This window comes from Pogoniulus pusillus, chromosome Z (assembly GCF_015220805.1).
Source record: "Pogoniulus pusillus isolate bPogPus1 chromosome Z, bPogPus1.pri, whole genome shotgun sequence".
In the NCBI taxonomy this organism is placed as follows: Eukaryota; Metazoa; Chordata; class Aves; order Piciformes; family Lybiidae; genus Pogoniulus; species Pogoniulus pusillus.
In genome coordinates this window covers 7,563,190-7,688,026 of record NC_087309.1, presented here as the reverse complement: position 1 = coordinate 7,688,026, position 124,837 = coordinate 7,563,190, and the positions used below count along the sequence as shown (strand labels likewise).

Below are 124,837 nucleotides of genomic sequence, written 5' to 3'. Positions count from 1 at the left end.
TGCCAAAGAGAGTGACTGGCATTGTAATGGGCTGCCCAGGGAGGTGGTGGAGTCACCATCTCTGCAGGTGTTCAAGCAAAGCCTGGATGAGGCATTTAGTGCCATGTTCTAGTTGACTGGATAGGGCTGGGTGCTAGGTTGGACTGGATGATCTTGGAGATCTCTTCCAACCTGGTTGATTCTATGATTCTAAGACTGCACACCTGCAAGTCTCTGAAGATACTGGGAGCACTGGAAGTGACACAAATTGTCCAAGAGGAACCAGGATCAAGTCAGAGATTTTCTGTCTCTGCCCCAGCACCTTGTTAGAGCCTGGGAAGCCTCAATAGCAAAGAAGACATTGACAGAACTCTCTACAAGTATTTGAGTATTTGGTTTTTGTGACTAAATTCTCAAAAACCTCTTTAGCAAAATTCTGTAAATTCTCTGAGTCCAAGTCTTCTGCCTTAAGCAGAAAGGAGTATCTTGAGTCCCTCTAGTGGGCAAGTGCTACAATAGACTGCAAGAACCCCTTTCCAGTTCTAATGGTTTAATGTTTGCTGTATTATTGATAGTTATTTCTTAAATGTTATAGATGCTGTTTATTCTTTCTGTAATTTTTTCATGACAATTGCAAAGAACCTACTATTAATATTGTAGCAGGCAGAGAGATAACTGAATGTCAGAGATGATAAACTATAATGATTTTGAAAAATCCCCCTCGCACTTTACTGTTGTTACAAATGTATCCCTAAAAAATTATCAGTGTCCTGTGGTGAGATGTGTAAGCTATACTAGACCCTATATTAAAGAATCATCGAATAAACCAGGTTGGAAGAGGTCTCCAAGATCATCCAGTCCAACTAAGCACCCAGCCCTGTCCAATCAACTAGAGCAGGGGTCCTCAAACTTTTTAAACAGGGGGCTGGCTCACTGTCCCTCAGACACTGTCGGGGGCCAGACTGTAGTTTGGCTCCAGCCCACTCCCGTCGGATGATTGGGGCCTGTGGAGGCTGGCGAGCGGATTAAGTGGCAGGAAGTGGCTGCTTGGTTTCCCCCCCAGTCCCCAGTGGAGAGGGGACAGGGGGGTTCTGTAAATACTGGTGGGCCATATTGAGGATTCTGCGGAGCTATATCCTTCCCGCAGGCCGTAGTTTGAGGAGCTCTGAACTAGACACTCTCTGGCAAGAACTTCCTCCTAACATCCAGCCTAGATCTCCCCCACCACAACTTGAGACTGTGTCCCCTTGTTCTGTTGCTGGTTGCCTGGGAGAAGAGACCAACCCCCACCTGGTTACAATGTCCCTTCAGGTAGTTGTAGACAGCAATGAGGTCACCCCTGAGCCTCCTCTTCTGCAGGCTAAACAACCCCAGCTCCCTCAGCCTTTCCTCACAGGGCTGTGTTCCAGGCCCCTCACCAGCTTTGCTGCTCTTCTCTGGACACATTCCAGTACCTCAGCATCTCTCTTTAGGTGAGAAGTCCAGAACTGGACACAGGACTCAAGGTGTGGCCTGACCAGTGCTAAGTACAGGGGAAGAAAAACCTCCTTTGTCCTACTGGCCACATTGTTCCTGATGCAGGCCAGGATGCCATTGGCTCTCCTTGCCATCTGGGCACACTGCTGCCTCATCTTCAGCCTACTATCTACCACTACCCTGAGGTCCTGGCTGCTCTCCAGCCACTCTGTTCCCAGCCTGTAGAGCTGTTTGGAGTTGTTGTGGCCAAAATGTAGAACCCTGCACTTGGCCTTGTTGAATCTCATCCCATTGGCCTCTGCCCACCCATCCAGCCTGTCCAGGTCCCTCTGCAGGGCTCTCCTACCTTCCAACACATCAACACCTGCTCCTAGCTTGATGTCATCTGCAAACTTACTGATGCTGGACTCAATCCCCTGGTCCAGATCGTCAGTAAAGATATTGAACAGGACTGGGCCCAGCACTGATCCCTGGGGCACACCACCAGTGAGTGGCTGCCAACATCACAGCAGAACATCGGGAGCACTTTTGGTTGAGTCAGATCAGACCCACAGTGTAACCTTACATTCCGAAGCCTTGGTGGTACACTGCTAGACTTTCTTCTTTCAAAAAGGACACTTTTCTTTCCTGCACTGCTCACCTGCCTTCTGCTGAGACTCCTGTGTCTCCTGCTAACCTCACTTTCCCCCTTTTTGTCCCGTATTTGGAACGTGTTATCTCGGAAGCTTGAGAGTTCAGTGGCCCCTGCACCTCTCCCACCATGCACCAACTCTGCAGCCAGTCGGACCTCACCTTCGGGCTGCCGACCCGAGCGCTCCTGAGGCGCGCAGCGCGTCCGCCTCACAGCCAGCGCCGCCTCCTCGAGCGGTGCCTGCACAACAGCGACATCTGGTGGAGCCTCCGCGCCCTCTGCAAGCTTCACCCTCGCAGCGCAGTGCAGGCGGGGAGCAGCCGCCGGGGGTCGCTCTAGCATCTGCTCAGCGCAAGGCTCCCGCCCTCGGATTGCTCGGAGCATTCCTCGCCGTGTTTTTGCTGTACGGGAGGATGGGTGTGGTGGGGTTAAAAATCATCCCTCCCCAGATAACATCACTGAACTATCTCGGAAGGCTTGGGAGCAAAATGAAGCTGCTATTTACAAGCAAGCTAAAATTTAAAAGCATAAAATGTGAAGCATCTGTACAGAATTTTTAATTTACAATTAAAAAAAAAAAATCACATTGCCTTCCCCCACTCCAACTCCCCCCCTTCCCCCGGACTGATACTAGTAAATGCTAATACAGATAACTATAGTGATATTTACGGGATCACAGGACGTCAGGAGTTGGAAGGGACCCAAAGAAATCATGGAGTCCAACCCCCTCTGCCAGAGCAGGACCATACAATCTAGTTCAGCTCACACAGGAATGCATCCAGATGAGCCTTGAAAATCACCAGAGAAGGGGACTCCACAACCTCTCTGTGCAGCCTGTTCCAGTGCTCTGTGACGCTTACAGTAAAGAAGTTCCCCCTTCTGTTGAGGTGGAACCTCCTGTGCTGCAGCTTGCATCCATTGCTGCATGTCCTATCCCAGGGAGCAAGTGAGCAGAGTCTGTCCTCTTTCTACTGACCCCCATTCCTCAGATATTTAGAAATACTTATTAAATTCCCTCTCAATCTTCTCTTTTCCAGACTAAAAAGCCCCAGGTCCCTCAGCCTCTCCCCGTAAGGCATGTGCTCCGGGACCATAATCATCCTTTAGCAAGCCTATTGCCTGTTTTCTACAAGACAGAAAATTGCTCCAGGCTACTTTACCTGAGTATGACATAATGCAACTCTAGGAACAGATGTGGAACAAAAATATGAAAGAGAGATTTCTAGCTACATTTAAGGTAGATTTCATTAAAGATTGATTATGTCTGAATAACCTGATCTCTATTTTACAAAGTTTAACTGGCATTTCAGGCAAAGGTAATACAATTAACTTGATCTACCTGGATTTAAGCTGAGTATTTCATATGTCCTTTGCTGAATTTTGAATGATGAGAATTGAAAGACCTGTCATAAAGACTGCAAGGTAGACAAGTTAGCTAGCTAAAGCAACACCTGTTTAGAAGTGAAGAGGGATTTGGAAGTGAAAGTTAACTGGGATTGTTAGCAGTGTTCTGCAGGCGCAGATTATGGGAGGTCATAGGTCTGATCCTGCACATTACTTGGGTCAGGATTCTGGTGCAGAGCTGGGGTTTACCAATGTCATCTGAAGATACAAGCAAAATGGTGCAGTGGTGTTCAGCAGGGATCAGTACTGGGTCCAGTTTTGTGCAATGTCTTTATCAGCAATCTGGATGTGGCCATTCAGTGTACTCTCAGCAAGTTGCTGATGATACAAAAGTGGGCGTGCAGGAGGACTGGGGGGGGTGTGGGCTGGGAGTGGTTGACAGTCCTCAGACTGTGCTGCCATCTGCTGCCATCCAATGAGGTCTGGACAGGCTGAGTGCCAGACAAAGGCTAAGCACATGAACTCCAATAAGGACTAGTGCAGAGTCCTGCATCTGGGTAGGAATATCAATAGGCACCAGTACAGGTTGGGGCTGCCCTGCTGGAAAGCAGCTCTGTGGAGAAAGACCTTGGAGTGCTGGTGGGCAGCAAGTTCTGCATGGGCCAGCAATGTGCCCTTGTGGTCAAGAGAGCCAATGGCATCCTGGGGTACGGGAAAGCGTATCCAGCAGGGCTAGGGAGGTTTTCTCCCCCTCTACTCTTCCCTGATGAGACCACACCTGGAATATTGCTTCCAGTTTTGGGCATCCCAATGCAGTAATGACAGGGACCGTCTGGAAGGAGTCCAGTGGAAAGAAAGGAGGATGTCTGGGGAATTTGAGCATCTCCCTCAAGGAGAGAGACTGAGAGCCCTGGGGCTGTTTAGTCTGGAGAACAGAAGGCTGAGGAGAGATCTGATCAATGTGTACACATGTCTAAGGGGTGGGTATCAAGTGGCAGAGGCCAATCTTTTTTCGCAGGTCAGCAGCAATAAGCCAAGAAGCAACAGCTACAAACTGGAAGAGAGAAAGTTTCAGGTCAACATGAGGAGAATCTTCTTTGGTGTGAGGGTGCCAGAGCCCTGGAGCAGGCTGCCCAGAGAGTCTCCTTCTCTGAAGACTCCAAATCCACCTGGATGCATTCCTGTGTGAACTGTCCTAGAGGATTTTGCTTTGGCAGGGGAGTTGGACTCAATGATCTCTGGAGGTGTCTTCCAACTTCTAAAGTTCTGTGATTCTGTAATCCTGCTTTGATTTCTAAAATGCATTTGGCATTGATGTTTCTGTGACCATCACTCTTTGTGGTGTTCAAATGTCACTAGAATTCAAGTCTGAATCTCAAAAGCCAGGACAGAAAACAATCATCACTGATTAAAAAAGCCAAGCAGAACATTTTATCATAATATTATTCCTGCATTGTTTTCTTTTTGTGTGTCCTTGCAAAAATATCTTGGTTCTTGCTCTACCCAGTAAAAGCTAGATGTCACAGTTCTTTCTGTACTGCTGTTTATCTCATCTGCTCATTTTGTAAACATTCCAGAAAGAGTTCCATTTACTAGGCACAGGTGCAGAAATGAATACATGGGAACTGACATTAACTGCTAAAGCAAATGATAACATGACTTGTTTTCCTCTGGACTTTATCAATAGCTTGATGCTAAAAAGCTGCTGCTGTCTGACTCAGGAAATATGCTGAATTTTGAAAGAGAAGGTCAGAATTCATCACCCAGATAAGGACAGCCTAGTTTCTACAGAAGTGTGCATGCACCTTTTAGTCATCTTTCTAGAAAGAATAATTCTTAAATCCTGAAGCTTAAACTCAATTGGATTTGTAGTAACTGCCTGCTCCTGACTGACATCTGAACTTGTAGTTTGTGTGAGAAGGGGTGCAAAGTACTTCTGGTTGCAATCAATCTACATTTTTGGGTGTCTGTTGCTGTCTGTTTTTTGGGTCCTTCTCTGTCTGCTAGAGATTTCTTGTTATCTGACAGCTCTGCAAGCTGGAGCATAGGAAGTTCCACTTTTTTACTGTGAGGGTGACAGAACACTGGAGCAGGCTGCCCAGAGAGCTTGTGGGGGTCTCCTTTGCTGGAGACATCCAAAACACACCTGGATGAGTTCCTATGTGACCTGTCCTTGTCCTGCTCTGGGTGGGGGATTGGACTGGATGATATTTTGAGGTCCCTTCAAACATTCTGTGAATCCATGATTGATGAAGATCCCTATTTTTCCTACAGATCATCCACCAAGAGCAGCTTTATTCAGGTTGCATAGTCAGCAAAGTACTTCTGATTATCTTTGTGATCCCCTTCTGGATCTGCACCAACAGGTCCATGTAATTTTTGTGTTGGGTGCCTCAGAGCTGGACACAGTACCCCAGATGAGTTGTCTCCAGAGCAGAGCAGCAGAATCACCTCTCTCCATCTGCTGGCTGTGTTTCTTATGTTGCAAACGAGGGTGTGCAGTTCCATCTGGCTCTTAATTTTCTCCAGTGTGTCCTGACTGCAACACCTGTCTCTTCCCTTCCTTGCCATGTTTCTTACACAGCTTCTGCACTCCAAGGGAAGTGTGCTTAAAAATCTGCCAGTCTCTGCTCTGCTTTCTGTCTCTAAGGACCATTTCCCCAAAGGATCTACTCACTGACTCCTTGAGGAGCAGGAATTTTGCTTTCCTAAAGGTCCAAGTCCTCCATGCTCTGTGTCTGTCCCATGTCCCTTAGGACTGTGAAATCCACCAGTGCATCATCACTGCAGCCCAGGCTCCCTCCAATCTTGACATAACTGGTGAGATCACTTTTCTTTTGTGACCACAAGGCCCAGTATTGTATTCCCTCAATAGGGAAAGCAAGAATAACTCTAGTAAAGCTTCATAAGCACACTGATCATTCAGATCATGAATTACATATAAGACAAGGGATCAGAAATAAATCTAAAAGGTCATTTTGCTGAAGATAATGCAGAGTTCTACACTTTGGCCACAAGAACCCCAAGCAGTGCTGCAGGCTGGGGACAGAGTGGCTGCAGAGCAGCCAGGAAGAAAGGGACCTGGGGGTACTGGTAGATAGTAGCTGAAGATGAGCCAGCAGTGTGCCCAGGTGGCCAAGAGAGCCAATGGCATCCTGACCTGCATCAGGAACAGTGTGGCCAGTAGGACAAGGGAGGTTATCCTTCCCCTGTACTCAGCACTGTTCAGGCCACACCTTGAGTGCTGTGTCCAGTTCTGGGCTCCTCAATTCAAGAGAGATGTTGAGGCACTGGAATGTGTTCAGAGAAGGCGATGAAGCTGGTAAGAGGCCTGGAGCACAGCCTTGTGAGGAAAGGCTGAGGGAGCTGGGGGTGTTTAGCCTGGAGAAGAGGAGGCTCAGGGGTGGCCTCATTGCTGTCTACAACTCCCTGAGGGAGGCTGTAGCCAGGTGGGGGTTGGTCTCACAAACACAGGCTCAAGTTGTGTTGGGGGAGGTCTAGGCTGGATATTAGGAGGAGTTCTTGCCAGAGAGAGTGATTGGCATTGGAATGGGCTGCCCAGGGAGGTGGTGGAGTCACTGTCCCTGGAGGTGTTCAAACAAAGCCTGGCTGAGGCACTTAGTGATGTGGTATAGTTGGTTGGTTAGGGCTGGGTGCTAGGTTGGAGTGGATGATCTTGGAGATCTCTTCCAACCTGGTTGATTCTATGATCATTCAGATAATGAATTACATATAAGACGTGGGGGCAGAAATAAATCCAAAAGGTCATTTGGAGGAAGATAATGCTTCTTTCTTACAGGTTCTTTACTACCAGCATTCCAACTACTAGCTGAAGTTACATGCATCATTCTGATACTCCCTCTGAATTTAAGTTAATGAGAATCATTTTGAAATCATACTATGAAGAATTACAAAGACAGGGGGCACCACTGTACCACTGACCAGCAAACACACATAATACTTACAGTAATGATGGCCACAAACAAAAGAGAGATCACACCCACTGCATCAGCTTAACTATGTTGTTTATTAGTGTATTATTCTGTTTTGATTAGCAATCATTTAAGCTGCAAGTGCTTTTAAACCATGGCACTCTGTTGCTCTTGGGTAGCTATCTGGCTAGCAGAAATGATGATTTGTAGAACTGATTTGGAACCCATTATTGTTTTCTGAAAAACAAAAAGAAGATAAAGAAGTGATAGAAGGCAGTAGCTGCCATGTACATATTGATCAAAATCTAAGCAAAGTAGTACTCATGGTGCATCAACAACATGGTTTCACTGTGTCTGAAATACAACTGTAGTATAAAATAATTCTGTGGGCAATGAATTAATACACATATTGTGATTTTCAGATGACTTAAGTACTGGACTTCTGCTGAAGGAGTGAAGAAATTGATGACCTTCTTTCAGAAGAGCTTTTTCTGTGCCATAACAGAGGACAGAAGTCTTAACATGTATGTATTGCGAATAACTGTGGTGCTATTTACTGTTATGGCTGAACAGAAACACATCAGTGCTGCAGGGTAGGAATAAAATTAAGCTGCCGTCCTGGAGTCCTGTACCCCTAAATTCCTCTCCTGCCCGGACTTCGGGGGGAAAGGGGAAAAGCCACCTGGTTTCCCCCGCCCCCCCTCGCCTGCCCTGCAGACATGAAGGGGGCGACTGCCCCGTGAGTTCCCGCGCTGGAGCCAGGCTGGGATTGGCCGTGCGCTTTCGCGCCTAAGGTGTGGTAACTCTGCCCTTTGTCTAGCGAAGGTTATAACTATTGGGGGTCTTCCCGCCTTTGGGGTTCCCGCTTTGGAGTTTGCCTGTGCCTGGACGTATGTGTCTGCCTGAGCTCACACACTCCCCTCGGCTGGACTGCAGAGAGACCAAGGATTCGCTTTCCTGTTGACACCTTTGTGTGCCTAACAACCCTTAACGACCCTTAATGACTCCTGCAGCCGCTGGAAAGGAAGAGAAGGACAGACCTCACGAGCCAGCCTGAGTGAGTTATGTGGCTTAGCTTAATTTAGTAAGAAACCGCTATTAATTAATAGCTGAGTCCTTTTCCAACTTCTGACTTCTAATATAGTCAGATTATTGATGGTATCCTTGTAGATTAAATTCTCATGCAACTGAACCTGTTTATTAAACTAAATTAATCTTTATATATATAGTTGTGGGGGTGGGTTTTTGGGAAAATAAAAAATAACTATTTTTGATAAATTCTCGACTCGGCCACGTATCAAATCCTGCCCTCCGCAACAGCTGCTTATGAGATTCTTTGAAAATAAGACTTACTTCACTGGCTCAAGCAACGGCTAACTTGATATGCTGTTTTTAACAAGAGAGTTAACAGTATTGACTTAGGAAACATCCAGGAGTAGGGAATCATATAGAAATACTTCCCCATCCTGCCAAAAAAAACACAAAACCCTGTCTAATCAAGTCATATATTTCAATGACCCATTCTAGTGATCTTGCTAATCACTTCTTCAATTGCATCACTGAAATGCCCTAAGTATAAACTGACCCTTTCTTCTAAATGGCAATAAGACACTACTTCTTAGAGAGGCTGCTTACCTGCTTTTGAGCAGCACAACTATTTCTCTTCCTCACACGGCCGTTTTTCAATGCTTTCTCCCTGGCATCGTCTCCCATCATGTTCTGGGGCAGGGTTATTACACTGGCGAGTTCGAGTGCTTTCTCCGTTGTTGCAGGTGGACCAGGCACTCCAGCAGCTCCAGCCTCCATCAGTGACAACTGGTACTAAGAGACCATACTTAGGATTAGTCCAACGTCTCTCTGTCTTCTGCAGAGTGACAGAAGTGTTAATTAGACCTTCTCATGGGGCACTCCTGAGGGGGGACAAGGTAGACCATGATTCAGTTCTTAGAGTTTTGTTTATGGTGGCATGGCAGATCATTACAGGCTCCAGCCACACAGCCCATCACACAGATATGGCTCTTGAAAATGCCCTTGTCAATGGCACTGCACAACAGTTCAGAGGCTTCCTTGTTTTTATCACTCTAGAAAGCTGACTGAGTATCAAGTTCTAAGGCCCATTTTGGGCACTTGTACTCTAAAAAGTGGCCACAGAGAATGAATTTTACTGCAAAATATTTCTTTTCACATTATCAGTTGCAGAACTGCATTCATAGAATCATAGAATCCTAGAATCAGTTGGAGTTGGAAGGAACCAGAAGGATCATCTAGCTCCAACCCCACTGCCATGGGCAGGGACACCCTACCCTAGAGCAGGCTGGCCAAAGTCTCATCCAGCTTGGCCTTAAACACCTGCAGGGATGAGAACTCAACCACCTCCCTGGGCAACCCATTCCAGGCTCTCATCACTCTCATGCTGAACAGCTTCCTTCTCACGTCCAGTCTGAACCTACCCATCTCCAGATTTGCTCCATTCCCCCTAGTCCTGTCACTCCCTGAGAGCCTGAAGAGTTCCTTCTGCAGCTTTTTTGTAGGCCCCCTTCAGATACTGGAAGGCCACAAGAAGGTCACCTCAGAGATTCCTCTTCTCCAGACTGAACAGCCTGTAATGGGGGCTCCAGAACTGGATGCAGTACTCCAGGAGGGGTCTCAACAGAGTGGAGTAGAGGGGGAGAATCACACTTCTGATGCAGCCCAGAATCTACTTGGCCCTCCAGGCTACAAGTGCACACTGTTGGCTCATGTTGAGCTTCTCATCCACCAGCATTCATCTTCCTCTATCCCTTTACAGACCAATCTGATTTTGAGCTACTACAGTAATTATGGAATGTGATTGTGTGTCAGCAAACACAGTTCTTTTACTGGAAACTGAAGACGAAATAACTTACAATGTGTGATGAGATTTTTGCCTAAAATCAGTTTACCATTGAGTGATGATCCTGTTTACTTAAATGAACTTGGGCTATCACGCTGAGACTTGGTCTATACATCCCAATATATATGGGACAATGAATTCTAATTTAAGAGCACTCCTTTTGTGGAAAGGAGTCAATAGCTTACAATAACTTCCACAATATAGACCCATGAGATTTGAGAGCAGTAAATCTTATGCAGTACTGCAACATCCTTCTGTCCTCAGGAAGTCTCCTTCCATCAGGATATGAAGTATGCTCATTTTAGTCTGTCTAGAGTATTTACTAACCTTGAATTAATGTGGATTTGGGAATCTGACATGCAATCCCGTGGAAGTAGCTTGAGCACATGCATTTACAGGCTCCATCTACCAGCACAAGAGTGCCTCCGTTTTTGCAGGGTTCACATTTGCATACACTGTATTCAGAAATGTAGTCTTCAATTGCTCTTTCCAAGTTTTGTTTCTTTAAATATGCATTTCTCATCTTAACTGGAACAAGTGTATGTATTGGAGAAGGCTGTAGAGGAAAAAACAACAACAACAAAACAATGAAAGAAAACAAAACCTGTGCACAACAAACTTCTCTGAAGTTCTGAATCCTTTTGATACACCCATCACTAGTGTACGCATCTGAAGAAGCTGTCAAGATGAAGAAAGAAGAAAATGCCTCAAAGTTCATGATAAACTTGGAGTCCCACTTCTATCTTAGAACAAAAGCTTTCAAACTGTTAGAGCTTTGAAGAAGTTGTCCTTACCCGTTGTTGTATCATTACTGGAGCATCAACCAAAGACCTAGACCACTGTATGTAGTCCTCTATATTAACTGGTTTTGATCCTCTTATTAGCATTTCTTTTATTTTAACTGAGAAGTCAATCTGCCCTCCTTCAACTAGGGAAATGACATCATCAATGATAGCATCATCATTATATTGTGCTGCAGAAAGAAAAGAGGAGAGAATGAAGAACAAAGTTTAACGCCTATGCACCTTGAAGAACATTTGTCCGTTTAGTGCCACTTCTCCATCTCTATGAAATGACTGTAGAGAGAACTCTTCACTCACTGTTTTTTGGTGGAATTCAGTCTTTCTTTGCTCATACCTCTCATCTCTTCTATTTCACAATTAAGTTAGCCCTGTTTCTAAAAGGGAAAGAAGGGGTAGGGCAAAGTGAGAGACATTATAGAGAATCGTAGCTATTTGATAACAAGCTGAAGATGAGTGATAGTACTCCACTGTAATGGAGGGCGTGTAGGTCCGAACAGAGGATTCCTTATGCCTCTGCATGCCTGGACATGTTTTTCTGCCAGGACCCCTGGCAGAAACAAGTTGTGTAAGCCACACACGCCCAGCTCTTGTCTCCCTGGAGTTAATCCATGTGATCCCCATATTCGGGAAAGTCCAGGCAAGTAGCCTTATGCCTACTATGGTAAGGCTTGGCTTACTGCCAACCTGATTGGTCACTTTAGTGGCCAAAGGGCACATAAATCTTGGCCCACAGTCCATAAAGAGGGGTGCACAGGAGAACCACGTGTTCAGTTCAGTTCAGCTCGGCTCTCTGACCCACCTGCAAGGATCAGACACAGTTCTGACCTTCACCTGAAGTGCTTACCCACTCATACTCAGTCGCTCGGAAGACATTGCATAGCTCTGATGCTCTCTGAGGCTCAGACCTCATGTTTTGATTCATTTGCAGCTAATCCGCCTGCGTACCTTAGGTGCAGAGCTCATTTAAGCCTGCACATTTATATATAGAATCATAGAATCAACCAGGTTGGAAGAGACCTCCAAGATCATCGAGTCCAACCTATCACCCAGCCCTAGCCAGTCAACTAGACCATGTCACTGAGTGCCTCATCCAGTTTTTTCTTGAAGACCCCCAGGGACGGTGCCTCCACCACCTCCCTGGGCAGCCCATTCCAATGGGAAATCACTCTCTCTGTGAAAAACTTCTTCCTAACATCCAGCCTATACCTACCCTGGCACAACTTGAGACCATGTCCCCTTGTTCTATTGCTGGTTACCTGGGAGAAGAGGCCAACCCCCACCTGGCTACAATGTCCCTTCAGGTAGATGTAGACAGTAATAAGATCACCCCTGAGCCTCCTCTTCTCCAGGCTAAACAGGCCCAGTTTCCTCAACCTCTCCTCATAGGATTTGTGCTCCAGGCCCCTCACCAGCTTCGTTGCCCTTCTCTGGACATGTTCCAGTACCTCAACATCTTTCTTGAATTGAGGGGCCCAGAACTGGACACAGTACTCAAGGTGTGGCCTGACCAGTGCTGAGTACAGGGGAAGAATAACCTCCCTTGTCCTACTGGCCACACTGTTCCTGATGCAGGCCAGGAAGCCATTGGCTCTCTTGCCCACCTGGGCACACTGCTGCCTCATCTTCAGCTTACTATCTATCAGTACCCCCCAGGTCCCTTTCCTCCTGGCTGCTCTCCAGCCACTCAGTCCCCAGCCTATAGCGCTGCTTGGGGTTATTGTGGCCGAAGTGCAGAACCCTGCACTTGGCCTTGTTAAATCTCATCCCATTGGCCTCTGCCCACCCATCCAGCCTGGCCAGGTCCCTCTGCAGGGCTCTCCTACCTTCCAACAGATCAACACCTGCTCCTAGCTTGGTGTCATCTGCAAACTTACTGATGCTGGACTCAATGCCCTCGTCCAGATCATCAATAAAGATATTGAACAGGACTGGGCCCAGCACTGATCCTTGGGGAACACCACTTGTGACTGGCTGCCAACTGGATGTGGCACCATTCACCACCACTCTCTGAGCTCTGCCATCCAGCCAGTTCTTGATCCAGCACAGAGTGAATCTGTCCAAACCATGAGCTGCCAGCTTGGCTAGGAGCTTCTTGTGGCAGACAGTGTCAAAGGCTTTGCTGAAGTCCAGGTAGACTACATCCACAGCCTTCCCCACATTCACCAGGCGGTAACCTGATCATAAAAGGAGATCAGGTTGGTGAGGCAGGACCTGCCCTTCCTAAACCCATGCTGGCTGGGCCTGATCCCTTGGCTATCCTGTAGGTGCTTTGTGATGGCACCCAAGATGACCTGTTCCATGACCTTGCCTGGCACTGAGGTCAGGCTCACAGCTCTGTAGTTTTCTGGCTCCTCCTTACGACCCTTCTTGTGAATGGGTATCACATTGGCAGCTTCCAGTCTTCAGGGACCTCTCCAGTGAGCCAGGACTGCTGATAAATGATGGAGAGTGGCTTGGCCAGCTCAGCTGCCAGCTCTCTCAGCACCCTAGGGTGGATCCCATCCGGTCCCATGGACTTGTGAGGATCCAAATGACTTAGCAGATCCCTTACTGCTTCCTCATGGATTAGAGGGGGACTGTACTGGTCCCTGACTCCATCCACCGCTTCAGGAGTCCAGATGTGCTGGAGACAACCTGTCCCACTAGTGAAGATTGAGGCAAAGAAGGTGTTAAGCACCTCTGCCTTTTCCTCATCCTTTGTCACTATGTTCCCCTCTCTATCTAACAAGGACTGGAGGTTGTCCTTGGCCCTTCTCTTGCCATTCATATATTTAAAGAAACACTTTTTATTTCCCTTGGCAGCCGTGGCCAGCCTGAGCTCCAAGTGGGCTTTTGCCTCTCTAATTTTTCCTCTACAAGACCTAGCAACCTCCTTGAACTTCTCCTGGGACACCTCCCCTCTTTTCCAAAGGTGATACACTCTCTTTTTAATCTTTAATTCCTTCAGCAGCTCCCTGCCCATCCAGCCTGGCTGCCTCCCTCCTCGGCTCATCTTCCGGCTCAGTGGCACTGCCTGCTCCTGTGCCTTCAGGAGTTCTTTCTTGAAGCAGCTCCAACCTTCCTGGACCCCTTTGTTTCTAAGGGCTATTTCCCAAGGGACTTTCTGAATTAGTTCCTTAAATAGGCTGAAGTCTGCCCTTGGGCAGTCCAGTGTGGAGGTTCTGTTGATGCCCCTCCTGGTTTCTCCATGTATTGAAAACTCTATAATTTCATGGTCACTGGACCCCAGGCAGCCTCCAACCACCACATCCCCTACCAGCCCCTCTCTATTTGTGAGCAGCAGGTCAAGCAGGGCTGCCCCCCTGGTAGGCTCACGTAACAGCTGGGATAGGAAGTTGTCTTCCACACATTGCAGAAACCTTCTAGACTGCTTCTTCTCTGCAGTGTTGAAGTCCCAGCAGATGTCTGGTAGGTTAAAGTCGCCCACCAGAACAAGGGCAGGTGATCTTGAGGCAGCCTCCAGTTGCTTAAAGAGTAATAAATCAACCTCTTCTTCCTGATTGGGTGGTCTGTAACAGACTCCAACCAGGATATCAGCCTTGTTGGCCTTCGCCTTAAGTCTCACCCATAATGACTCAACTTGATCATCTTTGATTTCTACCTCCACGACATCCAGAGCATCCCTAATATACAGAGCCACTCCCCCACCCTTTCTCCCTTGCCTGTCTCTCCTGAAGAGTCTGTAGCCATTGATTACAGCACACCAATCATGTGAGCTATCCCACCACGTTTCAGTGATGGTGACAATATCATAGTTTTCCTCCAGCACCAGAGCTTCCAGCTCCTCTTGTTTGTTACCCATACTGCGTGCATTAGTGTACATGCACTTCAGCTGGGCTGCTGCTTTTACTCCTAGCTCTAGCCTACCATCCTCAATTCCCTTTGATTTATCTCTGGTGCTGTCATGTTTAACCCCCTCCCCCTTCCATTCTACTTTAAAGCCCTCTCAACAAGCCCAGCCAGCTTATGTGCCAGGGTCCTTCTCCCCTTCTGTGATAGTTGTGTCCCATCTGCTGATTGCAGACCTGTGGCAAGATGAAGTTCCCCAAGATCAAAGAATCCAAAGTTATGTTGGATGCACCAACCTCTGAGCCACTTGTTCATCAAATATGCTTTCCTATTCTTCTCTGTATTCCAGCCTGTGACTAAGGGTATAGATGAAAAGATTACCTGTGCCCCTGCTCCCTCAACTGCTTTCCCCAGTGTCTTAAAGTCCCTTTTGATAGCTTTTAGCCCTCTGTTATTAATCTCATCATTCCCTGCCTGTATAACTAATAAGGGAGAGTAATCAGAGGGCTGCACTACAGTAGGCAGCCTCCTGGTAACATCCCTGACCCGGGCTCCAGGGAGGCAGCAGAGCTCCCTGTGGAAGGGGTCTGGCCGGCATATGGGGCCCTCTGTTCCCTGCAGAAGGGAATCACCAATAACAATTACCCTCCTCTTTTTCTTCTGGGTACTTGTTCTGATGCGAGGGGGCAACTGACTTGCCCTCCCAGCCGGTGATGCTTCTGCCTGCTCCAAGATCACCTCATCCTCAACCTCTAGTGCCCTATATCTGTTATGTAAGGGCAGCTGGGGATGTGAAGATGGCTGGAAGGGTTTTCCCTTGCCTCTTCTGGCAGGCACCTGCATCCATTCTTCTTGGTTGCTCTGTTCGTCTCCCTCTGGCAAGGGGGACTGCAGAGCATGTTGCTCTTTTGTACCTTCCCTTTCAGCCTTCAGTCGTTCCACCTCTCCCTTGAGTTCAGCCACCAGGTTAAGCAGACAATCAATCTGCTCACACCTAATGCAGCCATTGCCTGTGTCGAGTGCCAGGCTCCAGCACCCCTCGCATCCAGACGTCTGGACGCCTGCACTCCTACAGGTGGGCTCTGTTTGGGTGCCCACAGTTTTACAAGTATTATACAGCTTGGACCTAGTTCGAACCATGTCTGCTATCCTGAAGGTCCGCTGCGAGTTGTTAGGGGTGGTGGGTTTTGTTTTTTGTTTGTTTTTTTTTTTTTTCCCAGCGGGGCGCTGCGCTGCGCTCAGCAGAGACAGCAGTGAGCTCCTCGTTTGAATGTGGTGCTCGCCAGGCACCGCCCTCTGACTCACCTTCCGGCGAGTACTTAGCGCCTGCTTGCCGCTCCCTGCCTCCCTCTGGGCTCCTCAGAGCGAGAGAGCCTCAAGAAAAGAGGAGAAAAAAGGCTGCGAGAAAGCGCAGGAGCCAATAGCCTCCTAAACCAGCTGTGCACATCTGCAAGCTGTCTTGCTTTATCTACGGAGCTCAGGCTCCCAGCAGCCTAGCACATTTTGCATGCCTGCTGCTTATTGCCTGGAGAGAACCAGGAAGCAGACTTCTGGATTGTCTGCACACACACACACGGCCTGAACCCATGAAGGAATCATGCCAGAGCCAGCACGGACATTCTTCTCCTGTTCCTGTAATCCTGCCAAGCTGATAATCCCTGGGCATGGCATCCAGAAGAAGACAGCAACATTGAGGCAGAGATCATCCCATGCCAGGAGAAAAGGATAGAAAGTCTAAGACCCCAGAGACTGGGAAAATTCACCTATTTCCCCTCAAGCTAGGAAGATTCCAGCCTCATAGAGTCCACAGATAAATCCCCTGAAGTCTGGACATTGGGCATAGGCTGTGACACAACCCCAGAGGGTGATTAATAATTAATAGCAATGCTTATAAGTAAAGCTTTAATTCCTCTGTAATATAAGTAACCTCTGTCTTAGAGCAGAAAGAGTTTCAGCCCTTCTGCTGGGCAAATAGCATAAGCTCCCAAGCGGCATTAAGCCAAAGGGAAAATTCCTCTCTCTGTGTATAGTTTGAATGTTTTGCTAGTTATTGACCAAATCCCTGTATATATTCTATCCTAAATTGTTTTCATAACTGCACAGACCTAAATTTTAATTCACAGTGGTTGGGGGTGGTGAGAGTTCATAAATATTAATTTTAATAAATTATATTTTTATATAAAATTTATATCACCTCAAATTAATTTCTCACCTCTGCCAAATACGTGTAGGTACAAAGAACCACCCACTCCGCAACAAGCACCTGGGCTGAATCAGGAAAGGGCAGGAATTAGAACACTAGGAGCTTTTGCTTCATAATTAAAACATAAGAGCACTGAGAATAATTGCTTCATCTGTGCTCAGTAGCAAATTCCTTGCCTTTTGCCATTTTTAGGTCATATGATGGAAGAACCATCTCCAGTCGCAAAGGAGCAGAGAGGAAAAATGACAAGTAGGGGAACACAAACAACTTAAATCAAAGAAAGAGACTTCAATTCCCTAAGTCTCTGCCTGTTCCAGACATTATTCTTGCAGGATGGAGCTAAGAACTGGCTGGATTGCAGAGCCCAGAGAGTGGTGGAGAATGGTACCACATCCAGTTGGCAGCTGTCACTACTGGTGTTCCCCAAGGATCAGTGCTGGGCCCAGTCCTGTTCAATATCTTTACTGATGACCTGGATGAGGGAATTGAGTCCAGCATCAGTAAGTTTGCAGATGACACCAAGCTAGGAGCAGGTGTGGATCAGCTGGAAGGTAGGAGAGCCCTGCAGAGGGACCTGGACAGGCTGGATGGGTGGGCAGAGGCCAATGGGATGAGATTGAACAAGGCTAAGTGCAGGGTTCTGCACTTTGGCCACAACAACCCCAAGCAGCGCTATAGGCTGGGGACTGAGTGGCTGAGAACAGCCAGGAGGAAAGGGACCTGGGGGTACCGATAAATAGTAAGCTGAAGATGAGCCATCAGTGTGCCCAGGTGGCCAAGAGAGTCAATGGAATCGTGGCCTGCATCAGGAACAGTGTGGCCAGTAGGACAAGGGAGGTTATTCTGCCCCTGTACTCAGCACTGGTCAGGCCACACTTTGAGTGCTGTGTCCAGTTCTGGACTTCTCAATTCAAGAGAGATGTTGAGATGCTGGAACATGTCCAGAGAAGGGCAACAAAGATGGTGAGGGGCCTGGAACATAAACCCTATGAGGAGAGGCTGAGGGAGCTGGGCCTGTTTAGCTTGGAGAAGAGGAGGCTCAGGGGTGATCTTATTACTGTCTACAACTACCTGAAAGGGCATTGTAGCCAGGTGGGGGTTGGCCTCTTCTCCCAGGCAACCAGCAATAGAACAAGGGGACACAGTCTCAAGTTGTGCCAGGGTAGGTATAGGCTGGATGTTAGGAGGAAGATCTTCACAGAGAGAGTGATTTCCCATTGGAATAGGCTGCCCAGGGAGGTGGTGCAGTCACCATCCCTGGAGGTGTTCAAGAAAAGACTGGATAAGGTACTTGGTGCCATGGTCTGGTTCACTGGCTAGGGCTGGGTGCTAGGTTGGACTGGAGGTCCCTTCCAACCTGTTTGATTCTATGATTCTATAAGAGTGAGTCAACAGCAAGATGGGTTAATGGAAGGGCTTCCGAGATGCAAAGAAAGGCATTTGGAAGCTTCACAAAAAGAAAAATCTGGGAACAAAGGCTCAGCCTGGCTTGATCTAAAAGCCTGAAAGTATGGCAGCCTCACCTCTATTGTCTACTGGGTTTGTCCTTTCCTCTGCAGAAATACCTATATTGATTATAAATGGGGATACAATTGGTGTCATCTTTCCTAAGCAAAAGATATAATGTAAAATAAGGTTATACTTACTTTTGTCACGCACATGAATCTTTCCACACCGACTACCACCAAAATCAGCACTGGCCTGTAATTCTGCAAGTGAAATACCAGCATGCAAGTTGTAGCCAAGACATCTCTTCACATCTTCTACAGTAATATCTGGAATAGGAAATAATCAGGTGATTAGAGAGTTTGAGTGGCCATAAACAATATGATAAGGCTATTCTTGAAGAATAAATTTCAGGGATGTTGGAAATGCTCATGGCTTTTTTTCTTCCCATTTAACTTCTGCTTTCTGCTCTTTTGTGAAATGAATATGAGCATGATTGCATTTGAAATGCCTATATGGAGACAGATGAGATGTGCAATGATTAGGAAATTATATAAAGTGTACATTAAAAAAAATTGGAATCATAGAATCAGTCAGGGCTGGAAGGGACCACAAGGATCATCTAGTTCCAACCCCACTGCCATGGGCAGGGACACCCTATCCTAGATCTGGCTGGCCAGAGTCTCATCTAGCTTGGCCTTAAACACCTCCAGGGATGAGAACTCAACCACCTCCCTGGGCAACCCATTCCAGCCTCTCACCACTCTCATGCTCAACAACTTCCTCCTCAAGTCCAAGCTGAACCTACCCATCTCCATTCCCTCTAGTCCTGTTACTCCCTGATATCCTGGAAAGTCCCTCCTCAGCTTTTTTGTAGGCCCCCTTCAGATACTGGAAGGCCACAATGAGGTCACCTGGGAGCCTCCTCTTCTCCAGACTGAACAGCGCTAACTCTTTCCATCTGTCCTCACAGCAGAGGTGCATCAGCCCTCTGAGCATCCTCACTAATTTTGTCTATTTCCCTTGTGCTATCTGGAAGCAGATGTCTCCCTAGGAACCACACTTCATATATTGTATTGGAATACATTATGACTTACTCTTTTCATGTGCTGAATTATTAGGTCTCCACAGTTTCTCTTTCCTAGCTTCAAACATGTTTCTATTTCTCCATAGAGTCATTTAAGGCCACTAATCTCTTAAGCACTCTATTTGCATAAGTACAACTCTTTCTCTGTCTGTTACTGCCTCCAACACCTATCTATTTAATGAACTCACTTTTGTCTTCAGAAATTATTTTCCTTGAGAAACAAAACGTAATCCATCACTGCAACATGAAGTGTAGTTAGTGGGATACGTCCATTTCCCTTTGCATAGTCTGACCATATGATATTAATAGTATTTTTGGTGCCACATGCAGCAGGTACTTAATTTCTGATCTCCAGACCCAACATGAGAATTGCCTTCTCTAATTTTACTCCAGAATGATCACTGTAATTCAACACAAAGTTGCATGTATCTGAACTGCACATGACAAAGGATTAAATTGCTGCATTTTTTTTATCTTGGCCTGGGTAAGGAAAATTCTGGGGGAAGTGTTAAAGTCTATAAAAAGTTTCAACACACTGAAGTGCATCATGTGACTTCCAGGTAGTTCTTCAATTTATTCCTCATTTTCTGCCACAACCTTGCTCACAGAGTGATCATACCACAAGAAAGCATCAACTAGCAACTTGGATTTGAGGTTTAGGCAGATTTGCTAGACACTGGGGATCTTTTGTGCATCATTTCATGCCAATTAGTATTGAAAATATACTGCAAATGTTTAGTAAAGATTATTTTTCTCACTTATAGACTTCAAATACAGACTGAAAACAAATTACAAAGACTAACTCTCATCTCTGTTGAACACATATAATTCTGTAATGCTACTGGTGTGCCACTATCAGAGCACACTGAAACACAGAATCACAGAAACTTAGAGGTGGGAAGGGACCTCCAGAGATCATTAAATCAAACCTCCCTGCCAAGGTACGATACCCTAGAGTAGTTCACACAGGAATACATTCAGGTGGGTTTGGAAAGTCTCCAGAGAAGGAGACTCCACAACCTCTCTGGGCAGCCTGCTCCAGGGCTCTGGCACCCTCACACCAAAGAAGTTTCTCCTCATGTTGACCTGAAACCTTCTCTCTTCCAGTTTATAGCTGTTGTTCATTGGCTTATTGCTGCTGAGCAGTGAAAAAAGATTGGGCCCAGGCACTTGACACCCACCAGTCAGATATTTGCACACATTGATCTCCTCTCAGCCTTCTCTTCTCCAGACTAAATAACCCCAGGACTCTCAGTCTCTCTTTTTAGGGGAGATGCTCAAGTTCCCCTGTCATCCTTGTGGCTCTCCACTGGACTTTCTCCAGCAAGTGCCTGTCTTTCTTGGACTGGGGAGCCCAAAATTGGACACAGTATTCCAGGTGTGGGGTCACTAGGGCAGAGCGGAGCAGTAGAAGAACCTAGACCTAATCCTGCTGGCCACACTTTTCCTGTTGTAGCCCAGGATGCCATTGGCTTTCTTGGCCACAAAGGCACATTGCTGGCCCATGCAGAACTTGCTGTCCACCAGCACTCCAAGGCCTTTCTCCACAGAGCTGCTTTCCAGCAGGGCAGCCTCCAATCTGTACTGCACTATTTGTGGTAGTTCTCCACATGCACAAGTCTATCTTCATAGATCTCTTTGTATGAATGGTGACTTGGTGATAATCTGTATAACATAGGAAGACCAACAGGATGCTTACCAGCTCGAGACATAGCATAGTTGTCCAGCACATACACAAGTTCATATATTCCTCCTACAGCTCCAGAAACTGCATAGTGAGTTCCATAATCTTCTAGGAATTTGAAATATTCTCCCTTTTCATATTTAGTGGGCAGAGAATTTAGATCATGAAGGAAAGTATCTGTGAGACGGATATCACGACTCCGCATTTGGAATCTTCCCAGCTGAACTTTTCCTTTTATGTGAAGAAAGGTTTGGTTCTGAATGCAAGGAGAAGAAAGTCAATGTGAACAATCTCCTGATATACAGCATAGCAGGAAAAATTCCATTTTACTGATAAAGAAACTGCAGCACTTTTAAACATAGAATCATAGAATCAACCAGGTTAAGAGAGACCTCCAAGATCATCCAGTTCAACTTAACACCCAGCCCTGTCCGATAAACATTGCAATCAATCCACTGTTTTGGGGCAGGGACAAACTTATGTAGTCAAAATCAAAATTTCCCCAATTTAAACTAAGGAAGCAAAAAAGAGATTTAGATCGTTTCAGTTCTTCCAGATTTGCAGAGTTCTCCTCTTAGGAATTTCAGCAAGCCTTTTGTGATCTGACCAGAAGATATTGTCTTTAATTATGATATCTACTGAAAAGGCCTTTCTGACTTTCAAAAGACTGAAAAGTAATTCCATATGGCATGCTAGAAAACAGAGGATGCCCACTGGGATCAGATGGAGTTTTGTCTTTGTTTATAGTCAGAGAAGAATGAAGTGTTCTCTGTTTCTTTAGATGACTTATCTGTTAATCTTAGACTGTCAGAAGAAAAGACACAGCACCAATTAAAAAAAAAAAAGCACACAACAAAAAACAGGAATAAAACCCCCCAACTCCCCCCCAAAAAACAAAACTCAAGCAAACAAAAAAAACAAAACAAACAAAAAAAAATTAAAACCAAAACAAACAAAACCTCCACAGTACCAAACCTAAAGCTCAGAAAAACCCTAACACAGAACTGTCCTGGAGTCCTGTATACCCCTAAATTCCTCTCCCTCTGTGGTTTGAATGGGAGAGGAAAAGGCGTGAAAACACCTGTTTCCCCCCCCTGCCCTGCAGGCATGAAAGGGGGAGAGCAAGGGGCCCTTCTGGCACGAGGGGTGCCCGTGCAGTGCCCGCACTGGAATTGTGCTGGGATTGGCTGTGCCCTTCGCGCCTAGACAGTGGTAACTCTGCTCTTTTTCTAGGAAGAGTATAAATATTGGGGGACTTCCCGCATTGGGGTTCCTGCCTTAGAGTTCTCCCCCCTACCTGGATAGATTCTGCAAGAAAGAGTCCCCTGGAGCTCTGAAGGACAAGCTCCTGAGGGACAGGACCATCCCTGCTTTGGATGGCTTCCACCATTAGCACCCTTCATGCAGACTCAATATTCCTTAGCGATTCTCTGACGGTTCTGAAAGAGAGCGAGGGGACAAGCATCTGGACCGCCCTTTCTTTCAGCCAGCCTGACTCACCTGTGAGTAACCATTAATGGCTCAGCCTGATTAATTGTGGGGGACGCTATATTTAATGGCTCAGCCTTTTCCAACCTCTGACTTCCAAAATAGTCAAATTACCTATGGTATCCTTGTAGATCTTCTCAACCTATCTGAATCTGGTAAATAAAGCTAAATTAATTTCTGTATCTAGTTTTGGGGGTGGGTTTTCAGGAAAATAAAATAACTCTATTTTTATACAAATTCCTGACGTGGCCACGTTAATTCCCTGTGTTCACAACAAGAACAACAAAACAGAATAGTGTCCTAAAAGTAATCTGGAAAAAAAATCTCATTGAGGAACTTTATCCATGGTGGCAGGGGAACTCCCTTTCCCACCTTCCGTCTGTGGAGGTTTGAATGGGGAAAGAAGAAGGTGCAAAACTGTTTTCCATACCCCTACCTCTGTCTCCAGATATTCAAACGGGGGAAGAAGGAGGTGCACAACCACTTCTCATATCCCTGTGGGTTTGAACAGAGAACAGCAAAACATGCCCAGCGTATACATGGCATTAGATACATTTGTCTAAGGAGTTTTTTTGAGTAAGAGTGATGAGCAGTTCCCACTTTTTCATGCTTCCACTCTGCAAGTCTCCAACTCCAGCAAGTCTGTTTGAAAGAGACACCTGAGGCACCTGGACCTGGCTTCTCATCGCTGCTGTATCCTAGTTTCTTGATCTCTACCCGTAGCTGGAGAACCTTGCCTCTACTGTAGACTCTGCTGGAGAGGAGCTCTGAGGAAAAGGACCTGGGGGTCTTGGTTGATGAAAAAGCTCAACATGAGCTGGCAGTGTGAGTGCAGCCCAGAGAGCAACCGTGTGCTGGGCTTCAGCAAGAGCAGCATGGCCAGCAGGGCAAGGGAGAGATTCTCTCTCTTTACTCTGCTCTCATGAGACCTCACCTGGAGTACTGTGTGCAGTTCCGGGGCCCCCAGCACAAGAAGGACATGGAATTGTCAGAGTGAGTCCAGAGGAGGCCATGAAGATGCTCAGAGGGCTGCAACAGTTCTCCTATGAGGACAGGCTACAAGAGTTGAGGCTTGTAAGTCTGGAGAAGCAAAGGCTTCAAGGACACATTGTAGTGGCCTTCCAGTATCTGAAGGGGGCCTACAGAAAGGCTGGGGAGGGACTATTGCCAAGGTCTTGTAATGACAGACTGAGGAGTAATGAGTTTAAACTGGCAGAGGGGAGATTTAAACTAGATGTTAGGAAGTTCTTTCCAGTGAGGGTGGTGAGACACTGGCACAGATTGCCCAGGGTGGTTGTGGATGCTCTCTCGCTGGAGGCCTTGAGTGACCTGTCCTAGTGGGAGGTGTCCCTGCCTATGGTGGTGCATTGGAACTAGATGATCTTTGAGGTGCCTTCCAACCCAAAAGATTCTGTGATTCTATGAAACTACCACTATTTGTAGGAACACACCAGCAGTTTGCCTTTTGTCCCCTCCAGTGCTAAGGCAGTGCCTCTCCATGATCTTTGCCTTGTGGAAGCTATGTCTACAGGCACTTTGGATTTTGGCTGGTTTATTCGCACTGGACTTAATGCTGTATGGATCCACAACTAGATTATAACTTGCAGTTCCAGAGACTATCACAAAAGAGATCCAGAGACTATCTCTAAATTCCTACTCCACCTCTGTGAATAAATCAGACTTTCTTTAGAACTCTGGTCTGGCTCTTATTTATAAGTGGGGCAAAGCTATTTTGTGGCTTAGCGTTTTCCATTTTCTGACATTCCCAAATTACTAAAATTGTTCATAAGCATCCTTGTGAAGATTTCCTGACTGAATTAGAACCTGCAAATACAATTTAGCTAGTTTTGTATGTAGTCTGGGGGCTGGACCTTTCAGTTGTGGATGCTCCCTCCCTGGAGGTGTTTGAGAGACTTAACCTAGTGGGAGGTGTCCCTGCTTATGGCAAGAGGGTTAGAACTAGATGATCTTTGAGGAGCCTTCCAGCCTAAACCATTCTATGATTCTATATTTTTATAATTCCTGCCTAATGAATTAAGCCCAAATTAAAGCCCCCATACATACTTTGTAAATGTAGTGACTGATACTTGCATAAATTGCACTGCAGATAGTTTCATATTGTAATCTGAACCATGACCCAGCTGCTGGCAATCACACACAACATCTCCTTTAATAGTTGCACTTAAGACTCTAAGTAAACCATGAGAGTGGTGAGAGTCTGGAATGGGTTGCCCAGGGAGGTGGTTGAGGCCCCATCCCTGGAGGTGTTTGAGGCCAGGCTGGATGAGGCCGTGGCCAGCCTGCTGTAGGGTAGGGTGTCCCTGCCCATGTCAGTGGGGCTGGAAGAAGATAATCCTTGTGGTCCCTTCCAAACCTGACTGATTCTATGATTCTAAACAAACGACTTTAAAATCTCATTATTCTCTGTAGCACTTATTACTTCCTTAACCGTAGTGCCCAATAGGAGGTACTAAAAGTGGTTTAGCAACCGGTCATCACATTAGCTGGCACCATTGAAAGATCTTAAACTACTCTTGAACAGATCATTAGCTACTTTCTGAAGTGTTCTCCAATCAAATCTTTGAGGCCACATCTCCTGTCACAAACCACTAGACTATAAGCAGCCTGTAATATGCCCTGAGCTACAGAAGTTGATCTTTAGGATCTATGGAGATGAATGCTTTGAGATTTAAATCATCCATTTCTGTCCCAAGAAACCTCATACCAATACAAAATCAGTGCTGTATGACAGCTTCACTTGATAGTACAAATCTTTCTCTCCAGCATCAATTTAATTAATCATTTAGAAAAGATTTCCTTAATATTAATTTGATCTTGACATCTTTGAAGGGGTCCTAAACAATGAAGCTGACAACAAACTTGAACTATTGAATTAGTTGAAGCAGATGTTTTTTTCCTTGCATATGGTACATTTCAGTACTGTGAAGATCCAGGCAGGTTCTTCTCCCCATCTACTGTGCCCTACTGAGACCACACCTGGAATACTGTGTCCACAGTTCAAGAGGAGCAGGGACTTACTGGAAAAAGTCCAGCAGAAAAGCACAAAAATGACTGGTGGATTTGAGCATCTCCCCTATGAGGACAGACTGAAAGCCCTGGGGCTGTTCAGTCTGGAGAAGAGAAGGCTGAGAGGAGATCTGATCCATGTTTACAAATATCTGAGGGGTGGATGTCAAGTGGCTGGGGCCAATATTTTTTGGCTGGTCAGCAGCAATAAGCCAAGGAACAACAGCTACAAGGTGGAAGAGAAGGTTTCAGGTCAACATGAGGAGGAACTTCTTTGGTGTGAGGGTGCCAGAGCCCTGGCGCAGGCTGCCCACAGAGGCTGTGAAGTCACCTTCTCTGGAGACTTTCCAAACCCACCTGAAACTACCCTATGGAATCCTGCTTTGGCAGGGGCATTGAACTTGATGATCTCTGGAGGTCTCTTCCAACCTCTAAGGTTCTGTAATTCTGTGATTCTGAGAAGTTAATGTACCTTGTATGTGATGGCCTGACTTTGGCATGTATGGTAGGAAAGTGTGTATGGCCCAGACAGTCAATTCTGCTAGCACCCTGCTGCTGAAATAGGCCTTGTCTAGTATTAGATTTTGTGTTTTTTCTCTCTTTGACCTCTCTAGATGCTAAAGCTACTTCTTTACAGATAAATAAAATGGGGTAGGGCCCTTCCTCTCTTTCAAATGGCAGATAGAATCATATGGTTTGTGTGCAGTTTGCTTTCTTCAGACTGCCAACTGAGAACATTCCCTTCAAAGGTACTGCAGAGGACCACAGGGTGGATGTTGATTATGAGGGGATATGAGCTGGCATGGATTGAAATCGTGGCAGTGTGCTAGTAAAACTAGGGATGACAGTGTGCTGGTGCTAATACATGTTCCTTGCAGCCCAGGCTAGCTTACTAGTAAAAGTGTTCCTGAACTGCTGAGATCTGATGTTCCAACTATTTTTCTATATGTTTATTTTTTATAGTTATTTTTCTATATGTTTATATGTTTATTTTGTATTTCCCTAGTGTAGGCCTACTCAGTAGCAACTTGTATCCCAGAACTTGACCTAATTTTCCCTCTAGATCAGAACTGCTTTCCACTCGAGATGAGATCCAAGATCTTTGCCTGTTTCTAACATTAGGCCTCTGTTAAAGACGATAGAAGTTGATAGTGGCCAAGAGAGCCAATGGCATCCTGGCCTGCATCAGGAACAGTGTGGCCAGTAGGACTAGAGAGGTTATTCTTCCCCTGTTCTCAACACAGGTCAGGCTACACCTGGAGTGCTGTGTATAATTCTGGGCTACCCAGTTCAAGAGAGATGTTGAGATACTGGAACATGTCCAGAGAAGGGCGACAAAGCTGGTGAGGATCCTGGAACACAAATTCTATGAGGAGAGGCTGAGGGAGCTGGAGGTGTGCAGCCTGGAGAAGAGGAGGCTCAAGGCAGAGCTCATTGCTGTCTACAACTACCTGAAGGGAGGCTGTAGCCAGGTGGGGGTTGGTCTCTTCTGCCAGGCAAGCAACAACAGAACAAGATGACACAGTCTCAAGTTGTGCTGGGGTGGGTATAGGCTGGATGTTGGGAAGAAATTGTTGCCACAGAGAGTGATTGGCATTGGAATGGGCTGCCCAAGGAAGTGGTGGAGTCACCGTCCCTGGGGGTGTTCAAGAGAAGCCTGGGTGAGGCACTTGGTGCCATGGTCTACTTAATTTTCTAGGGCTGTGTGATAGGTTGGAGTGGATGATGTTGGAGGTCTCTTCAACCTGGTTGATTCTGTGATTCTATGGTAGTCAAGGGTAAATAACGTAAAACTGAAGCTACACTTGGTTACCCATTAGTTACCTCTGCAATCCTCACCCTAGTACTGATAGTATTGGAATAAATCAAAAAGAATCAGCAGACAAACAGAGTACTTCAAAAAAATTAATACTATGTTATTCCAACATTGTGTAAGTTTTACTGTTTCTCAAATAGTCACAGTAAACCCTGTACACCAATTAAACTTACCTTTTCTGAGCTCGTATCCAGGATAGTAGTTAAACTTGAATTCTTGTTATAGTAAGCTCCAATGTTTCCTTCTACTCCAACTTTGTCAGCTCCTTCAGTTGGTATGTATTTCAAAGAAAAGTCAACATTAAAGTTACTTTGCTTTTCTTTGTAAACCTCTCGGAACATTCTTGCCCGGTCATGGTAGAACAGAGATGTGAAGGTTTTATCTGCTTTTGTCTTAGAAACAATAACAAAAAGGTTACTTGAGAATACAAACTAGGCAGCAATAGGAAAAAAAATGCTATGCATCACTTCAAAGTTGTCTGCTTTACATAGTTCAGTACTCCTTTCTGATACAACTTGTTCTCCTCTTGGAAGAACACAAATGGAAACATCACCCCCTTCCCAAACCACCTGATCTGGATCAGCTCCGTGTTCAAAACTCAACAGAAAACTGCAGTGAGAATATTTCAGCAAGTGATAAATCTCAGCCTGTAAGACTGTCAAAGGAATTTTATGTGTGTCAACAGTTCCTTCACATGTAAAGAGTAGTAGCCTCCAACTCCTTCCCAGATCACAGACAAGATGTGTTAATAAGTCCCAATGTCTGAAATGGACCAAAACTATGATTTTTTTTCTTTCTCCTCTTATAGCAGACAGTAGCTAATTCAGAATGTCTATTTCAGCATTGCTTACTTTTGTGTAATTTAGCAGAACATAGAGTTTTAATAACATAAAATGGTTATGCATCAAAACCAAGTATGAACAATGATCTCGGAGTCAAATTTACCCGTTTTGGCCAGGATCTGGTTTAAACTGCCTTTATGCTATAAAACTTTTACTTGCAGTGTTAGGAAAAACATTTTTGTGTGTGTGTGTGTGTCCTTGCAAAACTATCTTGGTTCTTGCTCTACCCAGTAAAAGCTGGATGTCACAGTTCTTTCTGTACTGCTGTTTATCTCAACTGCTCATTCTGTAAACATTCCAGAAAGACTTCCATTTACTAGGCACAGGTGCAGAAATGAATACATGGGAACTGACATTAACTGCTAAAGCAAATGATAACGATGACGGGAGTTGGTCTCTTCTCCCAGGCAGCTCTGTGACAGAACAAGAGGAGCTGCAGTCCCTGGAGGCGTTCAGAAAAAGAGTGGATGGGGCACTTAGTGCCATGGTCTAGATGATTGGACAGGGCTGGGTGATAGGTTGGACTGGATGATCTTGGAGGTCTCTTCCAACTCAGTTGATTTTATGATTCTATGATTCTGTGACACAACCTCAAGCTGCACCAGGGCAGATTTAAGCTGGAGGTTAGGAAGAAGTTCTTCACAGAGAGAGTGATTGGCATTGGAATCGGCTGCCCAGGAAGGTGGTGGAGTCTTGTCCCTGGACGTGTTTAAAAGGAGACTTAGTGGCATGATTTAGTTAATTAGAAGGTATTAAGTGATAGGTTGGGCTCCATGATCTCAAGGGTCTCTTCCAACCTGGTTAATTCTGTGATTCTGCAATAACCCATTTTCCTCTGGACTTTATTGATAGCTTGACGCTAAAAAGCTGCTGCTGTGGGACTTAGGAAACATACTGAACCTTGCAAGAGAAGGTCAGGATTCATCTCTCACTTAAACACATCCTAGTCTCCAGAGAAGGTCTTATACTTACATCATAAACAAGAACACCCACATTCCATGGCTTGCGATAGTAGGTCCGTGTGTTTCCATCGCGCACCCGTTCACAAAGACCATTGAAAAACTCATTGTCAAATGGGCTGGCCATTGGCTGCATCCCTAAGACATTAATTCTACAACAGACATACAGGAGAGGTTGCAGTTGGAAAAAAGGAAGTGTTAGAATTGGCAGTCTGTATACAACACTATTATGACTGGAAGAGTCAGATTCTTTAAGAAATGGAGACTGTGGCACTGAATCTTGCTTCATTCACAGCAGTTTGACAGTTTGACACATCTCAATACTGGTCAGGCCACACCTTGAGTACTGTATTGTGGTGGAGGGCCACACAGGCCCAAATGGCCATGTTTACAACTCTATTCTTGCCTGGACATGTTGTACCCCCGAAAGGTGTTGTCCTGCCCAAATCAGGGGAAAGCAAATTAAGGGGGACAAAGGAGTACAATAAGCCTGGTGCCTTCAAGTCTGACCTGTCCTGCTTGTGAGGTTGAGGTAAACAGGTTGCATAAGCTCACTCACCTAGGGTGTGGGTCCACCTGAGCCCTCTCCATATTTGGGGGTACCAGACCCGTGGATTTCACCTTATTTGGTATGTTTTGGCCTGCTACCAGACTCTTTTTGGATAGAATTGTGGCCAAGGACCATCAATCTCGGGCCCATATCTCATAAAAAGGGCAATTCAGTGTTCCTGCCACCCTCCTCTACCCACCACTTCCAGCCTCTTTGTCGCCTTTGGGGCCATCACTGCTGCTGCATGATTCCAGCCCATGGCACTTCGCACCGGCCCAGGAGGAACCGACCAAGGTGCTCCTGGCCAGCTGCCGCTCCAGCCTGTCGTTCCCAGCTCAATTGTGCCTGTGGAGCCCTCAGACAGTGCGCCTCAATAATCCCTGAACTGAACTATTCAGACCCACGAGGGCCAACAACGTGGCTTTTGCTACACATATTTGAGATCACCGAGACTGTGACTCCAGCCAGTGAGTAACTGAGCGATCTCAATTTGAGCAGCATAGACTCTCAGTGACTTTACCAGTGGCACTTTATGCCACAAGACTCTCTCTATCCAAAACCTTTCTAAACCTCCACTAAATTCCTGATTCCTGCTTTAAATAGACATTCTGTAAAATAATGTCACAACTGCATACAAAGAACTTGTGTAGGTTAACTGTATGTAAGTTTTGGGGGGGGGGGGGGGGGGCGGGGGGAAATTCTCTTTGTATATAATGTTAAATTATTTAAACCCTATTAAATTTGGCGTCATATTTAATCTCCTAAACCCAAACGAAACTCCTTCACAACAAGTGTCCAGTTGTGGGCTCCTCAGTTCAGGAGGGATGTTGAGGTGCTGAAGCGTGTCCAGAGAAGAGCAACAAAGCTGGTGAGGGGCCTGGAACACAAACCCTATGAGGGGAGGCTGAGGGAGCTGGGGTGTTTAGCCTAGAGAAGAGGAGGCTCAGGATAGATGTCATTGCTGTCTACAACTAACTAAAGGGAGGTTGTAGCCAGGTGGGGGGTGGCCTCTTCTCCCAGGCAACCAGCAACAGAACAAGGGGACACAGTCTCAAGTTGTGCCAGGGTAGGTATAGGCTGCATGTTAGGAAGAAGTTCTTCCCAGAGAGAGTGATTGGCATTGGAATGGGCTGCCCAGGGAGGTGGTGGAGGCACCGTCCCTGGAGGTGTTCAAGAAAAGCCTGGATGAGGCACTTGGTGCCATGGTCTAGTTGAGTGGCTAGGGCTGGGTGCTAGGTTGGAGTGGATGATCTTGGAAGTCTCTTCCAACCAGCTGTCCTGGAGACAACCTGTCCCACTATTGAGGACTGAGGCAAAAAAGGTGTTAAGCAGCTCTGCCTTTTCCTCATCCTTTGTCACTATATTCCCCTCTCTATCTAATAAAGGCTGGAGCATATTGGCTTTGCAGTGACACTGTTGCAATCCTTTTAAGTCATGCTATCAGGCCATGGCCACAGATGCTGACTGCACTCTGCACTGCACAGATCTGGTTGATTCTATGATTCTATGGAGGCACAGCCCCTGTCCCACCAGGAGTAATAGGGGAATGGCAACTTCTGAGAGGCCACATGTGTGCAGAGGCCAAGAGCTTCCTGCAACTGAGCCTACACTGCTGCCCCACACTGTGCCACTCCACAGTGCTCTGCACTGCCTGAGCCACCTGCCAGTTCTGTGGCAGTCCATCCCATATCAGCTCCCACCACTGCTCTGGTCCATGCTGCCTACACAGCTTGGGCAGCTTCCTCTGCCCACATTACTCTACCTGGCTCCATGCCACTTTGTTCTGCCACTGCTGCAGAGAGCCCTCCTTTTCACGATGTTCACCTGCCATCACAAACTCAGAACTGTTCCTATGTAATTCTACAAACTTAATCCAGAGAATGGTGATATTCTTTCCTTTGTTCTTTGAGGCACTCACACACCCCTTCTTTCTCTCACTACTTTTCCCCCATCTTCCCATTTTCTCTCTGCTCTGGTCCAATCTGATAAATCTAACTCATGAGCTATTTCGCATTGTTTTGCCTTTGTTTACTGCAAGGGAATTATTCAAATTTTAGCACAACGCCCTGTTGTGGTAGGCCTGATAGGCCAAAAATGGGCTTGCCCAGACATGTTTTTCTGATCTCTGTGCCTTTTGCTGTGGGGAGAAACAACCACAGGAAAGAGGACAAAAGACCTGGAGCCACTGAGTCTAAAGGCTCTGGCTTGTGCAGACATATTTCCCTGTTCCCTCTCCTTCTCTGCTGGAGGAAGCAACCACAGGAAAGGAAAACAAAAGCCCTGGTTTCACCCAATATGGTGAAGCTTGGAAAAGCACAATGTACTGTCAAGCATAAATACAGGCTGGGCAGTGACTGGCTGGAGAGCAGCCCTGAGGTGAGAGACTTGGAGGTGCTGGGGGACAAGAAGCTCAACGTGAGCCAGCAGTGTGCACTTGCAGCCCAGAGGGCCAACCAGAGCCTGGGCTGCATCAGGAGAAGTGTGGCCAGCAGGGTGAGAAAGGTGATTCTTTCCCTCTACTGCACTCTGGTCAGAGCCAGACCCTGCCTAGCCTGTAGTTGTGCTTGGGATTGCCTCGAACCAGATGCAGGACCTTGCACTTGGTCTGCTGAACCTTATGAAGTTGGCTTATGCTCACCTCTCCAGCCTGTCCAGGTCCCTGTGACTGTCATCCCTTCCCTCCAGTGTGTCTGCTGCACCACACAGCTTGGTGTCATCAACAAACTTGATGCCTAAGATTATTAAATGCCTATATCTCTGGCTTATTTGTCCATGGTACAAGGGCACAATATTTGCTTTCATACAGTAAACAGCACCATGAAAACTAATTAAAAGGTTGCATCCTTTAAGCACAAGGTGGTGCTGTAGCATACTTTCATTTTTGCTTGCTCCGATTTAGGTAGGTGCCCTACACTAGATTTGTAAATAAGCAATATATCACACTTCTTAATTTTAACTTAGATTAAAACCACTGTAAGGAATGAAGATCTGTGAGATTCATTGCAGGAAAAGCCGCCCTATAGCCAGAATGTTGTGGTAGTGAGACATTGCATTGTATAAATAAGACCTATTTCCCTCCTTTTACTTATGCATGCTAGTAAAGCAATTAAAAATGACTGAGTCAATATGAAAAATCGTTTGAAACATAGCTACAAGGTTTACATTTAAATAATAAATGTTGTAAGCACATTCCTGTCACTTCTTTATATGATTCTGTTCATTAACATTGTGACTGATTTTGCTGTCTGTGGAAATACTTGATCTTTTCCAACTATAGAACACAGAACAGCATTTAGGTGTTCTTCCAAAAGCTATGTAGCATTTTTGAATATAAATGTGGACACAATTCAGCTGCCACTTTTGTTAGTACCAGTGTGCCCCAGTGTTTTCATACAGCTTTGGAGGCAGTTGTAGTGTCCTGGAAGGCTAATAGGTCTATTAGATGTCCTGGCTTGCCCCATTGTTCTGCTGACGGGGGAAGCAAGGGTGGGAGGAAAACAAAAGGCTTGGGCCGTTATGTCTCCTCCCAAAGTGATAAACAGGTATCCACAGGTGTTTAGGCATTTGTTGGAGTCTTGCTCAAATAAGGGTGAGCAAGCCCTGGTTGCACCTAGTATGGTCAGTTTTGCAAATGCCGTTTTGGTTGGTGAATCTCTGTGGCCAAAGGAGCCTTTGCACTCGGGCAAATAACATAAATGGATCTAAGTTGCAAGCAGCTGATCTTGCTCCCGCCTGGCTGCTTCTGTCTCACTGCCTCTACCTCACAGATCAGCTTCTGCCTCATGGAGCTGATTCTGCCTCACTGCTCTTGAACAATATGTTCAACTCTGCCTTATGCTTCAGACAAGCTTAGCCCTGATGTTTTGTGCTTGAACTACCTGGAAATTTAAGTGCCTCAAGTTTCCCAGGATAAGGCATTTAAGTGCCTCACAATGTGGCAAGAAATGCCACTAACATGGTGTCATGGAGGACCTTGCTTGCCTGGACATGTTTTTCTGCCAGGACCCCTGGTTGTAAACAAGTTGTGTAAGCCCCACACACCCAGCTCGTGTCTCCCTGGGGTAAACCCATGTGATCCCCATATTTAGGAAAGTCCAGGCAAGAGATTCTGCCTATTGTGGTAAGGTTTGGCTGACTGCCAACCTGATTGGTCATTCTAGTGGCCAAAGAGGCCATTAATCTCGGCCTACAGTCAATAAATAGGGGTGCACAGATAAACAATGTGCTCGGACCCTGAATAGCTCAGCTCTGTCTCATCTGCACAGCTCAGACATGTGCTCTGACCTTCACTCTCAGTGCTCAGCCACTCAGACCCCCACGCTCGGATGCCATTGCATAGCTCCAATGCTCAGAGGCTCAGACCCTCATGCTTTGACTCATTCGTAGCTCACCTACCTGCATATCTTTCTTGCAGAGCTCATTTAAGCCTGCACACATGTATATATATAAGGAGCCTATAGCCTCCTAAGCCAGCTGTGCACATCTGCACGCTATTGCTGCCAGGATCAGATCCTGCATTGCATTTACCTACAGACCTCAGACTCCCAGCAGCCGTGCACACTTTGCATGCCCACTGCCTACCTTTGCCTGCTCAGAATCCCTGGACAAAGCCTCTAGAAGAAGCCAGGAGCACCAAAGGCAGAGATGGCCCCTCACCAGGAGAACAATGGTTAGAGAAAACCTATATCCCCAGAGACTGGGAAGATTTATCCTCTCCCCTCAAGCTGGGAAGATTCCAGCCTCCAAGTCCACAGGCAGAGATCCTGGAGAACTGGACATTAGGCACAGGCTGTGACACAGCCCCGGAGGGTGATTAATAATTAATAAGAATTGTGATTAAAAGCTTGAATACCTCTGTAATATAAGTTGCCTCTGCCATAGAGCAGAAAGAGTTTCAGCCTGCCCTGGTGGGCAAATAGCATATGACCTCAAGCGGCATTAAGCCATGGGGAAAACTCCTCTCTGTTTATAGTTTGAATGTTTGCTAGTTAAAGAACAAATCCCTGTACATATTTTATCCTAAATTGTTTCATAACCATGTATTGAACATTAATACAGTGGTTGGGAGTGGCAAGAGTTCAAAATATTGAATTTAATAAATCTATATTTTTATATAAAATTATATTGCCCCAATTAATTTCTCTCCTCTGCCAAACAGGGGTAGGCACTGAGAATCCCCGTCTGCAACACACGGTGCTCTCTGCACATCTGCAAGAGATCCTGCCTGCACCTCTGCAAACCTCTGTGCCAAGAGGAACCAGGGTCAGCTCAGAGATTGTCTACATCTTTCCCAGCACCCTAGGAAGATCTAGAAGCCTCTCAACAGCCAAACAGTTCCAATGCTTCCACAAAAGAGCCAGGGACTATCTTGAAATTTCTACTTGACTGCAGTTAGTAGCACGGACTGTCTCTAGGTCTCCAGGCTGCCTATTTGAAAGTGTGGCAAAGCCATTTTGTGGCTAAACTTTTCCAAATTTTGCTGATTTTCCTAATACTATGGTGCCCATAAGCATCCTCGTAAAGATTTTCCCAACCTAATTGGAACCCAAATGTAACTAATCAGTGTACAGTTGTGAGCAGGGTTTTATGGAAGTAGAATAAATTACATATTTTATAATCCCTGCCTGATTAATTGCCCCAACTAAGTCACACTGATATTTCACAAGGCCTTTAGACTACTACTTTTTTTTTTTTTTTTAACTTCACCACATACCCTTGTCCTGCAGTCCTGCCAAGTTCAGACACACCAATATCGTGGTTACGGCATGGTGATTTTTGGTCATCTTCACAGTTATCTTCATCAGAAAAATCTCCACAGTCATTGTCTACATTACACACAAGTCGTTGCTTTATACATCTACCTAATCAAAGAATTAAACATTGAATTAGTAGGGTTTTTTCCCCAAAATGGACTTTAAATTTCACCCCAGCTACTCTTTAATCTTCCTCATTGTATATTTCTATTATTGTTATAAGGATTTCAAATCCTACACCCTGCGTCCTGCTAACAAGAAGAACCCCTATGCCACTATTTGTACTTATGAGTTTACTAGAATGGCTAAGGAAATTAAGTTGGTATCAGCAGCCTCCCCTCTAAAGGCTACACAATGGCTCTGAACAAATAGTCACAGAATTGCAGAATCACAGAGTGGTGGGGGTCACAAGAGCCCTGTGAACATCATCTAGTCTAGCTGCCCAAACAAAGTAGGCTTGCCTAGGTTAAATCACACAGGAACGTGTTCCAAACAGTTTTGAAAGCCTCCAGAAACAGAAACTTTATAATCTGTCTGGGCAGCTGTTCCAGTGCTCTGCTATCCTCAAGGTAAAGGAAAGTTTTCCTTATTTTCTGAGGAGTCTCCTGTATTATAGTTTGTGTCCATTGCCCCTTGTTATGCCACTGGACATCACTCAGTTCTCTTCATCCAAGGAAAAGTCTTCTTTTCTCCTGACTTCCACTGTAGTCCTGAAGGTCTGGGACTCCTGAGGGCTGGCCTTAGCAGTAGGCAAATAAATCATTCAGTGACAATCTTCTCTATATCCTCCATGACCAGGGCACCCACCACATTCAAGAGTGGGCCCATATTTTCTCAAATCTTTTTGCCCCCAATGTACTTGAAGAGGACTTTCTTCTTGTCCTTGACCTCACTTGACAGCTTCGATTCTTAGAGGCCTTAGCTTTTCCATCTCTATGTGCTCTGACAGCATCCTTGTATTCCTCACAAGTGGTCAGCCTCATTTTTCATGTTCTATAAACTGCCTTTTTCCACTTTAGATTACTCAGTAGCTCCCTGCTCAACCATGAAGGTCTTGGCTCCCTTTCCTTTATTTCTTACTCTTCAGGGTGCTGTGCTCTTGAGCTTGTAGAAAATGGTGCTTAAGGATTAACCAACTGTTTGGGGCTGCCCCACATGCTAGTGCTCTATCCCATGGGATTTCTCCAGAGAGTTCCTTAAAGAGGCCAAATTTAATCATTCTGAAGACTGAAATTGTGATCCTGCTTGTTGCTTTGGACCTACTTCAAATGATCCTGAACTCCACAAGCTTCTCACAGCCTTCATGTCCTCAAATAGTCCCTCTTTGTTTGTCAGTACAAGGTCCAGCTGTACACCTCTCTTTGTTTGCTCCTCCACCACCCTTGTCAATGCCCTACAGGAATCTCCTGGACTGTGCATGCCTGACTGCACTGCTTGTCAAGGTGGTATCAGGGTAATTGAAGTCTTCTATGAGAACTAGGGCCTGTAATTGTGGGGTTTATTCCATCTGTCCATGGAAGGCCTTGGCATCTTCTTCGTCCTGATCAGGTGGCCTGTAACAGACAACTGTGCCTTCCCTGCCCCTTCTTAATTAGTCTGGCCCTTAATTCTTACCTACAAACTCTCAACTTGCTTCTCATCTGTCCCTGCACACAGCTCAATACATTCTAGTTTCTCTCTCGTGGAAAGGGCAACCCTTCAACCTTGCCTTGTTGGCCTGCCTTTACTAAAAAACACGTAGTCATCCATGGCAGCCTCCCAGTCACTTTAGTCAGCTATCCCACCACAACTGCAATCAGATGGTAGCTCTTCACTGCACATGGATCTGTAGTTCCTCCTGTTTCTACTGCTGGTGGATGAGAAGTTCAACGTGAGCCATCAGTGTGCACTTGCAGCCCAGAGAGTCAACCAGATCCTGGGCTGCATCAGGAGAAGTGTGGACAGCAGGTCAAGGGAGGTGATTCTTCCCCTCTACTCTGCTCTGCTGAGACCCTACCTGGAGTTCTGCATCCAGTTCTGGAGCCCCCATTACAAGAGGGACGTGGAGATGCTGGAGTGTGTCCAGAGAAGGGCCACTGGGATGCTCAGAGGGCTGGAGCAGCTCTGCTATGAGGACAGACTGAAAGAGTTGGGGCTGTGCAGTCTGGAGAAGAGGAGGCTCCAAGGTGACCTTCTTGTGGCCTTCCAGTTTCTGAAGGGGGCCTACAAAAAGCTGGGGAGGGACTTTTCAGGATATCAGGGAGTGACAGGACTGGGGGGAATGGAGTGAAGCTCGAGGTGGGTAGGTTCAGACTGGATGTGAGGAGAAAGTTGTTGAGCATGAGAGTGGTGAGAGCCTGGAATGGGTTGCCCAGGGTGGTGGTTGAAGCTCCATGGCTGGAGGTGTTTAAGGCCAGGCTGGATGAGGCTGTGGCCAGCCTGCTCTAGGGTAGGGTGTCCCTACCCATGGCAGTGGGGTTGGAACTAGATGATCCTTGTGGTCTCTTCCAACCCTATGATTCTATGATTCTGTTCATTCCTCATGCTGTGTGCGTTAGTGCACAGGCATTTCAGAGAGGAAGTTGAGCACACAATTGAAAAAGTACTTTTGATTTTTTTTTTCTACTTCTCATTATAGGAGGTGAAGAGAGACAGGGACCTACTGGAAAGAGTCCTGCAAAGAGCCACAAGGATGATTGAGGATCTTGAGCATCTTCCCTATGAAGAGAGATTGAGAGCCCTGGGACTGTTTGGTCTGGAGAAGAGAAGGCTGAGAGGAGATCTGGTCAATGTGTACAAATATCTGCGGGGTGGGTGTCAAGTGGCTGGGGCCAAGCTCTTTTCACTGCTCAGCAGCAATAAGCCAAGGAGCAACAGCTGCAAACTGGAAGAGGAAAGGTTTCAGATCAACATGAGAAGAAACTTCTTTGGTGTGAGAGTGTCAGAGCCCTGGAACAAGCTGCCCAGAGAGGTTGTGGAGTCTCCTTCTCTGGAGACCTTCCAACCTACCCAGATTTGTTCCTGTGTGAACTACCCTAGAGGATCCTTCCTTGGCAGGAGGGTTGGACTCATAGGATCACAGGATATTAAGATTGGAAGGGACTGAAGGAGATCATTGAGTCCAAACCCCTGCCAGGGCAGGTCCACACAATCTAGCACAGTTCACAGAGGAATGCATCCAGACAGGCCTTGAAAGTCTCCAGAGAAGCAGACTCCACAACCTCTCTGGGCAGCCTGTGCCAGAATTGATGATCTCTGGGGGTCTCTTCCAACCTCTAAGATGATGTGATTCTGTGATGACAATCACAACAGCTTGGGACTCGAAATTCACTTACCCTCTTTCCTTGTCTGTTTTGACTACTTTTATTACCATTAAATGTTCCTGATTTATGTTAGTTTGTGATGAGTCTTTCACATCACATTCATTCATATGCCTTCAATGTATCACTTTGAAAATTCACAGTTCTGTTCTGTTTCCTGAGTTATTGCATAACTTGCTATGGCATAAAAAAAAAACAACCTACCAGAATTGCATTGAAAGTCAGCACCACAGTCTGGTTCTGGTTCTTCAGGACAGACTTCGCTGGTTGTACAGCTTTGTGTATCTCCTAAGGGCTCCAGGCATGGTCTTCCATCAAACTGTCCAAATCTTAGAACATGTCTAGAACGAAACTTCAAGCATAGATAACTTAATTAACATTGCTTGGAAAGAAAAGAGGAGTACTGGAACTGAAGGACTTCTCATTGAACTTAGAAATGGAGCAACATTCCTGAAATATTTAGTTGAAAATCCTTAAACACATCTCCTAGTGTGAGCATGGGGTTGTTGTGGCCAAAGTGCAGAAGCTGGGACTTGGATTTATTGAAACTCATGGCACTGGACTGTGCTCATCTGTCCATCCTGTCCAGTTCCCTCTTCAGAGCCCTCTTTCTCTCTAACAGATCCACAGCTGCTTCCAATGTGTTGTCATCTGCATTCTTACTAGTGGAGGACCCAATCGGCAAGAGTGCAGGACCCAGGCTAGCTCAGCTGAAACGCGCTTTCTCGCAGCCTTTTTTCTCCTCTTTTCTTGAGGCTCTCTCGCTCTGAGGAGCCCAGAGGGAGGCAGGGAGCGGCAAGCAGGCGCTAAGTGCTCGCAGGAAGGTGAGTCAGAGGGCGGTGCCTGGCGAGCGGCACATTCAAACGAGGAGCTCACTGCTGTCTCTGCTGAGCGCAGCACAGCCCCGCTGGGAAAAAACAAACAAAAAACAAAACCCACCACCCCTAACAACTCGCAGCGGACCTTCAGGATAGCAGACATGGTTCGAACTAGGTCCAAGCTGTATAATACTTGTAAAACTGTGGGCACCCAAACAGAGCCCACCTGTAGGAGTGCAGGCGTCCAGACGTCTGGATGTGAGGAGTGCTGGAGCCTGGCACTCGACACAGGCAATGGCTGCATTAGGTGTGAGCAGATTGATTGTCTGCTTAACCTGGTGGCTGAACTCAAGGGAGAGGTGGAACGCCTGAAGGCTGAAAGGGAAGGTACAAAAGAGCAACATGCTCTGCAGTCCCCCTTGCCAGAGGGAGACGAACAGAGCAACCAAGAAGAATGGATGCAGGTGCCTGCCAGAAGGGGCAAGGGAAAACCCTTCCAGCCATCTTCACATCCCAAGCTGCCCTTACATAACAGATATAGGGCACTAGAGGTTGAGGATGAGGTGATCCTGGAGCAGGCAGAAGCATCACCGGCTGGGAGGGCAACTGAGACAAATCAGTTGCCCCCTCGCATCAGAACAAGTACCCAGAAGAAAAAGAGGAGGGTGATTGTTATTGGTGATTCCCTTCTGCAGGGAACAGAGGGCCCCATATGCCGGCCAGACCCCTTCCACAGGGAGCTCTGCTGCCTCCCTGGGGCCTGGGTCAGGGATGTTACCAGGAGGCTGCCTACTGTAGTGCAGCCCTCTGATTACTATCCCTTATTAGTTATACAGGCAGGGAATGATGAGATTAATAACAGAGGGCTAAAAGCTATCAAAAGGGACTTTAAGACACTGGGGAAAGCAGTTGAGGGAACAGGGGCACAGGTAATCTTTTCATCTATACCTTCAGTCACAGGCTGGAATACAGAGAAGAATAGGAAAGCATATTTGATGAACAAGTGGCTCAGAGGTTGGTGCATCCAACATAACTTTGGATTCTTTGATCTTGGGGAACTTCATCTTGCCACAGGTCTGCAATCAGCAGATGGGACACAACTATCACAGAAGGGGAGAAGGACCCTGGCACATAAGCTGGCTGGGCTTGTTGAGAGGGCTTTAAACTAGAGTGGAAGGGGGAGGGGGTTAAACATGACAGCACCAGAGATAAATCAAAGGGAATTGAGGATGGTAGGCTAGAGCTAGGAGTAACAGCAGCAGCCCAGCTGAAGTGCATGCACACTAATGCACGCAGTATGGGTAACAAACAAGAGGAGCTGGAAGCTCTGGTGCTGGAGGACAACTATGATATTGTCGCCATCACTGAAACGTGGTGGGATGGCTCACATAATTGGAGTGCTGTAATCAATGGCTACAGACTCTTCAGGAGAGACAGGCAAGGGAGAAAGGGTGGGGGAGTGGCTCTGTATATTAGGGATGCTCTGGATGTCGTGGAGGTAGAAATCAAAGATGATCAAGTTGAGTCATTATGGGTGAGACTTAAGGCGAAGGCCAACAAGGCTGATATCCTGGTTGGAGTCTGTTACAGACCACCCAACCAGGAAGAAGAGGTTGATTTGTTACTCTTTAAGCAACTGGAGGCTGCCTCAAGATCACCTGCCCTTGTTCTGGTGGGAGACTTTAACCTACCAGACATCTGCTGGGACTTCAATGCTGCAGAGAAGAAGCAGTCTAGAAGATTTCTGCAATGTGTGGAAGATAACTTCCTATCCCAGCTGTGACGTGAGCCTACCAGGGGGCAGCCCTGCTTGACCTGCTGCTCACAAATAGAGAGGGGCTGGTAGGGGATGTGGTGGTTGGAGGCTGCCTGGGGTCCAGTGACCATGAAATTATAGAGTGTTCAATACATGGAGAAACCAGGAGGGGCATCAACAGAACCTCCACACTGGACTGCCCAAGGGCAGACTTCAGCCTATTTAAGGAACTAATTCAGAAAGTTCCTTGGGAAATAGCCCATAGAAACAAAGGGGCCCAGGAAGGTTGGAGCTGCTTCAAGAAAGAACTCCTGAAGGCACAGGAGCAGGCAGTGCCACTGAGCCGGAAGATGAGCCGAGGAGGGAGGCAGCCAGGCTGGATGGGCAGGGAGCTGCTGAAGGAATTAAAGATTAAAAAGAGAGTGTATCACCTTTGGAAAAGAGGGGAGGTGTCCCAGGAGAAGTTCAAGGAGGTTGCTAGGTCTTGTAGAGGAAAAATGAGAGAGGCAAAAGCCCACTTGGAGCTCAGGCTGGCCACGGCTGCCAAGGGAAATAAAAAGTGTTTCTTTAAATATATGAATGGCAAGAGAAGGGCCAAGGACAACCTCCAGTCCTTGTTAGATAGAGAGGGGAACATAGTGACAAAGGATGAGGAAAAGGCAGAGGTGCTTAACACCTTCTTTGCCTCAATCTTCACTAGTGGGACAGGTTGTCTCCAGGACAGCTGGACTCCTGAAGTGACAGATGGAGTCAGGGACCAGTACAGTCCCCCTCTGATCCATGAAGAAGCAGTAAGGGACCTGCTGCGTCATTTGGATCTTCACAAGTCCATGGGACCGGATGGGATCCACCCTAGGGTGCTGAGAGTGCTGGCAGCTGAGCTGGCCAAGCCACTCTCCATCATTTATCAGCAGTCCTGGCTCACTGGAGAGGTCCCTGAAGACTGGAAGCTGGCCAATGTGATTCCCATACACAAGAAGGGTCGTAAGGAGGAGCCAGAAAACTACAGACCTGTGAGCCTGACCTCAGTGCCAGGCAAGGTCATGGAACAGGTCATCTTGGGTGCCATCACAAAGCACCTACAGGATAGCCAAGGGACCAGGCCCAGCCAGCATGGGTTTAGGAAGGGCAGGTCCTGCCTCACCAACCTGATCTCCTTTTATGATCAGTTTACCCGCCTGGTGAATGTGGGGAAGGCTGTGGATGTAGTCTACTTGGACTTCAGCAAAGCCTTTGACACTGTCTGCCACAAGAAGCTCCTGGCCAAGCTGGCAGCTCATGGTTTGGACAGATTCACTCTGTGCTGGATCAAGAACTGGCTGGATGGCAGAGCTCAGAGAGTGGTGGTGAATGGTGCCACATCCAGTTGGCAGCTGTCACTAGTGGTGTTCCCCAAGGATCAGTGCTGGGCCCAGTCCTGTTCAATATCTTTATTGATGATCTGGACGAGGGCATTGAGTCCAGCATCAGTAAGTTTGCAGATGACACCAAGCTAGGAGCAGGTGTGGATCAGCTGGAAGGTAGGAGAGCCCTGCAGAGGGACCTGGCCAGGCTGGATGGGTGGGCAGAGGCCAATGGGATGAGATTGAGCAAGGCCAAGTGCAGGGTTCTGCACTTCGGCCACAATAACCCCAAGCAGTGCTACAGGCTGGGGACTGAGTGGCTGGAGAGCATCCAGGAGGAAAGGGACCTGGGGGTACTGATAGATAGTAAGCTGAAGATGAGCCAGCAGTGTGCCCAGGTGGGCAAGAGAGCCAATGGCATCCTGGCCTGCATCAGGAACAGTGTGGCCAGTAGGACAAGGGAGGTTATTCTTCCCCTGTACTCAGCACTGGTCAGGCCACACCTTGAGTGCTGTGTCCAGTTCTGGGCCCCTCAATTCAAGAAAGATGTTGAGGTGCTGGAATGTGTCCAGAGAAGGGCAACAAAGCTGGTGAGGGGCCTGGAACACAAATCCTATGAGGAGAGGCTGAGGGAGCTGGGCCTGTTTAGCCTGGAGAAGAGGAGGCTCAGGGGTGATCTTATTACTGTCTACAACTACCTGAAGGGGCATTGTAGCCAGGTGGGAGGTGGCCTCTTCTCCCAGGCAACCAGCAATTGAACAAGGGGACACAGTCTCAAGTTGTGCCAGGGTAGGTCTAGGCTGGATGTTAGGAAGAAGTTCTTCCCAGAGAGAGTGATTGGCATTGGAATGGGCTGCGCAGGGAGGTGGTGGAGGCACCGTCCCTGGGGGTTTTCAAGCAAAGACTGGATGAGGCACTCAGTGCCATGGTCTAGTTGAGTGGCTAGGGCTGGGTGATAGGTTGGACTCGATGATCTTGGGGGTCTCTTCCAACCTGGTTGATTCTATGATTCTATGATTCTATGATTCTCATCCAAATCATCAGTGAATATATTAAACAGGACTATGCCCAGCACTGCTCCCTGGGGCACACCACTAGTGACAGCTGCCATCTGGATGTGGCACCATTCACCACTACTCTCTGGGCCTGGCCCTACAGCCAGTTCCTAACCCAGCACAGAGTGCCCCTGTCCCAGCAAGGGGCTGCCAACTTGGCCAGGAGTTTGCTACGGCAGACAGTGTCAAAGGCCTTGCTGAAGTCCAGGTAGACTACATCCACAGCCTGTCCCACATTCACCAGGCAGGTCACCTGGTCATAAAAAGACATTAGGTTGGTCTGGCAGGACCTGCCCCTCCTAAATCCGTGCTGGCTGGGCCTGCTCCCTTGACCATCATGTAGGTGCCCTCAGGATGATCGGTTCCATTATCTTGCCTGGCACTGAAGTCAAGCTGACAAGTCTGTAATTTCCTGGCTCCTCCTTCTGACCCTTCTTGTGGATAGGCACCACACTGGCCAGCTTCCAGTTATCTCTCCAATGAGCCAGGACTGCTGAGAGATGATGGAAAGTAGCTTGGCCAGTTCATCTGCCAGCTCCCTCATCATTCTAGGGTGGATCCCATATTGTCCCAAAGACTTGTGAGGATCCAAGAGACTGAACAGGTCCTTAACTGCTTCCTCCTGGATTGCAGAGGGCTGCTCTGCTCCCTGACCCCGCCTACCAGCTCAGGAGGCAGCTGGCCTGAAGACAACCTGTCTTACCATTGAAAACTGAGGCAAAGAAGGTATTAACTACCTCTGCCTTTCCCTCATCTCTAGTTACTACACTCCCCTCCTTGTCCAATAAAGAGTGGAGAACACTACATGCTGGGGGCTGCACAGAGGAGGGAAAACAATCACAGCTCCATTTCCCCTCCTCCAGCCAAAGACAGCACAAGCTGAAACCACGAACCCTGAACTTTGTTTCTCACTTTCTCTTGCCTCCTCTGGCTGGAGACAGCACAGACTGGAACAGCACAGGACTCGGTAGCACCCTTGGACAACACAAGCTGAAAAGGACTTGGACTCTGGGACCTGTAATATAATTCCTTTCCTGCTCTACCTCTGTCTTTCTCCATTTGTTTCTCTCTCTCTCCCTTTTTTTCTCTTCCTCTGATACGTCCACTTTATTCTTTAATAAGTAGCCTCGCTTTTGATACTTGGTCTTGTTTGTGCCTTACTTTCACAACATTGGGATGTTTAAAATAATCTGAGTCTCTCTTCTCCTCTGAACCAAGACAAGGCCTCCAAGAAATCCAGAAAGGAGCCTTTTGCAAGGTCATGTAGTGATAGTGCAAGGAGTAATGGCTTTAAACTTAAAGAGGGTTGACTCAGGTTAATGGTTAAGGAAGTTCTTCATGTAAAGGTGGTGAGGCTCTTAAACAGGTTGCCCCAAGAATTTGTGGATCCCACGTCCCTGGAAATGTTCAAAGCCAGACAGATGGGTCTTAGAGAAGCCTGATCTAATGCAAGGCATCCCTGCCTACTGCAGGGAGCTTGGAGCAAGATGATCTTCAAAATCTCTTCCAAACCAAACCATTCTATGATTCCATGGTTTTTATTTTGAAAACAGAAGTGTTCATGTGGTCAAAACAGATAATTCCTATCAACAAAGCATTTTGAATGAGAATGCTTGACCAGTTTGTACATCTGGTTGTAGCCTTCTCTTATTTTTGTGGCTTCAGATTTGAGGTTATCACAGGTTTCAACAAATTGTGAGCATACAACATTAGAAAGTCGTGGTCTGATATTTTCCCATAACTAAGGCAGGCAGGTAATGTCCCTTTGGTTGTGTCTTTGGAAGTTACAGCTTACCCTCTGACTAGTGCATGGGTCACAGGGCCCCCATTCGCTCCAGTTGCTCAGCTTACAGTCTATCGGAGATGGAGCATTCAGTTCTCTTGGTCCCCTGTGGAGTGGTTTTTCTGAAGAGCTGCCAAACAAAACATCCCAGAGCAGCCCATGTCAGCATACGTAAATTTCAAGTAAGTTTGCATTTAAACCATAGACCAGTATTTCAGATGCATCTTCAAGCTGTTGTCTACTTCATTTGCATAGCAGCACTTGTCACTTAGAGGCATAAACAGCTGCCTAATCTGAACTTCTTTGGTGATTAAAAACTACATTTTAAAAAGTTTGAAGACATAATAAGCAAGCTCTTTCCCCCACTTTTAGATCTTTGCATGTGCACATGCTCTCCCAGTGGGTCATGCTATTGAAGAGAATCAAAGAGCAACACACAGAGAGCATCTGCAACTCCTCTGTTGGCTGTGTTCTCCACACGTAGAGCTGAAGACAAAGGCACATCAGCACATGTCATATAAATGCAGCACTGCAATACATGCCTTTGTGGGCTTTTTTTTTCAGCTCATTAACTTTAATGGTGTTGCCTTTAAGCCTAGACAAAAGTTTAAATGCTTTTCTGAACACCCATAAAGTATTATTTGTTAGTAGCCTGACCTATTCAACTGAGCTTGTCATGTAATTCTTTCACCTGTATCTAGCTAATCCCACGAATACTTCAACAGTCTACGGTTGAAGAATACTCTCTGTAACTTCACAGTAAGCAAGGAATGCTTTGAGAAGTTATTGCACAATCTTCTATTCAGTGGTAACCCCTGTTACCTATACAGGTTGTGGAATGGAGGGATTGATAACATCTCTGGAGAGAAGGACTTGGGGATTCCAGTGGATCAAAAACTGGCATTGCGAACTTATGGTCCAGAGAGCCAACCATATCTTGTGCTGCATGGTCTTACAAAAGAAGCATGGTGAGCAGTTTGAGGGAGGGAATTCTGCCCCTCTACTACATGTGGAGTGCTACATCCATCTCAGGGATCCTCAGCAGAAGAAAGACATGAAGTTGTTAGAGTGGGTGCACAGGAGGGCCACAAAAATGACTGGAGGGCTGGAGCCTGAAGACAGGCTGAGACACCTGGGGGGATATTAGGCTTAGGAAAAGAAGGTTCTGGGGAGACCTTAGTGTGATCTTCCAGTGCTTCAATGCAGGTTAATGGAGAAGAACGGAGACAATCTTTTCCGCCGTGTTTGTTGTGACAGGACAAGGCATAACAGTTTTAAACAAAAAGAGAGTAGATTCAGACCAGATATAAGGAAGAAAACTTTTACAGTGGGGGTGGTGAAATTCAGACTAGACATAAGCAAGAGAACTTTTACAGAGAGGGTGGTGAAACATTGAAACAGGTTACCCAGAGAGGTGGTAGATGATGTTCAGACCGTTGGTAGATAATGTTCAGTGCTGTTCAGACCATTGGTTACAAAACCGATGACTCAGGAAAAAGTCTTGGTTTTGCATTAAGTAAAGAACAAAAGAAAAGGCCTGGATTTTTCAAATTTGTAGGCATAATAGCATCCTATAATCTTTGTCATGGGTTCAGTTGAATATTTGCTGCTGTTATTCATAAGATCACACAATCATAGAATCAGTCAGGGTTGGAAGGGACCACAAGGATCACCTAGTTCCAACCCCACCGCTTTGGGCAGGCTGCCCAAAGCCTCATTCAGCCTGGACTTAAATACCTCCAGGCATGGGGTCTCAACCACCTCCCTGGGTAACCCATTCCAGGCTCTCACTCTCATGCTGAACAACTTCCTCCTCATGTCCAGCCTGAACCTACCCATCTCCAGCTTTGCTCCATTCCCCCTAGTCCTGTCACTGCCTGTAACCAAAGAAGTCCTTCCCCAGCTTTTTTTGTAGGCCCCCTTCAGATACTGAAAGGCCACAAGAATGTCACCTCAGAGCCTCCTCTTCTCCAGATTGGACAGCCCCAACTCTTCCATTCTGTCCTTATTCAAAATCATCCTGCCTCATGCCAGCTTCAAAAAGTAGGTATTGAGTGGAGCAAAGTATTATGGGGCCTGAAGTTCAGACTGTAGCATTGGAATGGTCTATCCTGGGAGGTGGTGGAGTTGCCATACCTGGAGGTGTTCAAGAAAAGCCTGGGTGAGGCACTTAGTGCCATGGTCTAGTTGATTGGATAGGGCTGGGTGCTAGGTTGGACAGGATGATGTTGGAGGTCTCTTCCGACCTGGTTGATTCTATGATTCTATGATTCATAGAATGAGGACTCTATGAGAGCCCTCCTGTTCTGATTGCTGCTTTTGGGTTCTGGGATTGTGGGTATTGGCTCTCTTCCACTGAGATGGCATTGAAGGATGGGGGAGCAGTTCCTGGATTGGACTTTTATCTTGCTTGCTTTTTCTTACTGTTGCTTTATGATGTGCTTTTTCTGCAAACAGGCAGAGGTAATTGTGCATTTGTATTAGTATTATCATTATTATCTCACATATTCAGTAAACTCTCATTTGATCTCAAGTCTTTACTTGAATGCAGAGTTTTTTTGGTGTATTGCCTTTCCCTCACCACTTTGTTGGGGGAAACAGACAGGTTGACCCATTCAGGTTCCCTTTACAGACTTAAATGCAAGGAAGAATTTGTTTTGTTTGTGTTTAGACTAAGGGTTGTCAAACACTGGAACAGTTTGATCAGAGAGGCAGAAGAAGCCCCATCCCTGGAATCATTTAAAATCAGGTTGTCTGGACTCTGAGCAACCTGATCTAGGTAAAGCTGTCCCTTCTCATTGTGGGGCAGTTGGACTAGATGATCTTTAAAGGTCTTTTCCAAGCTAAAGCATTCTATGATTCTGTGATAAGAGGGCATAATTTTGCCAACTGTAGTTATTAGCACCAGCTGCATAGTCACAGAATCACAGAGTCACAGAACCTTGGAGGTTGGAAGGACCTCCAGAGACCATCAAGTCCAATGCCCTACCAAGGCAGGATCCTCTAGGAATGAATCCAGATGGGTGTGTAAAGTCTCCAGGGAAGGAGACTCCATAACCTCTCTGGGCAACTCTGTCACACTCACTGCAAAGAAGTTTCTCCTCAAGTTGCGTAGTCTTCAGTATGATGTGAAATTAAGCTTCTGGCTCTGACTTCCTGCTGTGGACTCTGTAATAAACATATCTTCTGTCTGAACTAACTCTAAATGAATTCATCAAACCTGTTCTTTAACTCAGTTTAACCCCAAAATGATAGTAACAACAACCATCCAAACCTAAGGAGAGAGGGAAGCAGCAATCATTATAGTTTCAAAGGCTGCTTTTCAAAGTCTGTTCAGGTATTTCAAGTAAAAATAAGCAGCAGCCACCCTCAGGCCTAGATACATGTAGGCAATACTTGATTGTTCAGATGGTATTCACATGTTGTCACAAAATGTTTCACATGCTGCAACTGATGTCTTAAAGCAAATGATTCCCAATGTATTCTTAATGTACATATGTCTGAATCTAACATTCTTGCACCACTTGGCACTGACCATTCAGGCAGTGTAGCTCTTCATTTGTTTTCAGATGATATTTTTATAGGGACTAAGCCTTTAGTTCTCTTTCTAGTGATATTTACAGTGAAAAGAAAAACGAAGACTGTTTCTGAAGACTTAGAAATAGTCAGTATAGGAATAGAACTGCTGTCAGCATAAAATTGTGCATCTTCAGAAAGGAATGGTTTGAGATTGCATTTTCACACTCAGTAGGCAATAGAGTACCATTGCCTGAGCTTCACTCCCCTGGAAGAGCACAGCTTCAACAGCTGTCAGTCACCTCTATTGTGCCATATACATCCAAAATGTACAGATAAAGGATTTCTATTTGAATCTTGAAAACAATGCAAGACATAATATCGTTTTTATTATTGTATGCCTAAACAAGCTGCCATTGGAAACCTGTGTTGCAGGTTCATGCTTTGTGTAGGAGAAGCCAAACAGTGTAGATACCTGTAGAAGACCAAGGACACTTACCTTCTGCTTTCCCCCAGGAATGAGGCGGCCACTTCTAAAGGGCATAGTGTGGATAAAAGCTGCAAGACAACAAATGTGCTTCTCATTTTGGAGCTGGAATAGGCAAAAATTGCCATGACTGAATTTGTAGTTACTTTGTTTGTTCCTTTTGTTATTTATTACCAAGAGAACAAATAAAAAGCAGTATTTACTGAACAGTGCCAGTTTTGGGGCCAAGACAGTTACGGTAATGTTTTAAAGTCCACTTTTCAGAAAATTCGTTTCTTTTTCTTTTCCTGACAGGAGACTGGGAAATACTGTAAAGTAGTTTCAAGATTAAAAACAAATAGGTGGGTTGTTTTTTTTTTTTTTTTTTAATGTGTGTATTTGTTTTATTTTTGTTCACAACTACCTCTAAAATATGGGAAAGGCAATTTTGATTTAATTAGAGAACGCTTAACTATCTCCTAAAAAGCTGTGATAGCAGTAACTCATGTAAGGAACACATAGTTCCTAAAGCAGAGCTGTTTACAACAGCAAGTTTTGGAGTCCTCACTTAGAGTGTTAGAGGAGTAGAGTCCCAAGATTCCTTTTTTGACTCCCCTAGTCAGCATGAAAGAAAAATGTGTAGTTTCTATGGTTTTGAAGAAGCAGACAACTCCTCTAGCTTTCGCTCTACCACCAAAACACAAAAGACAAGATAGCTGTTCAGAGGGGCCCCCAGGATTTCCTCTTCTATAGGCTGAGCAACCTCAGCTCCCTCAACCTGTGCCCACAGCTGAGGAGTTCCAGCTCTTGGATCATTTCTTTGCCCCTCATTTGGACTTACTCCAACAGTTCTATGTCCTCCTTATGATGGGCACACCAGGGCTGGATACAGTTTTCAAGGTGGGGTCTCAGAAAAGCAATGTAAAGGAGCAGAATCACCTTTCTTAGAATAGAATCAGAATCAACCAGGTTGGAAAAGACCTCCAAGATCATCCAGCCTAACCTAGCACCCAGGCCTAGCTAATCGACCAGCCCATGGCACTAAATGCCCCATCCAGGCTTTGCTTGAACACCTCCAGGGACGGTGCCTCCACCACCTCCCTGGGCAGCCCATTCCAATGCCAATCACTCTCTCTGCCAACAACTTCCTCCTAACATCCAGCCTAGACCTCCCCTCAGCCTCAACCTCCCCTCTTGACCCACTGCCCACACTGCTTTTGATACAGCCCAGGATACAATTTGCCTTCTAGGCTGCATGAGGGTACTGCTGGCTCACGTTGAGCTTCTCCTCAATCAACACCCCTAGGTCTCTTTCTCCTGAACTTTCTCTGCACCCAGCCTATGTTTGTGCCTGAGATTGGCCTGATTCAGATGCAGGACCTTGCACTTCGACTTGTTTAACCTCATGCAGTTTGAACTGGCCCACTTCTCAAGCCTGTCTATTTCCTTCTGGATGGCACCCCTTCCCTCAAGTGAGTCCACTGCACCACACAGCTCAGGGTCATCAGAAAACTTGCTGAGTGTGCATTCAATGCCACTGTGCAATGTTGCTGACAAAGACATTCAAGGGCACTGGACTCAGGACAGACCCTTGAGGAACTCCACTTGCTAGCTATTATTATTTATTGCATTATTTGGGAGAAGAGACTGATCCCAGCCAGGTTCCAACCTCCTTTCAGGGAGTTGTAGAGAGCAAGAAGGCCTCCCCTTAGTCTTCTTCTCTCCAGGCTAAACAGCCTGGGTACTGGGTCCCCCTGCTCCTCTTCACCAGACCTATTCTCCAGATCCTTTGTCAGCTTTGTTGCCTTTCTATGGACCTGCTCCAGCACCACCATATCTCTCTAGGACAAACTCAGCAAGCTTTGGCAAAGGCCAGAGGACAGCTTGTTGCCCTGAAGCCAAGTGGAACAGCCAAGCTCACTGTCCCAAGTGAAGTGGGCCATCTCCTCACTTGGCACTGTCAAGGACCCCTGGGTCATGTGGCATCCTTGGCTCTGTGTGGTGATTCTGTGGATCAGCCTTTGATGGTGCAGAACAAAACTACACCAGGAACATGGTGACAACTTCGCAGTGTACTTTCATGCATGGAGTCCAACACCAGAGGCATCACCTGAGCCTTCCCCTGCCAGAAGCTGCCTTAAGACTCCTCCTGCTTCTTCCTCTCTCTGCTGACATTCAGGTTTCAATGCCAAAGAGAAAAGCTTCCCCTGAAGGAAGAGCACAAATCCAACACTCAGCTATCTGCTGAGGTCCTCTTTAAGGAGCCTTCTCCACTTCTGGCCTCTTCCCAACAGCCACACTCTTGTTCTACAGCTAAGCAACTCTTGCTTTCCCTTCTTCAAGGTGCTGCAAGTGAAGACCAGCTCATGGAGGGACTTCTGACCCCTCTTCAGCTGGGAGAGCTTTTGCAGCTCCAAATCAGGGCAGAAAGTGTGACACAGGAATCCTGGAGGCACAGAGACTGCACCATGGACATACTGCATTGGGATAACACGGATGTGCTGTGGAGAAGTGTCTTTTCCCTCAAAATACACCCCAAGATCATTCACATGCTGTGTTTTGTTTCAAAAGCCAAAGCATTTTTTCACTGGAAACCCTTCAGAAGCCCAGTTTTTAATCAATCTGCCTTGGGCCCTTGATGTGCTGCAAAGGAAGAAGGTCAGGACTGGTTACGGTACTCAAACCTGAGCATGGCAATGGGGAAGGGACACCACAGTGGCAGAGGAAATCGTTGATTTTCCCAAACCATAACCTCATGGAATGGTTTGGGTTGAAAGGAACCTTCAAGAGTTGTCTAGTCCAACCCCCCTGCAGTCAGCAGGGACATCAGCAACTCAGTTGCTTGGAGCCCATCCGACCCCATCTAGAATGTTGAACCTCATGGGGTTCACTGGGCCCCACTTCTCAAGACTGCCTATATCCACATGGATGAATGCCATCTCTCCAGCATGCCAAATACATCACTCAGCTTGGTGGCCTCCACAAGCTTGCCAAGGGTGCCTCCATGCCATGGCCATGGCAGTGGGGAAGAGAGGAGCTAGCATTGCTGCCAGTATGAGCCCTGGAGGGACACTATTCCTAACTGCTTTCCACTTGGACACAGAGCTGGAATTCAGAGACTACAACTCCTTTTCTAACTTTTAACCCTGTCTCCCTCCATCAAGAGCTAGCAGAGATGGGGCACAACACTGGCAGACCCCATATTTCATCTCCAGAAGACAAAGTGCAGCAGCCTGTAGCCTCTCAGCTCCACTGACCATGGCACAGCCATCCTCTGGCTCCTCAGCTTGTCCATTGCCCTGGCTTCTACAGCCATCCAGCTTCCCCCAGAGCTTCTCTGACAGATGTAAGGGCTGAGCCTAACCCTGACAGCCCCACAGGCTGGTAGGGGATGTGGTGGTTGAAGGCTGCCTGGGGTCCAGTGACCATGAAATTATAGAGTTTTCAATACATGGAGAAACCAGGAGGGCATCAACAGAACCTCCACACTGGACTGCCCAAGGGCAGACTTCAGCCTATTTAAGGAACTAATTCAGAAAGTTCCTTGGGAAATAGCCCTTAGAAACAAAGGGGTCCAGGAAGGTTGGAGCTGCTTCAAGAAAGAACTCCTGAAGGCACAGGAGCAGCAGTGCCACTGAGCCGGAAGATGAGCCGAGGAGGGAGGCAGCCAGGCTGGATGGGCAGGGAGCTGCTGAAGGAATTAAAGATTAAAAAGAGAGTGTATCACCTTTGGAAAAGAGGGGAGGTGTCCCAGGAGAAGTTCAAGGAGGTTGCTAGGTCTTGTAGAGGAAAAATTAGAGAGGCAAAAGCCCACTTGGAGCTCAGGCTGGCCACGGCTGCCAAGGAAAATAAAAAGTGTTTCTTTAAATATATGAATGGCAAGAGAAGGGCCAAGGACAACCTCCAGTCCTTGTTAGATAGAGAGGGGAACATAGTGACAAAGGATGAGGAAAAGGCAGAGGTGCTTAACACCTTCTTTGCCTCAATCTTCACTAGTGGGACAGGTTGTCTCCAGCACAGCTGGACTCCTGAAGTGGTGGATGGAGTCAGGGACCAGTACAGTCCCCCTCTGATCCATGAGGAAGCAGTAAGGGATCTGCTGCATCATTTGGATTCTCACAAGTCCATGGGACCGGATGGGATCCACCCTAGGGTGCTGAGAGAGCTGGCAGATGAGCTGGCCAAGCCACTCTCCATCATTTATCAGCAGTCCTGGCTCACTGGAGAGGTCCCTGAAGACTGGAAGCTGGCCAATGTGATTCCCATTCACAAGAAGGGTCATAAGGAGGAGCCAGAAAACTACAGAGCTGTGAGCCTGACCTCAGTGCCAGGCAAGGTCATGGAACAGGTCATCTTGGGTGCCATCACAAAGCACCTACAGGATAGTCAAGGGATCAGGCCCAGCCAGCATGGGTTTAGGAAGGGCAGGTCCTGCCTCACCAACCTGATCTCCTTTTATGATCAGGTTCCCTGCCTGGTGAATGTGGAGCAGGCTGTGGATGTAGTCTACCTGGACTGCAGCAAAGCCTTTGACACTGTCTGCCACAAGAAGCTCCTAGCCAAGCTGGCAGCTCATGGTTTGGACAGATTCACTCTGTGCTGGATCAAGAACTGGCTGGATGGCAAAGCTCAGAGAGTGGTGGTGAATGGTGCCACATCCAGTTGGCAGCTGTCACTAGTGGTGTTCCCCAAGGATCAGTGCTGGGCCCAGTCCTGTTCAATATCTTTATTGATGATCTGGACGAGGGCATTGAGTCCAGCATCAGTAAGTTTGCAGATGACACCAAGCTAGGAGCAAGTGTGGATCTGTTGGAAGGTAGGAGAGCCCTGCAGAGGGACCTGGCCAGGCTGGATGGGTGGGCAGAGGCCAATGGGATGAGATTTAACAAGGCCAAGTGCAAGGTTCTGCACTTCGGCCACAATAACCCCAAGCAGTGCTACAGGCTGGGGACAGAGTGGCTGGAGAGCAGCCAGGAAGAAAGGGACCTGGGGGTACTGATAGATAGTAAGCTGAAGATGAGGCAGCAGTGTGCCCAGGTGGGCAAGAGAGCCAATGGCATCCTGGCCTGCATCAGGAACAGTGTGGCCAGTAGGACAAGGGAGGTTATTCTTCCCCTGTACTCAGCACTGGTCAGGCCACACCTTGAGTGCTGTGTCCAGTTCTGGGCCCCTCAATTCAAGAGAGATGTTGAGGTGCTGGAAGGTGTCCAGAGAAGGGCAACAAAGCTGGTGAGGGGCCTGGAACACAGATCCTATGAGGAGAGGTTGAGGGAGCTGGGCCTGTTTAGCCTGGAGAAGAGGAGGCTTGGGGGTGATCTTATAACTGTTTACAACTACCTGAAGGGGCATTGTAGCCAGGTGGGGGGTGGCCTCTTCTCCCAGGCAACCAGCAATAGAACAAGGGGACACAGTCTCAAGTTGTGCCAGGGTAGGTATAGGCTGGATGTTAGGAAGAAGTTCTTCACGGAGAGAGTGATTGGCATTGGAATGGGCTGCCCAGGGAGGTGGTGGAGGCACCGTCCCTGGGGGTCTTAAAGAAAAGCCTGGATGAGGCACTTAGTGCCATGGTCTAGTTGACTGGCTAGGGCTGGGTGCTAGGTTGGACTGGATGATCTTGGAGGTCTCTTCCAACCTGGTTGATTCTATGATTCTATGTCCTTGGGCCAAATTCATAGCCCACCTCCAGAGCACCTCTATCTGCTCCTGTTCATTCCCCTTGGGCATCCCCCCAACCCAGCTTGGCACATGACTGCCACCAAACCCTCATCTCTCTCTCAGGATCAACCAGCCTGTGCCAAGCACCTGCGTAGCAGTTCCAGCCCTTCCCTGCACTCTGGACACTCCCAGCAGTAGAACATCCCCAGTACACCTTGCACTTTGCCACACATGTGCTTCTTAGCACCTCCAGTACCTGGGGCTTCCCTCTCTCCCCACCTCCAGCACCCCCAGGACCTCTGTCACCCTGGCACATGAGTCACCTGGGCTTCACAAGACCTAGTGACCAAAACTGCTTGCTCTTGGTCAATAGTCGTCCTACAGATCCTTTCCCAGAAACTTGGGGACATCTCTTCAGTATCAGCTCCTCAGGTCTTGACATCTCTCTCAACACCAATGTTGAAATGCATGATGCCAGCTCAAGACATCATGACATCTCCTTCCTTCTTGACATGCAAATGGATGATAGGTTAGACTGGATGATCTTTGAGGTCTCTTCCAATTTGCTTGATTCTATGATTCTGTGATGCCACAACATTCCTTGGTATCTTTCTTCCCACGGATGCTGACCCTCTCAACTGCAGCCATCTCCATGGGCGTTGCTGGCACCAACTGACACACAAGAAGGTCTCTGTTGAGAAACGTGTCACTAGCACCTCCAACACCATATGGAGCAGGGACCAACTGAACAGCAAAACCACCAAGCATCAACGTCTGTGGCAGTCTGGAGAGACAGCACAAAATTAGGATGGAGAAGTGGAGCCAGGACCAGCACAACAGCTCCTGGCCAACTTCTGCCTGCAAGCACAGAGTCCCACAGCCAATGCTGGGACAGGAAGGAGGAACTCAGAGAGGGTGGGGGTTGAGGGGAAGGTGGGATTAGGTCTGTAGCAGGGGTCAGATGGTTTGAGGGAGGAGGAGCAGTGGGTGGGATTATTGATGTAGGAACATAAATGATCCTTTTCTTCTTTCTTTTTTTTTTTTTTTTTCCATTGAAATTCATGCTCCAGAACCTCTCTGTGCTTGCAGGAGATGGGTGGGAAGAGAGGGCAGGAGGCACTAAGAAAAAGCATGAAAGTGGCACTGAGCCCCATACCATTTCCATCACCCCCATGCCCAGCCCTCCTTCCTTGCAGAAGTGAAGAGGTAGGTCATTATAACTGCCACCTTGGATTTCAGGAGGGAGGACTTTGGCTTGTGTCCCTTGAGAGGCAGTTGTGAAGGGCCAAGGAGTCCAGGAAGGCTTTCTTTAAGGAAGAAGTTTTAAAGGAGCAGGAGCAGGCTGTCCCCATGTACGGAAAGACTGTTGGGTGAGAAAAAAAGACCATCCTGGCTGAACAAAAACATTTGACTGCCACTCAGGGGGAAAAAGAGAGTTCATGGTATCTGGAAGAAGGGGCAGGTCACTCAGGAGGGCTACAAAGACATTGTAGGGCTATGCCAGGAGGAAATAAAAAGGTCCACAGACCCATTAGAAATTAATCTGTCTTCAGCTTTTAAAGAAAGTGAGAGATGCTTCTATGCATAGATTAGCAATCAGAGGAGGGCTAAGGAGAATCACCATCCTTCTTTGCATGCAGGCAGGAATGTAATGACCCAGGGTAAAGAAAAGGCTGAAGCACTTGATGCCTTCTTTGCCTCAGCATTTAGTAGTAGAACCAGTTGTTTTCTGAGTATGCAACCCCTGAGCTGGAAGACAGGGATAGGGAATGGAATGAAACCCCTTAATCTAAGAGGAAATAGTACCTTCTTACACCAATTGGACCCACACAAGTATGTGTGGCTGAATGGAGTCAGTAAAGTGTACTGAAGGCGCTGGCAGAGGTGTTCACCAAGCCACTTTCCATCAGTTATCAGCAGTCCTGGCTATCTGTAAAGTTCCCAGGACTTTATTATTAAAACCCTCAACGTTGTGTTTCCCATCACCCTCCTGGAGGAACTATGTGCTCAGAGCTTGGATGGATGCACATTTTGCTGGGTAAAAAGCTGGCTTGAATGGCCAGCCCCAAAGAGTGATGGCAAATGGAGTTAAATCCAGTTGGCAGCAGGTCCAGGGTGGAGCTCTGCAGGGCTCAATATTTGGGCCAGTTCTCTTGAGTGTCTTTATTAATGATCTGGATGAGCAGATTGAGGGCATTGCCAGTAAGTTTACAGATGACACCCAGCTGGGTGGGACCATCGATCTGCTTGAACATAGGAAGACTCTGTGGAGGCATCTGGTCAGGCTGGATTGATGGTCTAAACGTTGAGCAAGGCTAAGTGTGAGGTCACAATAACCCCATGAAATATCACAGGCTTAAGGAAGAGTGGCTGGAAAGCTGCCCAGCAGAAAAAGACCTGAGGTTGTTGGTTGACCACCAGCAGTATAAGAGCCAGCAGCGAGTCCAGAGGGTCAATAGAAAACTGGCCAGTATCCAAAATAGTGCAGCCAGCAGGACTAGAGAGGTGATTGTCCTCCTGAACTTGGAACTGATGAGAAGAACCCAGAATACCCTGTTTCATTTTGGGCCCACTTCCTATAGGACGGGCATTGAGGTGCTTGAGTGGGTCCAGAGAAGGGCAGCAAAGCTGGTAAAAGAGTCTGGAGAAGTAGTCCTCAATGATCAACTAAGGGAGCTGAGGTTGTTTAGCATTGAGAAGAGAAGGCTCAAGGGAGACTTTATTGCTCTCTACAGCTATGTGAAATGAGGCTGTAGGAAAAGAGGCCAACACTCACCTTAGAATCATAGAATTCCTCCTAAGTAGCAAGAGAGCTGCAGCCAGAGAAAGTTTAGCTTGAACATTAGGAAGAATTTAATCACTGAAACAGTTTTCAAGCACTAGAAGAGGCTGCCTAAAGAGATGTGTAGATGTGGTGCTTAGAGATGTGGCTTAGCAGTGGATTTCCTATTGTTAGGCTAACAGTTAGGCTTAATGACCTTAAGGTGTCTTCCAGGTTAAACAATTCTATGATTCTATCATCTCATATGTGGAAATTCCAGGTTACCATAGGCAATTTTTTTTTTTTTTTGAGGGGGACGGGGCAGAGAGAAAGTAGAGAGAATTTTATTTTTCTGCATTGAATCCTTGATTTCAGAAAATTTCACCTAGAGAAACTTAACTGTGATTTGTTCTCAGCCCAGTTTGTTGAGCCTAGCTGCACCAAAGTCATTTATTGTGCAAGAATGCAAGACAGAGGCACCCATCATGCTGTGCTGTACTGGGTTGATCAGAGGGCTGGAGCACCTCTCCTATGAGGACAGACTGAAAGAGTTGAGGCTGTTCAGTCTGGAGAAGAGGAGGCTCCCAGGGAACCTTATTGTGGCCTTTCAATGTCTCAAGGGGGCCTACAAAAAAGCTGGGGAGGGACTTTTTAGGCTATCAGGGAGTGACAGGACTGGGGGAAATGGAACAAAGCCGGAGAGATTGAGACTGGATGTGAGCAGGAAGTTTTTCAGCATGAGAGTGGTGAGAGGCTGGAATGGTTTGCCTGGGGAGGTGATTAAGACCTTGTCCCTGGAGGTGTTTAGGGCCAGGCTGGATGAGGCTCTGTCCAGCCTGATCTAGGGTAGAGTGTCCCTGGCCATGGCAGTGGGGTTGGAACTAGATGATCCTTGTGGTCCCTTCCACCCCTGACTGATTCTATGATCATACTTGCTTCAACTGATGACATATACATCACCATAACAAGATTGGTAGTTTTAGCCTGACCAGCAAATGATCATTCAGTTACTTGACATAAACCCTGGTGAACACTTTCCTTCATTCAAGCAACAAGACAGTTAAAAAAATAAAATCAAGCTGTAATAGTATATTGCCATGCAGCCTGAAATAAACCAACAAAGAACAAACCAGTGGTTCTGTGAAGTGCTGCATGATCTGCCTTTTGAGCTGGATACCAACCTCATTTCAATGATTGTTTTCAATCTCTTCACTGTGTGAACGAAATGGCATTAAACAGAGGAAAGATACCACCTCTGTTTACTCAGTAATAAGTCAAGATGACAGAGGTTTGGCTCCAGTGCTGCTGTGGGAAGCTAAAATAGGCCTAATACGTGTCCTGGCTAGTCCAGACATGATTCCCCACTCTCTCTCCCCCTGCCAGAGTAGGGAGCAAATCAGGAAAGAGGACAAAAGACCCAGAGACACAGAGTCTGCTCTTGTTCACGTCCTGTGATAAACAAGGTGCATACACTTGCCTCAAGCATGGCCTGTGCTTTCCCAAGTTTGGGTAAAGCAAGACCTTGGCTTCACCCTAATATGGTTCATTTTGACAAAGGGCCATTCTGATTTGATTGCTCCACTGGACACAGAGCAGCCAGGCATGGGCAATTGATAAACACATCCAGAAGGTGTGAACATCTACTGTGTCCAGGTCTGGGCCCCTCAATTGAGGGGAGATGTTGAGGTGCTGGAACATGTCCAGAGAAGGGCAGCAAAGCTGGTGAGAGGCCTGGAACACAAAACCTATGAGGAGAGGCTGAGGGAGCTGGGGGCGTTTAGCCTGGAGAAGAGGAGGCTCAGGGGTGACCTTATTGCTGTCTACAACTACCTGAGGGGAGGTTGTGGCCAGGAGGAGGTTGCTCTCTTCTCTCAGGTGGCCAGCACCAGAACGAGAGCACACAGCCTCAGGCTGTGCCAGGGGAGATTTAGGCTGGAGGTGAGGAGAAAGTTCTTCTGAGAGAGTCATTGGACACTGGAATGGGCTGCCCGGGGAGGTGGTGGAGTCGCTGTCCCTGGAGCTGTTCAAGGCAGGATTGGACGTGGCACTTGGTGCCATGGTCTAGCCTTGAGCTCTGTGGTAAAGGGTTGAACTTGATGATCTGTGAGGTCTCTTCCAACCTTGGTGAAAAAAAAAACAAAAAAACAAACAAAACCACAAAACAACCCTATGAGGAGAGACTGAGGGAGATGGGGGTGTGCAGCCTGCAGAAGAGGAGGCTCAGGGCAGACCTCATTGCTGTCTACAACTATCTCAAGGGAGGTTGTAGCCAGGTGGGGTTGGTCTCTTCTGCCAGGCAACCAGCAATAGAACAAGTGGACACAATCTCAAGTTGTGCCAGGGGAAGTACAGGCTGGATGTTAGGAGGAAGTTGTTGGCAGAGAGAGTGATTGGCATTGGAATGGGCTGCCCAGGGAGGTGGTGGAGGCACTGTCCCTGGAGGTGTTCAAGAAGAGCCTGGATGAGGCACTTAGTGCCATGGTCTAGTTGACTGGATAGGGCTGGGTGCTAGGTTGGAGTGGATGATCTTGGAGGTCTCTTCCAACCTGGTTGATTCTGTGATTCTATCAGAGAGCCACAGTGAGAACCTGTGAGAAAACTCTTAACCGCCTCTAAATTCCTGGGTGTTGAGTTATGAAGGACAGAGTCAACCACCACACTGCACGTTTGGTATGAAGAGTTGCTTCTGTTTATTGCCATTAGGTAATACCACTTGAGATACTTAGCGTTTTGTAACAGTGTAACACCCATAAGTTTCTAAGTTTCCAGTTTGAGAAACACACTTAAATTCATAGCTTCTCTTGTGTTACAGAAAGTGCAAGAAGTTTATATGCAAGACTAATGGCATGACTGGCTGAATTGGCTATTAGGGTGGTATTAGTGTTGACTTTAACTCTCCAGTTCACTAACTGCTTAGGCATCAACAATAATATTTCATGTTTATACTCAGCATTAATATAAACTCCAACAAATCAGCTTTCACCACCACTGGCTAAGAACATAGATGTTAAAGTGAGTAAAAATGTATTTGAGATCTGTTAGTAAAGAGGTGCTTTAGAAAAGGCATGGTTTCCAAGAGATGGAGAAGTACCTCATCAATGACACAGGGGTGGTGCAGCTGTTCACAATGAATCTAGGCACAGAGTGAAGCTATGATTGCCATTTTGCTTTCAAATACACTGGAAACTATACCAAGTGACAACTTAAACTGAGCAACATCAAGAATGTTCACTGAGATACGTGCAAGAAGCTTATCTGCTTGTTCCATTTATCCCCCAATTCTCCTTCATAGAAAAATAATCCTGGTAGATTTCCTTCCCTGAAAGCAAAGATGCGTTAGCACCAAGATAACAGCTAGTGCCAGTGACTTCCTCACTATACTGCAAGAGATGTTTTCACCTTAACTGACCCTACAGAGCGGATGTCTAGTACTGGGGACTTCAGCAGTTGTTAGAGACTTCAGTTGGTCCCTTTATTACACATTTATGGCAGGATGATACTTTTGCTGTTAAACAAGTATTGCTCTCCACCCCCACTCCCTACTCTTTACAGCTCAGAGACTATGTCATACATCCAGTCACCAACTAAAACTAAGTAGTGCCCACAACTTTACAACTAGATGCTGCTGTGATAACAATCACCTGAACTAGTTGTTTAAAGGTGCAGAGCTTTCCTTAGAAGTTCATTTCCCCTACTTGAATGCAACACTTCTACCCCAAGTACATTCAGTTCCTGTATTTTAGAGCAATAAGTGCAGCAGAAAGGAATTTTGGCGACTGTTCACAGGATCCATGACTTAGCTTTCTTAAACTCTTCCACAAAGATTACAAAGAAATAAAAGTTAACATCCACCAGCATGTGTTTAACTGTCCATTTGTTTTGCCCTGATTTACCATCTTCTTTCATCTGTCATCTATCACAGCATCTTCTTTGAGGGTAAGTAGCAATCCACCAGAACATATTTTAGTTTACAGACATCACGGAACAGCAGCAGGAGTGGCAGACAGCAAAGTGAAACATGTAGAAAAATCACATTAGGAGGTCCAGTTATTCCACTTGTCCTTTTCTAGTTATGCCTGGTATGATAAAGAGGACTTAGGGTTAGGATGGCTGTAAGTTAGGTTTCTGAGTTTTCTGTTTCATTGAACTAGTTCAGAGACAATGAGAACAAAACTGAAGCAGTACATATCAACACTTGTCTTCTGTTAAGAACCAGACAGTATCTCAGGAGAGACTTAGATATGTGGCAGAGAAGGGGATTTGCTGAATTTGACAGTTCATGTTCTCCAGTCAGTGTTCAGAAAGTTTGAGTTGAATACTTCTCAGTTGTCATAGCTTAGTGGCTGGCCTAGCCTAATCCTTGACACTAGTAACAAAAGCTATCCTAACAGCACTTACTTGGATCTTACTCCAATTTACCCAGAGCACAAACCTGCAGTCATTTAGGAGATTAAACTTCAGAAAACTGTATAGGACAGTGTAAATTAACTCTCCCCTAAAGAGATATCTGAAGGAACTTAATGACCCACTCTGAGTTTTGCAGCACATAGTTACTCATTAACTTTCCTCACAGGAAGAAAAGTCTAGATCTGCTGTAGCCTGGAAACTTATATGCATGGAAGAACATCTTCATTTTTAAGAAAGTGAAGCTGTCTAGACTTAGCCAGAATGCAGTGAAGTACAGGTCTGAGTAGAGGTGCTGCAACAGAAGTGTTTTTCCTAGGAATCATTCACCATTACTTCAGAGGAGCATTAGAATTAAGCTAGGGTGGGTTTTAGCCAGTTCTTTACCAAAATCTTTCTGAATGAGTTTTAGACAATGAAGTAAGTTGTCTTAGTGGAAGACTCACCTGATCTATTCAAATAGGTTGCCAAAAGAATGACCAAAAGGACCAGAAACTGTTTTCTGAGATTCATCCTAAGGAAAGAGAGATCATAAGCTGTTGATGGATTTCCAGGTTTCAACAGCTTTACTCTGCATGGCTCTATCAGCTAGTTCCTATTCTACACATCTCCTGCAAACAGTATTAGTGCTAAATGTACGCCAACTGTATTGATTTAAGAAGAGAAGAGAGCTCTAAACCAGTGTTAGCAGTTACATTAGCCTGAGGAAAAGAAACTTCCAGAAAGTCATCTGTGCTTACAGAACATTCATTCAGAGCTCAGCCAGTACAGCCATGATGAGATCTGTTTTAGCCAAATGCTACATGTCATAAACTTGAACCCTGAGGTCTACAACAGGGGCTTCAAGTGTTACATCCCAAACAAAGTGATGTAGTCAAGCCACTTTCCCCCTCAGGATGTGGGAGCTTCCCATTTTTCCAGTGAGGGTATCACAGCTCACACTGCTCTGAAGGAAGGTAAGCATAACCAAAGCAGAAGAATTCTGCAGCTATTTATGGAGTCTTCTGCAGAAGTTCCCAGTAACTGAAGAACTTTCTGCTAGACCTCACAGACTGAATAACTCATTATGGACCCAAGCCAAATGGAATTATACTTTGCTAGCTTTCTTGCAACCATTGCCCTCTTTTAGATTAATTATTAGCTTCAAACATGCAAGCGGTTTTGTTCTGCGGCCTCTAAAGCCAGAATTAAGTCAAGGCTCAAACACAGGCACACATGATGTTAAAGAGGAAAAAAGTTGTGGCCATTTTTGGTTTTGTATGTTTTGATTTTACTACTTACAGGTGACGCACTGAAAGGGTCTGGTTTAGCTTGACTTTCAAGCAGGTCATCAGCTGGTAGCACACTTTGACTGGGAACAGGTTTTGGTGGTTCTAAGGTAAGAAGACACAGATATAACAACTTAATAGTTTTAAAGGAGATATCAGCAACATCAAAGCTCATCTAACTAGACACATAACTCCCAAACAGCCAACACAAATTTGTGAGGCTGCTCAGAGCCACTTCTTGGTCTCAAGTATCCCTCACTGCACTGAAGGTAAATGGTACAGACCCACTTCACCTCGTTCTAGTCAACTAGCTTAAGCACTAGGTGTCGGTGTTTAGCCTTTGACACTGATCAGGTCTGTATCATCATCAGCAGGGGCGGCAGGGTTGAAAGGCTGTTCTAGTGACTACTAACTGGAATTTGTAGTTTATATAAGTAAAGACTAGTGATCTGCCATTCCAGTCTCTAGCAGAAGGAAAAACCCACCCATGTTTATTTTGTCAGACAGCTGGCTAACTTCCATGCCATCATATTCTGCACTATCTCAAGGAATGCCTGCTTTACTACTAAAATTGCTGAAAGCTTCAGAAGCACCTGAAATAATTTGTTGCTCTCCTCTCCTTGCCGGTACTGCAGGTGGCTTTGTCAGCTGGAAGTCTTTGAACATTTCCTTAACATCCTTCATCTCTTTATCACCAAGGGGATCCAGATCAATAAAAACATCACTCTCTTTCTTGGGCAGCTCTTTCTGAGGTGTAGTTCTAGGTGGAGGCTGAGGTGGGCTAGCTGTTGCTGACATAGAAGGCAGTACTGATGGTGTCTGAGTAGGTAGTGTTGAAGAGGAGAACATATTGCTCTGGAAGGGATTTACAGCACTGGATGGCTGGACCCATGAACTAGATGGAAGTTGTGCTGGCTGTCCCCAGATAGCAGCAGCCTGAGAGGCTGTTGGACCAAAAGATGTAGACTGGCTCCAGCCTGACACTGGCTGAGCACTAAAGGGAACTGAAGTAAATCCTGTAGGCTTAGCAGACAGAGATCCAGGGAAGACTGATGAAGCCTGACTGAAGATGTTAGTCTGTACGCTCCATGGCGATGGAGTTACTGGCAAGCCACCTGGAGGAGAAGATTGTTGTTAAACAGCACTTCAGTAATCTGAAGAACTTAAGCTAGAGTGTATCGATTCCACTAGTGATAGCAGCAAATCATGTTAAAATCTGGTCTGCAAAAACTTACATTTAAAAAAGAAGTAATGTTGGGGGGGGGGGGGAGGGGAGGAGAGGGAGGGAACAAGGGGTTAATGCTTTTTAATTTTGCTCCATTCAGTTGCGTTAGAACAGATGTGAGGTTGGATATAACACAAGGAGGACCACACCTAGTCCTAGAGCAGAAATAACATGCATTTGCCATGGAGTTCTGTCTAAATGATTAAGGCTGCAGCAGTACTACCCCAGCCTCCCAATTTATGCTTGGCTTACTTAAACCTTCTATACACAAAGCAGCAATGTACTATCAAAACTTAAGCAAAAAAAAACCCTGTTCCAGTTAAGGATGCAAGCATTCAGGCCTGTATTCACAGACCTTAACAGTTTAGAGCAGACAGCATATGGATTAAAGTTTATGGCACTACCATCAACTAAAGGAAAACAGGAACCCCCGGACCAAGAGGTTCATTTTGAACAAACCTGGATTGACCAATGGAAACTCTGTGGTTGAACTAATTTTGAAGAGGTCTAATGGATTAGGTAGCGCAGATCCTGTTTGTGCCGATGAAGTCAAGCTAAGGCTCTCTGTAGTAGGTGCAAAGAAGTCTGAGCTAAACAAGTTGTGTGATGTAGTCTAAAAAGGAAAAACAAGCAAACAAACAACTGTGTGAGACAGCATGGCAGAACACATGTTAGTATGGTCAAGACTCCCTAGTCCAGAGCTTCAGCTAGAGCAGAGCAGGTAACTTTGAGATGTATCCTTTAAAGACCAAGCACGAGAGTTGTAAACGTCACCATTTTGTTCATGCCTGCTAAGACATAAGGTGTGAAGTAGGCATAACACTTAGTCATGCAAGTCAACAACAGAAGAAAGCAAGTTAAATCGAAGGAGTTCTTTGTTACCACAACAAGCTTCTGTCTGCCCTCCCCCCATCCACACATTTCTACAGTCAGCAGTGACCTCTGCATTTCTGGCAAGTCAATGGCATCACCTCCAGCAGGCAGGTACTGAGAAGCTATTGGGTTTCTGCAAGCTAATACTAGTACCTCGTTGTTAGGAAGCAGCAGGCTGATGCACACGCAGCTGTCCTAAGAGGTTCTGGCATTCTTTGAAGTGTTAACATACTTCAGGGCATACTTACCAGACCTTTACAGAAGCATGGCAGCATTAAGGAAGAGGATATATAATTAGTGATGGCAACTACTAGGATACATTTGTGAACATTACAAGGTATCATGGCTGCAGGGATGTTAGAGTAAGCAAGGCAGGCAGTGGAGAAGCAAATGTTTGCTGAAGCTATTTAATCAGTTACACAGCATGAGGAAAAGCTTCCCTTGCCCAGCTTCTCTGAGAATGCATGTCATGATTAATTACTTGAATATTGTTCACCTTGACAGACCTCCTTCCTCTTCCTGGCTTGGTACTTTGTGGTGGTGGGCTAATTGTTACAGACTCATGTGATAGGAGCTGGACATAGCTTTCAGAATCCAGCTTTACTTCATTCTGCAGAGAAGGACCTTCCACAAGCGGGTCTGATGGGGCTTTAAGAAAGCCATTTTGTTCTCTCTCTGGTACCCCATTGGGAGTTCTTGTTGCAGCCAGCTTACTCTCAAGCAGCCATGGACTTTTTAGTGCCTGTTTGCCAGTTCTATTAGAAATCTGGTCAAACTGTTTACCAAAGGAGTCAACATCACCATTTGAAGCACCATTACCCACCGATGTCAAGGTACTCAGACTTGGTTTCTCATCATCAGATTTTAGAAAATCAAATGAAGGTAGTGCAGATTGGTCTGGCTGTGCGAAAGGATCATCACTGAAAGGGTCTGGATTAGGTGCAGGAAAGAAGCTGAGATTGGCAGAGAAAGAACTCTCAGGCACGAAGGTTGTTTGTGGCTTTGGTTGTGGAAGAGAGGTTGCTTTGCCATTCAAGAAGGGATCCTCTTTTGTAAAAGTCTGTTTGGTCTCAATTTCAGAATTTAGATCCACTAACAGAATCTCTTTAGCTTCCTATGTGTTCAGGAAAAAGAAAAAAAAATGAGTTAGTTTTATGTAAGGCTTGCTCCACAGCACACAATCTCAAGGAAAAACAGCTGCAAAAGGAGAGATCCTAGGATCCAGTACATCACACTAGTAAGTTTTCAATATCACAGTGAAGTTGTACTAAAGCTTCATCTTACAGGCCACTAAGCCAAGCACGGCTAGCTGTGGTAAAAATCACAGCTGCTTAGTTCCAGGAGCCTGATGTTAAAAGCACCTGGTTTGTTAATACTTCAGCTAGATGTTTGTTCTACAGCCTAGAAACTGCAGAGTGCTTAAGCACTTACTACGCTTAGGCTTTCATCCAAGTCCAGAATGCATTTAAGTCTTAGCCCTTTGTTCTTACAATTTGAGAAATCATACTACCTTTGTGTGACTTCTAGTTGCAGTTTCACCTTTGGAGTAAGATTAGAGAGCTATTTGCCAGTGTCACCTCTCCATCAAGCAGGTAGTAGAAGGGCAAGACTTGGTCACTAGCCAGTTAGACAGCACCGACTGTATCACGGCTGATGATGGCTTACAGTGCCAGAATAAAATAGAAGAATTTTAGTGGGTCATAAATTATGACATGCTTTATGATATTTTTATGAATTTAGGTCACATCTTAAACTAGGGCTACTCATCTAGAATGGCCATGATCCCACTCTGAGACTTAAGGAGACACTTGTCCTTTAAATGAGCTTCAGTTTTAAAGGCCTTTAGCAGTCTGCAATAGTTCTCATACCTAGTAAAGGTATGTACTTCTAGTACAACTAGTGAGGTAGACCCATACAAACCTCAAAGTTAACAAGGCCAAATATAAGACTCTTTAGATGGGTCAGTACAATCCCAAACATGGATACAGGCTAGGAGATGAGTAGATAAGCAACTGTATGTATTGGTGCATGGGAAACAGAAGATACACCAGTAATATCTGCTTGTAGCCCAAAACAGCCTTCATCAAAAACATGTGGCCAGCAAGTCAAAGAAAGTGATTTTGTCCTTCTCCATTCTGATGAGACCCTATAGAATCACAGAATGGAAGGGGTGGGAAAGGACCTTTAGAGATCATCTAGTCCAACCAACCTGTATTGATTGCTGAGTTCATCTTTTTTATGCTAGAGAACACAGCTGTGGGCAGGTCCAAGAGAGGGGCATAAGGACGATCACGGGGTTGGATCCTTTCTCGCCAGATTGATCTAGGGTAGGGTGACCCTGCCCATGGCAAGGGGGTCAGAACTAGATGATGCTTGTGGTCCCTTCCAACCCTAACTGATTCTATGATTCTAAGTCTGAGAACTAGGGGTTGTTCAGCCTGGAGAAGAGAAGGCTTTTAGAAGACCTTATAGAAGCTTTCCAGTACCTAAAAGATGCCAACAGGCAAGATGGAGAGGGATTCTCTAGGAGGGGTTGTGATGACAGGAAAAGGGTCAATTGCTTTCAACTGCAAGAGGGTAGATTTACATTAGGTATTAGGAAGAAATTATGTACTGTGAGGATGGTGAAACGGTGCAAGCGGTTGCCCAGATTTGTTGATACTTCCTCCCTAGGAGTGCTTAAGGTCAGGATGGACAGGGCTTTGAGCAGCCTTGTCTAGTGGAAGGTGACCCTGCCCATGGCAAGGGGCTTGGAACCAGACTGAGTTTCCAGCCCAAACCCATTCTGTGATTCAGTGGCTGATAGGAGAGTATTACCTGTCTCAAGCGACCTCTGCTGGACAAGAACAGTATTAGCTGCCTCGGTTACTAAGTGGATGCTACAATAGCACCTACAACTTATGACAGCCAAACGGATCTCACTGAAACCAGAAACCAAGACCAACAAACTAAAACCAGAACTTCTTACTAGGACTAAGTCTACTCTCAAATCAAGAACCAAGCTAGATTCTACTTACAGTAGGACTGTTCATATCAGGAGGTGTTGACATATCCCCAAACAAGTTCATCTGCTCAATCCCCTTGAAGCCAAAAACATTGAAAGAATTAGTGGACCTTCTTGCAAGAGCAAGACACAAGTATTATGCAAATATACTGTAAATATTTGGTTTCTGACCCAGTGTGGAGAGAGTCAGTTATGAATTCCTTAAGGGCATGAACAGAAAGATCTAAATTCTAACCTACCAATTTTGTTTTGTCAGGTTGATCAGAAGATGATATTTCACCACCATCCTGTAATAGACAGACAAATGTCAGCAATAACTGGAATATCAAAGCTTGCCTTAAGCAAGGCTTCAAAATGTAAGTAACAGAAAGAGGAAATTATGAGGGAGATCACTACTCAATATTAATTCTGTAGGCCCATTTTACTCCCAATTCAATGTAACTGGACATTGCCTCCATAATGTTAACAGTGTAAAGAAAATAGGTGCTAGTTGTGTTGCAGCAGCATACCTGATTGACTCAGAGTGACTTACCTCAGTCTTACTTGCCTCTTCATTCTAAAGAGGAAGAAGGCTTTTAGTATTTATACATCATGTAGAATGTCCAAAGTCACTCAATTTAGAGAGCTTACCAGACATAGGAGAAAGATCAAGCTATCAACAAGTAACTTCAAGTGATTCTTGATTTAGACAGACCTCTATGACAAGTCTTACAAAAACCCAAGCAAAGCTAAAGCAAGCTGTATTTCTATGCAGGCTAATGTGGTTTTACTCACCTTGCTGTCTTCTTCCCTCTTCTTCATATTATATATTAGTTGGAAGAGGTCCTTAAGATCAACAACTAGAGGCTCAGCCTGAAAAGAAAGCAGATTTTAGGTCACGTACTACTTCTCCCTGTGCTTATACAGAAGCAGCCTGTGCAGCAAGCCAAACTTTTCCAAATGGTGCAATGGTGAGGTTGAGATCACAGGAAAAGCAAGAGTTTAAAGGATTGTGTGCAGAGTGAGGCACAACTCTTAACAGCACATGAAAAATAGCTGCATTTGTGCTAACCCCACTATGTTTCTGCTAAAAAAAAATCTTGCAGCACAAGATTTCATAAGTGCAAGTCCCAATCAATACTTTTGAGAAAGTGCAGCTTAAATGACAGGAGACAAAAAAAGTTTTCCACTCAGCTGTTTTCTACCAGCTACAACACTGAGCCTGTTAACTCTGAGTGCATTCAATGTATCCCATGGAAAAAAATAGCAAGGGCTTAAAGGAGGTAAATAGCAAATGGAATACCAGGCAAAATGTGGGGCCACTGCTGAATGAGGAGATTGCACCAGTGATGAAAGATTCATTAACTCCAACTTCTCTGTATACCTTGTTTCAGTTTCTACTGCCATGACCAGCCCTCAGGACTCTCAGACCCTGGAGGTAAGAGGGGAAGTGTGTGGGAGCAAAGACTCTCCCTTAGCTGAAGACTCAGAGATCACACAGACAAGCTGGATACTCATAGATCCATGGGCCCTGATGGGATGCACACACAAGTGCTGAGGGAGCTGGCTAAGTTATTGCTAAGCCACTCTCCCTCGCTTTTGAAAGGTCACAGAAAACAGGAAAAGTGCCTAAGGTTGATGGACAGCCAATGGTACTCCAACCCTAAAAAAGGGCAGAAGGAGACCTGGGAAACTACAGGCCAGTCAGCCTTATCTCCACCCCTGGAGAGAAGATGGAACTGCTCACTCTGGAAGTAGTTTATGTGTGTGTAAGAAGAGATGACTATCACAAATAGTCAGCATGAATTCAGGAAGAGGAAGTCACGCTGGATCACCCTGATTGATTTCTGTGATGTTGTGACTAGCTAGGTAGGTGAGAGAAGAGCAGTGGATGTTGTCCACTTTGACTACAGCAAGGCTTTTGACACTGCCTGACACAACACCTTCATAAGCAAGATTAGGAAGCGTGGGTTAGATGGATAGGGAGTTGACTGAAAACTGGCCAAACAACAGAGCTCAGAGTGCTGTGATCAGCAGTGCAGGGTCTAGCTGAAGGTTTGTAGTTAGAGATGCTCCTCAGGGGTCAGTACTGAGTCCAGTCTCGTTCAGCATTTTCATCAACTACTTGTATGAAGGAACAGAGTGACCTCTCAGCAATTTTGCTGATGATACAAACCTGAGGAGTGTCTGACACCAGTGAGACCTGGGCAGAGGGGAACCTCAAAGTCTACAAGCACAATTGTAGAATCCTATGCAATGGGAGGAATAACCTGGGGGCAGATCAGAGTTGGACCTGCTAGAAAGCATTTCTATGGAGAAGAATCTGGGATAAGCTAACCATAAGCCAGCAAAGTGCTTTTGTGGTCAAGAAGGCCAGTGGTATGCTGGAGTGCCTTAAGAAGTGTGACCAGCAGGTCACATGAGGTTCTCCTTCTCCTCTATCTGCCCTGATAAGGCTGCACCTGGAGTATTGTGTTCACTGGACCTGGGGTCCCCAGTTCAAGAACAGGCAATTAGAAAGTGTCCAACAGAGGACCAAGAGGATGATTTGGGGGCAGAAACATCTGTTTTACAAGGAAAGACTAAAAAGAGCTTCAGCTGTTTAGCTTGGAAAAGAAGACAGAGAAGGGTCTCATCAATGCACATAGATATCTAGTGTGAAGGTCAAGAGGATGGGGCCAAACTCTCAGTGGCGGCCAGTGGTAGGATAAAGGGCAACAGCCAAATTAGAACATGGAAGGTTTCACTTGAAGTTCAGGAGAAACTTCTTTACTTCAATGATGACAGAGCGCTGGAACAGGCTGCCCAGAGGTCTTGTGGAGTTTCCCTGTCTGGAGAATTTCAAAACTCACCTGGACAAATTCCTATGCAGAGTGATCTAGGAGACCCTGTATCAGCAGGGGAGTAGTTGGACTAGATCTCTAGAGATGCCTTCCCAGCTCTACTATTGTGTGATTCCATGAAAGCTTCTACAGCTACTACTGTGCTTATTTTAGTCAGGATGCAAACATTAAAGTCACCAAGGCAAGCATAAGGTAGGATGGTGCACCCATTAACAAGATAGTTTTGAGTGGCTGCTGAACTGGTGGCAGGTTGAGCTATACTTATTTGGAGCCTTTGCTTGAGGCATACAGTAGCTGTGGCAGTGTCCAGAATGGGACAAGTCCCCATTCAGTTCAAGCAAAGAATCTTAAGCAGATCTCACTGTTTATATCTTAGCATCATCCTCTGATGATCAAAGGTTTTAAACATGTGGCTGCAGGAGGAAGCATTTCAAGAGTTGAATTTTGATAAACTGGTGCAGCAGTCTAGAACTGCAGAGGTCCTCACTTCCCAGCTAGATAAGTTTGTGTTAAAAACAACTAGCAGCAAGTCAAGCAACCTGGCAATGCTTACAGGCCAGCAAGGGGCACCTCACAGTGGAAAGTTCTGAGAGAACAGACCTCACTCCAGAGCACACAAAAGGCTTTGAGACTTAATCTAGAAAAACAGTGAACCAATGTAATATAGGATTCTGATGAAGTAACAGAGCAGGCTTAGGAGAGGGTGTTTCAGCTGTTAAAATAGTAATAAGCTCTGAGAAGGACCTGTGAGTCCCAGCTGTAGTGAATCTGAGGCTGCCAACAGGTTCTCCAGGAGGGCAAGTAGGCATGTGTATGATGCTTTGAAGTCTTGGCTCAAGTCATTACAGTGATATTGTGAAGACAAACTTATAAATTACAAATACCCCACTTCAGTTCAGATCATTTAGTAAGCTGCCTAAGGTTCAGCAGTAATTCTAAGTAGCTTGTTTCCAACGCTGATCACATACGGATTGTCTTCAGAGAGACAACTTCCTTTTACACTGAGGGTGGTGAAATACTGGCCCAGGTTGCCCACAGAGGTGACAGCAGTCTCATCCTTGAAAATATTCAAGGTCAGGCTTGGTAACACTCTGGGTAACCTGGTCTACTTGAAGACATCCCCACTGACTGCAGAGTGGGTTGGGTCCCTTCCAACCCAAACCAATTCTATGATTTCTGCATGGGGAAACCCAGAACAAAAGAATCCAAATCACTACCAGAATTAAGTCCAGGAGGATCAGAGCTGCCATTCCCTAGCCCCTAGGACATCATTGCAATTAAGTTCATCTCTACTTATGCAGAACACAAAGCATCATGATAACAAGACCAGAGGATTTCTAACACTGGTCCTGTTAATTTTGAACGAAGCTCTGGCTATCTGACTCAAAAAATCAGCAGTTGTACTGAAGGTAGCAGGCCACTGTGCAAGAAAGCTCATTATAATGGCTCCATTTATTTCACTAATGGCTCCCATCATGCATGGGCATATTAAGCAAAGCTAATCACAGCAGGCAAAACTAGGACTATAAGATAAAAACATTGGTCATGCAGCCAGTTTGTACTGGACCCGTTTTTGAAGAAAACTATTCCACCTGTGCTGATACTCCCTTATAGACCATAGAAATAGAATTAACAAGGTTGGAAGAGACCTCCAAGATCATCCAGTCCAACCCAGCACCCAGCCCATTCCAATGCCAATCACTCTCTCTGGCAGGAACTTCCTTCTAACATAGACCTCCCCCAGCACAACTTGTGACTGTGTCCCCTTGTTCTGTTCCTGCTTGTCTGGCAGAAGAGACCAACCCCACCTGGCTACAGCCTCCCTTCAGGTAGTTGCAGACAGCAGTGAGGTCACCCCTGAGCCTCCTCCAGGCTGCACAGCCCCATCTCCCTCAGACTCTCTTTATAGGGTTTGTGTTCCAGGCCCCTCACCAGCCTTGTCGTCCTTCTCTGCACACATTCCAGCACCTCAAAATCTCTCTTGAATTGAGAAGCCCAGAACTGGACACAGCACTCAAGGTGTGGCCTGACCAGTGCTGAGTACAGGGGAAGAATAACCTCCCTCGTCCTACTGGCCACTGTTCCTGATCCAGGCCAGGATGCCATTGGCTCTCTTGGCCATCTGGGTGCACTGCTGCCTTATCTTCAACTACTATCTACCAGCATCCCCAGGGCCCTTTATCCATGGCTGCTCTCCTAGACCACTACTCATAACAGGTGGAAAAAGGTATCTGATACCTGTTGTGAAGTTTTTATGGCAAAAAATTGGTGCTGTCCCTCTCCTCCACATATATAGCCGAAGGCACGGTTGTCTGTTACATCACGAGCAATAAAAGAGATTTTGTTCACTGGATGTTCATGCTCTATAACCTGTTGGGAAACAAAAAAAACCCACAACATACCAATCAAAACCTATTGGTTTAAATTGCTGGAAATATATTATATGCTCCTTGCAGTTATAATGACTGAGACTGTTAGAAGTCTTCAGCTCAAGGCTCAAACTTATCAGTCACTGACTAACCATACAGGATAACTATCTTATCCTTCTGGCATCAGGCTTCAATCATAGAATCAACCAGGCTGGAAGGGACCTCCAAGATCATCCACTCCAACCTAGCACCCAGCCCTAGCCAAGCAACTAGACCATGGCACTAAGTGCCTCATCCAGGCTTTGCTTGAACACCTGCAGGGGTGGTGACTCTACCACCTCCCTGGGCAGCCCATTCCAATGCCAATCACTTGCTCTGGGAAGAACTTCCTCCTAACATCCAGTCTACGCCTCTCCTGCCACAACTTGAGACTGTGTCCCCTTGTTCTGTTGCTGGTTGCCTGGCAGAAGAGACCAACCCCCACCTGGCTGCAACCTCCATTCAGGTGGTAGACAGCAATGAGGTCACTCCTGAGCCTCCTCTTCTCCAGGCTAAACAACCTCAGCTACCTCAGCCTCTCCTCACAGGGTTTGTGTTCCAGGCCTTTCACCAGCTTCGTCGCCCTTCTCTGGATATGTTCCAACACATTTCACAAGACAGATTTTACATGGGGTAAGAAATCTAGTCCAGATTGGTCTAACTTTCAAGCACCTCACTTGCTGTAAGAATCAGAATCACGTTAAGAGATTAAGTCCTTACCCCAGTTTTCTCATCTATTATCTTGATGCCAGAGAGCGAGATGTTCACACAGATCTTCTGTTTGTGTTGACCCTGGGAACGGGCTGCCACTGCCATTCCCTAAAGAGGATGAATGAAATGGTGTAAAATTCAGATTTAATTTGTCTCTTTTCATGCTTCATGAGCCCGTGACTGTACTAGTGCTAAATCTCTTAATTCCTATGCAACTGCACAGGTAGAACAGTGCTCCTTTTGCAACATATGCCTTAATAGGTTTGAAGTGGTACCTCAGAACTAGATCATGTTTCAGGGCTCCCCTTATTTCACAAAACTGCTGCAGAAGCAGTATCTTTTCTACTTTTCTTGGCCTGATTGAAATTTTAAGTGCTGTGCACTCTGGAAATAATACAATTTTGCCTTAGGGTCTCATTTATTCTTTATTTTATTCATGTATCTTGGTGTGGCTGTTGTCACAGAATGCCAACCTGTGTTTTGAGATCAGAGTTATATTGCATAGCATTCCCTTTCCAGTTCACAGAATCAAACAGGTTGGAAAAGGCCTCTAGGGTTATCAAGTTCAACTATCACCTAGCCCTTCTAATTAACTAAACCATGGAACTAAGTCTCGCATCCAGCCTCCTCATAAACACCTCCAGGGATGGGGACTCCACCACCTCCCCATGCAGCTCATTCCAATGCCAATCAATCTCTTTGTGAAGAGCTTCTTCCCTAACATCCAGCCTAAACCTGCCCTGGCACAATTTGAGGATGTGTCCCCTTGTTCTCTCCCTGGTTGCCTGGGTGAAGAGACCAAACCCCACCTGGCTACAACCTCCATTCAGGTAGCTGTAGACAGCAATGAGGTCTGCCCTGAGCCTCCTCTCCTCCAGGCTGCACACCCCCAGCTCCCTCAGCCTCTCCTCACAGGGCTGTGCTCCAGGCCCCTCACCAGCCTTGCTGCCCTTCTCTGGAAGAATTTAAGCACCTCAACACCTTTCTTATCTTATACGGAGGGGCCTAGAACTGGACACAATACTCAAGGTGCAGCCTAACCAGTGCTGCATACAGAGGAATAATGACCTCCCTTGTCCTGCTGGGAGGTCCCCAAGCTCACCGTGATCAAGTTCATACTATTAACATTTGTATTGGGTGTCTACATGAGACCCAAAGAGCATTACAGCTTTAGAAGTAACATCCATTTAGGATGGAGCTGCTATTACATTGAGCTGCATTTGAAGTTATGACTAAGTGATCATAGAATCAATAAGGTTGGAAGAGACCTCCAACATCATCCAGTCAAACCTAGCACCCAGCCCTAGCCAATCAACTACACCATAGCTCTAAGTGCCTCATCCTCATCCATCATTTGTTCAGCTTTCTGAAAGTACCCACAAGTTGTTCCTTACATGCCAGCTAAAGCCCTCACCTTCAGCTTCATCATTGAATCCTGACTCATTTTGTCTCCTCTTGCCTCTGGGACATCATCAATGCCAATCAGTTTAGCTTTGTATCTTACGCCATCGCCCTTGAATCTGGCCAAGAGTGTTTCATCTGTCTTTTCTGGTCCTGGAAAAAAGAAGTTTGGGGTCTGGGTGTTGTATTTTTTTTTGTGTAGGCTTTGAGAAACAAACAAAATCAGAAGAACAATGACAACAAAACCATGTAAAGATTAAAACTGTCCTTCAAGTATAGCTGACTTAGTCCTTCCAGTACTGCCTGAACTGCAAGATATTCCTTTAAGGTCACAGCACTCTTCCAGAATCTGGCCTCAGTTCAAAAAGTGGAGTCCAGTGCTTAGTATGTGAGGACTTTGGAACAATTGTTTGCCACAAGAGTGAAATATTCTTAGGCAGCAGTCATGTACTAAGTAGAAAACAAAGCAGAAATGGTGTTTCCCATGACCACACACCACGTGAACATAAGCCCTTCAGACACTAGCCCCCAGCTCTGGTACAGCCAGATTTTTTATTTTGTATGCAAAATTCTCCTAGTTCCTGTGCTAGAACTTTCTATGAGGACCATCATTTCTACAAGTCCTGGTACCCCAACCAAGTTTTCTAGCTTCTCTGGACTAAAATCTGTATTGGTGTTCAGCACATCACTACCTCCCTGGAGTGAAGGGATAAGTGAGTTCAGGTTCAGGCTGGCATTTTAGCAGGTTCACCTGGATGGTCCAGGGTCTGCTCACCTCCCCAGGAGGCTTTTCACTTCTGAGATTTTGGTGACTTGTCACAAGAACGAGCCATTTAACAGCTGTAACTGAGACTGTTAGAACTGCAAGCTATGGAAAACAAATAAAACATTCAAGCTAAAAGCTTACTTTCTGGTTAGTTTTATTAGCTTATTTACTCACTGTTCCAGTCAGCTTGAAACCTTGGAGTTACTTTAACTATGTTGCCAGAGTGAGGTAAGCATTTCCTACCTTTCTTTTTTTCCTTTTTTGTAGGTTGTGCTTTTGGTGGAGTCTGTTGTTGCTCAGGTGGGCTGTTGATAGTAGCAGTTTCAGCTTCAGTTGACATGATGAGATGGTGGTCAGCAATACTTGCTGTAGTTTAAAAATTCAAATAACAATCAGTAGGTAGAAATAACATCTTATTTTAAAGAATAAATATTCCTATTAGCCCTGTTAGTCCGATTTTGTTCTGCTGAACATTGAAGACTACCAGTGCCAGAAGTTTTAGCTGCGATCTTAAAAGAAAGTGTGACTCACAGTCTGTTCATCCCAGGCTGCAGAGAGCACGAGGTTATGGCCATTAAGTGATGAATCCCCACCTCAGTAATACCAAGTCAGTAGATCACACTCACCTACATCTATAAGGTGGACTTGCATCACCGTCTTTTACAGAATCACAGAATGGTCTGGGTTGGAAGAGACCTCCAAAGGTCATCCAGTCCAAGCCCTTCTGAAGCAAGCAGGGGCATCCTCAGGCTGCCCAGAGCCCTGTTAAGCTTCACCTTGAATATCTTCAGGGATGGGAGCCCAACTACCTCTTCCAATGTTCCACTACCCTCATAGTAATTAACTTGTTCCTAACAGACAATGTAAATCTACTCTTCTCTAATTTGTAGCCATTCGCCCTCATCCTATCACCACAGGCTTTTGTAAACAGTCTCTCTCCAGTCTTCTTGTAGGTACTGGAAGGCTGCTATTAGGTGTCCCCAGAGCCTTCTCTTCTGCAGGCAGAATAACCCCAGCTCCCTCAGCCTGTCTTCATAGTAGAGGTGCTTCAACCCCCATTTATTTTCATGCCCCTCTCTGTCAGCTGTCATCCTTTAGCTTTTCACCCTTTAAAGCCATTTATAGAACCTCAGGTATTTTGCTCTTTTCAGCAGATACTGTAGTAGGACAGGGAAACATGCAAGAAACACCTTCTAGGATCTATTCCAAACATCCATGAAGATCACCAGAACACCCTCAAAGCAGCCACTAGATCCCATTCCTGTGTCTGTAACCAGTACAACTCTGAGGTTATACCATTGAACAGGTAAAACCAAATAAATACTTCAGCCCACAACAAAACAAAGACTGAAGCAACTCTCCACATCTTTGTCTTCAGTAATCAAGTAACTGTAATCATTCTTTTAACCCCCTGCAAGTTACTACTCTATGGTTTCTGTTATGACTTAACTCTAAACTTTATGCTATAAGAATTTTGTTTCAGAGACAAGAGAGAAAAAATAAAGCAGTCACTGTTTTGCTCCTGCACAGCTGAAGCACACTTATCCAATAGAGGGACTCATTACCTTCACAGAGTTCTGAAGATGATCTATACTCAGCCACAAAGAACTGGACATACACATCTGCTACAGAAGCTTCTATTAATATTCCAACAGGGACACTGCAGCAGCTTCAGTTAAACCCTTGAATTTTAGGGTGAAAAAGTCATGGAATTGTTTAGATGATTAAGTAGCTCAGCTACCCTCCACTAGTAGTTTTCTTCATACTCAGGCTAGCAGCCATGGAATAGCCATTCTTACCAGCCACACCATTTGCAACATACTGTGTAGCCAGGTATAAGTGCTGAAGCACTGCATATAGTCTAACATTAGCAGCTTGTAATTCTCAGTAGCCTATTCCTCATTTACCTTAGCTACAGCTAATGCTTGGTTACCTGGAAATTACTTCCAGACTTTTGCACTCACTCCTAACTTCCTCTCTTCCTTCAACTCATTACTAAATCAGTAGCTACAGATTTATCCAATCTGCCATGTGGAGCAATGGAGGTCAATACAGGTAGGTAAAGGGAGGTTCTGGAGGTTCTTCTCCCACTCAATACTCTTAATGCAGGCTCACCAGGATAGTGTAGAGTCCAGTTCTTGGCCCACCCTGCTCAAGAAGGGTAGGGAACTACTAGAGGGACTTCAACCAAAGGCTGCAAGGATGATTAGGGAACCGGATTATCTTTCATGAGGAAAGGCTGAGACCTAGAGCTCTTTAGCCTGGAAAAGAGAAGACTGAGTGGGTATCTTATCAATAGATATGAATGCCTTAAGAGTAGAGGTCAAGAGGATAAGGCCAGACTCTTCTCATTGGTGGCCAGTTACAGAACAAGGGACAATAGGTACAAACTAGAACATAAGAGTTTCACTTGAACATAAGAAGAAACTTCTTTGAGCCTGACAGAGCCCTGGAACAGGCTCATCAGAAAGGCAGAAGTGTTTGTGTGAAATGTGATCTAGACATATCTGTATTAGCTGGGGGGTTGGAGTAGATGATCTCCAGAGGTCTTTTCCAACCCCTACCATTTTATGGTTCTATAAATGTTTAACTGAATCATAGCCTAGGGAGAACACAGATTCCTAGGCCATTAGGAGAAATTCCCCCCTGAAGACCTTCATTTCCACTGAGTCACTTGGGAGGCCTTTAAAGGAGCTAGCTGATAATACATGTCAAGTTAGATCTCACTACTTACCAGACAGTTTGTGAACTGCATTTAGAATTGCTCAAGTAAATCAGAGATAAAAGTGCTCACATGGGGAAGAACTCTGGAAGCTATACCTGTACTCCTCTTTAAGGACTTAGAGGTCCCTAGCTGTGATCAGATGATGGATTAAAAGGCATCACTGTGAGGATTAAGTGGTTCTAAGTAAAAACAGATGTTAGAGGAACAGCTGATACAAGATGTCATGGTTTAGGAAATGTTATCACTGGAGAAAGGTCTTCTATGCCCACAGCATCTCACTCTGTAAAGCTAGAGAGACAGTGTTATCTTCCTCCTTTCCTGCAAAGACTATCCTGTGAAGATCAAGTACTGATCTCTACTTAAGAAAGGCCATTTCAGGCCTTTAACACATAGGCCTTGAAGTATGAGCTCTTCTCTACCATCTCAAGTTCTGAAGCACTGCACTTCATTTCCATACACCTACCCTGGGAAAATCAGTCTTAAGAATTCAGGCATACTGTGTGCTTGGTGTCTTCTCTGATCTTCCTACAATGAGCTGTTGGTTGTGACAACTCACCCTTGAAATATCTGTTCCTTAGCAAGAATCAAAGCACATGCCACACAGTTTTGTTGAGAAACATTTGTTTTCCCTTAAGATATGCTGTCCCAACTATCCTTTATTTGAGCAAGGGGCGGCAACATGGTAGATACCCATAATGACTGTTATTTGTGCTGCGCACAGGAAATTGAGAATCTGTGTGGCTATAGTCTGTCATGGGATTTAAACACTGGACAATAATCCTTACCCAGCAGACAGGATTCTTTCTTCTGGCAAATGAAAACAACTGTCTCAGTGATGACGAAAACTTGTCTGAGAAAAGGTTAGGGACACTGAACAACTCAGAGGCGAGGCAGACAAACTAAACATCTGCTCTGCAGTCAAATAATTTGTCCGTTTCACAGCCTGTGCTCCTGCTTTGTCCCTTGATACTGCAAGTACATGATTCAGCTTAAGAGCTATTGAATGTAAATATTAACTTCAAATTGTAATTTGAGAGGCCAGGAGAGGACAAGAGAAGCTTTCACTAGACATAAGGGCAGTATCACCCATTAGGGTGAAGTTGTAACTGGAAACAGCAATAGTTCAAGTGCTGAACAAGTTTCCAAAGCAAATTACATGCCTTCCTGAAGAGCTAATCAAATTCTGTTTAGAAGGTTGTTTCAGGCCCTGCACAATATTTCCTCATCCAGCTCTTGACAAAAGAGCTGTTTTCAGAAGGCTGGTAAACAAGCTATTCACTTGAGTAAATTCAAGACTTCAGTTTTGCAGGCTGAAGAAAACAGGCTAATGGCTAAACAGGACTACATACAATGACTAGCAACAATCAAAGTTGTATAGCCCAGATAGATTGACTAATATTGGACTATCTTGACTGGCAGCATTCTACACACATTAGAAGTAGAATAGTGCATTTGCTGCCTAGTTTGTGCTGCAGTGATAGCTTTGTGGTTTATTAATGCATGCATAGTGTTTCTCAAATAGGAACATGTTATTCAATTTTCTTTTGCTTCTTAAACAGGGTCATTAACCTTAAATGTTTTGTTTCACTACCAGAACATACATTGTTCTAACATCAGACAGTGAGTAAGAGTTCAAGTTGAATAAATCCTCTGTAATGTGACACAAGATTATTATGGTTTAGATGAAAAACTTAATCTGCTCACTCTGATGCCAGCACAACAATCTGTGTTTTATATTAAAACCATCAAATTAGTTTATTATGTGATTAATACACATGAAAGATCATAGAATCAACCAGGTTGGAAGAGACCTCCAAGATCATCCAGGCCAATCTATCCCCCAGCCCTATCCAGTCAACTGGACCATGGCACTAAGTACTAGCCAAACCTACAGGTATGTTTTAGCTGCTATGTATCGCTTGCATTTCAACAGAGCAAGTACCTACTTGGAAACAAGTAATTTAAGGCAGTTCATAGACAGCTTGGGATCTGTTCCACTCCAGTTTATGCTGTGTCTGGAATGCAACAGCAGCATCACATGAGAGGAGGACCACTGAAACAGTCTCTGATATTGCTTCATCTAACTCAGTTGCCTGTATTTAGTCCTGTAAGAGACAACTGAAAGAGATGTTGACCTACCTTGTCTAACAAGTACAGCTATCTGTCATTCCCACAATCAATAAGGTCTAGACTAGAGCTTCTGTTGCAGCTCCTCAAGAGCCAGGAAACCAAGCCAAATGTTTTCAGCCCAAGTTGAAACAGCCTGTTTAACTGCCATGCTTAGGTTGTAGATAGTTAGAAACAGGATTTTTTGCCTTCAAGATGAGACATTACCAAGGACACCAGCTCTCTCATGTATGTGCAGCAAGAATGACAATGAATAACTAAGCAAGACAAATCTGAAAAGGTGGTAGAGAAAGATTCATACAGAGGTGAAAAAAAAGAAGGATTAACCTTGGTTAATCAGAGCTTCACTGCAGCTCCTTCAGTAAGTTTTCGTATTGGCAGTTTTAGTTAGACATACTTGTGATGCACATTAGAGGAAGCTTACATCATTGCTCCTAAATATAGAGTTTAAAACATAATCTTGACCAAGATCCTTCTAACTTTTCATATTTGTGATGGCCTTTATATCATAAGGATGCTCCCATGCATCAGAAGCCTGCAAGGACAATTGCCAGCCTTGCATCCTACTCGAGAGTTTGCCTCCCATGAGCCAGACTAGCAACTGTTTGTTGATAGATCTGCTCCTCAAACTACTAGAACTAGTTCTTACTCTGTGACCTTTGTGCCTTCCTTTGAAGTGCAAATGACCTCTTGAGAGAGGTCAGATGATGTAAGGTAGAAACAGTCTGCAATATTAATGCTACATCCTTACTGTACTGTTCTCAACTTGTCTTGTCCTCTCCTTGCAAGGCACATTCATAGATGTTTCAGCCATAAAACAGGTAAATGAGACTTCTCACAGGAGAAGACTTGCTGTTGTGTCACGCATCAGCATTAAGTGATAAATACACCTTGCTAGAAAAGATGGTTAGTTCCTAGTCAACATTGTCATGAAGCCTCTTAAATGTCAAGGTAAATATTTCTTAGCCTGTTTTATAGCTGTTCACTTCAAGAGATGATCCTTCAGTATCTCACCTCTCATCTTATTGCTTAAGGATGAAACACAAACAAAGCAGCAGAAAACTCAGCTCTAAGGCAAATAACCTGTTCTACACTTGCCTTGTAGTGTCTGTGCTTTGAGATTTAAGGAGATATGCAACAGCTCTGATGCTTTATCAGAAGTTTTAAAAATAGAATAAACCCACAGATAGCTAGGACTAAAGGTCTGCAAGGCACTTCAGCTGAGACTTCATCCTCAAGCACTACATAGCCTATGCAAGGCACATTCTTTCAGAAGAGGGGAAACAAGAACAGTCTATGCTGCCACTGTCCAGCACTGATCAGATTTAGACAGGAGAAGATGCTTTGAGGCCTTGTCTGCCACCTTTAAAGAAACAAACTAATTCCATTTGAAACTAATACCTCTTGTTTATTTAATAAGCCTACCACTGCTTCATCCAGCCCCTCAAAAACCCTAGAACCCTTGAGCACAGCCTCAGTGAGGATTCTGGTCAGGGGGTTTTGCCAATTATTATACTTAAATATCTTATTCTATTTGATCCTTCTAACACAAGCCCAAGCTGTGTTTCTCTGGAGTCCCTGCTGCAGTAGAGGAGTAGAGGCTTATGTTTGTTTCACAGCAGAAGTTCATGAAGAGCTCTTAGCAATCTTCCTCCCCAGGAGGCAGAGTTTTGATTCCACTTATCTTAGTCTACATGCAAGATATCTAGGTTTTTCTCTAAATTCCTTGCAGATTACAAGTTACCTTCACCCTATTCCTTCATAATTCGACTGAATCTAACCAGCAAGAAGCATTTACATCATCAGGTGTAATGTTTTCTGGAACGAGCTGGTTTTCTCTGAACGTGGAATGTCTTGCTTCATAGTCTGAGCAAATGCATGTTTCTGCAGTGCTCACGTATTGCTAGTTTCACTGAACAATCCAAAAGCATTCCCAAGAACTGGGTTAACCCAGCAGGCCACACAAGTGTCCTAGCAGTATAAAGTTCACCAGCAGAGAAAAGCTTAAGTAGGAGAGAAGAATCTGCACATTTGGCAACAGTACTCAATGACTACAACTTATTATAATCTTTCATTTTACTTTGTATCTTAAGCTAGAGTTTATCTGTAAACATCTTGTCCAAAAATGAACCCTTGATTTCCCCTTGTTTGACATCAAGTATATTTATTTGCTTTTCCAAACAGAAAAGAAGTATTTTTCCCACCCTTTTTTAATACTGTATGCACCTGTTCAGAGTGCTTCTTTCTGTATCTGCTTGTGAAGCAAAGCCCTTAAGTAAGAAGCCTATCTGTAGCAGCCACTGGTCTGCAGTGTCCAATACAGTTACATAGGCACTGTGACAAGCAATTTCCTTCTCAGTGAGAAAGTCAGTTGCATAATACAAGTGCACAGAGACACTTAGAAGTGTAGCAGAAGGCACACGTTAGAATGAACAATCATCCCTACCTTCACTAAAGAACATTGATGCCAAATATTGGGCATTTGCCTCATCCTTCCAACTGATAGTGCTGAGCACAACCTCTGGTGATCAGCAAGTACATGTGTTTGATGCAAGAGTACAAAAGATGAGAAGTACTAAAACTTATTTGAACAAACATGGTGGGTGACCTTCTCAAACAATCCTCTTCTTAGCCAGAAACATTTTCTTTGGTTGTATCTCCAATTATGTACATACTACCTTACCCGGATCGTGAAAGGTTCTAGTGGAAGCAGATCTGAAGACCCACTAGGATTACCATTCCTTAACAGGTTACTATCAAGCATAAGAATGCATTTTCAATATACCAGTGCCTGGTAAAAATCTGTATAGCTAGCTAAAGTAATTACTTTTCTCCTATTGAGGCAAAACTTGAGATGCATATTATATAGACAGGCTCCCTTTCTTAAGCATACAATGGGAAAATTTACACCCATTTGTCTGTTTTGGCCTGCCTTGTTCATGGAAGTTCGTAGACTTCGCAGAAGAAAGTGTAGCATTTTAAGGCAAATTACCTTCATTAAAACAACCTCTCTCCTCCCTCTGCCCCCCCATGTCCCTCTCCCCGAAAAGCTTATCCTAGCTTTCCAGTGCTTTACTAGTAAGTGCCTCTGCTCCGGAGAGCAGCTGCACTGGCAGCATCTGCATTTGTCTCGCTGCTGAGGGCACAGGCACTGTTCCAACATTCATGTAATCGTATGATGGTCATTAGCTCAATACTTAGAAGTCAGATTCACCGACAGTAGAAATGAGCAGAAGACTCAAGGTAATCAATTCTAGACATCTTTAAGTACACAAGTTTGCCAGAGACAGCACACCGAGGCTAGCTAGCAGACAGCAGAATGGCTAAGCAGTCATGTTTCAGCCAAAACAGAACCCACCTGCCTCACGGCATCCTAACCCCTTCCCTCTATCTGTGCTAGAGAGATTTCATACCAGTTATTGAATTGAACTTCAGCCTTTACATGCTTTTTCTTTATTCTCTCATCTCCCCACACAGAAGCGAAAACACGTTTTCTGCGCCTTGAGCTCAGGCTTCTCCTAGGAGTTGGACTCGGGCGGCTACCACACGGCCTTAGCCGGGACATGCTCCCCGCGGCCCGCCTCGGGCAGCGCCGAGCTCTCCCGAGCTTCCCGCTACGCGGGACCGGGACGCGAGTGAGACACTGGGGCCGCTCCCAGCCCTCGGCCAGCACAGCAGCCTTGCTGGTTTTCAGCGACGGAGCACAGCCCTCACCGCCGCCTTTTGCCCGAAGACGCGGGAGATGCGTGCGTCCGGAGCTGCCCCCCTCGCCCCGGCCGCGCCGCCCGGAGCTGCCCCCCTCGCCCCGGCCGCGCCGCCCGGAGCTGCCCCCCTCGCCCCGGCCGCGCCGCCCGGAGCTGCCCCCCTCGCCCCGGCCGCGCCGCCCGGAGCTGCCCCCCTCGCCCCGGCCGCGCCGCCCGGAGCTGCCCCCCTCGCCCCGGCCGCGCCGCCCGGAGCTGCCCCCCTCGCCCCGGCCGCGCCGCCCGGAGCTGCCCCCCTCGCCCCGGCCGCGCCGCCCGGAGCTGCCCCCCTCGCCCCGGCCGCGCCGCCCGGAGCTGCCCCCCTCGCCCCGGCCGCGCCGCCCGGAGCTGCCCCCCTCGCCCCGGCCGCGCCGCCCGGAGCTGCCCCCCTCGCCCCGGCCGCGCCGCCCGGAGCTGCCCCCCTCGCCCCGGCCGCGCCGCCCGGAGCTGCCCCCCTCGCCCCGGCCGCGCCGCCCGGAGCTGCCCCCCTCGCCCCGGCCGCGCCGCCCGGAGCTGCCCCCCTCGCCCCGGCCGCGCCGCCCGGAGCTGCCCCCCTCGCCCCGGCCGCGCCGCCCGGAGCTGCCCCCCTCGCCCCGGCCGCGCCGCCCGGAGCTGCCCCCCTCGCCCCGGCCGCGCCGCCCGGAGCTGCCCCCCCTCGCCCCGGCCGCGCCGCCCGGAGCTGCCCCCCTCGCCCCGGCCGCGCCGCCCGGAGCTGCCCCCCTCGCCCCGGCCGCGCCGCCCGGAGCTGCCCCCCTCGCCCCGGCCGCGCCGCCCGGAGCTGCCCCCCTCGCCCCGGCCGCGCCGCCCGGAGCTGCCCCGCTCGCCCCGGCCGCGCCGCCCGGAGCTGCCCCCCTCGCCCCGGCCGCGCCGCCCGGAGCTGCCCCCCTCGCCCCGGCCGCGCCGCCCGGAGCTGCCCCCCTCGCCCCGGCCGCGCCGCCCGGAGCTGCCCCCCTCGCCCCGGCCGCGCCGCCCGGAGCTGCCCCCCTCGCCCCGGCCGCGCCGCCCGGAGCTGCCCCGCTCGCCCCGGCCGCGCCGCCCGGAGCTGCCCCCCTCGCCCCGGCCGCGCCGCCCGGAGCTGCCCCGCTCGCCCCGGCCGCGCCGCCCGGAGCTGCCCCTTTTCCCCGGATCCCCTGGCCACTACTCACCCCAGCCAGGGGAACCGAGCATCACGTCCGCAGGGAAAAAGCTGCCTATCCCTCCCGGTGACAGTCCTCGCTCCCTCCCGTACTAGCTTTTCAATAGCGGAGCCCGGCTCGCAAAGCTACTTACAGGCTAGATCCGTGCCGCTCCGTGCATGATCCGACGACCGCAAACCGGTAGCCTAACTGGGACCGTAGGCCCGGTTAAATATCCGGCTGCGCTCTAGCCTTCAGATTAGTTAGCCACTCACAGCGAGAGATAGGGTTTTAATCAGATGCCGGCAGCTGAGAACTACCGCGGAATGCGCTACGATGTTTTCGCTGCTTCGCCTTGGCTACTCCCCCTCAGCGTATCTGTGCTTAGAAGCTTAACCCCTTGCGAGCTATCTCTTCGCTCCCTGCGGCTGGGGTAGGAGGCAGCTAGGCCCAAGGACAGCCCCCTCCAAGAAGGAGGTCGGAGCCTCACGGAGGGTACACGGGAAGGGGAGTGGGGTGAGAAAACGCGGAGAGGGGTACAGAAACGTGTGGCATCCAGCGTTTGCAGGTCACAGGTGGGATAATGGTGTTAAAAATCCAAACCATGGGATTTTTTTGTGTGTGTGTGTGTGTGTTTTTTTTTAAGTGACTTTATTTCTTATTACACCATCACCATCCCCCCACCCAGTCGCCAAAACCAAAATATTACCATCTACGTGCTCCAAATCTGTGCCCAGCTGAATATTGGATCAGTGCAGCTCAGTATCTGGGTTGCATCAAGTCCCGACCTTTGTACTTCCCAATTGTCTTTACTCTGTCTTTGTTTTTTTTTTCCTCCCCAGTGCGGTAGGACTGTTTTTCAACTTGTAAGAAAGAGCCTCTGATAAAAAGTCACATTTTTGTCCTTGTAGCAGAACTAGCAGACTTTGGTTTTTTTTTTTTCCCCCTCAAGGCTACGAACTTACTCCAACATTCATTTTCTCAAAACAGTGCAAACTCTTTCTGTTCAAAACTGTGATGTTGCCTTCTACAGCAGTGTCTAGTTTAAAAAACAGGGGGGGAGGGGGAAGCAATACTTTTCATGCAGTATTAATACACTTGATAGATAGTTCTAAATGATGTGAGAGAGGGGAATATTTAATGCAGAATGATTTTACCACCGGGAAGTTCAGAGCTCAGAAGTGGTGAATACATTTAGTCCTCATTCACATCCAAAGCTACCAAGTCATAGAATCATAGAATCAACCAAGTTGGAAGAGACCTCCAAGATCATCCAGTCCAACCTAGCACCCAGCCCTAACCAATCAACTAGACCATGGCACTAAGTGCCTCAGCCAGGCTTTTCTTGAAGACCCCCAGGGACGGTGCCTCCACCACCTCCCTGGGCAGCCCACTCCAATGGGAAATCACTCTCTCTCTGAAGAACTTCTTCCTAATATCCAGTATGTTCCTCAACATGACAAGCAAAATTGGTAGGAGCCCTGTGTCTAAGATTACTAAAAGCTGGTAGCTATGCCTCTCTTCCCTGTAGCTGTCTTTCTTTATAGAAGTGCTAATATTATCTAAAAACAGCATAAAGGACTTTTTTTATACACTACCCTAGTCTTCATGGAAGGAAGTGGTGGAGGCACCGTCCCTGGGGGTCTTCAAGTGAGGACTGGATGGGGCACTTGGTGCCATGGTCTAGTTAATTGGATGGGGCTGGGTGCTAGGTTGGACTGGATGATCTTGGAGGTCTCTTCCAACCTGGTTGATTCTATGATTCTATGATTCTAAGTGTATGCTGCATAACGTAAGGAGGCATTTGTTACAGCTAACAGGTTGCTGGCTACATGAATTGGTATTTGCAGGATTAGATCTGAGTTCCCTGGGACACTGTTGTGTTCACATTTAAAAATGCTGGTTTTGTACTTGCAGCTTGCACTGTGCTGTACATTGTTTTAAACACCTTGTGATAGATGCCTACCAGCAGAACTGGGGCTTCCTAGTCCTGGTGCAGCATGCAGTTTAAAGAATAAGACGTTGCTCAGTGTGCTTAGTGGGAGTTAGACGGGCTGCCCAACATGAAGGATGACGTTGTGCCTGGTTTAAACATGATGCAGTAACAGAGCAAACCCAGCCAGGTGTTGGCATAAGCAAGTTTCCATTTCTGCTTTGCCCCGCACATTTCACTGACATACCTTGACTACTTGCACTAATAATTGCAGTCCTGCATCCAGGTAAATGCAATTCCAAACACAAGTACAGGCTGGGCAGTGAGTGGCTGGAGAGTAGCCCTGAGGAGAGGGACTTGGGGGTGCTGGAGGACGAGAAGCTCAACGTGAGCCAGCAGTGTGCACTTGCAGCCCACAGGGCCAACCAGATCCTGGGCTGCAGCAGCAGAAGTGTGGACAGCAGGTCAAGGGAGGTGATTCTCCCCCTCTACTCTGCTCTGCAGAGATCCCACCTGGAGTACTGCATCCAATTCTGGAGCCCCTATTACAAGAGGGATGTGGAGATGCTGGAGCATGTCCAGAGAAGGGCTACTAGGATGATCAGAGGGCTGCAGCAGCTCTGCTGTGAGGACAGACTGAAAGAGTTGGGGCTGTTCAGTCTGCAGAAGACTTCCAGGATCTGAAGGGGGCCTACAAAAAGGCTGGGGAGGGACTTTTTAGGCTATCAGGTAGTGACAGGACTAGAGGGAATGGAACAAAGCTGGATATGGGTAGGTTCAGAGTGGCTGTGAGGAGAAAGTTGTTGAGCATGAGAGTGGTGAGAGCCTAGACTGGGTTGCCCAGAGAGATGGTTGAGGCCCCATCCCTGCAGGTGTTTAAGGGCAGGCTGGATGAGGCTCTGCCCAGTGTGATCTAGGGTAGAGTGTCTGTGCCCATGTCAGTGGAGTTGGAACTAGATGATCCTTGTGGTCCCTTGGAACTCTGACTGATTCTATGATAATTAATTACTATTTGATGTTGAATTTGGAACAAATGAAGTTGCTTTTCATTAGTCAATAGGAAAGAGTTTAAGATTTTCTAGTTCAATGAAATTACATCTACTACAGAAACAGCAAGAGATCCTTCACAATCTGCCAGCACTTAGGGCATCACTAATAATCTTATGGATGAGTATTTTCACTGATAAATGGTTAATAACAGGCTGGAAATATTACAGTTTTCTTAGAGACTAAAAAATGTCTCAAGCCTTGGAGGACTGAACTATCTATTTTGTTATTCAACTTGGAACAGCTCCCCTGATGTTCCACATTGTTGAGCTAAACACTAAAATTCAGAACTGTTACATTAAACATATGTAGTAAGATTACCTTCTGAATGTGGGAGGAATCCAGGCAGAAAGCCCCACAGGAATTCAATTATTTCATCTATATAATGCTGCAGGAATTAAGGGGCATGCTTTACACTTCATAAAAAGCAAAAGGATTTTTATTCCTCTGCAGTAAAAACAGAATCAAACGGACAAGGGCTGTTATGAGTTTAAGCTTGACTCCTAAAAGATTAGAGTGGAGAGGGAGTGCTGTCTTTTCCAGGGCGATGACTTCGCTCCCAGGTCTGTTTTTTCTGATCACTGGCATAGGTTCACTCCCTACCCAAGGTCTATTTTTTTGGTGTGGGTTTTTTTTTTTTTTTTTTAAGGGGAGTGGGTTTATTTTTGTTTGTTGGTTTGGTTTGATTTTGTTTTGAATTAACTGCATATTGTGCAGAACGGTATTAGCCTCAGCACCTTCCCACAACAAGCTGGTTTTCAGCAGGTCTAAAATTATCTGGAAGTTATACCTGGGAACCTTCAGCTCTGAGGGTTTTTTTTTTTTTCTTTCTTTCTTTTTTTCTTTTTTCTTTTTTCCCTTTTCTGCTGCTTTCTGGATGTTCAACTCTGCCCAAACCACAATCTGTCATTACAGCCACTGAGATTCCAGTCTGGGTGGAAACTGGGGTAGCAATGCGAAATAAAAACACCAAAGTTCAGAGGCCTTTTAAAGACATAGAGGTTCATGAATGCCTTGAAACAAGTATCAATAACGTTTTGGGTTTTTTTTTGGGGGGGGGGGGGGGGGAGAAATATGCTTGCAGCAGTGTGGTAGCTAATCTTGCACTGGCTTGCTCAGGAATGCATGGTTTATTATTAAAGTAATCTTTTAAAATTTTATTGGAATGTGCTTCCACAGCGGTGGTGTTGCTGACTTTGTAGGCTTTACTATGCTTGTGTGTTTCTCATCTTGTCTAACTAAATTTTTCACTGACAGACCTGGGATTTTTTCCCCTGAAACCTCCCACTCTGAATGTTAAAATTACATCTGAACTTTAAATACTGCCCTGGAATTTGCCATAAGGTAAACCGTCTGCTCTTCTGCGCTTCCCTGCACTGCTACAGATGTTGCAGGCACACAATAGGGAACTGAGTCTAAGAGGACTTAAAAGCTTGAGCCTTAGTGTTAAAAAAAAAAGTCTGACAGTACTGAAGCAGTTGTTGAAACACTCAGATTCTCCCTAGAGAATCCTCACTTTGGAATATATTTGAATAAAAATTAATGGAAAACTGGCCTAGAAAATATATGTTCAGTGAAGCTTTACTGCTGTCAACTGGAGAAGGCAAAGTATGTCAAAGAAAACATGAAGGAAGAATTTGTACTTCAGCCTTTGGACTTCTCAGCCAAGTTTATCATGTGACTTGGACTTGCTGACCACTACTTTTTATAAATTCAGTTAAAGACAAAGTTCACAGAATATCTGAAGCAAAAATCATCCTTCCTGTTTTAAAACCTTAAATTACAGTCTATAGTTCATTTTACTATAGCTCTAGGCATACCTCTGGGAAATGCAGTGCACATGTTAATAGCCACAGTGCCCAAATGCTAGATCATCAAGAGGCCTCAAACTTGTTTTGGAATAGTTTCTTCTAGAATCAAGAACAAACTTGGATATGTTTGTTTTTCTTCTGACTGAAGGCTAGTTGGTTTGGGCTCAAGTCTGAGATTGTCAATCTTAGACTGCCACAGGGATTTAAACTGATAAAATGTTCAGTCATCTATCTGTTATCGAATAGAAGTCTGTGAACTATTGCTGCTTGTCTGAGGTACAACAGCTCTCTCAGTCTGCTCCTTAAATAGCTGCAATGTGAGCAAAAGCTCAGCTATTTTTGATTGTCTCATGTGAAATTTGCTAACAATTAAAGCTCTCTCTCAGCTGATGACTGATAGTATATGGTGGAGAAAGGATATCTTCCCATGGCACTTTACCTCTGGCATGTTCCCAGCACAGATACTTCAGGAAGAAATTGTGAATTTTAGCACTTGCATGATCATGCCTTACAATTATGCCACTGCAGCTCTCCAGCCCTGAGTTTCTACCTGTCCGATGTTGTCATCAGTACAACACAGGCTTCCTTTCCAAAACAAGAAACAAAGAATCACAGAATCATTGAGGCTGGAAAAGACCTCCGAGGTCATCAAGTCCAGCCTATGACCTAACACCACCACACTGACCAGACCATGGCACTAAGTGCCCCACATCCATTAAGCTTTCCTTGAACACCTCCAGAGATAGGGACTCCACCACCTCCCTGGGCAGCCCACTCCATTGCTTAGTCACCCTTTCCATCAGGAAGTGCTTCCTAATATCCAACCTAAACCTTCCCTGGCATAGCTCTAGTCCATGCCTTCTCATCCTGTCACAAGCTGCCTGGGAGCAGAGCCTGACCTCCACTTGACTATAACTTGTTTTTAGGTAGCTGTAGAGAGTGATAAGGTCCCCTCTACATCTCCTTCTCTCCAGGCTGAACACCCCCAGAACCCTCAGCCTCTCCTTATCAGCCTTTCCTTTCATCCCCCTCACCAGTCTCATCCCTCTCCTCTGGATGAGGGACAATGGAGGTAAACTCAAGCATAGGAAATTCCATCTCAAGATGAAGAGAAACCTGCCTGGTGTTCAGCAGGGATTCTTTTTTGTCTCAAATCACCTGCAGCTGCAGTTTGCCTCAGATCTCTCTGTGAATGTGTGCTAGCATGGAGGGTAGACATGCTTTTATGACACAGAGAACATGGTCATGCTGTGCAGCTTACACCATGCCTCTATTCCTAGCACCTGTCCCAACGGCCATTGGATTTTACTCAAAGCAGAAAGGACATTTCTGTCATTGAAACCTAGTGCTTTGTCACTACTATGGTCAACCAGGACCATAGTGTTGTCTGAGCAAAGAACATGATGGTAGACAGTATCATCACATCTGAAAGAGTGCACTGCTCCCAGCCATGCTTAAGAAATAGTGTTTTGTTTGTCCAGGCATCAGGGTGAAGAAAGGCCAATACCCAAGCCATATTCTCTGAGTGTAAGGCAAGCAGTGAGAGATTACCACCTCTGTCTCAAAGGACAAGTAACCAGTGTCTGTGGCCTGGACAGCAGTACATGTGCATGCACATTCCTGCCTACAGGAAGGAATTTTTGGCCATGGAGTGCTTCTTCCTTGGGGAGGTGCTACTTCCAAGAGATGTAGAATTACAGATGCATCGTTCTTGGCACTGTTTCATGTGGGCTGGCTGTAGCTCCTCCTGTTTGAGCACATTGTAAATTCTGGCTCTGTGTTCTTGAGTTCACAGCTGGCACTTGACTTTAGGGCTGTATAATATTTAGCATGCAGACATGTGAGCTTCTTCTGAGGTCTGCCCCATCACTGCTGCCATGTACAGATTGTTAACTGGAGTTTGACAGTTGACTTGCTTATCTGTCTTTGCAAACTCTGGTAGAATTGCCATGATTACTGTGTTTAAACAATTTTATAAACAGTCTTACTCCTTTCAGTTAATTGAAACCAAGATTTGGTGAGAAAACCCATGGAATCTTATGTTATCTCTTTTTGTCTCTAAGTTGCTCCAAATGGCCTGCCTGAACAGAGATGTTTTGTTGCATCTTCTGAAGAAAATGAGAGATTATCATAGTGGGAAAAATGTTCAGGCCACTTGGAGGACAATAAAGTTGTTGTGAGGCTATGCAGGCAGAAAACTAGAATGGCAAAAGCCCACCTGAAAGTTAGCTTGGCTTCAGCTGTCAAAGAGAAAAAGAAATGCTTCTGCAAACATAAGTAACAAAAAGAGAGCTAGGGAGAATCTCTGTCCTTTGTTGGATGCAAAGGGGAACATAGTTCTAAAAGGTGAAGAAAAGGCTGAGGTTCTCAATACCTTCTGTGTCTCAGTTTGTAGTAGTAAAAGCAGTTGTTTGCTGGATATCCAGCCCCCCTGAGATAAAAGATGGAAATGGAGAGCAAAATGAACCCATTAGTAACCTACTGCATACATGAGTCTATGGGGCTGGCTGGCAAACATTGGAGGGTACATGGGGTTATTCTTCCCTAAGTGCAGCGTGCAGAAGAGGAGGCTCAGGGGTGACCTCATTGCTGTCTACAACTACCTCAAGGGAGGCTGCAGCCAGGTGGGGTTGGTCTCTTCTGCCAGACAACCAGCAATAGAACAAGGGGACACAGTCTCAAGTTGTGCTGGGGGAAGTATAGGCTGGATGTTTGGATGAAGTTCTTCCCAGAGAGAGTGATTGGCATTGGAATGGGCTGCCCAGGGAGGTGGTGGAGGCACCGTCCCTGGAGGTGTTTAAAAAAAGCCTGGCTGAGGCACTTAGTGCCATGGTCTGATTGACTGGCTAGGGCTGGGTGATAGGTTGGACTGGATGAATTGGGGGTCTCTTCTAACCTGGTTTATTCTATGAGTCTATGCTGCTTCCCATCCTTGCTTCAACTGGAGTTGACAGAAATTATATATATATATATATATGTTATATATGTATCTAAGTTCCACACACACACACACACATATATATATATACATACATATACATATATAATTAAGTGGGAGCATCTACCCAATTTCTGTCACATCTCATCATGCAGCACTATATAAAACTGATATGCTAGTATGAGAGGCTCTCTTTTTCTTTAGGTCACCTCTGTTTGAAATATAAATTACTGAAATAGCCCTGGAACATTCCCTGTGTCATGAGTGCTTGTTAAAAATATGGCTTCCTTTTATTTTAGTTTTCTGTTAGGAATGCTCCTTTAAGAGTTACTATAGCAATGCAAGCTGCTCTTGAGGCAGTAAACATTAATGATGACTTGGAAGTTGACACCCTACAAAAACATTGCAGTCATTCTAAGTAAAACTTCCAACAACTCTGCCATAGTATGCAGTTCCTACTGAGAACAGCAGGATTCAGAGTTTTTAAAGAAAATAGTATATACAATAGGCAGCAAAACTGCAATGAAGGGGAAAATAATACACTGAATTCTTACAACAAACCAAAGTTCTGATTTCAGCATTTTCTGATACCATATTTGTTATATTTTGGGAGGTCTGTCAGGCTGCTTTTAAAACAACGGTTGCCTGCCAAGTCTAAATTGGCTCTTGCATCTTTCTGGAACCAATCTTTTCCTGCTGTTGTTGTTGATGCCTTCCTTTTGCAAATGTAATAAAAATATGTGCTGTGTTACATGTGACCGTGGATGTGATTTATCATGTAGGAAGAGCGGAAACAAACCAAACACAAACCAACTGACCAAATGCTTGTGGGACATCTTGTAGAGGGCAAAATGCAAATTTAGGCTCCACTCCAAATTTGGGAGCTTTAAGATTAATTAATTAAATAAATAAAAGGAAATCACAGGTTTGTGCCTCAAACACATTTTTTGAGTGTTTTTCACAAGTACAGTTTGGAACATAGAGTGAAGAATGTTGTATTTGATGGCTACTTACAGGGGATACTTCAGTATAATGTCAATACCTGTATCTGTGTTTATTGTTCACTTAGGCACAGCTCCTTTGGGAAACAAAGTAGTAGTTCATACAGCTAAGAGAAAGTGACAGATAATTGTGGAGATTTGTGGGTAGTTAATTTTCTTCTCCTAGTGCAACTGGAATGGGCTGCCCAGGGAGGCAGTAGAGTCACTGTCCCTGGAGGTGTTGAAGCAAAGCCTGGATGAGGCACTTGGTGCCATGGTCTGGTTGACTGGCTAGGGCTGGGTGCTAGGTTGGACTGGATGATCTTGGAGGTCTCTTCCAACCTGGTTGATTTTATGATTCTTTGAAATATGATACTTGAATCATAGAATCAACGAGGTTGGAAGAGACCTCCAAGATCATCCAGTCCAACCTATCACCCAGCCCTATCCAGTCAACTAGACCATGGCACCAAGTGCCTCATCCAGCCTTTTCTTGAAGACCTCCAGGGACGGTGCCTCCACCACCTCCCTGGGCAGCCCATTCCAATGCCAATCACTCTCTCTGGGAAGAATTTCCTCCTAACATCCAGCCTAGACCTACCCTGGCACAACTTGAGACTGTGTCCCCTTGTTCTATTGGTGGTTGCCTGGCAGAAGAGGCCACCCCCCAGCTGGCTACAATGTCCTGTCAGGTAGTTGTAGACAGCAATGAGCTCTGCCCTGAGCCTCCTTTTCTCCAGGCTGCACACCCCCAGCTCCCTCAGCCTCTCCTCATAGGGTTTGTGTTCCAGACCTTTCACCAGCCCTTCTCTTGGACACAGAATTTACCCTTGGCTATGAGCTAAAACCTTGTACTATTTCATGTTTTAAATTTCTCTTATTTTTCTCCCCTTCTAATGGACAAACCCACAGCATTTGAAAGCTCAAATTCCCAAAGTAAACAAATATAAACACTTTATGAACAAAAAATAAAACCCTGATTATCAGAGTTTGAAACCTCACAGGAAAGTAACTTGGAGTCTGCCGATACAGCTCCTATTCAAAGGGTTGCCTAAGTGTGCAGGCTGACAGAGGGGTAATAGCAAAGAGGAGACTGAGAGGTGACCTCAGCAGTGTTTATAAATATTTAAAGGGTGAGTGCCAGGTGAGGCTCTGCTCAGTGATGCCCAGTGACAGGGCAAGGGGCAGGAAGCTTCATGGAAACATGAGGGGGAGTTTTTATTCATTCTGAGGGTGACAGAACCCTGGAACAGGTTGCTCAGTGGAGTTGTGGAGTCTCCCTCTTTGGAGATACTCAAAACCCACCTGGATGTGTTCCTGTGTGATCTGGTATAGGTGATTCTGCTCTGGCAGGGGGATTAGACTGGATGAGCTTGGAGGTCCCTTCTAGCCCCTGGCATTCTGTGATTCTGTGCCCATTCCTAATGATTTCTGGAAACACCATTGTAGAAATGAGCTCTTTTACCTGAGTGATACAAGCTGTCTTTAGCTGATCCTGTTAATCCCCATTTGAAGCTGTCTAACCTGAGCTGGAGGGAGATCTTCCCCACTGCCCACACACAGCTTGCTGTGTATTTCTCTGAAGGAAGCTGCAAGTGTATATCATAATGCACTGTCTTCATCTTGCCTATATTTTTGCCTTCTCTTTCCAATTCTCTAAATATATCCTCAAATGTTTCCCAATACATTCAAATAATTTGGATGCAGGAGAGCACTATCTCTCAGAATTTACCTGGCTACTTGACAGCTGTATCTTTAGAGTCAGAGTCAATTTACCACACAGTCTCTTTTAAGCTCAGGAAAGACCTTTCATGTCAGCTTCCATGCCCCTTTCATACAGGCTTTTTGATTTTTTTGTGTTTCCCAAGGGCTCTTCTCCTATTGTTATCTGGAAAATGAATGTAGCTTTTGCAGGGAAAAAAAGTAGCAAGAAATTATTAAAGCAGTAGTACAAATTAGGTGGAACACATGCATCTACTTCCTTCTAGGAATGGAGTACCATCTGAATGATACCTGCCAAAGGCTAGCAGGGTTCTCTAGTGCAGCTGTGCATCAATGTTAGACACTTTTCTTTGCATTTTCAGCATATTGAGAGTACAGTTTGAGATTCAGTGGGGAGATTGCATGGAAGTTGGGTGCACCCTCAGCAAGTGTGCAGATGGCACCAAGCTGTGTGGCACAGTCAGCTTGTTAGAGGGCATGGATGCCATGCAGAGGGACTTGGACAGACTGGAGAAGTGGGCCCAGGCCAACCTCACGACATTCAACAAGGGCAAGTGTAAGGTCCTGCACCTGGGTAGGCACAATCCCAGGCACAGATACAGGCTGGGTGGGGAATGGCTGAGAGCAGCCCTGAGGAAAAGGGCCTGGGGGTCTGGGGTGATGAAAAGCTCAACATGAGCCTGCAGTGTGAGTGCAGCCCAGACAGCAACTGTGTGCTGGGCTGCAGCAAGAGCAGTGTGGCCAGCAGGGCAAGGGAGGGGATTCTGTCCCTCTGCTCTGCTCTTGTGAGACCCCACCTGGAGTACTGTGTGCAGTTCTGGAGCCCCCAGCACAAGAGGGACATGGAACTGTTGGAGTGAGCCCAGAGCAGGGCCACAACATGCTGAGAGGGCTGCAGCAGCTCTATTATGAAGACAGACTGCAAGAGTTGGGGCTCTTGAGTCTGGAGAAGAGAAGGATTTGAGGACACCTTATAGTGGCCTTCCAGTATCTGAAGGGGCCTACAGGAAGGCTGGGGAGGGACTATTGACAAGGTCTTGTAATGACAGGATGAGGAGGAATGGGTTTAAACTGGCAGAGGGGAGATTTAGACTGGATGTTAGGATGAAGTTCTTTGCAGTGAGGGTGGTGAGACAGTGGCAGAGGTTGCCCAGAAAGGCTGTGGCTGCTCCCTCCCTGGAAGTGTTCAAAGCCAGGTTGGATGAGGCCTTGAGCGACCTGTTATAGTGGGAGCTGTTCCTGCTTATGGAAGGGGTTGGAGCTGGATGAGCTTTGAGATCACTTGCTACCTAAGCCCTTCTGTAATTCTGTGACCCTATGAAATAGCCTCCCTACCCATTCACATTTCTATCTGTTTGCCAGGGACAAGTGCTGGGCTGGTGCTGTTGTAAGTTCAAACTTCTCTGACATGAAAGACAAAATATTGCAGCCTAATAGGAACCCAGGTCTATTGGTGTGCTCCCAGTGATATCAGCCTACATGGCCCACTACAGAGTGTGAGAACCAGTATCGAAGAACAGAGAAGGATATTGTTTTCCCAGTGATAAAGCTGCCAGGGCGCTGAGCGTACCAACGAGTGCTGTAAACAACTTCTCCCATTCTGGGAAGCTGTGCTCAAGGTCAGTTTTGATAGGCACAGCTGAGTATCCTTGGAAAGAGCTGCTGTGAAAACTGCTGATAGAAGCTGTGCCTAGGGTGGCCCTTGCCTGAGGAGCTGTGCTCAGGACCAGGCTCTTGTTGCCAGTGCTCACCTGCAGGTAGAGTGGGCCAGCTCTTGTGCTATCCTGATCCTCATCTCCTCACCTTGCCTCGCCAGTCTAATATTTTGTCTTGACCTCTGACCTGCCTCACCCCTACAGACACGTCTAGAAGTTGGTGCACTGTGTCTGACCCTGGCTGCTGCCACTGAATTGGTCTATCCATCTGGTTTGTATGCTATGGGAATAGGCCCCTGTCATGAGACTGTGTTTCTGCCAGTCTTGCCATCCTCTCAGCTCCCAGCTCACCCTCTGCTCACTCTCCATGCTCTGCTTTTCAGAGCAGCCCCACTATAGTATGTCCCTGATAAAACTGTAGGGATATGACAAAATGTTGTGATATTTGGCTTTGCATGTGTGGATCATGACTTTCTTTTGGTATTAGTTTCACCAGTGGAGAGAGACCTGGGAGTGCTGATGAATAACAAATGGTCCATGGGACTGCAATGTGCCCCTGTGGCCAAGAAGGCAAATGGGATCCTGCGGTGCATTAAGAAGAGTGAGTCCAGCAGATTGAGGGAGATTCTCCCTAGCCTTTGCTCTGCCCTGGTGAGACCTCATCTTAAGCACTGCATTCAGTTTTGGGCTCCCCAGTTTAAGAGGGACAAGTATCTGCTGGAGAGAGTCCAGCAGAGGACTACAAGGACGATGAGGGGACTGGAGGGCACTGCCAGATGAGGAGGGGCTGAGAGACCTGGGGCTGCTTAATCTGGTCAAGAGATGGCTGAGAGGGGAATTAATAATTGTTTATAAATGTCTGAGGACTGGGCATCAGAAGGCAGGGGACAGATTCTGTTCACTGCTCCCTATAATAGGACAAGGAGCAGTGGGTGTAAGTTGCAGCACAGGAGATTCCACCTCAACACAAGGGGAAACTTTTTTACTGTAAGGGTCACAGAGCATTGGAACAGGCTCCCCAGAGAGGTTGTGGGGTCTCCTTCTCTGGAAAATTTCCAGGCCTTTCTGGATGTGTTCCTCTGTGACCTGTGCTAGATTGTATGGTCCTGCTCTGGCAGGGGGGGTTGGACTCGATGATCTCTTTGGGTCCTTTCCAACTCTTGATATCCCGTGATCCTGTAATTCATAACACAGCTCCCATCACAGCTGCCCAACTAACAGTTGTGATTTTATTTCAGTAGCAAGTAGCACAGATTGGGACCTCTTTTAGGCAAGATGAAATGTTTCCAAAAGCCTTGTTACTCGTTGCCATCCATCAATCAACAAAGTACCTCAGTTGACTTGGGTTAGGAACTTTTCCCCACACACTATTGAAATTCATGAGACTAGCTCAAACAATTTGGAAGTAAGATGAAGCTATATTTATAGCAAAGCAAATATGTACAAGCATATATATATATATATATGCACAATATAGTTAGCAGTATTTGCAATTATATACAAATCAGAAATAATACAGAAATTCAAAGTCCCTCTCAGACAAAGGAAATTGCCCAGAAGGGCTCAAAGCTGCCCATCTCTTTCTCCCTCTTTATGTCCCAGACAGAGAAACACAACAAGCAGAAAAGCTTACATTATTTTCTGTTAGCCAAGATGAATGGAAAGATTAACTTAGAGTGCAGTTAAGAGGAAGTGATTAGATCCACTGACACAGACCACACTGAGAAAGATTATTTACATTTCAGCTTTTTTTTTTTCCCTCTTAGCAAACTAATGAATAATATAGATCTCATCACTATCTTCTTTTCACATCAAAGATCTTATTTCTCTTGTTAGAATGTTCCAGTTAGCCTCAAAGCAGCAAGTTCAGTCTACTGACAACAGGTCTTTAATGCTACATAGAAGTGTGAGCAAACTTGAGACTAAGAACTCCAAAGCCATGCAAAACTGAATAATGGATGAGCAAGCAGGGTATGCAGTAGATATTGTGGACAGCAAAAGTAGTGTATTCTTCAAACCGAAAAGAAAACTTCCAGTCAGTATAAGATCACCAGCAGAAGGAAAATTAGAAGAATTAGGAAGTACAGAGCAGGCTAAAACCCACCATACTTACGTGCCCAGATGGCCAGTAGGACAAGGGAGGTTATTCTGCCCCCGTACTCAGCACTGGTCAGGCCACACCTTGAGTGTTGTGTCCAGTTCTGGGCTCCTCAATTCAAGAGCACTGATGAGGTGCTGTAACGTGTTGAGAGAGGGGGAACAAAGCTGGTGAGGGGCCTGGAACACAAACCCTATGAGGAGAGGCTGAAGGAGTTGGGGGTATTTAGCCTGCAGAAGAGGAGGCTCAGGGGTGACCTCACTGCTGTCTACAACTACCTGAAGGGAGGCTGTAACCAGGTGGAGTTTGGCCTCTTCTGCCAGGCAAGCAGCAACAGAACAAGAGGACACAGTCTCAAATTGTGCTTGCTATTATGATGAAGTTCTTCACAGAGAGAGTGATTTCCCATTGGAATGGGCTGCCCAGGGAGGTGGTGGACTTTCTGTCCCTGAAGGTGTTCAAGAAAAGCTTGGATGAGGCACTTAGTGCCTAAAGGTGATAGATCGGCCTGGATGATCTTGGAGCTCTCTTCCAACCTGCTTGATTCTATGATTCCATGATAAGACTTCAAAAGCCCTAGGAATGTGATGGGGGAGGGCTATGTACATGGGTTGTTAGAGCTACTGTTAAGTGGTACAATAAGCTGCAATCTAGAAAGTTCTAAAATACATGTATGTAATAGTATAGCTACAGGAGCTTAAAACAGACCTGCAGTCCAATTGAACTGATACTCAGATTCAGCAAAAATAGAAGCTTGCATACACATTTCATCTGGGAAGTGTGTGGTGGCCAAGGATGCTGGGGCAAGTGGAAAACTGAGACTGAGCTACACCACAGATGTGCTGGGCCAGCACCCTGGTTCAGGTCCTTCTTGGAAAGTGCCACTACTGGTGTTGGATGTGGAAACCATGTGTCAAAGTCTGTGCCTAGTCTTAGTGTAATTTGTAGTTAGACACTACCAAAATTTCTATGAGAATTTATGCTAGTAACCTGTAGTTCTGAAAAGACCACAGGAGAACCATGGTGACACTGTAGCTCTCCTTGGTGTGGGATGGTGTACACTTGCTGGTTGCGCTAAAGGAGCTGAGTGTATCTGCTCTGTAGATAATGCATTCTTCAACTTTCTGAAGAGACCATCCAAGTTTTGTGTAGTGGAGTCATCCTGGAACCTAATTACCAGACCCTGAAAACAGAATCACAGAATGTCAGGGGATGTTTTGGGTTTTTTTGAGGGGTTGTGGGGTTTTTTGTTTGTTTGTTGGTGTTTGTTTGTTTGTTTGTTTTGTGTACATGTGAAATTAGAGTTTAAGTTGTATGGTTGGACTGGATGATCTTGGAGGTCTTTTCCAACCTGGTTGATACTGTGATTCCATGACTTATAAGTTGGGCTCAGTAATCAAAAAGGTTTTTTTTTTCCAACCTAGTTAATTCTGTGATTTTGTGATTCTATGACTTGTGGCATATAACTTCACAGAACTACAGAATGTCAGAGGCTGGAAGGGAGCTCCAAAGCTCATCCAGCCCAACCTCCCTGCCACAGCAGGATCGTCTGTATTAGAATACACGGAAACACATCCAGGTAGGTTTTGAATATCTCCAGAGAGGAAGACTCCACATCCACCCTGGGCGGCCTGTGCCAGTGTTCTGTCATCTTCACATTCCTCCTCATGTTTACATGACACTTCCTGTGTCTCAGCTTCCACCCATCACCCCTTGTACTGTCACTGGGCATCACCCAGCAGAACCTGGCTGCATCCTTCTGGCACTCATCTTTATATATTCATAAACATTAATGAGGTCACCTCTCAGTCTCCTCTTCTCCAGCTTTAGATGGAAATACCGAGCTGGGAGCAGGAGTTCACAGGGTCTCCTCTGTTTTACATCTATAGCACAAAGTCTAAAAGTATAAATACTAGGAGAGGGGATTCTCCCAGACAACCAGCAACAGAACAAGGGGACACAGTCTCAAGTTGTGCCGGGGGAAGTATAGGCTGGATGTTAGGAGGAAGTTCTTCACAGAGAGAGTGATTGGCATTGGAATGGGCTGCCCAGGGAGGTGGTGGAGTCACTGTCCCTGGAGGTGTTGAAGCAAAGCCTGGCTGAGGCACTTAGTGCCATGGTCTAGTTGAGTGGCTAGGGCTGTGTGCTATGTTGGACTGGATGATCTTGGGAGTCTCTTCCAATATGGTTGATTCTATTCTATTCTATTCTATTCTATTCTATTCTATTCTATTCTATTCTATTCTATTCTATTCTATTCTATTCTATTCTGCATGTGGAAAATGCAATGCTGTCTCTACAAGTGCTAGTAGACTGCATCACTGGTGCAGCTTTTGTGTCTCCTAAGTCAACTGAAAGAGGAAGGATTTTTTTGTAAGAACATTCAAAAAAACATTCTAAAAAAGAGAGTGCTGGCAAAAAAAGTCTAGAAGAACCAACTAAGACACAGTTTCTCATTTCATGGAATGAAGGGGAAAGGGGAAAAAAAGAAGAGGAAGAAACAATATATAAGGAGAGCAGAACTGTAAAACAGTACAAACTCTGCAAGTCGGGCTCCTTAAACTTGTCTCATATTATCTGGATTTATCATTTGAAAACTGAATTGACAGAATATGAAAGACATGGACTTGTGTAACAACAGAATCATCTGTTGGTTTTGGGTGGACTTTTGTTTTTCCTAGAAAACATCAAGTGTTAAATTGCTGTAATTCAAAGAGAAAGAATAAAATGTAGCCAAAACATAATCAAGAAAAATATTCAAAGCATATCATGGTGAAAAAAATGATAGTTTGAGTTGGAGCTGGACAGAATGAGGCCCCGGAGATGCCTCCAGCAGGAAGCCTTTGCACTGCTGGAGATGATGCAGCTTAAGGGAGTATCTGCAAGACAGAGAAGGCCAACAAAAAGCCTTCTAGGTTGAAAGGGAGAAATCACGAGAGGGATACAAGGACACTTGCAGCATGTGAGCAGCTGCTATATACCACAAGGAAAAGCAACAGGCAGAAGCAGAACTGTTTGTCTTTCTTACTAGATAGGGAGAGAGTACAAAACAAAAGCCTGGTGCGAAGTAGATAAACAGAGAGGCAAACACATTTTGCTTCTGGAAGCCACTGAAGCCTTGGCTTACATTTTGCTTCTCCTCACTATTCTTCCCATCATTCTCATTTTACTCTTCTACTTTTATTGTTTACACAGCATTTCTGTCTCATGTGCTGTCTCTCTGGGTTGCGCAAACATTTGCTTTGTGCACTACTCATTTCCTCTCTTGTGTGTGTAAAGAGAGGAGTTTTTATTTTTATACTAGAATCTGTAATAAAGGAAGTAAAAATACTTCAAGGGGAAACACAAAGCAGTGTAGCAGAAGTCATCTCTTTGACTATGAGAGGTGGAAGATTCATTGTACATGCTTCTCTTTTCACAAACATGCCTGCTGATAAGATATTAACAGGGAGTGAGAGCCCTGTGGGATAACTTGAAATGGAAGAATTACTGCTTGCCAGGCACAACCAGTAATGGAAGAGTTACTGGACAAGATGTATTGCACAGATTCTGTGGGACACAATGATTAATTCTCTCTGTGAAAAAAGTTGTTTGATTGCATCTCTGCTGTTGACATTTTCTCTCCTCCCAATCGCTGCATCAGATAAATCTTCTCAAAGAGCACTGACAAGCTGAAGTAACAACACAGCAGTGTCGAGGAGACTCCAGCACTTCCCCTTCCTTTGAGAGAGATGTCTTTGCATAAGATATATTTGTTTGCTCTTTTCCTCCTTCCTATCCATCAACTGCAGTGGTTGTGTCAGACAGAAACATTTTGCAAAGTGGATTGGATTTAGGCAGGATTAAAACAACCTCTAATTGCAGGTTAAGTCCTCTCTGTATCTGACACTTGTCACAACAGTGGTGTTAAACTGGTGAAATATTTTCTTTTCTAAAATAAGTGCAAATAAATACTGAGGTACTGGCACTTGTCGAGTCATAGATTCATAGAATAGAATCAGAGGATCATAGAATCAGTCAGGATTGGAAGGGACCATGAGGATCATCTAGTTCCAAACCCACTGCTGCGGGCAGGGACACCCTACCCTACACCAGGCTGGCCAGAGCCTCTTCCAGCCTGGCTTAAAACACCTGCAGGGATGGGGCCTCAACCACCTCCCTGGGCAATCCATTCCAGCCTCTCACCTCTCTCATGCTCAACAACTTCCTCCTCATGTCCAGGCTGAATCTCCCTGTCTCTGGCTTTGCTCCATTCCCCCTAGTCCTGTCACTCTCTGATAGCCTAAAAAGTCCTTCCCCAGCTTTTTTGGAGGCCCCCTTCAGATACTGCAAGGCCACAAGAAGGTCACCTGGGAGCCTCCTCTTCTCCAGACTGAACAGCCCCAACTCTTCCAGTCTGTCCTCATAGCAGAGCTGCTCCAGCCCTCTGAGCATCCTTGTGGCCCTTCTCTGGACATGCTCCAGTGTGTCCACCTTCCCCTTGTAATAGGGACTCCTGAACTGGATGCAGTACTCTAGGTGGGGTCTCAGCAGAGCAGAATAGAGTCCTCTACAGAGGAGCTCTCCCTAAAAAGGGAAAGGAATGGGCACTAAGGGGGAAGCATGTCATTGACTTAACACTGATGTTTATTGCACGTGTGTAGAAATGGTGGGGGCGGGAAGTGAAGGGAAAGAAATTGTTGATCTAACCCAAGAACAGGCTGTCTAATATCAGAGGAAGATGATAACACGAGACACATTTCTCACGTTTCCTTATTTGCTGTTGTGCAAAAATAACCAAGTCTGATAATCCTCTCTGCCCTGACCTTACAGAGAGATTTCTTAAAAAAAAAAAAAAAAAAAAAAAAAAAAAAAAAAAAAAAAAAAAAGTCCATTCCAAACAGTGCTTGGAAAATAGATTAAAAATAATAAAATATATGTATATTTTTAATCCAATAACTGTGGTCTGTGTTCAGGATGCCTGAGGCTTGTATTTAATTAATGCTTTTGTTTTCCAAGGAAGCGTACATGGTTTATTAGCCCATGGAATAGTTACGTGAAAGGGAAAAAAACATTCTGTTGAGAGTCAGATTTAGCTCCATGATGTAAACAGTACAAAGTAAAAGAGTTTAGCTGAGGGCAACATTTCTTTAATATACTCATGGGACAAACTGTTTGCTGAGTCATGATGCAGTATACTACACATTTGAAATCAAACTAAATTGCAAGCTGGAAGGAAAATCTCTGTGGATACTAAATTGCAGATTGGTCTCAGACTGTGGCATTATACAAGGAGTTTACTCAAACTCAATTCTACCTTTGTGGGGTAGGCATGGCCTAACTCAGAGTTTAAATAACAACCTCTCCAGTTCTTCATACTTCCCACAATAATTTTGTTTTGTGTTGTTTTGTTTTGTTTTCCTTTGGTTTTTTGTTTTGTTTGTTTGTCTTGTTTTCTAAGCTGTCTACAACTACCTGAAGGGAGGTTGTAGCCAGGTGGGGGTTGGTCTCTTCTCACAGGCAACCAGAAGTAGAACAATGAGACAGGGGACGTTGAGGCTGGATGATAAGAGGAAGTTGTTAGCAGAGAGAATGATTGGCATTGGAATGGGCTGCCCAGGGAGGTGGTGGAGTCACCATCCCTGCAGGTGTTCAAGCAAAGCCTGGATGAGACACTTAGTGCCATGGTCTAGTTGAGTGGCTAGGGCTGGGTGCTAGGTCAGATTGGATGATCTTGGATATCTCCTCCAACCTGGTTGATTCTATAGTTTTATTCTACTCTATGATTTTATTTTGGGTTTGGAACATTGAGTGGCTGTGTTTCTTGTCTGTATTTGGAATAAAACAGAAATAAATGAGCAAAGAGATTTATATCCAACATTACAATGCATAAAAATTGCCATAAAGACTTTTTCTTAGTACCTTCAGTGTTGTGGGATTTAAAGGAAACAGGGTAGCTGAAAATAATCACTAATCTTTTTAAATGGAATTCTACAGTGTTATGAATCTTCTCTGCTTCTTCAAAAGTGTTGACATTTCTTGTTTGGAAATAATCGCTTCCTTCTTACAAGTAAATCCTGTGTGCCTGATACAGTTCAAAGACCAAAGACCACTGCTTCTTTCTGCAAGGCTGGGGTTCTAAGAAGCCAGTTTGTTACTTTCAGATTTTGGTTTTGAGGCAAAGAAAGAAGGAAAGAAAGGAATTGTTCACCTCCCCCCCCTCCATTTTAGTTTCTTCTCTCCAAAATACACTTCCTATCTTTCCCTGGTTGCTTCAGCATTCAGAATTGCAAAGCATTGGAACCTGGCTGCTGAGTGGGAAAGAGGGAGAGTTGTGCACTTTCAGTAGGAAAACCTCTATTCCTACAAACAACGTGGTCTTTTCCACCTGAAAAGAGCTGATTGAGAAACACTGCCTCTAACAGGTCTTCTGATCACTGGGCTGGGGAACCTGCGGTTAGGACTGAGTTCATAGAGTGATTTGCTGAGAATGTTTAACCCCTTACAAAAAGTCTGTAAAACCTGGGATTTGGGAAATGGATCAGGGAACAACAAACTGAAAGAAAATGGAAAAGTCAGCATGAGCTGTCAAGAGATAAAAGTGTTTTTGGGGGAACAAGAACAGTGGTAGTCTGATTCCTCACAGAGCCACTAATGACTTTGTGAAAGAGAAGAGAGGATTCCAGACATGTCTGTAAATATTACACTAGTCTATTTATTACTCAGTGGCCTAAAGTCACATTATATAGACTATTGAAGGTCAGCAATTACAAAGACTCCTGGTCACTTGTTAACTACTTGCTTTTATTTCATTGCTACAGTAAAAGAGTAACTTAGACTACAGATTAAGCCATGTTAAGCACAGGGGTCTGATAGACCAGAAATGACCGTGCTGCTAGGGACAGGAGATTGCAAAATGCAGATAGAGAAGGGAATGGGAAAGAGCAAAAATAAGACAGCCTCTTGGTCACTCCTCTTTTTCCTCCCAAATCTCCTCCTACAGCTGGACTAGAAAACTTCTTAGTCTATTATAGATGTAGATCTCCTATTAAAAAGCCCTGTGAGGAGAGGCTTTTGGGTAGCTGTACATGGGTAGATGACTGGGTTATGGTACCTGTCCTCCTGAAGGGATTGTTCTGAAAATTTATCCTCCTGCTTTTAATTGTAGTATCTGATTAGAGTTTGGGAGTGTGCTCTTGAGCTCTAGTCAATTAATTACAAAAGGTAAAAAGATCATAGAATCGTAGAATCATAGAATCAACCAGGTTGGAAGAGACCTCCAAGGTCATCCAGTTCAACCTATCACCCATCCCTATCCAGTCAACCAGACCATGGCACTAAGTGCCTCATCCAGGTTTTTCTTCAACACCTCCAGGGATGGCATCGATACAGTCTGCAGAGGCATGAATAGCTCCTTGTCTTATCCCTGCCACTTGTGCATGGCCAGTACAAGGTTTGCTATACTTAATTCAGTGTTAATGTGAGCTGCTGCTTAGAATTTCAGAGGGAAAAGTTCCCTATGAAGCATTTCTTGGTTCCGTCTTTACAAAGAAAGACAAAAGGAGACATATTTTCATTAGATTGTGTTAGGGCCACTGACAGTTCTGCAGCTGGCTTTAGGAAAAGGGATGGTTTTTCAGAAAAGGACCCAAACCCCCCAATCCTAGAGAATGAACATGAGCTGATAATCAACTTACATCGGTAATTTAAGAACTCAGGCACAGTGTTACACTGTGAATTCAAAAATATCAGAGTAGCACCTTTAGAAGCAGAAGAAAACACATCTTTTCTCCGGCTCTTAATTCCTTCAAGCTAAGCAAAACACAGTGTGCTTGGAAAACCCAAAGAAATGAGCAAATACATCACCACAAGTACACAAGGTGGCTGCTTATTTGCATAGCTCTTCCTTTGTAGGGGAGTAAACGAGGAACTCCGTGAAGAAAACCAACCCAACCATATTAGCCATTGCAGATCGTTGCATTAACTTCCCCACTGAAATAGTGGATCCGTGGTCAGGCATAAATAAGTGTTCCAACTGACAAATATTTTTTCAAAACACATATACTTCCATTTTTATTGAATATAAAAAGGAGAAAATATATTCTGGTCAGGCTTATTTACAGGAGTGCAGAGGCATTAAAAAATGTGTAGAAGCAGCACTTAAGCACATTGCTTAGTAGTAGACTTGGAAGGTTTACATTTGGACTAGATAACTCTAAGGGTGTCCTCCAGTTTGAAGTATTCCATGACTCACTAAAGGTGAATTGGTCTGAAAACTCTGATTCTTCTGGGCTACTTCGAGGTTCCTGACAAAGTTGCCTTAGAATCATAGAATCATAGAATCAACCAGGTTGGAAGAGACCTCCAAGATCATCCAGTCCAATGTATTACCCAGCCCTATCCAATCACCTAGACCATGGCACTAAATGCCTCATCCAGTCTTTTCTTGAACACCTCCAGGGATGGTGATCCAAACTCCCTCCTGGAAAAAGGACATGCACAGAAGGTCTCAAAGCTACCCACCCTCTTTCTCCCTCTCTATCTCCCTTTCTAGCCAGAAACCAAAACAAACAAGTCAACAAAGCTTACATGTTAATTGTTAGTGGAGAGATTAGATCAGAGATATTAGAGCAGATCAAAGGAGAAACGAATAGGGCAAGGTCCCAAGACAAAGTGAGAGATTATTCCAATTAACCTCAAACCAGCACACCATGTGCGTATCCCATTGGGTCCCATGGACTTGAACTCTTTCATGGTCATCAGAACTTCAGTTTCGCTCTTTCATCCACATGCAGCTGAGATGAGTTTTAAAAGGTGGTCATGTACCACACAAAGAGCCTGCTGGGATACCTCTGAAAATCTAGCTGTAAAATGTAACGCTGAGATCCACTGAGAATTTTGGGATAACTATCTTATTTTCTTCTCTTTTTTTTTAATCTCATGAGAGATTGGAGCTGAGCTCTGTTGAAAAGCAGTACAGTGACTGTGGGTTCAAACAGTTACACATCCTTTTTAAAAAAAAGCTAGTTTCTCTATGCATACCTGCTAAGGAAGGGTGCTTTTTTCTTGGCTCAGTGTTTTGTGCCCACCACTAAAAACAGAACCCATGAAAGAAATAGAGAAAACAGCAAGTCAGAGGTGACCCCCACCACAGCTATAACAGAGACAGTCAGGAAAAGATGCAAAACCAAACCACCACCCCACATGCAGCAAAAAAAAAATCAACCCAGCCTACCATTCCCTTATGTATCTGGTCCTCACTGGAAACTTCAGTACTCCAATAGCTTTAGATTTGAATGGGTCCAGGTCCTAGGGACCAGTCTTGTTTAGTTCTGGGACCAGTCCTGCTCAACATCCCTGCCAGTGACATGGACAGCAGCACCAAGTGCACCCCCAGCAAGCCCGACAATGACACCAAGCTGTGTGGTGCAGCAGATGTGCTGGAGGGAAGGGATCCATCCAGAGGGACCTGGACAGGCTGGAGAGCCAACCCCGTGAGGTTTAACAAGACCAAGCAGTGCTCCACTGTTCAAACTTTGCTTCTTCCTTTGGAAGTGGCCTAAATAGCTCTAACACTACTTAAACACCAGAAGTAAGTTTTTCAGTGACCTGGGGCTAAAATCCTCTAGAAGAACAGAGAGCTAATTTTTCAGGATGTAGTCAGCTTGTGTGGGGTTGCAGCAAAGAGTTTCTTTTAAGTTAGAATTGCCTTGAGATTCCCATCCGCAAAATAGATGCCTGCAGACTTTCTTGAGAATAGAAACTATTTCCTGCCCCTCCCCCCAATTCCTTTTCTCCTAAAAACGTCTCTAGAAGAAAGAAGAGGCAATATCAGCCTTTCCCCCCTGTAACTAGATTGGGTTTTCATACATGTGCTAGACATCCAGGTGCTACTTCCTCTAGTTGACAGGCATTAGAATGACCTTTCTTGTTGCAGGAATGTGTTTTGAGTAGAGGGCAGGATACTGTTTAGTGAAGGAAAAGGTCATATTTAATATCTTCCAATGATTTTTTTCCCCTTTGCCATGGAAAAATGAAATTCTAGGAAGCAGTTGGGGCACTCAAGTCTCTGAGTTGGCAAAAAAGGTGGAAAATATAGGTTTGATATTTCAGTTTCTGAGATTCAGAAAAGGAATCCAAGGTGAGGATCATGCCTCAGTGCACTGACCACAGAGTCTTTGCCTGGAAGTGAATCTCTGTTGCAACTCTTTCTGGCCATGTTTTATGCATAATCTGATTTTTTGTTGAGTTTAGATCATAGTAGAATCATAGAATCAACCAGGTTGGAAGAGACTTGCAAGCTTATCCAGCCCAACCTATCCCCTCAGCCCTATCCATTCAACTAGACCATGGCAGTAAGTGCCTAGGTTAGGATTGATGCATGGAAGAAGTCAGTGATCAGAGGCAAGTTATATACCGAATGACTCAGACTACTCGAGATGTTCCTAGTCATACTGAAAAGCAGAAGTTTAATTGCTTGGAGTGTGTGAGAGTAAAAAGCTAAATCAATTTTAAAAAATCATGTGGTTCTTCTTTTGGCAGCAACTAAATATAGATTTTGAGGAAAGCAGTTTTGAAAATGGAGCACCTCTCTGCAGAGTAGATAGTGCAAGCAGCTCTCTTGCACTCTGGTCAGTGACTCTACTCTGACTGTTTAGCTACAGTTGACGCAATGTAAGCTGCCTCAAACTTACTACAGAGGGCAGCTGTCTCTGGAGTTCTCCAGATAGGTCTCTTGTTTGAAGGTGCAGCAGAATGTGCACAGTAAGTCTCACCTTTTGTGAAAACACTTGTAAAGCCATGGAAGAGGGAAGGGCAAATGGGGCCTTTTGGGGTTGTTGGCAAGCATGACTGATTCATGGAATCACAAATGTCAGGGACTGCCAAAGCTCATCCAGTCCAACTGCCCTGCCAAAGCAGGATCTCCTATGCACAGGAATGTGTCCAGGTGGGTTTTGAATACCTCCAGAAGGAGAGATTACACAACCCCCCTGGGCAGCCTGTTCCAGTGTTCTGTCACCCTCACAGGGAAAAAACTCTCCTCATGCTTAAATGAAACTTTCCATGCCTCAGCTTTCATCCACTGTCTCTTGTCCTGTCATCAGGCATCACCCAGCAGAGCCTGCCTCCATCCTCCTGGCACTCACCATTACGTATTTATAAACATTGATGAGGTCACTTCTCAGTCTCCTCTTCTCCAAGCAGCACAGCCACAGCTCCCTCAGGCTCTCCTCATAAGAGAGATGTTCCATTCCCTTCACCATCTTTCTAGCTCTGTGTTGGACTCTCTCAATCAGTTCTATGTCCCTCCTGAACTAAGGTGCCCAGAACTGGACACAGGACTCCAGATTTGGCCTCACCAGGGCAGCGTAGAGGGAGAGGAGAACCTATCTCAACCTACTAACCACAGCCCTTCTAATAACACCCTAGAATGGCATTGGCACTCCTGGCCACAAGAGCACATTGCTGGCTCATTCCTGCCAAACTCCTCCTATAGCTGCCCTTGTGTTAGGAGATTTGGCTTGTGTTAGTGGTCCGGTGAGTACACAGAGGGTCTGGTACTTCCTAAAAGACAAGGTTCCAATGCAGAGCAATTTATCATGTGTCAAAGGCAACTAAGATGTTGGATATACTGCTTGTTTGGCCAATGTGATTCCCATACACAAGAAGGGTCGTAAGGAGGAGCCAGAAAACTACAGAGCTGTGAGCCTGACCTCAGTGCCAGGCAAGGTCATGGAACAGGTCATCTTGGGTGCCATCACAAAGCACCTACAGAATAGTCAAGGGATCAGGCCCAGCCAGCATGGGTTTAGGAAGGGCAGGTCCTGCCTCACCAACCTGATCTCCTTTTATGATCAGGTTACCCGCCTGGTGAATATGAGGAAGGCTGTGGATGTAGTCTACTTGGACTTCAGCAAAGCCTTTGACACTGTCTGCCACAAGAAGCTCCTAGCCAAGGTGGCAGCTCATGGTTTGGACAGATTCACTCTGTGCTGGATCAAGAACTGGCTGGATGGCAGAGCTCAGAGAGTGGTGGTGAATGGTGCCACATCCAGTTGGCAGCCAGTCACAAGTGGTGTTCCCCAGGGATCAGTGCTGGGCCCAGTCCTGTTCAATATCTTTATTGATGATCTGGACAAGGGCATTGAGTCCAGCATCAGTAAGTTTGCAGATGACACCAAGCTAGGAGCAGGTGTTGATCTGTTGGAAGGTAGGAGAGCCCTGCAGAGGGACCTGGACAGGCTGGATGGGTGGGCAGAGGCCAATGGGATGAGATTGAACAAGGCCAAGTGCAGGGTTCTGCACTTCGGCCACAATAATCCCAAGCAGCACTATAGGCTGGGGACTGAGTGGCTGGAGAGCAGCCAGGAGGAAAGGGACCTGGGGGTACTGATAGATAGTAAGCTGAAGATGAGCCAGCAGTGTGCCCAGGTGGGCAAGAGAGCCAATGGCATCCTGGCCTGCATCAGGAACAGTGTGGCCAGTAGGACAAGGGAGGTTATTCTTTCCCTGTACTCAGCACTGGTCAGGCCACACCTTGAGTACTGTGTCCAGTTCTGGGCCCCTCAATTCAAGAGAGATGTTGAGGTGCTGGAACGTGTCCAGAGAAGGGCAACAAGGCTGGTGAGGGGCCTGGAACACAAATCCTATGAGGAGAGGTTGAGGGAGCTGGGCCTGTTTAGCCTGGAGAAGAGGAGGCTCAGGGGTGATCTTATTACTGTCTACAGCTACCTGAGGGGGCATTGTAGCCAGGTGGGGGGTGGCCTCTTCTCCCAGGCAACCAGCAATAGAACAAGGGGACACAGTCTCAAGTTGTGCCAGGGTAGGTATAGGCTGGATGTTAGGAAGAAGTTCTTCACGGAGAGAGTGATTGGCATTGGAATGGGCTGCCCAGGGATGTGGTGGAGTTGCCGTCCCTGGAGGTGTTCAAGAAAAGACTGGATGAGGCACTCAGTGCCATGGTCTAGTTGACTGGCTAGGGCTGGATGATAGGTTGGACTCGATGATCTTGGAGGTCTCTTCCAACATGGTTGATTCTATGATTCCATGATTTGCAGCTTAGTTGATCTGCACAAGCTGTGTGCATGTCTCCAGGTCCTACGCATCAAGCAGCCAAGCCAAATATAAATAATCTGCAGATTCTCCACTCAATCTTCCAGCTGCAGCAGTAATTAAGGCAGATGAAGTTCATTTTGGGGCAAAGGTGCTACAAAGCTACAGATTTTTGCAGTTGTCATGAACTAACAATTTTGTCTTAGGCAAGTCTCGAGTTGAGTTCAGTGCACAGTTTCACACCATTTCCTATTCAAGTTATTCTGTGGAGAAATAAAATGCTGGAGATATTTTAAGATTGTCTGCTAGACTTTTCACTGCTTAAACAAAACAACAACAAGAATTTGCACATACTATGATGTAGCTCATTCCTTCCACTTAGGATTGCCATCAGAATATAATTTATGACTTAGAGATGGATTCTGTGGTTTTGGACTAAGCAAATTCCCTCTGAAAGCAAAAGCATGAATTTTGAACTCAGCTTGGAATATTTCAACTCTATTGTCTGTTAGGACAAATAAACATCAGTGTTGCATGGATACATGTGTCATACTGCCTGAATCTCTATGTACAACACAAATTACTTTGAGCTTTAATAATCCCTCTATCTCCTTTGCTATTGCTTGCATCTTCTGCTCCTTTCAAACACAATTATTTTGGATTCAGAGGGAATAAGTTATTTGTAATGAGTGACCAGGCTATCAAACAACCCACTTACATCAGTTTCTATCTGCAGAAAAATGCCTTAAGAGAACCCTTCCAAAAGAAAAAAAAAATCCTCTGCAGAAAGGAAACAGCAGAAGCATCCTGTGTTTCTCTGCAGTTCAGCAGTACTCATTGCCAACACCAACACTGTATACTTTCAGAGCCATGTTTTTCTTATGCTGTGCCTTCTGAGGTTACATCGGGCAAACCAGTTTGGTACCAAAGTCCTCCATACACGTTGATATGATTTTGGATGTTTTTTTCTTCCTTGCTTGTCCTTGGAAAAGCAATTGCAACACCTTTATCAGTCTAACATGTAAAGAAAGGGATGTAATAAACCCTCTTTTTAATCTTTTCATGAACTGGTGAGAACACCAAAACAGTCAAGTAGTAGAATAACAGTGTAAGAAATCATTTACACACAGAAGTGACCAATGTCCAAGAAGTGACAATAAAATGTTTCTGACATGTATGTGCTGCTTGTTTTGCTTAGAATGTATTTTGAAATATACTTTAAAGAACCCCTCAAGGACGGATTTGTTTTTGATGTTGAAATAATCCTTCGTGGCTGCCCTTTGTGTGAGAACCTGATGTGTATTGGTGATGGGAAATGCTTGTTTCTGAGAAAGTCTTGAAAGGACATTTTTAATGTTCAGGCTGTTGGGGTTTATTTTGGTTTGGGTTTATTTTTGGGGTTTTTTTTTGTGTGTGTGAATTAGAGTATAAGTTATGTGACTTATAGGCTGGACTCAATGATCAAGAAAACACTGGATGAGGCATTTAGTGCCACGGTCTTGTTGACTGGACAGGGCTGGGGGATAGGTTGGACTGGATGATCTTGGAGGTCTCTTCCAACCTGGTTGATTCAATCATTCTATGATTCTATGATCTCAAAGGTTTTTTCCAACCTAGCTAATTCTATGACTCTGTGATTCTGTGATGTGTGGTATATAACTTCATAGAGTCACAGAATGTTAGGGCCTGGAAGGGATCTCCAAAGCTCATCCAGTCCAACCCCCCTGCCAGAGCAGGATCTCCTATACCAGGTTACACAAGAATGCACCCAGGTAAGTTTTGAATATCTCCAGAGAGGGAGACTCCACAACCCACCCTGGGCAACCTGTTAAAGTGTTCTGTCAGTCTCACAGGAAAACAATCCTCCTAATGTTTAAATGAAACTTTCTGTGCCTAAGCTTCCACTCATTGGCCTTGTCCTGTCATCAGATATCACTGAACGGAGCCTGGCTCCATCCTTCTGCCTCGCACCCTTTACATATCTATAACAATTGATGATGTCACCTCTCAGTCTCCTCCTCTCTTGCAGGTTTAAGAACTGAGATGGGCTTATCACATTTATAACAGCATTTTCCCAAGTACAGTTTTTGAAAAGAACACAAGATTTGTTTTTTCTAACTATTTAAAGAAGGATTCTTTCCAGTTAGACAGGAGGAAGAACATCTCCTAAAGGGCATGTTGTAGCAGTTTTCCTAATACAGTCTTTATTATTTTTCAGCAGCCAGCATAATGTTATAGAACAGCATTAAATGAAATAAGATGATTACTACTGTCCTGCATGCATTTGGCTGTGTCACAGGACTCTTTTGTTCTGAGAGTAAATTTATTTTGTAAAGTTCTTTTTACTCTTTTAAAAGAATATGTGAAACAGGTAACTATTTCTTCTACTGGTAGATACTTCTTAGGATAATTTCTTGGATTCTTAAGAATCCAAAAAGTTTTGTTTGTTTGTTTTCAGAATAATCAAACAAATAATAGCAGTGACATTAAAACCTTCAAATTGCCATTTTGGGAGCGAGAGAACACAGAGAGAATGATTAGCATTGGAATGGGCTGCCCAGGGAGGTGATGGAGGTGTTCAAATAAAGCCTGGCTGAGGTACTTAGTGCCATGGTCTAGTTGGTTGGATAGGGCTCGGTGCTAGATTGGACTGGATATGATCTTGGAGGTCTCTTCCAATTTGGTTGATTCTATTCTATTCTATTCTATTCTATTCTATTCTATTCTATTCTATTCTTTATGCACACAAAGTTTCAAGTTTTAAAACTATCTACTATGAGATCTTCCTTACTGTTCAAATCTTTTGGGAGTGGCACTTCTTTTATGTCACAGGTGAACAAAAGAAACTCCTGGGAACTTTTTCGAAGCCTGGATCTGCTACTGCAGCACATAATTAACTGGTTATGTTCCCCACAGACATATGCAGACTGATTCCTGATTTTAGAGCATCCAGTCATCATTCCAGCTTTACCGTCTCAGTTGTCTCTACTGCCTCAGTAGTGCACTAAACTGAGCTTTCACATGGCTGTGAAAGATGTCTCTGGAAGGGACCTCAAAAGATCATGGAATCATAAAATCAACCAGGTTGGAAGAGACCTCCAAGATCAGCCAGTCCAATCTATCACCCAGCCCTAGCCAACCAACTAGACCACAGCATTAAGTGCCTCAGCAAGGCTTTTTTTGAACACCTCCAGGGATGGCAACTCCACCACATCCCTGGGCAGCCCATTCCAATGCCAATCACTCTCTCTGACAACAGCTTCCTCCTAACATCCAGCCTAGACCTCCCCTGGCACAACTGGACACTGTGTCCCCTTGTTCTGTTGCTGGTTGCCTGGCAGAAGAGACCAACCCCCCACCTGGATACAACCTCCCTTCAGGCAGTTGTAGACAGCAATGAGGTCACCCCTAAGCCTCCTCTTCTGCACACCCCCAGCTCCCTCAGCCTCTCCTCACAGGGCAGTGCTCCAAGCTCCTCACCAGCTTTGTCACTCTTCTCTGGACACCTTCCAGCACCTCAACATCTCTCTTCAATTGAGGTGCCCAGAACTGGACACAGCACTCAAGGTGTGGCCTGACCAGTGTTGGGTACAGGGGAAGAATAACCTCCCTCGTCCTACTGGCCACACTGTTCCTGATGCAGGCCAGGATGCCATTGGCTCTCTTGGCCACCTGGGCACACTGCTGCCTCATCTTCAGCTACTACCTATCAGCACCCCGTGGTCCCTTTCTTCCTGGCTGCTTTCCAGCCATTCTGTCCCCAGCCTATAGCGCTGCTTGGGATTGTTGTGGCCAAAGTGTAGAAAGCAGCACAGATCCTCTGGTCCAACCCCCCTGCCAGAGCAGGATATCTAGAGCAGATCATGCTGGAACACATCCAGATGGTGCTTGAATATCTCCAGAGAAAGAAACCCCATAACCCCCTGGGTAGTCTGTTCCTGTGTTCTTCTGTCCCTCACAGTGAAAAAAATCCTTTTCAGGTTCACATGGAACCTCCTATGCCTCTACTTCCAACCATTGCCCCTTGTCCTGTCTTTGGGTGTCACCCAGCAGAGCCTGGCTTCATCCTGCTGGCACTCACCCCTTACATATTTAGAAACAGGAATGAAGTCAGCCCTTAGTCGTCTCCTCTCTAAGCTGAAAACCCTCATCTCTTTCAGGCTCTCATAATTAGAATGTTCAACTTAATCATTTTTGTACCTCTAAGCTGGACTCTCTCAAGCAGCTCCCTGTCTTTGATCTGGAGGTCCCAGAACTGGACACAATACTCCAGATGAGGCCTCACCAGGGTAGAGGGGAAGGAGAGCCTCCCTCGACTTACTAACCACTCTCCTTCTAATACACCCCAGAATGGCATTGGCCTTCCTTGCCACGAGAGCACACTATTGGCTCATGACCATCCTTCCATCCGCCAGGACTCTCATGTCCTTCTCCCCTTTGCTGCTCGCCAGCAGGACAGTCCCCAACCTATGCTGAGCCATGGGATTGTTTTTTCCTAGGTGCATGACTCTACACTTGCCTCTGTTGAACTTCATTCAAATTCTGCCTGACCAACTCTCCAGGTAGTGTGAAGCTCTGCTAGCTCTTGGGGTGCTTCAGTTTGCTTCTCAAGCACAACGTAGAGGTGTCTTATGCTTTCCTGGGGCTGCTCTGTCTGGAGAAGAATGAGAGGAGATCTGATCAATGTGTATAATTGTCTGAGGGGTGGGTGTCAAGTGGCTGAGGCCAATCTCTTTTCGCTGCTCAGCAGCAATAAGCTAAGGAGCAACAGCTACAAACTGGAAGAGAGAAGGTTTCAGGTCAACATGAGGAGAAACTTCCTTGGTGTGAGGATGACAGAGCCCTGGAGCAGGCTGCCCAGAGAGGTTGTGGATTCTCCTTCTCTGAGGACATTCCAAACCCACCTGGATGCATTCCTGTGTGAACTACCCTAGAGCATCCTGCCTTGGCAGGGGCTTTGGACTCAATGATCTCTGAAGGCCACTCCCAATTTCCAAAGTTCTGTGATTCCTCCCACAGTGTGCCACAGTACACCAGATATTTTAGCTTTTCAGTAATGGTGAAGGTTCCTTCTTTGGTCTATGAAATCTATGGATTTATAGACATTTCAGACCTGTTGTAACAATATCCCTCTTGCTGAAATAGTGGAAACCTTTCTGTTAATTGTGACTAGCCTTGGGAGAGTGGCTTCCTTCCTGAATTTCTGTTTTATTATTCTGGACAGTTGCTTTTCCTCTTACTGACAAATGTTCCAGGTCATTGTTGTAACCTCAAGAACCTTTTCGACTACAGGGCAGTACCAATATCTGCTCTCATTTCACATGGAAATGTCACAGTATTCAGTAGCACCAAAAGTGAAACTTGGTTCCTCTCTCTTCACTCTTATTTTCTTCAGATTGAATTACTAAAGTGCCAAGACCTGGAAGTGTTGCAACATCCTGGTGGTGCTCTCTGCCTACATCCATTCCATCTGCCAGAAGTGGAGAAGATTATTTTGATGACTCAGAATTGGGAGGGTGCTGGGGTAAGAATGATGACTGTAGCTAAAGTGCCATCCCTCTGATGGAGCTGTGCTTTTAATTCACTGTAATTAGCAATGAGGGTGTGAGTGTGTGCATGTGGAACTGGACACCACTACTCATTTTAGCACCATTACAGGCTCTTTCTACCTCCTCCAGAACCCTGTGGAATTTCAGTACTGAATTTTGTAACATGTTTGTGTTCTTCAGTGAGTGTCTCCAAAACTAACAAAAGAGGAGTAAAGGCAGGGAAGTGGATGAGAAAAATAGAATCATAGAATCAACCAGGTTGGAAGAGACCTCCACCATCATCCAGTCCAACCTATCCCCCAGCCCTAGCCAATCAATCAGACCATGGCACTAAGTGCCTCATCCAGGCTTTTCTTGAACACCTCCAGGGACAGTGCCTTCACCACCTCCCTGGGCAGCCCATTCCAATGCCAATCACTCTCTCTGTGAAATAAAAGACAGCCAAATATCCCTGCCAAGTTCTGCAAAAGCTGTGTGCCTGGGTCTGTTACTCAGGTCCCTTGGGCATTGCTGGTGGGCCATAAGAAATTACAGAGGTTTACAGAGGTCTAATTATTAGCACTAGGGCATATGGTTGCTGGATGATCTGCTGGGAAACCTAAGTGAAATATTAAAAACATCTTTGTTTTTCTTACCACGGGACTCTGACAGACAGGCCATGTACTGCAGGCTGAAATCACCACAGGTTGTTGTGTTCCCAGTAAGAACAAAGGAGGAAAGAATGGGGAAACTGCTGTCTTGTCATCTGCTGCTCATCATTCAAGTTCAGCAAAGTCAGCTCTACCTTAAGGGAGGGAAATGAGGAATATCAGAAAATAGGCCTGATCTCTGCCTGTTTCTCCTGCAGCCATCCAAGGTGAAGGGTCCATGGTGGGGGTGGTTGAAAGAAATAAGTGCCAGGCAGGAGTCTGGGAGGGAGTCCTGGAAGAAGCCAGAGAATAGACTGGGAAGGCTGTGGGCTGCACTGGGGAAATTTACTTGAGCTCTGGAAGCAGCATCACAATCTTGTCCTCTCTCACCACATTCCCTGCATAAGCAGACAGCAGCCTGCTCCTTTCTGCTCTGTCTCAGTCTCCTGTGTAAAAAGCTTTTCTTGGCTGCGTGTGCTCCTGTGTCATTACTACTTTCAGGCCACCTGGACTCTGTGGATGAGTTTCATGGACATAGATGTTTCTTGGCCACAAGGTAATTACATCTTAACCCTGTTGCCTTGACACACTTCTTGCCTTGACCTGCAAAGTCCTGATAAAGATATATCACAGAATCACTCAATGTCAGGGAATGAAAGGGACCTTGAAAGCTCATCCAGTCCACCACTCCTGCTAGAGCAGGATCACCTATACCAAGTTACACAGGAATGTGTCCAGATGGGACTTGAGTATCTCCAGAGAGAGAGACTCCACAACCCCCATGGCAGCCTGTTCCAGTGTTCTGTCACTCTCACAGTGAAAAAACTCCTCATGTTTAAATGAAACTTCCTATGCCTCAGTTTCCACCCAGTGCCCCTTGTCCTGCCACTGAGCATCACTGAGCAGAGCCTGGCTCCATACTCTCACCACTCACCCTTCTTCTCAATTTCATCATCTCCCAAACCATATCTAGGTTTGTGCTGCTCTAGGTGCAGAACCTTACAGGAACTTTACCTCGCTGTTCTGCACCTAGTGGCCTATCAACTTGATGCTGCATTTGAAACTGATTTGAGGTCAATGACAGCATCCTATGATGATCAAAGTTTCCAGGTAGTTTGCTTCCTCTGCAGGTTTGATTCCAACCCAGTGGTCAGAGTGTCGTGGGTGATCTTGATATTATTCTGTAAAGATCTAAAGGCAGATGTACAACCAGGTATCAACCTCTCCTTCTTGGTCCACCAACTTGTCCTGCTGCCTGGATCCCTTCACACACAGATTTCCCTGCCCTTAAGCACTCCGCTTTGTTTCCCAAGGTGGTTTCCAAGAGCTGCATAGGCTCAAGAAATAACCAAATATCATTCCTGGTAGCTTCTTGGTACTGTGCAGTCTTATAAATAGACTTTTCCTTTGTGGTCTGATAATTTTTCTCTGCTAGTGTTGATCAAGCAAAACCACTAAGACTGTCAGTGAGAGGAAGGCATTATTTACATTATATTTTGACCAAGTGAACGCCCTGATAAACTAGGTCACAGAGGACATAGATCCTGCTTGTTTTTTTCTTGTGGATCTCAGCTTTTTTTTTTTTTTTAAATGCTTACTGTGTCCCCTTGTCCTACTGCTGGTTGCCTGGGAGAAGAGACCAACCCCCACCTGGTACTCCCAGGTCCCTCTCCACAGGGCTGCTCTCCAGCAGATCACCTCCCAGCCTGTACTGGTGCAGTTTATTATTCCTCCCCAGGTGCAGGACTCTGCACTTGTCCTTGTTGAACCTCATTTGGTTCCTCTGTGCACAGCTCTTGGTCCATCTCTCACTGGATGACCACACAGCCTTCAGCTGTATCAGCCAAGCCTCCCACTTTGATGTCATCAGCAAACTTACTGAGCAGAGACTCTGCACTCATCAGTGTCATTGATGAAGATGTTGGACACCATCATTTCAAAGTAGAACATGTAGGACTTTAAATGAGGAAACATTTTTAAGTGACTGAGCAGTTAAAACCACATCCATAAATCTGAAATACAGAGCTTTGTGTATGCAGACTATGCACATGAAATAAATGTTCTGAGTTTTTTCTGTAATTACATGAAAATAATTTTATTTTGATCACCTCCTCACAAAAAAATTCCTGTTAAAGGATGATTTGTAAAAATGTTTTTGCTGTACAAAGGTAAGAAGCCTGTTCAGCATCTTTATTGACGATCTGGATGAGGGGATTGAGTCCAGCATCAGTAAGTTTGCAGATGGCACCAAGCTAGGAGCAGGTGTGGATCTGTTGGAAGGTAGGAGAGCCCTGCAGAGGGACCTGGCCAGGCTGGATGGGTGGGCAGAGGCCAATGGGATGAGATTGAACAAGGCCAAGTGCAGGGTTCTACACTTTGGCCACAACAACCCCAAGCAGTGCTACAGACTGGGGACTGAGTGGCTGGAGAACAGCCAGGAGGAAAGGGACCTGGGGGTACTGATAGATAGTAGACTGAAGATGAGGCAGCAGTGTGGCCAGGTAGCCAAGAGAGCCAATGGCATCGTGGCCTGGATCAGGAACAGTGTGGCCAGTAGGACAAGGGAGGTTATTCTTCCCCTGTACTCAGCACTGGTCAGGCCACACCTTGAGTGCTGTGTCCAGTTCTGGGCTCCTCAATTCAAGGGAGATGTTGAGGTGCTGGAATGTGTCCAGAGAAGGGTGATGAAGCTGGTGAGGGGCCTGGAGCACAGCCCTGTGAGGAGAGGCTGAGGGAGCTGAGGTTGTTTAGCCTGGAGAAGAGGAGGCTCAGGGCAGACCTCATTGCTGTCTACAACTACCTGAAGGGGCATTGTAGCCAGGTGGGGGTTGGTCTCTTCTGCCAGGCAACCAGCAACAGAACAAAGGGACACAGTTGTGTCTCAAGTTGTGCTGGGGGCAGTATAGGCTGGATGTTGTTAGGAAGTTGTTGGCAGAGAGAGTGATTGGCATTGGAATGGGCTGCCCAGGGAGGTGGTGGAGTCACTGTCCCTGGAGATGTTCAAGAAAAGGCTGGATGAGGCACTTAGTGCCATGGTCTGGTTGACTGGACAGGGCTGGGTGCTAGGTTGGACTGGCTGATCTTGGAGGTCTCTTCCTACCTGGTTGATTCTATGATTCTATGATTCATATTCAGCTGTTTGTCAACTGAAGCCCCCACATCCTTTTCTCCCAGTCAGCTTTCCAGCCACACTTCATCAGACTTGTAGCATTTCTTGGGATTGTTGTGGCCCAAGCACAGGACCTGGCACTTGGCCTTGTTGAAACTCATCCTATTAACATTGGCCCATCCATCCAATCTATGCAAATCCCTCTGTAGACCCTCCCTACCCTCCAGCAGATCAACACTGCCACCTAACTTGGTGTCATCTGCAAACTCACTGCTAAAACACTGCTATTTCTTCATCAGGGTCAGCAATAAAGATGTTAAACAGAAGTGGTCCCAACACTGTGCCCTGAGAGACACCACTCGGGCTCAGCTTCCAGATGGATTTAACTCCATTGACCACCACCCTTTGGTCTTTTACATCCAGCAGTGCATTATCCAGCAAAGCTGTGCTTGTCCAAGCCATGAGCAGACAGTTTGTCCATGAGAATTCTGTGGGGAACAGTGTTGAAGGCAAGTTGGAGAAGGCTAAGCCTTTCACAATTCTACTATTTTAATTATATCAGCTAATGCATGAACTCTTCATATGTTTCAGCACAATGGTTTGTTGATGACTTAGACTGAGGAGATCATCAGCTTCAGAAAACATCGTTGCTAGTGTTTCTAAAAATAGCTGTTTTAAGCTTTATAAGCTGTTTCACCCTCATGGCATTATTGCACAAGCAGCTGTGCCAGCACAACTGAAGAGAGTGTCAGAGGGAGAGAATGACTAATGGGTGGGAAGAACAAGAATATCTTAAATTGAGATCAGCCCATAAGATATAGCCAGATTTTGTATAAGCCATTCAGCACCCAAGGTAATATTTCCACCCTTAAATACATCATTTTGAACCAAACACTACAACAAAAACTGTCTCCAGTAAGCAAATCTAAAGGTTTGCCATAGGGAGTGTCAGCAGTAAGCTTGCGGATACACCAAGTTAGGTGGCAGTGTTGATTTGAATGAGGGTAGGGAGGCTCTCCAGAGGGACTTGGACAGGCTTAGATCAGTGGGTGGACCAACATTGATGGGGCGAGGCCAAATGCCAGATCCCTCACTTGTGTCACAACAACCCCAAGAAATGCTACAGGCTTGTGGCAGTGTAGCTGGAGAGGTGCCTGGCAGAAAGGGATCTGGGGGTTGTAATTGACAGGAGCTGAGTATGAGTCAGCAGAGTGTCCAGGTGGCCAAGAAAGCCAATGACATTCTGGCTTGGATTAAAAATGCTGTTTCCGGCAGCAGTAGGGAGGTGACTGTCCCCTTGGACTCTGTTCTGGTAAGGCCACACCTTGAGTGTTGTGTTCTGTTTTGGGCACCACAACACAGGAGATGCTGGAGCAGGTCCAGAGAAAGCTGGAGAAGAGCCTAGAGTATAAATTTTATGAGGAGCAACTGAGGGAGCTGAGAATGGTTAGTTTGAGGAAGAGGAAGCTGAGGGCAGACCTCATCACTGTCCACAACTACCTGAAGGGACATTTGGGAGAGGCTGCTGCTGGTCTCTTCTTTCAGATAATTACAGACAGAATGGCCTTAAGCTGAGGTTGAGGAGGTTTAGATTGGCCATTAGGAAAGAGTT

General features: G+C 45.9%; 3 protein-coding genes across 5 annotated transcripts; 1 reads left to right on the top strand and 2 right to left on the bottom strand.

The window, feature by feature from the left end:
- Nucleotides 1–8,997: 8,997 nt before the first annotated feature.
- C9 (complement C9) lies at nt 8,998–49,836 on the bottom strand. The gene is made up of 11 exons (XM_064140148.1): nt 49,751–49,836; nt 45,748–45,865; nt 39,185–39,332; nt 35,642–35,789; nt 29,392–29,530; nt 27,751–27,969; nt 21,262–21,502; nt 18,676–18,804; nt 11,029–11,207; nt 10,562–10,790; nt 8,998–9,177 (listed from the first exon to the last, which is right to left on the bottom strand). Exons 1-11 carry the CDS (start codon nt 49,834–49,836, stop codon nt 9,017–9,019), a joined length of 1,797 nt encoding a protein of 598 aa, XP_063996218.1. The 3' UTR covers nt 8,998–9,016.
- A 10,963-nt stretch (nt 49,837–60,799) lies between these two features.
- Nucleotides 60,800–87,046, bottom strand: DAB2 (DAB adaptor protein 2). 3 transcript variants are annotated; one of them, XM_064139977.1, is made up of 15 exons: nt 86,877–87,046; nt 77,259–77,381; nt 76,263–76,402; nt 74,858–74,956; nt 73,968–74,099; nt 69,682–69,759; nt 69,440–69,463; nt 69,147–69,194; nt 68,921–68,983; nt 66,400–67,017; nt 65,490–65,643; nt 64,399–64,920; nt 63,819–63,910; nt 62,984–63,051; nt 60,800–62,209 (listed from the first exon to the last, which is right to left on the bottom strand). In XM_064139977.1, the coding sequence occupies exons 2-14, from the start codon at nt 77,353–77,355 to the stop codon at nt 62,989–62,991; spliced, it is 2,130 nt and encodes a 709-aa protein (XP_063996047.1). In that variant the 5' UTR covers nt 77,356–77,381; nt 86,877–87,046; the 3' UTR covers nt 60,800–62,209; nt 62,984–62,988. The 3 variants fall into 3 exon arrangements, with proteins under 3 accessions (XP_063996047.1, XP_063996050.1, XP_063996049.1); XM_064139980.1 differs by having other exon boundaries at nt 66,727–67,017; nt 86,877–87,041; XM_064139979.1 differs by lacking the exon at nt 69,440–69,463.
- On the top strand, nt 85,431–86,813 carry LOC135173635 (uncharacterized). Its single transcript, XM_064140681.1, has one exon. The coding sequence runs from the start codon at nt 85,431–85,433 to the stop codon at nt 86,811–86,813; it is 1,383 nt and encodes a 460-aa protein (XP_063996751.1).
- Nucleotides 87,047–124,837: the final 37,791 nt, after the last annotated feature.

What these genes read in the sequence shown, in the direction of transcription:
- DAB2 (XM_064139977.1), bottom strand. Translation starts at nt 77,355, where the DNA reads ATGTCAACTGAAGCTGAAACTGCTACTATCAACAGCCCACCTGAGCAA. An exon ending in GAGGAAGGAGGTCTGTCAAG is followed by an intron (nt 65,644 to 66,399) that starts GTGAACAATATT and finishes TTTCCTTTTTAG; the next exon opens with ACTACATCACACAACTTGTT. An exon ending in AGAGCAACAAATTATTTCAG is followed by an intron (nt 63,911 to 64,398) that starts GTGCTTCTGAAG and finishes TTCTTACCTTAG; the next exon opens with AACCACCAAAACCTGTTCCC.
- C9 (XM_064140148.1), bottom strand. Translation starts at nt 49,836, where the DNA reads ATGAGAAGCACATTTGTTGTCTTGCAGCTTTTATCCACACTATGCCCT. An exon ending in GGCAGGACTGCAGGACAAGG is followed by an intron (nt 29,531 to 35,641) that starts GTATGTGGTGAA and finishes TGTCTGTTGTAG; the next exon opens with AATTAATGTCTTAGGGATGC. An exon ending in GATTCATGTGCGTGACAAAA is followed by an intron (nt 11,208 to 18,675) that starts GTAAGTATAACC and finishes TTCTTTCTGCAG; the next exon opens with CACAATATAATGATGATGCT.
- LOC135173635 (XM_064140681.1), top strand. Translation starts at nt 85,431, where the DNA reads ATGCTCCCCGCGGCCCGCCTCGGGCAGCGCCGAGCTCTCCCGAGCTTC.